This window comes from Alnus glutinosa, chromosome 12 (genome assembly GCF_958979055.1).
Source record: "Alnus glutinosa chromosome 12, dhAlnGlut1.1, whole genome shotgun sequence".
Lineage (NCBI taxonomy): Eukaryota > Viridiplantae > Streptophyta > Magnoliopsida > Fagales > Betulaceae > Alnus > Alnus glutinosa.
In genome coordinates, this window is record NC_084897.1 from 24,687,245 (window position 1) to 24,823,751 (window position 136,507).

The window sequence follows — 136,507 nt, forward strand, 5'->3', positions numbered from 1 at the left end:
AATATTACTTAACAATCAAATTTACAATTTTTTATCGACTTAAGTTTTTGAAATAAATAATTATTTAATATAGTATCAAATTCGAAGTCCTGAGCTTAAAGTTTGCTCTCCTTCACACATAAAGAAATGTATTAAAATATTACTTAAATGATTAAATTTTTTTAAAAAAAATTATCAATTTAAACTTTTAAAATAAGTAATATGGTATTTAACACCAATGAACATCAGTTACTGATTTTGCTTACAAATAGTCATGATTTATATGCTTCGTTGAATATCTCTCAATTTTGGATTTAGAACCTGAGGAATATATATTCATCCTTCCTTTGTCCCCTTTGCGAATCCTCCCTAGAGAGAAGAGTCATGTGAACATTTATTCCTTCGTTGTCATTTCTTCCAAGTTATATGACGTTTCTCACTCGTCCTTCAGCCTCGACAACAACTCCCACTTCTCCATTTATGAGTAGATTGCTGTCATATATATGAATTCAAATGCTTTTAACTCATTTATGCTCTCTCATAGGTGTTGCTATGGACAGCATTTGCAAGGTCCCCGAACGTATATAGAACTGCATGGCCATATTTAGTTTAAAATGCATGTAAATATCACATGTTGTATTAAAAATGAACGTAAAAATTTGCTCATCCAGTTGTGAGTTGTCCATAAGCTTAATTTTATCATAGCCATAAACTTAGGGATAGTTAAGTTAAGAGTCTCGTATTGTTAAGGTATATTTGGGTTGTAGACTTTATAAGTTTTAAACAAATCTCTTCTTTTAAAATAGCTTCTGTAAAAGAGCAAGACTCAATAAAAGTCTATAATGGATAACTTTGAAACTGTAGTTTTGATGAACGTAGCAGTTATTTCTATAAAAAGAATTGAAGAAGCGGATGGGCCAAAATTTCTCATCATGGATCGGCGCTTTTTGTTGGTACCTGTTGATGAACAGAAAATGGAGACCACCTGACCACTTTTAGGCCCCATTTGGCCGTCTCTCTTTCTGTCTGTGTGTCCACGAACGAATTACAATTTTTGGAATAATCGAAAGCAAAAACAATATACACGACGTCCATGAAGGCCGATGAGATATATGTATATATATACACGTAGAGTTGGGTCATTCGTTGGGGCAACGGCGCAAGCTGCAGCCCTACGCAAGCAAATTTAAAGTAGGTTTTCCTTGATGTTTCTGTTTCTGTTTGTCAATTTGGTCGGCCAGCTGATGATTTTGCATGATACGTGGCTTCACGTTGCGTTAACTGATACGGACCACCTGGTTTTTCTCGACTCTCCAGCCGAATTAGTGGACTTGGCTTAACGCCCACGCTTACCCGAACGCCACCATGCATCCTCATCTTAGAGAAACGAGTTTCCATCATGAAAATAAAACTACATGATTTTTAAATTGCTATCAATTTTATTTTTTATTTTTTATTTTTTTAAAGGGAGATAAGATTTCATTAAATTAGATTACAAGAGAGGCCGACAACAAAGTTTCAAAACAAATAAAAGAGTGTTGGACGGAAACTATACAATCAAGTTAAATCAACTAGAAATGAGCCAAAAATATATGGTTCCAATATTGTTTCTTAGACTGAACGCTAAAATGAGGGCCACAAGTAGAGGCGGTTTGTGAAGCGGTCCACGAAGGACTCAGCTTGGAGTGGCAACAAGAGGGCTTGCTTGAAGGCCACAACAGGTGAGAGGCAGCACCAAGTCAATGGAGCTTATGTCGAGTGTCAAATATGGGATTGGGGTGCCCCACATGCAGTTTATGCGCATAGGACACTGGTTCTTACTAGCTTACTACACATCAAAAGGAAGGGGACTTGCAACCGGATCGATGATGGAGATGCAATAGATCGAGAAGTTCAAAAAGATGCTGGATTTACCGCTCTAAGTAGGTGGTTCAACAACATGGTGGCGTGTGGGGCTCACGCGTAGAGGTGAGGGGAGGATCGATGGGCGGAGAAGTTGGTTGGAAGGCGTGTGGACTAATTAAGATGGTGAATGAGGAGCCGTAGATTTAGCTTGAGGAGACAAAATAGGAAGAATTTTTTTTAATTATTATTTAAAAAAAAAAAAAGAAGGGACAACAACAACGACAACAAAACTCTGTAAAGAGGAGGACGGAGGGAGGGAGGAAAGAGGAAACCTCTTTCCATCTCCTAAGCACTCACAAGGAAGGCGAAGGTGGCTCTGACAGGCGGAGGCAGGGACGGAGGGAGGGGGGTGGCAGGAGCCATGCCCCCCCCCCCCCCAAAATTTCCTAAAAAAGAATAAATTTTAAGGTAGGAAAAAAAAATAATCCAAAAAATTAAAAAAGTTAAAAAAATATAAGGTAAAAATAAAAATTTAGTTTACTTGGCTCCTACAAAAAAAAATAAAATTTCGGCCATTGACCCTTGCCCATAAGAATTTCTGGCTCCATCCATGGGCGGAGGAGAGAAAAAAATCCCTTACTTGAGAAAGGAAGGAACGTTTATCGATGTGGTGACTCTTATAATTAATTATAAATTGTTATCATCTAGGAGCTAGTATGTTTAAACACCATCGAGGGTAGTGCTAAAATGGCATTGAAATATCATTGTTTCAAGTTGTTTATATTAAATCACTGATTATTTTAAAAACTTAATTAACGGTAATAATAAAGTTTTAATTCAAGACTTTAGTTATGATACTATGCGTTTATGCTAATATTAAAAAAAAAAAAAAAATTATTTAACTAATATTCTGTTGATGCTAAATTTCGGATATGAGACGTGTCAACTCCTGGTTGGTCTTCGGACCCCGAACCGATTGAAGTGGAAAACCTTGAAACGACTTTCTCTACGTCCTGCAAGACAGAAGGACCGGCGGGGTTTCCGGCCGAGCCCTCTCCGACGATCAAGTTAGTATGAGCTCAACGAGGAGGAGAATGAGAGAATTTTATAAGATCAGAGAATCAGAGAGTTTTTCCTGTCCTTTATTTTTCTGTGTTGATCACCTTTTATCTGTTTCCTTTTTCTCCCATTTCTTTATCCGTACTGCTATTTATTATCTTGAAATGCTCATCTTTTCTCAATTAATTCCCTTCGGCGGTCTCAGATGGTCATCTCATGCTACAGTTCGTGCTTTCCCATATGGCGGCGGTTGTCTTTGATTAGCAGGATCAAAGTTTTTAATGAAGTGATTCCCTCATAAAAGCCCTTATTTAATGCTCTGTTCCTCCTCTTCCTCCGTCCGGATTTATCCTGTTATAGCCGTTGAACTCTGCGCTCTTCCAGGGTCCCTAAAAATGTTTTTTTTTTTTTTTTTTTGGGAAATTTCCCTAACATATTCTAATATTAATTAAATTAAGCTTTCATGTGAGATGCTGTGTCTTAGCTTTTATGATTAGATCAATATCTAATTAGACAAAATGCAGTTACCATATTTGGATTCTCTTGACTCTATTTGTTAAGAAAAAAAATATTTAAATTGTCGTGTTTTAGCAGATATATTCCGAATAACGTTAAAATTATCATATTGTATGAAGGAGATAGAAGAGTTAGTAAGAATCATAGGCTAATCTTGTGTAGCGTAGTGACATATAATTAGCCCCTGCAACTATAAGGAATTCACGTGGACTAGAGTTGCTTAAAGATTTTGTCTTGTTTTCTAAAGTAGAGCTAATCATTTTTAGAGTACTGCATAAGCATGGGATGTGAACAGAAGAAAAATCTTCGGCTTTGTGCTGAAGAAACTGACTTGTAAAGCCTTAAAAGCTCACGTGCACCACTCCTGTAACTCGTATATATTATTAGACTAACGCTATAAATTATACTTTTACCTTATATATTGAGAAAACAATAGTATTGTTAATCAATTATTGTTTTAAAAAAACATATATTCAAAAGTCGATTGACATTGTCACGTCAATAGGACAGAATAAAAACGTGATTTGTAATAGGACTATACAAGCAGGTGTTCATTAGCCGTAATTAATCGTTATCCATGTAACCGTATGCGGATACGGTTTTAAGGTAGGCAGATACAGTTAATAACCATGCATCCGCATACCCTTATGTTTAATATATATGTATACATTAAAATAAATAAACAAACAAACAATTGACCAAACAAATATATATTAAATGTTTTTTTTTAAAAAAAAAAAAAACTAAAATATGTCCAAAATACTAAAAACAAACCCAAAACATTTTTAAAATCGTTTAAAAGATGCTCAAAAGACTAAAATATACCTAAAAGACTCATTACTTAATATACAGATAGCAGTAAGTAACCACATCTAATAACTGCAATAACTGAATGATGCAGGTGCGATTACTTAAAAATAATAACCGCATAATGCATCTACAGACTCGGTTATAATCAATAATCACATTCACATGTACGATCCAAATTTATAACATTACTCATATTTTCAAATTGCTATGATACTTTTGGGTCTTTTTCTCAATATACACTTTTATTCTATTATTATCACATATCGCTAATGCGGCAATTCCAATCAATTATTAAATCAACTTTTATATTTTTTTTAAAAAAAATGAATGAGTGGTTGAGAGCATCAAATATAACAGATGAAATAAATGCGTGATTTACAGCATTTACTAGTTATCTCGTTGTGTCCCCTCTAAGGTTTTTTCTAATCCTTAATTGCCAGACCAAGTTGCACCTTTGCTGACTTACTCGTACATCCTTTTGAAACGGCATGTGACATCACACGTGCTGCATCCAGACAAAGGGAATGTGTACAGTGTACTCCAATATATATATATACACATAAAGAAGTTTATATGCTTACAGTACACGTCTCTATAGTTTATGTACAGATTCACAAACGTTTTATTATATGAACAAAACCCTTTTACGTACATTCATCATCCTCCTCAAATGTGGATATTATTGACCCACATTATCACCGCGTGGCAATGAGACTAAAAATGTGCTTAGAATGCTGTCGGTTTGGCACATAGTTCATGTCAAAAGGACGGGAAACTCTGATGCTCATAGTTTAGCTAAAGCGGCAGTTAAACATGTTATAGATCAAGCTTGAATAGAGGATTTTTCTTCTTATATTTTTTATTTTGTTTTGTTAGAATAAACTACTCTATTTTTATGAGATGAATAATATACATATTTTCTTAAAAACAAAAAAGAAAATGATAAAGAAATGATAAAGAGATGGAATAAACTTTTTGAAATAGGAAGGTTACAAAAGCAGAATTCAGAGACGATCCTGAAAGCACTGTGAGACTAACACATTTCCAGGTCTTCATATTAAGATATTGAGCAACACCAATAATAAAATTACGTGGGAGTAAATAAATAAACGGTGATGATGGCCATGGGGTGGAGGTAGATTCTCGCAACTGTATATCGATCCTAATCATCGTTCTTATCTTTGGCTTCTTCTTCCTTTCGTAAAAGATCTTTTAGGCCCCATAGACTCGTGTAAAAAATAATCACAGCCAGCTTTTGACCTTTGACTGAAAGGCACGTGCGCTGCATCTGTTAATTCGAACGGGATCTCGATGATTTCGGTGACGCACGTGCATTTCCCCTGTCCCGACACATATTAACATCATGATGTTTTTAAATGTTCCAAACTTTTTTTTTCTTTTTTGATTTATTTTTTCTGTCTTACTTTTCTTATTCCATTATCATTGCTACGATCGATCAATAATATAATCTCGCTTTGATGGTATGAACTGCGCAGTTTTGTGCTTTGTTTGACTGAGATTAAAGCTGGCGTCCACCACATGAGCAGGTATAACGTGCGTGCTGATACACACCCCCTTCATTTTTCTAGTAATAGACGGCATCGTTTAAAGTACTTGGGATAACTCTCTAGTCCAATTTCTAATATCTTTTGTTGAATAATTTGTAAAATAGATAAAATGGTTATTGAAAGCATCTCAGACCAGTCAAAGGGGGTGGTTGAATTACTTTATGCTCTTTGGGGGTGATTTGGTTACTCCCCATTTAACCAAAGGGGCTGGCAGCCTCGAACATCTTCTCAATTTTTAACTTTTTTAGATTGTTCTTTTTTTATTGTTATTTGTGTAACGTACCATCATATGATGGTACAGGGCGTAATATTCTATAGTTTTCATCCAAAATTTGGACGGATGTTAGATGCAAGTAAGAAATTACATGAAGGCGGATTTTAACCTTAACTATTAACTATTCGCATATGCGGGTACTGATATTAGGGCATACGAATTTAGTTAATAAAACATGCCTAAACTAAGAAACTATTTTTAAAATAGTTTAAAATATGCATTTATAGAGAACCAAAAAAGGTTTAAAAGATTAAAATATGCCAAAAGGCCCATTACTTAATATGCAAATAATAGAAAATAACCACGTGAATATTGTTAGGGTACGTTTGGGATTGCGATTTCGTAAACAATAAGTGCGATTTTAAATCAAATCACAGAATATAAATCATTTGGGAATTGCGATTTGAAAACGTAAAAAATCTGCTTTTTCAAATCGCAGGTAAGATGGTGCTTTTTTGAAAACACAGAATTTTAAAGGTTAATTTGCGATTTTAAAGGTTAAACTGGAATTTTGCTAAATGCTTAACTACGTTTTTAAAAATCATTTTTTTCAAATCGTACATTTTAAAATCGTTATTTTAAATCACACTTTTTAAAATCACAAACCCAAACGGATTCTTAGTAATAGCATGATACAGATGCGAATACCTAAAAGTGATAACTACATTATGCAAATGTAGATATGACCAATAACCATATCCGCCAATGACCTTTTTCTTTTTTTCTTTTTTTTCTTTTTTTGCTTACTTCAAAGAGATGTCAGCCAATTTGTATCATAGGGAGCTAATTGCAAATTAGTAAAATCACATAAGATTTTTTTTATTTTTCTTTTTCTTTTTTTTTTTTCCTTTTATTTAAGGTTTGATTTATAACCTATACACTCCTCCTGTACTTTACGACTTTTATTTTTTACCCCATTAGTTTTCTTTTTTATCAAATTTGATACATATGGTATGAGAAAAGACGGAAATGATACCTCTATCCATTTCCCGTCCAAAACTAACGTTCAGTCATGTCATCCTACAGGTGTCGGCGTGCATGTGCGACATCTGTCATCGTGGTACACCTCAGCGCTGACATGGCTATCATTTATTATTATTATTATTATTTTAATGATTTATTTTATGTATATAAAATTTTGAGGTGGCAGAAACCACCTCCATTTGGCTTGGGGCCACCCCCATTAGGCTTGAGGTGGTTCAACCATCCCAAATGGCCAAAGTGAAAATAATAATAATAAAATTAGGCTTTGGCCTTTGGGGGCATAGGCCATGGGGCCACCCCCAAAGACCAAAACCTTTTTTTTTTTTTTTTTTTTTTCATCATTTTGGCCAAAATGGGGGTGGCCGGGCACCCCCGCGTGGCCCAAAGCCACCCCTAGAATTCTTTAAAAAAAAAAAAAAAAAAAACCTTAAAATTAAAAACTATAATTTTTTTTTTCCAATATATACCCCTATGGTTTTATACATTTCATGATGTACCCCATATGGTTTTAATAAGTACCATAAATGGTACTTTAGTTTTGTAATTATATCACAAATAATACTTTATACACAAATAATATTTGGTATATTTGGTATGCCTGTTTTGAATCAAAAGTAACAGGTATGCATGTCGTGTATCAAATTAACATGTTGACAAGAATTGAACCCTTCATAAAAAAAAAAAAAAAAAAAAAAAAAGAAGGAAAAAACAAAACACAATCAGTCATGTGTAACAATTGGAAACACAAAATTATATGCGTGGCCAATTGATATAACTCAAAAAATGACCAAATGTTTGTTACTTAAACACAATTTTTTTTTTTCCAATATATATCCTTGTGATTTTATAAATTTCATGATGTGCTCCTTGTGGTTTGAATAAGTATTAGAAATGATACCTTGAAGGTAGCTCAGCCACCCCCTTGGCCAAAATGGGAGGGCAGCCACCTCAAATTTTATATATATATATATATATATATATATATATATATATATATATATATATATATATATATATATATATATTATAAGAAATCATTAAAATAAAAAAAAATAGTAGTCACGTCAGCGCTGAGGTGTGCCACTGGGACATGTGTCACGCATGCACGTCGACACCTGTAAGATGACATGGCTGGATGTAGTTTTTGAAGGAAAAATGGATGAAGGTACAATTTTCATCTTTTCCCATACTATAGGTACCACCTATGATAAAAAAGTAAAATTCGGAGGGCAAAAAATAAAAATCGCAAATCACAAGAGGCAGTAAGGTATTTAACCCTTATTTTTATTTTTGTCTTGAGTCTTTAGCAGTTCAGGTGACAACAAGCCAATCAGGCCCAGGCCCAGAGGTCCCCACAAAATAGCCGACCTTATAATTCCTAACGCATGCATATTGGAATTGGGTTTCGGTTTTTGTTTGAAGTATGGGCTCGAGATTGAAGCTCTGCATATTGACCTTCCCGTGACCCCGTCTTATTGGGCATTGAGAAATAAAAACTGAAAAGCTGTCATTTTATTCTTGTTTAAGTAAATAAAATAAAGAAAATAGTCGATGAGATCATGAGATTCATCATTTTCTTGCTAGTCTTGAAACTAATTTTGTGAATTGTGATTAATGTTTTAGCACACTAATATAGACGTCTAAAAGTGACATATATTCATAACTTATAAATATGCTTTTTTTTAAAACGTACAATTTTAAATGTTAAATTATAATTTTGTTAAACACTTAACTGCGTTTTTATCATTCGCTTTTTCAAATAGTTATTTTTAATAATTACTTTTTGAATTCAAAAAACCCTAATGGAAGTTGAATCCAAAACTTTATGAAGAGTATAATCTTGATTGTAGTATTAAAAAAGAGAAATAATAATAATAATCTTAATGTTTAGGCAATGTAATATAAATGTTGGAAAGTTTCTAACTATAGGTCTACTCTTTTTGTTGACACGCCACCCCTCCTTTCATGAATTAAGATTCTTTCAAATTATTTGTTCGAATTTGAGAAAATTTAGACAGATGATTGTGAAATATGGGACCTACCTAACAAATTAAAAATTATGTTGCCCAACCACTTATTTGTGCTCGAATTTAAGAGAATTTTGACAAATAATTTGAGAGAATTTTTATTCTCCTTTTCTACCTCCACAACAGTCAAGAAGAAGAAGAAAAAAAAAAAAAAAAAAAAAAAAAAAACTTATAGCATGGAGTACCTGGGCTTAGACCAGACAGGTCGGCCCTAAATACCCTGTTACAAACTTGCAATAATTAGAAACAAACGGCGAAGATATGTATGACGTCACAATGCCACAAGGCTATGACTAGAGATAACAAATTAATATGGGTTCTCATACGTGTATCACTCAACCTTCTTTAACGGATGCTGCCTCCATGACATCATTTTAGCAGTTGATTGATTGTGACATCAACTATATATTATCCTTTCTCTCCCCCCACGCCCCACAAAAAAAAAAAAAAAAAAAAAAAAATCTGCAAGAATTATGTCAAACTCTAAAAGCTTAATAAATTATGCCAAAGTATCACTTTCATCCATAAAAGAAGTTATTAATATTGTATATAAACTTAAATAAAATTCACTTTTAAAAATTGAAAGAGGGCAATTAAAAGCTTGTAAGAACAGAGTTAAAAATTATTATGCCCAAAGCTAGTAGGTCAAATTTTTTTGTTATAAGAAATTTGAGGGGAACATGGCCTATACCTTCCCCCCGTACCTATATACACATTAATAAGATTGTAACATTTTGATATTCAGTGAATTAATAATATAATGCAAAGACATTTTAATTCGGTCCATAAGTTATTTTTCTGACTTGAGTTTCTAACTGCATTTCACGTTCAATATTTAAAAATTTTATCTATAAAATTGATCATTATATATATATATATATATATATATTAAAAAATTAAAAAATATAAATATATATATATATATATTTTAAAAAAAGTCCGTGCTGATGAGTTACATAGATTATTTTTGTTTGTTGCTCAAGCTTCTTTAAGTTACAAAGCTGTGTCACATCATTAAAATCACTTGTCACAATATCCATACAAAAAAGAGAAGTCAAAATTTGAGAAATTTTCCAGGAATTTAACCCTTTAATCTGGGCTGTACACGTGTGACGGGCATGGAGGTGCGGGGAATCGAACCCCGTGCCTCTCGCATGCGAAGCGAGCGCTCTACCATATGAGCTACACCCCCATCACGTTGAGTGTCACCATTATATAAATTTAGACAACGATTGTTTTTTTTTTTTTTTTTTTTTGAGGATTATATGTGATTCTTTATTTATTTTTAATTAAAATATAGTTTTCCAAATTTCTAAAAGGTTTTGAAGAGTTTAACTTATATTTATTTACGACATTTAGTACTAAAAATATATATATAAAAAGAATTCGCGTGTGCTTGGAGTCAACGGCCATCAAATCTGGCATGAATCTTGAGTACTCACCACGCGACTTTCCATCACATAAAGCACGTGGCTCTTGACTCTTGGGCTTTGGTGGCTTTGGTTCTAGGTTTTATTTTCTAGGCAAATACAAAGGAAAAAGAACAAAAGAGAAATACAACATCCATCACAATAAAATAAAATACAAATGGTGAGGCAACCTAACAAATACCTCCATAACAATCAATACAGTGCCACCTAAACTTAAAGACTATTGAGAATGGGTCAAAAGTTTGGACCAACCTATTTAATACCCAAGAAATGATAAAATTATAATCTTTACATAATTATTCCACGACTTCAAGATATGTTGGGTGGGATTCACATGTATGAGTCATACTCAATATGTCTTGATCGTGGGATAATTGTGCATGAATCACTTCCCTTAATACTTGACTTCTTAGCTTCAATGAACAATGGTTTGAATTAGCATACCAAAGGCAAATTTGCCGGTTAAGATACCAAGTGTGAAAGAAATTAGCAAGCGAGTTTGGAGGCCAAAACAGTGGAAAAGAACACTATAACCAATTGGATTGGAGCTGCTTGAACATAGCACCACCGCGGTATCCATAGAAAGAGGTATCCCGATGAAAAAGGCGTAGAAGTTACCGCATCTAAGTCTGCAACATGATATGAGAGTCTTCGTATACAAAAAGAGGGTATCACCTATGGAGATCTATATGCGAAATGAAGAGCAAACTGTGATCTGATACGTCAAAACAATGTGGTTGAGGTAGAGACGTGTGTAGGACACGCGCGGGTGTGAAGACCGTCGTTGGAAGCGGAAGAGGCCAGTGATGATAGGTAGGGGCCGCATGAGTGGGGAAGGGAGGGGAAACGCAATAGATTTGAGCTTTAAAATGGAAACTTTATAAAAAAGAAAATAAGAAGAAAAAAAATAATAGAAAAATGGAAAGAAAAAAGATGAGAGACGAAAAAAGAGGAGCTCCGAAGCTCCTCCCCCCAATTGGCAGAGACAATGAGAGATCAAAAGTGAAACTTGGAAGAGGAAAATAAGAGGAACAAGAGAGATAAGATACTCTGTGGAAACTCTTGAAGGAAGTTGGGGGTTCTTTCTCGAGAGATGATAGAGGTTTTGTGTCCAAAAGTCCTTTGTGGCTTTGGTCTAGGTTATAAAAAGATGATGATCTATAAGAATCAAGTTAAATTGATTGAAAAAGAGATATACAAATGGAAAATTTCTTAGGGTATTACAAATTTTACCATACTATTTACATGCAACACAATAAGGAGGAAAAAAAATTAAACAACATAGTTTGATAGGTGAATTTAGTTGTTTAGTGAGTGATGTAACAAGCACCACTTCTCATAGCTAGCAACTTTTTACCTTCAATTGACCAGCACAACATGTATAAATTTAAATTATATTTGAACTCTATCTATTTTCCATTATGTTAATAATTAATATTGATGCTTAATGAGAAGACTTAATCAAGCTATTTGTTGGAATAATCTTACTTTCTTTATTGATATATGTTTATTTATGTATATGAACTTTATTGGACTATAATATTATTTTGATAGGACATTGCCCTATAAGTTAAGTTATGTTTATTAATTATAGTTATTATGGATAATTGAATATCAATTATTAGATTGATTGTCATTAATCTAGTTGTAAATGTGTATAAATAATACAATTTTTGTTTATAAGATATGAAATTGTATTAATTAGGTCAAACAAAGTATTGGAGTCAATGTATCTCATTTATATTAAACATGTCAAAATCGGGTTGAGGGTTTAACACATTTAATTAAACGGTTTGGATTCGGGTTGACCCATATAATTGTATACTTATGGCTCGACACGATACCACACGAATTCGGCCGATGAATATGAATTGTCACCCTTACGCAAACTAGTACATTGGTTTATAAGAAATTTATAATAAAAGATGTCGTATTCCTAGTAAGACTCGGCACTAATAGCTTATTGCATTAAATAAAAGAGAACAAAGAAAAAGAAAAAGATATACTATGTTCTTAATATTTGATTCCAGCATTGTTGATGGTAACAAGAAACTTTGCCAATTAGATCAACCCACGTATTAGTATTGTTTGTTTCCTACGCAAATTCACAGCCTTTGTGTCATTCTCAGTTTCGTAATCAATATCAACGCACGGGCCAAAGGAGGAGCCAACTAGCCAAGAACCAAGAAGATTCAAAGGCCAGGATGGCAAATAGATAGACATCTCTAAGAAAGTGCGTACCATGGACGAGTAGAGAACGCAACCTTGGCATGCTCGGCGCTCGCTAAGCCATACATTTAAGTCCAAACGTGGCCGTCTTAACTCGTTAAAAAAGAACCAAAACTTCCTCTCTCTGACTCTCTGTCTTTGAAATCTTCAATAATACCTTTTGAAAAAGAATTCAATCCACAGCAGCATTGTCTAGGCCAGGCCTTTTTCCCGGAACTTTCACACTAAACCCCTCAAGACGCTGTAGATTTGCTTACCTACCAACTGTCATGTCCTTTTCTGGCGTTGGGTCTTGCCGGAATTTATGAACCTCGGTCGGTCTCTTTCTTGTTTCCATCAATCAAACGGGTCCGAGTAGCTTGTTTTAGCTAGCCAATGGATGCTGAAGCAGAGAAAGTGTATGTTGCTATTGGAAATGATTTACAGGATGGATTCAAGACCTTGGAGTGGGCGCTTAGGAAATGGAATTCTCGTCCGATCTCCATCGTCATTCTCCACATAACTTACAACATGTCCATGGATTTTGTCTACACCCCATGTAAGTAAACAGAGTTTGTTTTCAGTTTTCTTTGCGTTTCCGAATTGGATTGAAATGGGCTTTTATTTGTTTCATGTCTCTGTTTCAGTTGGCAAGCTGCCGGCAAGCGTTGTGAGTGAAGAGAAACTGGAAGTTCTTAGGAGGTTTGAGCAAGAAAAGATTGATAAGTTGCTTTCCAAGTATATAGCTTTCTGTGGCAAGGTTTGAGTGATTTTCTTCTCTGATGGCCTGTCTGAGATTTTGGACCTATTGCTTTCGATTTTCCTCTAATAATCTTCAGAATTTTCCTTTCGTTTATAGGTAAAGGCTGAGATATTGAAAGTCGAGAAATACGATGAACCTGTTCAGAAGCTCATTCTAGATTTGATTTCTGGCCTCCAAATAACCAAACTAGTCATGGGGTTTACATTCATGAAGTCCTCATCGTGGTATGCATTTTTTTGTTTCAGTTTCGTAGTCTTATATATGTTTTGGAGATTCCTAGGTGAATTTGTTTGATTTGGATCATCTGTCTTTAAATCTTACCTCTTTTTTCCTGTTTGGCTTTTACCTCCATAGGAAATCAAAGAACACGATTAGTCGGTCATTTTACATTCATCAGCACAAGCCCAATTTTTGTGAATTTTACATAATCTGTGGAGGAAAGCAGGTGTTACTTAGAGGACACAACGATGAAGGAACCATGGAGGATGATGAAGGAGTTATGGTTGCAAATATGAGAGAAAAGGCTTCTCTCAGAGGTTGGCTAGGGAAAATGTTTGCCGATTCCCCAGAAAGAAATTCTCGTATCTCATCCACTTTGCAGCTACCCAATTCACAAAATCAGTGGGAAAACCATGTCGAAGAAATTGAAAGTTATTTCCAGCAATTGTTGTCTTCTTCAGATTTGGATGGAGATGATCCTGCCCAGGAGAATGACGATTTCCAGACTAGCCCAGAATCAGATATGCTGGAAAACACTGATGCCAATATGGTAACTAAAATATCATAGATATTTTTCTGCAATATGTGGCTATAATTACATTTCTTTCTGTTTCCGTTCGGGTTTGGAGTAGTTGTCTAGAAAATGATGTTTTTGTTCAACAATTACACTTCGCTTTCTTTTCTTTCTTACTCGGATGAAATATTTTTCTCGCTTATCCTTCTTTTGACTCTAGCACCGGTATGATAGTGATGGGATATAGGGAGTGTTTGGCTGCCAGTGTACCCAAGCCATTATCAAGTGTCTTTCCTGTCCCCAGAAAGTGGGGTGCTCATGTTTCATTACATCTAACATCTACATCGTACCATGTTTTTTTAAAACTTTTAAATAACGTGGATTAGTTATATATACTGATTGCTGTTACATTTATATAATTTGGCAAACTGTCAGAGTCCCACAGAAAAAATCGAATATTTAAGAAGTAAAATCAGTGAAGCCCAGCAGGCAACCCAGGAGAAGAGAAGAGAAGCTAAGGACAACATTGAAAGGCATGCGAAAGCTAAATGGGTCATTTCTTTAAGCATTCATCGGGTAATATATCTATATATATATATATATATATATAAGCTCTTGGTTTTCAGTTTGTTTAATGGAAAAAAAGAAAATAAAAAGAAGTCCTTCACTGTTCTGCAGGCTGAAGAACTTGAAGCAGGGATAAAAGAGGAGGCTAAAAAACGATCAGAGTTGGAGAGAGAATTAGATTCTGAAAAGGAACAGATGAACGAAGTAATAAACGACATTGAAGAAAGCAAGAGCAGGCTAAGCTCACTTGTACAGCTCCAAACCGAGCTCTGTAGCAAGCTTCAGAGGTCCACATTGGCAAAGTCACGCTCCGAGACCCAACTGGAAAAGGCTGTGATGACGAGGGCAGAGATGGTTAGGGAGATTGAGGAGTTGCGGAGGCAGAGAGATGTGCTCAACCGGAGGATTGAGTTTTGCAGAGAAAAAGACGCCATTGGAATGGCTACAAAGCTTGATGAATTGAGATGTGGTTTTAGGGAGTACACGGCCGAGGAGATCAGATCAGCCACCGGTGATTTTTCTGATAGCATGAGATTGAAATCTGGAGGGGACCGAACTAATGTGTATAGAGGGCGCATGAATCATGGCACAGTTGCAATCAAAATGCTCAATTCAACCAATCAAATATCCCAAGAAGTTTTCCAAGATAAGGTAACACACAAACCTTCTTAACTCCTTTGTCTGATTAATCAGTATACCAAAAAATATTCATTTTACGGTCTAAATTGGATGATTTTACAGATCTAACGATTTATATGCTCATTTAAAATTTTAAATAACATGATACCATGTATATCGTTAGATATATCAAAACAAAATTTTGACTGTCTTATTGTGATTAACAAATAACCAGACTGTCAAGATGCTTTTAAATTATTATTATTTTTATTTTTTTGCGTCCAATTTTTGACATTGTTTTCATTTTTATTCTATTTTTTTATTTTTTTTTTATTTTTTTTTTTAATATAGATACATTGTTTTCATTTTTAAATACGTTGAATACTTCTACTCTATTGGCTTAGATGGATTCTGGAGTTTTATTGAAAATACAAATGATAAAAATTTTATCCGGTTACATTTAATGATACACATGGTACGGCATGTAAGCAATATATATATATATATATATATATATAAAAGCATATTGACTTGTTCTCTTCTTTTTTAAATTAATTGACACAATTTTAGTTATTGATAATTTAATTATTTAATATATTGACTAAAATTTACTTCTTTTAAAATCAATTTGTAATTAATTAACCCAAATATTTGGTCTGGATGTATAAAATAGCCAAATTCCCAAGGTGCCATTTATTAAAAACAAAGATTAGTATTTTAAGAATTCCATATTCCCATTACAGAAGTTTATATAAAAAAATTAGAAGATTATAATCAATTTTTTTTATTATTATTATTAAGAAAAAAAAAACATTGATGGAAATTTGACTAAAATTGACACTATATGTAGGTGGATCTACTTGGCAATATCCGACACCCGCATTTGGTCGCCATGATTGGATTATGTTCCGAGCTAAAATGCTTTGTGTTTGAGTACATGCACAATGGCAGCTTACAAGACGTGTTATCTTCCTCCCACTCCAACAGAAGCTCTGGGCAAAGAAACCAGGCCCTCGGGTGGCAGGACCGGATCGGCATTGCGGCCCAGGTTTGCTCGGGCCTGAGCTTCCTCCACTCGGCCCGGCCCATCCCCAGGCCCATTGTTCATGGCGGCCTCACACCCTCCAACATCCTCCTTGATCGTAATCGCATGGCAAAGATCAGTGGTTATGGGCCCCCAGAAGCCCATGATGCATGTGATGTGGGAGTGGATATTCGGGCTTTTGGGGGTGTATTGCTACATCTTCTAACAGGGAGAAACTGGGCCGGGTTGGTTGAGGAGGCAATGGCAATGGGTAGTGCCGGGCTGGCCCAGGTTCTGGATGAGGTGGCTGGAGATTGGCCGTTGGATCTGGCAGAGGAGTTTGCGGGCTTAGCACTGAGGTGTTTGTCCAATACAGAGTTGAGCATCACAAGGGTGATGGAAGAGCTCAACAAGATGAAGAACAAGGCTGATGAAGTAATGGGAAGATCTGAGCCGGTCATCAATGGAAGTGATTATGGAGCAGATTCATATGATGTACCCAGAGCTTTCCTCTGCCCCATATTTCAGGTTTGAGCCTCTTAACCATTTTCTATACTATACCATTTCCAAACTCATACAATAGGCTTAGAAGTTGATGGGCCTTACCAGGTATCTAATTGAAGCTTCCAAGAGGATTAATCAAGATATATATATATATATATATATATTTTAAATGAAGATATAATTGAAGCTTCTTATAATTGTTTAAAAAGTTTAGTTTTACCTAATAATAAATCAACGTGAAACTTAGCATAAATGAGTACTTTTATAATCCACTCACTTAATGTGGGCGGTCCATCTTTCTAATTTGGGACTAACTTTCGGATGTGTCATAATTGTCTTACTCAATATTGAGACTGATTAAGTAAGGAAAAAAAAAAGTAATATATTATACAAGCACCCCAAATTAGTGCGCAATGGGATATGTTTATTTACCAAAAAATGTTATTCTTTACACTATATTGATGTGAGATGGATTAGTAGCCCTTGAATAAGCCTTTATTAAAAGAAAAAATAAAATAAAATTCAAGGACTATCAACCCATACCACGTCAGCATAACATGAATGTGTTGTAAAGTATAGCATTATTCTTATTCATCTACACTCTTAACTCGATGACTATGAATAGGAATTTGATTTGAAAAAATGATGTTAAAAATAAGAAAAGATTTGCATATTAAGTGTTTGATATGGATATTTTGGGTGCAGGATATAATGAAGAACCCGCACGTGGCAGCGGATGGATTTTCATATGAGCTGGAAGCAATAGCGGAATGGCTAGAAATGGGGCGTGATACTTCACCCATGACAAACTTGCGTCTCAAGCATACACAGCTCTTCCCCAACCATGCCCTTCGTTCTCTCATTGAGGATTGGCGAAATAATATTTTCACGAGTGTCTCCCTGCAACTGTAAATTCTTTTGTTTTTCCTCTTGTAAAGGATAAAAGGCTGCCTTGGGCCTATAGTGAGTGGCTACGAGAGCACCATAAATAGGTTGAAGAAGGGCTATGATGGATATAAAAGAATTTGTTAATGAGACTTACGTGGACCAAATATGTTGTACGCACAACTAGTTGATGTTGCAGTGCATCATGGCATTGTCACATCAACCCAAAAACAAATTCCCCCCATTCGTCGATACTAAGGGGTGGTCGGACAGTCATTTTCAGCCACTCTCTTGGGAGTAAGGGTTGATAGTGGCAATGCTACGTCAGCACGCTAAGACTAAGTACGTACAAGTAAAAGAGAAAAGATAAAAATCTAAACTTTGAAACAATATTTTGAATATTGATATAATTTGGAATCGACCCAGTTTATGTAAACTTACAACAGGGAATTTCACTAATTTTGGTAACATGAGAAATTACAGATTTTCGTGTACAAAGTTATTGATATGTATGTTGGAACTATCCTATTTCTTCGTTTCTGCTGTACTACCTCCAATCTCGACTGCTTCCCTACCCCAAAGAAAAATCCAGGAGGTGGGTCTTTAAGCAGAGCAATTTCCTAGTATTTGACTGCAAAATGCTATTGTGTGCTACTCACACTCCCAACCATTTTGCCCAACAAAAACACTTGGCAACTTTTCTTGGGAGGGCATAGTCTGAGAAGAAAGATGGGTCAGTTGCAACCTCTTCAGCACGTGACCATATATATACCCCTCTTTCTTGCCGGCTGCCTGGGACGGTGTTGTCTAGTACAAATGCCACCAAGAGCGTCACCACCATGTTCAAAGACATAAGTGCATTTATCGCAAAATCAAGCTGAAACATATCCCACGAAGAAAATGACGTATCAGCTCTTCTTCCTCACAAGGAAAGAGGGAAACAAGAAATTATATTGTAAAATCAAATAAATGAATACTTCACAAAAAGTCTTCTCTCTCTCTCTGTGTCACTTTTTTTGTTTTTTTGTTTTTGGGAGTGCAAGAGGGAGTTACTTGTTTACTGCCGGTGTGGACTGGTCCATTTGATGCCGCCGCATAAGGAACAAAGTAACTTGGCAGTATAGAGCTGGCTTCAGGTTGATACTGTTGGAAATAGGCAGGAATAGATAACCCAAGGAACAATGAAACACCAACTATCGTGATGTTTCTAAAACTTGCTGTTTGACTGTACTGCAAAGTTGATAGACCCAATGCCACGATAAGGGCCCACATGAAGCACAATAAGGAAGCAGCCAATGCCAGTGGTATAGAGGCAAGAATTGCACCCACTTTTCCTACAAAATACAAGTGAAAAAAAATCAAGGAACCAATCCATATTAAAGCTAAAAAAGAAATTTACCACAGATGGATGATGATATGCAAGCTACATTGTCAACAGAGAGGATTAACATGTTGAATCCAATCTGCATATGAGAAACTCCTATAATTCATCTCAGGCATCAAACTTGCCAGACTGGCTTGGATGTATTTTGATATCTTCTGATTAGGGTCAAAACCACATATCCAATATGCATATCATGCCAATCTGTAGGCCTCACGAATATTCACCTATAGAAGGATTTCAGTCTCAATCTTGGGTTTGTTTTTTTTAGGTATGTCTATGATGCATACCTAAAAAGGAGAAGAAGATCAAGAAAACTGCTCCAACTTCCACTGCCCTTCGACTTGCCACCTTTGTTATGTCAATGGTATGCACATTTTCTGTCAAGGTCGTCGACCCAGTTCCTGAACCCCAAACTCCGGCCAAAATACTGCAGAAGCCCTCCATTGCAATTCCTCGGCTGACAATCCCTGGAGTTGGAGGCTTTGAATTGACCCGCAAAGATGTAGAATGATACGTTCCAACCTGGTTTGGTACAGCAACTTGCATCAGTGTCAAAATAATAATTCCATCTCTATGTTTATTTAGTGCTCTTATATAAAGAAATCAAAATTACTTAAACATACGAGCAGGGATTTTGCATTCTCAATTATTCTACTTTCTTCAGGAAATCATGCCACATTAGTCATGTGAATTATTGGGATACTAACCGAATCCACTGATGCGACCAGTGAAACTATGATCATGATCATGGAAGTCCTTAAATGGAAGATGGGGATACCCCACTGGAAAGGGTAGGGAATTCTGACCCATGCAGCAGTTTTCCATGCATTTGAAACATCAGTTCTGCAATGCTTCATCGTGTATGCATGCTTTCTACATGCATTGATTAAGATGTTTGAACTGGGTATGTCAGGGCTGCAGCCTTTATAATTGTAAGCTCCACCAGCTGTCAAAAAGAATGCATATGTCCATATAATCATGATGCTCAGTGGAACCTGCCATGATTGAAATATTTCAGTAAGACTAAGTAAGTGCGATCCATATTCATCAAACACAAAACATTTAAAATACCTCATTAATTAAATGCAACAACAAAAAGGAAATATATAAGGTTTACAGGAAGGCTTCTCTTGGACGCGTGGATTGGTTATGTTTTCAGTACTGTACTTAAAATTGTCACTATGATGTGGACCAACTAATTTTTGAATAAGGCAGAATGCATGAAAAGAAAGACCATTCACATGCCTAAAGAAAGATCATTGCCCCAATCTGATTGGGTTGTATCTCCCAATGTTTGATCCCCCCACCCATTAATCCCCTTTACTTCTTTGTTTCACTATTACATTACCCTTTATTTTATGGATCACTATGTCAGATTGAGAAATGCTTCCATGCTTGATAAAAAGTGCTTGGACTTAATATTTGGCACTTCCGACTGAACATGTAGTAAGTGTGCTAACAAGCCTATAAGAGGTGATTTTCAGATATAATGTGATTACATGAATACACCAGGGATCATTTCAGTTGGATAGAAGCATCAAGCTGAATGCCCATAAAGGAGGATGTTAAAGAAAATACATTTTTTATAAAATTATAGATTGATAGATCAGCTTTTGAGGCTATCCCCAAAATAAGAACCTTAGTTCTGTACAACATAGATTTTTGATATGCTGACCAGGGTTGGGAACAAGTGTCATTGCTAACATATGTAAATAATTAAGTTACAAAGTTAAAACTGATGAAAATGAGGATTAGATTATGGCAAGCCAGAAACCAAGAGTATGCACAACACTTTTCTTATTGATATAATCCCAAAACACATACACAAACTTGATATCTGATATAAAACCACTAACATATTCTCCCAACATGCCATGGCATAATGAAAGATAAGAAGCATACCGCATAAATTCGAAATACACGATGCCCAAGGATGGATACCCCACGAAGGTACTAAAAAGACAACAGAAGTAAAAAAGTAAGTGGTTTGAACATTTTACAAAAGCATTTAAATGAATTACGAAGAAAAAAAAACACAATTAATTTCTTTCTAGTCAATATTTAGAACAAATTTAACTAGTACTACCTAATATATAGGCCTACTAAGGACTGGCCAATCTAAATCCAAAAAAAATTAATCTGCTCCAAAACCACTTACCAGGGCAAATACAAGAAGCAAGAATATCTGTGGAATGCTGATTTCCACACAACTACCAGCTTGTGGAAACCCATAGCTAAAAAATGCTAAACCTACTGCAGCAACAGTTGGAGCAACCACAACAGGGTTAATCAACCTGCAATGTATTCTTATTTATATCAATACACCTGACAAAGTCCAATATGCAGGGGATACTTGATCTGGCAGCCCTTGAGAATAAAATTTTTCTTTCTCAAATAAACATTTGGAAAATTACCAATCCACCCAACAAAGATAATACAGTAGAAAGTTAATAATGAACAGCTTGGTACTTTTCCTCATCAAATTTGCTATTTATTACAACCACATGGCATCATATGAACTACCAAAATACTAAGATATCTGCCCATGTGAAAAGGAAGCTAACTGTGAAAGAAACTATATCCTAACAAGTGCTCTTCTACCTTGTCATAATTGGAGTAAAAGAAAAGAAACTCTAAATAAATAGCATCAAGACAGAACTTAGGAGCGGCACACCTAATGCATCTAAGTCAATTAATTTTTGCACAAGAAAGATTTTGTTTTTTACTTCTTCCCAGAAAAGCATTAAAGATCGGGACAAGCACAAGGAAGATATTTCAATCAGCCTTTTGATTTACCTTAAAAAAACTGACATCAAACCACTGAATCCCAAAAAGCTCTGAAATATTGAACCAACAATTATTGCCCCTTGCAGTTCCCTCATTATGTGTCTGAATTTCTGCAGTTAGATAATATATTAAAACTAAAGGATGAGTTCAGATCAAAATATAAAACAGAGGGGTAACAATTCAAGGACTACACATCTCTCTGATTCTTTTGACATGCAAAAGAAGGAGCTCACTGCCCCATATATATATATATATATATATATATATATATATATATATATATATATATATATATATAAACAGAAAAATCATCACACTGATGCTAGTCATTCTCATCCAACCAGAAAGTTTATCATCTAAAATTTGTGGCAAGTAAATATGTCTTATAACTGCAGAAATTTTATCTCGATACAATGTTCAAGTTATTCCTGGCAAATCTATAAAAGTTTACAGCTTATAGAATGAAACATTTATTAATTTTTATGTACTTACATACAAATAAAAAAAAAATTAACGTACTTACATGTTCTGTAAGATTTCGATACTCGCGGGCATTCATGATTACTAATGCTGGTGCCAGATATACAAATGAGCTCCCTTGAACTAAAGGAAGTCGCGTGCCAAAGTAGGAGTGCATGATTGTTGTAATACCAGAAACCAGCAGCATTGTTGAAATCACGGTAGCAGTATCTTTCTGTCATAGTTTATGTAGAGAAGAGTAAGTACCTTCAACTTATTGAATTGCACAAGATATTAATGGGACCGTAAGAGAGCTGCTTACATCTGTTCCCCCCATGGCTGGTACAATAATCAAGGGGATGAATACTAGTGAACCAGCCAAAGATAGATAGTGCTGCAGGCCATAATATATTAACGGTACTGCAGTTAAACAACCAGATAAGAGTCAGGAAATGGTACTCAATCCTAGCAAGTCACTCCAACACGATTTCAAGAACCCCAATTCAAGTCTTCCTACGATGTGAATGGGAAATAATATTTTTTTTCTCGCTATAAAAACTGCAATTTTTTTTAACCTCTAAATCAGGGCCTTCTCTAAACTCCATGATAAAAGCTTGACCTACAATTCTCAAACAATTGCCGACCTAGTTTGTTCTAAAACATTCAGGCCTGGTTCTAACAAATCAAAAATCAGGATTCATATCCAAACGCCTCGTTGCTTTACTTGATCATAATCAAATGTATGTCTTACTCCGAAAACTTCACTAAAATTTATCTAATATAACCATTTCAAGCAAACTAGTAACTGCAGCTCCATATACCAAAACATATAAACAAATTAGTGAAAAAGCACTAACCAAAACCAGGATTGTCTCTGAGCCCACATTTCATTCCCGAAGGCCTGCGCCACCCTCCATGAGCAGGCTCTTCGTCATTAGGATACACATCGATTTTCGCATCTCTTTCAGCAACACCACCGTCCTCTTTCTTTGGCTCAGCCGCTGGAGCTACTGCTGGAACTTCATTTCCATTCGCATTCCTATTCACAATTCCATTCACATTCGCATTCAAATTCCCATTTCCATTCAAACGAACTTTGCGCTCATCGTCTTTAGGCTCGTCCCAAGTCCTCCTCCTCTGGTTCTCACCCCTCACCGCCCCATCCCTCTCATTCCTCACCACCGGTTCGATTTCAATCCCAAGGTTCGGCTTGGTCCGGCCCAGAACCGGGTCGATCTCGATTTTCGGCGACGACCCGCCGTTTCTCAGATAAAGACCCTTCTCCAAATCGAACCCAGAGCTGTCGTTCTTCTCGCTGGCACTAGTCTCAGCCCCCCAAGAGTAATCAGAGACAAAGCCGGTCTTCTTGGCCCAAGATTTTAGCTCTTTCGGGTTGTGATCGAATCTCGGCACAAACGGCTCGATCTTCGGAGGCACAGAGCCAAGTCTCGTGGCGGCTCCACCACCCTTCACTCTCTCGGCCTTGTCTAGAGATATTGAGCTCGACCCAGTTGCCATTAGAGCTTTTCCGGGAAAACTAACAACAAAGAACTAAACCCACTTCGTTCCTTAAAGGAGAACAAAGTTACAAAGCTACAAAGTTAAAACATAAAAGGAAACTTTAAAAAAAATAAAGAAGATGGTACGAGAAACTGAGAGAGTGATGAGTAGAAGCAAAGCAAAGGGTGGAGGGTGGATTGGGAAGGTGTCAAAGAGAGAGGACAATCATTAAATTGATTTGCCAAAAGGTTAATGGGAACTGGTGTGAATGAACGTGTCTGTGTGTGAGTGAGTGAGTGACTCAGAATGAGAGATTTTTAGACGTCTTTTTTATTCTTCTCATCTTTTTCATCTTTTATTGCCGCTAGCCAGTTGCTGTCAGTTGGAGCTTTCGCCCTTTCAGATACTTCCAAATTACTGCAATGCTCCTGTTCTTGCCCGTTGAGATTAAACAAAAATAAAAAATAAAATAAAAAATAAAAAATTTGAAGAATGTTTTGATAATAGAAAGGATGAGTTTTGTTGCCAGCAGTTGCCAGAATTAAATTTCTCTCTTTTTTTTCATTTTCTTTTTATCAAAGGGGCGGGAATGTTTGGGTAATTATTATTTTTCCAAATCATGTTTGAGTTGTTTTTTAAAACTAAAACTTTATTATTACTTTTTTAAAAAAAAAAAAAAAAAAAAAATCAAGAGCAATGTTACCACGCTCATATTTCACCCCCTCTTCTCTGTAAAAAAAAATTTGCTCCCATCCCCTCAACGAATTTAGAGTAATTTTAGAAATTTCTTATGTAATCCTCCGAAAATAAGGTGGGTTTTAAAATCTTAATTTTTTATTCAAATTTAATAGTGATCAATCACAAGTTCAATGAAAAACACAAAATAAATTTCTAACATTACACTCTTAATGCCACTCCAGCCACCACGCAAAAGTGGTCGAAACCATCCAATCTAGTAATCTCATCCACTAGATTACGGCCCCGTTTAGTAATCCCCTCTCCTTCCCCTCCCCTTCCCTTTGTGAGAATTTTTTTGTTGTGTGAAAATAGAAAGTGATTGATGTGATATAAAGTAGAAAGAATTTATATAGAAAAGTGGAAAAAAATTTTATTGTAGTGGATTTTTTTAATTAAATAATAATAAAAAATTATTGATGTGATATAAAAAGTAAAAAAGAAAAGAATGTTTTGAATTTGATGTTTTTTGGGAAAGGTAAAAGTAAGGGGAGGGAAGGGAAGGGGAATGGAAGGGAGTTAGTAAACGGGGCCTACATGTCGAGAGTGGTCGCAATCACTCCCGATAACTTTAGGAAGGTATGATTATAAAAAGGTAGTCCGCCGCCTCTAAGAAAGGTTGAGCTCTTTTTAATATATATATATATATATATATATATATATATATATATATATATATATATATATATATATATATATATATATATATATATATATATATATATATATATATATAAAGTTGGACCAATTAAATTTTTATGATCCGACATGACAATAGCACGTTGGACTACCGCATCAAAGAGTACAAGAGATGGGAGAAAAATTGGAATGGCTCCAATACTTTCTTCTAGAAAATAAGAAGAAGGGTTTCTTACATTTGAAGTTTCTTATGGTCACAGATAAATGAGTAGCAGCATGCAAAGTCCAACTCAAGGGGGGAGGCACATCATTAGCACATGGTTGTTATAATAATGCAGTGGAAAAACACAATTAATGGGTCCCAAGAGAATTGATTAGGAAAAGAAGAAATCTCAAAGCAGTCATAATATTCATTTTGGACTGTCTATTAAAGCCTTAAAACTACATTTGTAACATTGATATACTATTTAATAGTATAATTGGCTGACGGCTTCACGCAAATTATTTAGCTGTGGACTAATAAGAAAGAGATAAGGGCATTTTGGTTAGTTTTGTTTTTGCCACTTTCCTAGCACTATTATTATTATTATTATTATTATTTTAATACTTTCCTAACACTATATTAAGATGAGATAAAAGGGCAGGAGGATTCTAACATACGTGGGATTGGTTTCGGGGTGGGCAAAAGTCAGCCCACCCTTTTTTATTTTTATAAATTATATAAAAAAAAAAAAATCAATTTTGAAAAGCTATAAGCCCACCGGCTTCAAGATGAAGCTTTGGATGAAGACGGATCGTCTTGTCTCCTTGTTGTGATAGGAATAAGATTCTCTCAATTTTAAATGAAATGAAGATGAGCTAATTAGTTATAAAACAATAGGTAATATTTTTCAAAAAATGACAATTTTGCTCCTTATTTTATAACTATCTGCCTCTTCTATGTTTCATTTCAATTTCTGTTGTGACGAGGCAATTCTGTTTTCATCGTCGCCAGATGAAGAAGAAGTGACGAATCGTCTTTGCTTGTCTCTTCTTCTTTGACAAAGAATTAAAGATTTCTCGTCTTCGATTTGGTTTTGTTTTAACTGTTTCAACTCTGGTGGAGGCTAGGGGTGTAAATTGCACCATATGAACAAATAATACTCTTATTTTACATTCGCATCTCCACTTTGCACATGGCGAATTCTAGTAACCATCTACCCTAAACAAGTAGATAGAATCACCCAATAACCGCACACAGGCAGACAATTTTTTTGTACTAACCACCGGTGACATTCGTTTTGCATTTTAGGCTCTTTTATGAGCTTTCTATTTTTATTTTTATTTTATTATTATTATTTTACTACAAACTTAATTTTTTTTTTTTTTTTGATAAGTAACAAACTTAATTTATATGGGTCCATTGGTTTTTTAAAGTTTTTTATGAGCTTTTTTTATACGAGCTTAATTTAATTTTTGAACTAAATACATCTATAAATTGTAATATGAAAACAAAAATTAAATTGAAAACATTGGACGATACAAGTATTTATAAACAAAATTCTAATATAAATAATAATAATAATACATCTATTTATACACTTTGTGCAATACAAGTAAATTGAAAAAAACTACAAAATACAATTGAATTAAATTATATTCTCTAAAAAAAATACAAGTGAATTAACTTCAATTGCCTTGAAATAATGTTCATAGCTGGATAATGACGCACAATATTAATTTAATGTTTTTGTGACATTTTAAACCACAGAGCCAAATCAAGCAATACAAAATGCATGCAGCGACAAAAATAAAGTCACAATAAGGCAAAATTATTTCTTTTATATATATGGATAATATTTGTCTGCACCTACCCATATTTCTCTATCCGCCCACCTAGAGTTGGGGACTGAAAATTCATCTGGAACTTGTACAGATAGGCAGATTGCAAATGCAAAGCAAAATTTTAATCGTCCACCTGAACACCCCTACCGAAGGCACAATCTTATTTGTTATTGGCACTATTAAAGGTGTTGGCTTAGTGGTAAAGTTTCATTCCACATGGTTGAATTGGCAATGAACATGAGATTCATGCTCATTATCCATATCTACACATGATCTTATCTTATCATTTCTGTCCATTAAAAAAGAATTATAAAGTTTTCCTCCAAATTAAGTTAGATTAATTTTCTTCAATAGAGTCTATCAAATTAGCATGTGCCTATGATATATATACATTTTCACATACCGATTAAAAATGTATGTAATAATCACATGTATTTTGAATAGATGTTGGTTTAATAGACTGTATTGAAAGAAAAAAAAAAAATTATAAATAGAAAATCAGTCCATATGATTGAACTGATTTGCAATTAGCTCATTGTCGTATAAACATTAACTAAGAACTCCAAGTGGTAAGCAAAAAAAGCAAATAAGTCGAGCCACCCATTTTTAAAAATCACCTCCCCATGTTTGAAGTGTAAGGGGGAGGACCAGAAGATGAGAGTACAATCGTTCATGTAATCATGATGAAGCATGTTTGACATCCATTTCATAATCATCTTTATATAACCAAGTTTTAAATCCACCATTGAGTTTGTGGAACCCAATGTGAGTCCTACAAATTCAATTGTAGATTTTAAAATGAGATGGGTAAGAGATAGATTTGTATCATTTCTCAATCATGATTAGCAATTCTCCCCTTCCACCAAAATTAAGGCATACACGAAACTTCTGATGGAAATAATTAACTCCATTTATTCATGAAAATCAAGCAACAAATATTTGTAGTAAATGAGATAACCAACTTTCTTCAAGACAAAATCCCAAATCTCTTGGAAGTCATTTCAGCTATAATTCATCTGTAATATTCTAGTTTAAGGTTAAGCAAACTATGCTCAAGTCCATACAGATTAAATCATCAGCAATTAGTATATACTACGGGCCTCTTTCTCTATATATCCTGCCAATTTATCATCACAAGACAAGATGTACAGAGCCTAGAATCCAATCCCTGATTATGCTTACCCCATGTCTATTTTTTTCAGTATATGAACATCAAGGCATTGAGACTAAGTTTAGAATAATCTTCAATAAATTGGAGAATTCTAATTGCAGAAGTATCATGGATCACCTATCCCTTCAGAAGTGTCTTGTTTGGAGACCCTGAGTTCTACTAACAAACGTGTAAAGATTGACATGGTAAAACATTATGGGAGCTTAAAGTTCCATATATCATTACTTCAAATGAGTCCAAGGATTAAATATAATCTGATCATGCACTCACTCTCCTCTTATCTTCTTCAATAATAGGTTGACAGGCATTAAGATAAAAATAATATATCATAATATATCTCTCAAGATGAGTGCAAATAACATATTTCCAAGCACCTAACAAATTGGATAATGGTCAGATTCCGCTAGCCTATTCCTATCTTTAATAATATCAAAATCAAGCCAGAGGCTGCCAACAGAATCCTTAATCAATTGGAAAATTCCAACCATGCCAGCATCATTGACCATCTATTCTTTTAGAATCATTATGGAATATTTATTAATTCTATATTGTTACTTCTAACTTAGTGCCACGGTCCAACATAATTCAGTCATCTTAGGGTCCGTTTGGGTTTGCGATTTGAAAAAATGTGATTTAAAAATAGCAATTTTAAAATGTGCAATTTTAAAAAATGATTTTTAAAAACGCAGTTAAGCGTTTGACAAAATCGCAGTTTGACCTTTAAAATCGCAGGTTAGTTTTTTAAAATTTTATGTTTTCAAAAAAACACCTCATTGCCTGTGATTTGAAAAATCAGTTTTCTACGTTTTCAAATCATAATATTTTAAAAATGCAATTCTTAAATGGTTCATTTTCTGTGATTTGGTTTAAAATCGCACTTTTTGTTTACGAAATCATAATAACAAACGCACCCTTACTGTAAACAACAGCCAAAGATGAGGAACTTCCACTGGTAAGGTTTCGAGTTACATAAATTATAGGTTTATAGTATCACCCTTGTCTCCTTGAGCTAGACTACAATTTTTTTTTATTGAAACACAAGTTTGAGTAGCATAACCCAGAATTCCTACAGTACACGGGAGTCACGGGACATAACAAGCAAGTACCTCACAACTTCAAGAAATTTGAAGTATCTGCAAATCAAGTCCAAACATTTATATTGGCACAATTCCCTTTAACTGGTGCCAGTCATGATCTACACGCTCTGTTGTAACTTGGGAATCACCTCCAAACTTTATTATCCCAATCAGGGAAGATATCCAACATAAATAGAGAAACCAGTGCACAAGTTTGCATTTCTCCACTACAATAAACCCCCTTCCTGATGAAATGGATGCATTTTCACACTTTGAAACTTACCTAAAACCCAATTTACACAGCCAATCTTCTCTTCAACCAACATAATTGTATGGTGGCTATCAACAACTACAACCCCATTCTCCAATTGTTCTCTTCTCTCTCAACTTACTGTTACTAACACAACTATAACTCCTTTACACCATGGTTGATCAAATATCAAGACACCAATTTACAATAAAATCAAATCCTTATAACCCACGGACGCAACGTGATTAATACCCAATCCTTAAGCAGAGGCAAAGCATATCTGGTTGATCAAGCATTCAAGCCCAACCAAGAATTACCATTAAAGAACATCAAATTTGCTAACTTCCAAGAACCCCTAGTTTAATCCAACTCCTAGCTTAACCAGAACAACCAATCCAATTTAGAAACTAAAAATTTCTAATTCAAAGCATTTCATTAAGTGTAAATTTATATAACTATGAAACATAAACAACCACATCAACAAAAAAAAACAAATTCAAAAAAGGAAAAAGAAAAGGCGAATCTGCTAGAATCACCGAGAGTGTGGTTACTATTTACGGGGCAGAGGGGCGAAGAGGCGGACCACGAGTTGTTGCTGCTCGAGGAAGCGTCGTTTGAGGTAGTTCTCGAGGATCTCCATGACGGAGACGAAGCGCTTCATTTCCTCGAGCCGGCGGCTCAGCTCGGCTTCCCGGGCCCTGGCGCGCACCAGCCGGGCTTCGGTCTCGGCTAGCCGGCCCCGCAGGCTCTCCACCACCGCCACGTTATCGGTCGCCAGCGCGGCGGCTCGCGGCGGAACTAGGCTTTCCCTCGAGAACGGTGGTTGCTGACCGTAACACATCGTGAAACGACACCGTCGCGACGATGATGATCGAAGAATGAATATGATGTCGAAAGAGAAGGGAGTTGTTGGATTGGCAGGGATTATTGGCCGACAGAAATAAATAATGGGGTGTGAGGCCTGAGGAATGAGGATTAATCTGGACGGTAAAGAGATGGGAGTTTTATTCTGCTACAACCAGGTCCAATTCTTTTCTGGATCACTAGCTTAGTAGCTTTCTTAGGTGACAAAACGACACCGATTTGTAACTCTCTGAACGACACCGCGTAACCTCTCCCTTTTTTAATCAAGGAATTACTACGTGCTCTTTTTCTTATTTTTCAATCAACTTTGCCTTTTGGTTTTATTCCTTTTTCTTCTAGTCTCTAGTCTCTAGTCTCTACTGCTTTCTGAACGCGACGATTTTGTCTTTTAGACTTCAATTTTTAATTTGGCCAATTTAAAACTTGAGTTAACAAACAATTTAAATCTAAGCTTATATCCAATTTTCTTTCAAATAAATAATAACATGAAAAATATATACTTTTATACCATTCTTACATTCCTACATATATGTATGGTATATTATAAGTATTAAGTACATAACTCTATATAACTGTAGCATTGCTCTATAGTGTATGACAAATTTATGTTGATATAGAATGTAACTATTTATACCTATATATTTATATAATAGACATTCCAGTAACCTATATAATATACTTATATTTAATGAATCAAGTTGAGCTTATATGAACTATGATCAGGTGCCTAATACTCCGTTTATTTAGGCGTAAGATGTATTCGGTATTTTTCGGTGTTTGGTAGGGACGAAAATAATAGTTAACATAAATTATTTGCAGTTTTACCGTAAAATCTTATTTAATTTTTTGAAAACGATTTACAGTTTTCAAAACTGTAAAATTGTTTTCTGAATTTAAACTCTTCACTCTTGCATGCACGTTTGTGGGAATTCACCATCGTCGGACGCTGGAGTTTGTTGGTAACCCAACTTTACTGCCGAAGATCTCCGAATTTTAGTATCAGATTGCAAGAATCTGCCCTGTTTGGCCGGAATCTGAAAATTTCTCCCAGAATCCGGCAAATAAGATTCTGGCCAGTTTGGCTAGAATATGGCGATGGTGGCTGGACGTCTCCGGAATCTGGCGACGGTTGTTGGATTTCGTTTTACGCCATTGATAATTTTTTCGTACGAGCTAAATACCAGAAAATATTGTCAAGGAAAAAAAAAAATTTCGTCAAAAATATTTTACACCGAAACAAATAAAACGGAAGTTGAATTTAGACGACTATAATTAGTTTAATAATCAAGTATAATTTTGAATTGACAGCCGACTCATTTATCAAATGAACCAAAATCGGGTAGTGTATTCAAGCCAAGCCTGAGTTTTCTTGTGTGGGGATTTGTCCGTTTATGGCCCTTTTAAACACGGGAATAGCTAGAATTCCCACCCCCATCCACCCCAATCCCACCAACCCTAAGTGTAAAAAGTTGAAAATTGATTTATTAAATAAAAAAATTAAAACACTTAGAGTTGGTGGGATTAGGGTGGGAATTCTAACATTTTCCTTTAAACACGTTATACTTATTTGATAATTTGTTTATTCATTTTTGTTAATCTTAAAGACTTAAACGACTGAAATAGTTTTTCTTTGATAACTTATCTTCTTCTTTTTTTCCTTTCTCGTTACTCTTAAACGACTGCAATACCTTTTAAGCGACTGAAAATCTTAAATCTTTTGATCACCGACAACCATAATCCAAATCGTAATCAAACGACAGCGTTCCACTGCACCCCAGAACATTCACGACTCCGCTCTAAAACCCCCCACCCCCCGAACATTGACGACAGCAACAGAACTACAGAAGGTAGTTACAGAGACCATGGCCACCACTACAGAACCCGACTCCATCTTCTCCCAACAGAATTCCAGGCTCCCAGACGACACCGTCTTCTACGCCATCTTCCCAGACTTCGCTCTAAATCCCAACACTACCCCTCCTGAGCCCTCCTCTTTCCAATCCCTCCACCTCCAAATCCTAAAATCTCTCTCGCCTTATACCGAAGGCTATATCTGGCAGCACGAGCCCTTCGCTCTCTCGCTCTCGTCCCAATCCAAACCCTCCTGCCTCTGCTCCTCCGATCTCCCCCACCTCCACGGCAAGCTCCGCTTCGGCGATAACCTCGACGACGAGTGGTTCGCCGTGTTCCTCCTCTTCCACATCTCCGCCACTTTCCCTTCCGTCTCGGTCCGAGTCTGGGACACTGACGGCGAGTTCCTCCTCATCGAGGCCGCCTTCCACCTTCCCCGCTGGCTCAACCCCGATACCAGCCCCAACCGCGTCTTCATTCGCCAAAACTACCTCCACATCGTCCCGAAAGACCGAATTTCAAGTCCGAGTTTACCCGATTCGCTCCGGTTCGTGATAAATTATGGCGACGAATCGCGAGCCCCGGAGCCGGTTCAGTCCGCGGTGAAGAGTAAGATATTGGAGTACCCGGAGCGGGCGAGGAGGAACATGCACTCCGTTAGGGTTAGGGTTCCGGTGGCGGTGGCGCAGGTGTTGAGTCACGAGCCCTGTCTGATCTCCCTTGCGGTGGAGGGGTTCTACGACCGAGACATCGACGCGATGAAGCACGCGGCGAGAATGGAGAGGTTCGCGCCGAGAGGAAGAGAGGAGGAGCTGGTTCGGGTCTTGGTGAGGATGTCGAAAGCCATGTACGCGCAACTGGTGCAACAGACCTTTTCGGCGCCGAAATGTTACCCAATGCCGGATCGTTCCGATACGGCGGCGTATTTGGAGGCCGAGTTGGGGATGAAGATCGCGTGCGGGTTCGAGATGGTGTATCAGATGAGACGGAAGGAGGGTTTGGAAGGGAAGGGTAGCACGTGGGAGGCTTATAGGGAGAGCTTGGAGAGTAGTGGGTACTTTGAAGGGTTGGTTCCTGGGTCCAAAGAGTATCGGAGATTGATGCAGAACGCCGAGGAGTATTACCACAATAGTTCTTTGTTTTCGAGGGCCAGGTACATTTTGCGAAACTTTTTGTCCTTGTTTGCAATTCGTGATATTCTGTGTCAAATCTTAATCATTTAACTGTTAAGATGATTTTCACATTCTATACCAAAGCTTTTAACTACGAAGGTTGTTTGATGTGGGTTTCCATTTTAGGAGTCTTTTTTTGGTTGTTTGAATGACATTTCTTGTTTTGTTATAGATTTGGTTGTTGTTAGCATTTAGTGGGTCTTAGTAAGATATAGCTTTTTTGTGGCAGTGAAATGTTGAGTGCTCCGGTGAGACGAATTGATGAAATTCTTTCTTTGCCCCATTTGGCGGATGATTTTAAGGGTCAGGAGGTTCCTCCTTCTGATGATGATTCTTGGCTTTACAACGGAGAGGACGAGTTAAACTCTGCTCTTCTTGAGAGGCAAAAGGAGATGGACCTCTATAATTCAAAACGTAAAAAGAAACAGAAAGGGAATGAAGATACTGGTCCTTCTTCCAGTTCTAATGTTGATGAGGCTGCTCTTGGTGATATAGCTAAAACCATGCAGGCTTTTGTCCATAAGGTTTCAAGCTATAAGGGAGCTGAGGTTCCTGAAGACAGGTTAGTATACCTTTTATATTCATCTCATTCTTTCATAATTTGAGTCACCCATTTTTTTTTTTTTTTTTTGACAAATTGAGTCACCCATTTTAATTGTCGTAAATGGGCACAAAAATGTGCAGATCCGGTCCTTTATTTTATGCAAGTGTGAATTCAGCTTTTTTACATGGCATCAATGAGAAGACTCACCAGTCTTCATATCAGTTAGCTAGCAGTGACATGACGTTGTTGCCAAGAAGGTCACTTGCTTAATCTTTAAGTAGGTGAATTGGGATTGTGTCACAGAAGCCACTGGCAATTTTACTTTTGGGTTTGAAGCCAGTGCAATTTTTTGTTGGCTCAGTCTGAACATTCTTAGAATTAGGGAGCATTACCATACACTTTTTGCATTTACTGAACCAGCTTTTAGTTTCATTATTTTGAGTTTGCACACGACATTGAGCTATAATTATTTATGTCAATTATGATATTACCCAAGTCTTAGTTTGGAGACTTCGGTTTTACTATATGTAGGATAAGCAGTTGATTTAAATGTTCTTTGTTAACTATCTTTTGAAGGAACCTGAAAGAAGTGGACCTTAATGTTGACCGCTTTATTCAAGACATGGAATCAGTAATGAAGCGACAAGGTTTTGTGGATGTTGGCAGTGATGTTGATATTGAAGAAGGGTCGTCATCTGACTTTGATATGGGTAAGTTATACGCAATCTTTACTCTCCTTACTAGTTTCATATCATTTACTTATATCCATTGTTTTTTACAATAATTCATTGAGTTATGTCATTATCTTATTTGGTTACTTGATCACTTGAATCTGCTTGGTTTCTCTTCTTCTTTGTGTGTTATGTGACTTGTGTCCATGTTCTGGATTATGTTTGTAGAGTGGAGATCCATTAGGTTTGACTTGTTCTTATCCATCTTTTTCATAATGCATGGTATTAAGGTGCGGAGTTGAGAATATTAACTTACGTCATTACTTATCATTGTGGGGGAGGGGGTTGGGCAAGCAATAACATTAGTACTAATGTGCCTGGTTTAATTGATGGGTTTGAGGATTCTGCTCAAGCGTGTGAAGAGGCTTTAACACAGGTATATGTTATCACTTAATGATTTCATCAGGCTGAGCTGCTGGTATCTTTTTTTCTTTTAATTTGTTCTTTTTATTATTTCCCCAAGAGAGAAAGAAACTCAGATGAAAGCTGATGAAAAATCTTTTACTCTCTCTCTCTCTCTCTCTCTAAAACTTGGCATCATGTTTAGCTTTGTTAATATTGCTAAGTACAACTGATTTCAAGATTTACAATAAGCTCAACCAATGAGGCAACAGGTCTTTTATTAATATATATATATATATTACAGAAGTTACCATTTGGTAAAAGTAAGCCTCAGCTTTGGATAAATTCATGAAAAATAGCACAAACAAGACCCAACAGAAAATTGCCATTTTTGCTGACTTAGTGCGACAAATTAATTGCTAATGGTATTCTTGTACTTAGAGAGTTGATGGTTCTTTCTGTCTAGCAGATAATATGACTTCAGAATTAAAATAAGTCATGTATTAGTCATTCTAATGTTAGAATTAGTGCCCAGAGACTGAGTCAATGCAGAGATAATGTGAGATCTTAATGATATATGGTTTGGAGGTTTGAACTGGATTATCTGGTAGACACTGGTGATGCAACCAGTTTTAAAGCTGCATTTCTTTCCTACTTCCATCTTTGTCATAGACGTATTTATGCATGCTAACGACACCAGTTATACTGGGAAGTGGGAACCATTCTTTTCATTTTTAACCAAAAAGGTGGATTAAAAATTTGCTCACCATAAGTGACCGATGCCTCTGATTTAGTATGTAGAGAGAAGCTAAATTTTACTCTTAGAAACATTTGAGCAGGCTGTTGAATCATGAAAAGTAAATATTTCATTTCCATTTCTTGAGGGGGTTCTTATGATTACATTGATGATATTAACAGATGACGAGTCTGAAGATGAGAGTGATACTGCAGAACCTTCTGAGGATAACGAGGATAGAGATGATTCTTTCTTGCGCTCCTATTCTGATGCTATGAATGAAGAGTTGAAGACCACCTCCCTCACAAAAAGTTTTGTTCGTGCTAATGAGCAAGCGCCAAAGAAGGATGAGGTACGTTAATTTAATTTGTTGACATTTGCCGGCATGTGATTCGATTTTAGTGGCTGACGTGTTAATAAATTGTAAAAGAATTGTAGGTGTATTTTTATTATTATTATTTTGTGAGTGGGAGGGGTGAGAAGGTGTGATTAATGATATATTGATTGAATCTGTGGGATGCAGGGAAAATCAAATGGCACAGAAGATATGGAGGAGGATTTCAGTCCTGTGGATGTGGATGTGAACCTTGTGAAGAGCTTTCTTGATTCCTTTTCCTCCCAACAAGGACTTCCCGGTCCTGCTTCCAATTTGCTTGGGCTCATGGGTGTACAGCTCCCACGCGATGACAAGAAGGGCGAATGATTCTCTCTTCTTATGGGTCCTGTCCAGTTTTGTATTTGTTCTCTCCAATATATATATAGTTCATGACTATATATAGATTGTAACTCTTCTGCACAACTTCCTTAGCAATGTATATTGTGGTACGCATCAGCATCAGGGCTTGTGCATGACCGTGTGTTTATATTCATTTTGGCGAGTGAATGCATACTTGGCGGAGTTTAAAGCTTTTCTCTCACAACTATTCCACGTAGACAAATCAAAAATAAAAAGAAAAAGAAAAAACTAAAATTAATCATCGCTCCACTTGTTTTGCAAGCGGAATCTCAGTTGCAGTTACTTGGAACGTCACTTTTCCCCCTGTATCAGGTTCAACTCATGACACACCTAGGGGTGGGCATGGGGCGGGGTGGGGCGGGTTTTCGCATTTTTTGGCCCCGCCCCGCACCTTTGTAGGTTGGAAATTTTCAACCCGCAAACCACACTTATTAAAGAGTAACCGTGCGGGGCGGTTCACTGCGGGGAGGGTTCGCGCGGGGCGGGTATTTTGAGTGGCATTTACATAATTTTGATTTTATTTTGTAAAAAATAAAAAATTCAAAAAAAATACTGGTTTTTTAAATAAAAAATTAAATTCATATTTCCATTCAAGAACATTTTTCATGGATTAGCCTTTTAAACTAAAAGTCCTATTAATTATAAGATAAAATTCTAAGAAACATGATTTATATTTTCTCCCATCAACAAAGCATAATGAATAAATGACAAGAATAAAAAGCTATAATATTTCACTATTCTATGTCATCAATTTTCTTGTCTTTTCCAAAAGTAATGAAAAGATTATTTCAAATAACAATACAATAAAAATGTATACACTTTAACATCCCATGAAATTGAACCATAAAAATTGTATTTTTTACACAATGAAATGAGTCCACTAGTTAGTAAACAACTAAACATGCAAAAATATAACAGTCCATTGGTTAGTAAACATGCAAAAATATAATAGTGAACCAAAACAATTTAAAACAAAAGGAAAAAATGAAGAAGATGAAGAGAAAGAGAAAGATTCCCTCTTCTAGCCTTCTAGTTTTCTTTCTTTCCCCATTTTTTTTTTTTTTTTTTTTTCTCCTCCTTTGTGCGGGTGGGGCGGGGCGGGGCGGGGCGGGGACCCGCGTTTTTTAAAAGTCTAAACCCGCAACCCGCCCCGCATAAATTTCTCAAATTAGGATCCTAACCCGCAAAAAATCTCAAAAATTCGGTCTTCTGCGGGGCGGGTGCTGCGGGTTTTGCACACCCCTAGACACACCCATTGGCCATTGCGTAGTCAATGGTCAAGACTTTTTTCAATCTCTGACTCTTTATTTTTTTTTTATTTTTTTCTAATTAATCTCTGATTATTCTGATGCATCTTTTTCCAATCTAATCCAACATGTTCTATAAAATCAACGGCGCACAGCCATTCACTGGTCAATGCTAAAAAAATATATTCATTTTTAGATTGGACTTCGAGGAGGCTAAGAAAGACCAGTAATGGCTCCGTCGACGATGGACTTGTTGAAGGACGAGCTCCCAGTGGTACAAGAATCTCTGGTTCTGTCTGGGGACGTCAAGATCGGCCTTGTCCTCATCGACGTCGTTAATGGCTTCTGCACCGTCGGCGCTGGCAATCTGGTATTATATAACTTTTCGATACCTCGTACCTCATTAAGGTTTTGTCCGGATGTACGATGAGAAAACAACGTATTCTTGTCGTATTTTGGTCCTTTTCTTTTGTTTTCTTTTTCTTTTTGTGGTTTTGGTTTCAATTTGTATTTTCTCTTGGAAAAGCAATTCCAATAGTTTGTAAACAAAATCTTCTAAGTTTGCCGCATTTGGAAAAATAATATACTGAGAACAATTTTGTTTTTATTCACCAAAAACGAAGCTCTGTTTAAATCTCTGGTTTGATGGCTTTTTACATGCTTAATGAAATTATACTCTTATTTATGAATCATCAAATGGGTCCAATAAAGTTTTAGAAGTTAGCAATTTGTCGTTTGGTTTGGCAGTTCATCTGTAAAAAGTTGTCGTATTCACTATATAGTTGTGTGGGATTGTGTTTTGTGTAGGCTCCAAGACAGCACGATAAGCAAATTTCTGGGATGGTGGATGAGACGGTGAGACTTGCCAGAGAGTTCTGTGAGAAGAATTGGCCTGTTTTTGCTTTCCTTGACTCCCATCACCCGGATATTCCTGAACACCCATATCCTCCTCATTGTATAGCTGGAACAGATGAGGCAAAACTGGTTCCTGGTACTTCATTTTCTTTCTTTCTTTCTTTCTTTCTTTCGCTTTTGCTGAAAATACTTGCATTGCGGCTGAGCAATTTATGGATTTCCTTCTCTCATTTGCTATCTCCTATAACTTGCAGCCCTGCAATGGTTAGAGAATGAACCATCTGCAACCCTTAGGTGCAAAGATTGCATTGACGGGTTTGTTGGCTCAATTGAAAAAGATGGGTCCAATGTGTTTATAGATTGGGTGAAAAATAATCAGATAAAAAAGGTAAGCATTTCCGATGTCGTCAAAGGACACTGTCTGATTCTGATGGTGTCGTTTTAATGATTATTAAAGGAAAGTTGTGGTCAATATTCAATCTAATTTTACGATCATTTTCTTGTTCATGTAGATTTTGGTGGCAGGGATATGCACAGATGTATGTGTGCTGGATTTTGTGTCTTCAGCACTGTCTGCTAGAAATCGCGGTTTCCTTCCACCTCTGGAGGATGTGATTGTCTATTCCCAAGGATGTGCTACCTTTGACCTTCCTATTCATATTGCCAGAACTCTGAAAGATGCTGTGGCTCATCCACAGGTAATTTGAATAGTAAGATTATAGGTTCACTCTAATTTACTTTTAAATCCTTATTTATATTCGAACTTGTGTGTGGAAGGTTTAGTTACTTGGATATCAGAGCTAACATTTTATTTTTCAAGGCCCAGGAATATCAAATATGTTTAGTAAAATATAAAAGGCCAATCAAACCCATATATCTAATGGGGAGGAAATTAATAGTTTTATAATTTCAAGAAACACACATGCCTTGTGAGAAAAAGAGAAAAAGGGAAGAAAAGAAAAATCTCTGTATCAACCTGTCCTTATTAGGGGAGAAAGAGTGTATGCTAAATAATCCCTAAAGTTTCCTGGTTTTGATATGTATACCCATTTCTGAATCCGTGTATTTGCGTATTTCATTTTCATTGCTTAATGAGATAAGTGCAAACAAAAGAACTTGGTAATTCCAAACCAGTATAATGGTTATGTTCTATCCTCAAGTGAACTATCCAATGAACATTACAAACTTTTTATTACATAACTTGGATCACATCGATGGTTAAGTTGGACCATGCATTTTGGTCTTTGATAGAGTTGATGAAGTTATACCGAATATTATGATGCTTCAGTTGTTGAACTTTTTTTGGCTATTGGTTATATTATTGTAGCCTAGGCAGCGAAAAAGGGATGGTAATATTGATATTAATCTTTTGTTATATAATATAATATAAGAATTTTATATGTATTGATTTAAGTGCTGTTCTTTGGCACTTGTATTGGTTATGCGTCAAGAGTTGGCGTTAAGTCCTCCCCCACCTTAATTTCTGTGGTTAAGGTATCCAGAAAAAAAAAAGGGGCGCAGGGGGGGGGGGGGGGGGGGGGGGGGGTGGGCTTCTTTCTACTTGCTTGCTTATTATTCTATCTGAGACGAGGGTAGGGGTTATTTCTAACAACAACCATGAGGAGATGATTTAGATCATAACTTTTTGATAGGCAGGGAGATAGGGTTGACATTGAACACTGAGAATGTAACTTAGACAGTTGGAATAAGGGAAAAATGAAAATTAATTTCTTTGGGCTGCTCACCAGTAGAATGATAATGCATCATTGATGGTGATGACTACTATAAGAGCCTGAAGCGTAGTAGTGGTTCAAAGGGCATGTGATCAAAGAATTATTTTAAGGAAGACACTCATTTTCTTTGTTTTTTCTTTGAATTTTGTAATCCCTTGTTCAGTATTGATTACAATAATTTGAAGGTGCGTAATTTTAAATTGACTCAGATTCTGTTGTCAGTTTCAAAATCCTTCTTCATCTTTTAAACTATTAAAAATCTGACCTGCTTGCCTGCTCATTATGTGTCTTTTATATATGCAATCCTTCCTGATTGTTGTTATGTTTGTCATGGCAGGAGCTGATGCATCACATAGGCCTTTACATTGCCAAGGGAAGGGGGGCCAAGGTAGTGTCAGAGGTAACATTTGGTGCACTGAAAGAACCCTGATCTTGGTGGTATAAAATTCAGGCTTTCTCATATAGAGAGGAAAGTAGTGCTATGGAAATGCATTATGCATCTCTGTTAACTTGTAATTATGTGTTGGCAACCTGTGATATCATCGCCGGAGATAAACAATTTACGTTTATTAGTGACTATTATAGCGTCCTCCTTGCCTCGCTATGTTTTGATTTGTTTATGATGCTCCAGAATTTGTCTACGTTATTGTTAAGGTATTTTGACTGTCCAGTGAGCCTCTGTATACCTGCAAAGATATGGATAAATAAAGACAAGATATAAAAGGTGTAATTAAAATGATTGTGTTAGTTATTGAACATGACGACATTGATAATAAGGATTATAATAGTTGGGGGCTTAGGCACTCAAATTAGTTTCCTCTCTCATTAGCACAGATCTTTTATGTTATGAAACAAATTGTGGTTCTTCATTTCCAACATGATGATTGAAAACGTCATAAAGAAACATTGTTCTTGCTCTTGAGAGTTGAAAATCAAATCTTTATGGGGGGAAAAAAAAAATAGTTAAATGGAACTATCCAGCATTTGACGGTTATGAACCGTCTTCAAGACACAAGAAAGAGTATTGGATGTAATCTTGCTATTTGGGTAATCTGGACTAGCCACTTGGAATATGCAATCTTCTGAAATTGTTGACACTGTACTAATCACTACTGGTTTGCTGTGTTTGTTAATGTGTTTTATAGGGTAAATTTTTGTTATTAGTTTGAAAAAGTGTTCCGATACGACATAAAGTTGAAAACAATTTTTCGTGGTTTGAAGAATAATTTATATTTTGAGTTATTTGTTAATGTATTTTGTCTTGAGAACAGAAAACAAAAGACAGAAACAAACATGGCTTCTGTCTTGAAAACAGAAAACAAAACACAGAAACAAACATAGCACAATTGAAAATTCCTGATGACTTACCCAAGATTTTCCTGCTGTCAACCATGTAATGATGTCCATAGTATATAATTTAAACGCCAAATACAAATTAAATGGAAACCTTCCTGTTGTTTTGATAGTTACAAACTAGGAAAATCTATAGGACACGGAAAACATAATTTCACCAGTTCAAAACCAAAAAGAGGAGAGAAATCGTTTATCTCTTGCCAAAATACTCTAAAAAATAAGGAAAAAGAAATAAAAGAACTCCTCAAAGAAATAAAAATGAATCTGAGCAAAAGAATTAGAGCAATTTACAAATGGGGTCCTTCTCTAAGACCATGATACTTCCTATGCATTGCTGGGCTCATGCAGGAGAAGATTGATGGCTTTTGTTTCTTTGATTTGACACCAAAGATGAATGACCGCAAAGGAACGCGGCTTCGACTGTGTACATGTCCCAGCTGGGGATTTGCTTCCTTCTTCGATCCAGAAAACTCGAATTCCTCATCCAACTTTGCTAGAGTCTTCTCAAGTTCAAGTTGGAGGGCTGTCACATGATCTAAACCTGCTTGCAATTCATCTGCAACCTTGTTATTCTCTTGTTTCATGTTCAAGACCTCACCTTGAAACTTTGCAGCTTGATAGCTCGTGAACTTGAATTCATCTTCTTCAGCACTCTCCTTTAAAGCTGTTGTTATTTCTTCTTGGATGTTGCACAAAGAGGAGAACCTGCACTGTAGTTCATCTTTCAGTAATTCGCTTTTCTCAAGCCAGACAGTTAGTTCAGTCCGTATTTCTCTCAAGTGCTTGTATATTGGCCGTGCATCTGATTTCAGAGCATATTTTGCAGTACTACTTGCCTCTAGCTTCTTACCATTTCCCTCAAGCTTCAATATCTCAGCCTGTAAATCCTTGATTCCTGTTTCGAATTTCTGTATCTGATGGAATGAGGTGCTGAATTTTAACCAGAAATCCAAGTTCTCCTCTAGCAGTTCATCAATGTGCATTCGTAGCTTTTCTTCAATTGCTGAAATAGTATCAGGTTGGTCAATTAGAATGGCCGTGATGTCTTGTTTCTCTTTTGCCAGAGTCTTAAAGGTTTCAGTTGCAGTTGATGTTTCAATTCCTGCTTTAGGTTCAAAATTTAGATCCTCCAATGAATTAGACGTCTGCTGGAAGTCTGAAGCTGTGAAGTCTTTTATGTCCTCATTTTCATCGAAACATTTCACCAGAAGGTTTATTTTCTGATGTAATGATTTAATTTCTTCATCCTTCATTGCATTAGCATTCTTCAGTTCTTTCAGCTGTAACGAGATGTCAAAATTGCCGTCCCGAGTTTTCTTCTCCACTTCAACAAGCTTTTTCTTGACATCCTTGTAATTGCGAAGAGTTGCGGTGTACTCTGTCAGTAGAACTTTTTCTCTATCCTCCAATCCATTCAAGAACAATTGCTTCCAGTCTGGCTCATCTTCTTGAATGGTTTCCTGTTCCTCTGGTTCAACATTGAGAAGACTATCAACTGTCTGTGATGAATTTGGCTTGTCATCTCTGTCCTGCGATATCAGGTCCTGACCTTTCTCTGACAAATTATCAGGGTCATTATTTGCCTGGGATTTACCAAAAACTTCATTTTCAGCAGAAGTACTGAGAGCGTTGTTAGCTTCTGCAGAACCCTCGCCAGGATTCAGTGTCTCCTCTTGCTCTTTTAACTCCTTTTTTGATCTGATTTCAGCTGTTGATCCCTCTTCTTTCTGTGATTCACCTGTAGCATTGACCTTTTCATCTTGCTTCACACCCTGCAGTTTCTTGTAACCATCATCAGGATTCAGTGCATCTTCTTGTGCTTCGAACTCTTTCAGCAATTTGGCTTCACCTAGAGATTCCTCTTCTTTTTGTGATGGATCTGCAAGCTCAAGCTCCTCATCTGGCTTCACGCTTTGCAATTTCTCAGAAAGGTGATCAAGATTACAGCGTGCTTCAGTGAAATGTGTTTGGAGATTGTTGTTCTGGTTTTCAAAACTCTGGTTTAAGTCCTGAACAGAGTGCAACTTTTCCTCCACGTCTTTCAGCTTGTTGCTCATATTGTTTGATCCATCAGTTAGAGTTGCCTTATAATCTTCCAAGCTTCGAATTTGTGCTTGAAGCTCATCGGTTTCTGTTCTTAATCTCTTCACAAGAGCAGTCTTCGATGAAACCGCAGTTTGTAAGCTGATCACCTTATTCACAAGCTCATCTATCTTCTCCGCCATCTCTGTAACACCCAGAGATTCATTGGCCCCAGACTCAAAGTGTTCCTTGATCTTCTCACGTAACAATTCCAATTCCTGTCTCCCTTGTGTCACAATGCCCACTTCTTGGTCTAAGCTTGTTAACTCTTCTACCACATTCATAGACCCATCTCCAGCATGTGGCTTTTCTTGATTAATCTGATCACCATGAAACTCAGCCTTGAGACACTCAAACTTCTCCGTGGCATCCCTAATCCTACTGGACTCAACTCTTGCTTCCTCAGCGGCTATCTCCTGTTTCTCCTGCAAATGAGCCAACGTCTCTTCACACGATTTTAAAGCGGCTGCTGCCATCAATCTCCGAGCCTCACCATCTTCAATGACCATGCCCTCACTGAATTCATCTTGCAAACTGAAAACTCTCTCTTGCATTTCCTCAATACGATTCTCGATTTCCCAGTATTTTGCAAGCCCGTGCTCATAAGAGCTCTTTAAGAACTCTTTCTCAGTTTGCAGCGCTAGAATGTGTTTCTGATGCTTGTCGATCTCTTCGAGCGCCTCAGGTTTGCTCAAACCAGATTTAGCAACTGCAGTGGTAGCTGCAGTTTTGGTTGTCTTCTTAGATTGCAATTTCTTTGTAGCTGATGTTATGATAGTCTTTAAATCTTTATTTGGACTCTTTGGAACCATAGGAATATTTGATTTTGGGACTTCTGGAGCCCTTCTTGGCAATCTAGGCATGGCTTCTTCGTCTTCTTCCTCCATTGCAAATTGGACCTGTTCTGGGAAAACAGAAGCAATGGTGGTGTTGGCATTTTGTAGCTCTGTTGATATGTGGTCATACCGTTCAGCTAAAGCTCGGTAAGCTCGGTATGATTCTTCCACAAAGTGTATGAGCTCTGGCCTCTTTTTGTAGTACATTTCTGCTCTCTTGGCGAAGGAGTCCCCATCCTCTTCGATGAGTTTCACCACGTTGTGCACCTTTTCCTCCATATCTGCAACTCCCATGAAATTTACAGGCTCATCAGGCAATCCCCCTTAGATTTTATGAATGTCAATACAGTTTTTTTTTTTTTTTTTCCTATTCACTATGGGAGAGGGGAAAAGGGTAATGTCAAAACAGTTTATCTGCAGATAAAGGTATTTCAATTTCTACATCTTTTCAGCAGTTATTTTCCAAGGATCTAGGGAGTGGATCAACATTTCCAGAACAGGAAATTGGAATCTAGGAAACAACTTAACAAAAAGTCCACACGTTCTGCCATAAGATTGAGCCAGAAAGTTGGAGATCCAGATTGAATCAGAGCTAGAAACCTTAATTAAGAGTATGCCTACTTACTACCTTAAGTAAGTTTCAGACCAATAAAAGAAAATCAACTCCATATCGAACATATTTGACACAATTAATGTTTCTTAGATGATTTCCAGAAAAGAACCTTAAATTTTTGGTTGGAAAGTTGTTTCCTGGATTATAAACGGATCACATGCAGACAATATTTAATCAAACACCTTCAATTGTAATATTGCCAAACTATCCATAAACCTCCGATTGGCTCCTATCAGAATGCATTTTCTCAACCTCAGCTCATCTATAATTGCAATGAAATGCGTTATCAAAAATCCATTCAAATTTATATAGATTCAATGAAATCAGTTATAAAAAATCCATTCAAATTACTACCCTTATCACTCCGATTAGCTTTTTTCCATTGTATACAAGAATTCAATGCTAGCTCAAGCTACGTACAATGCATGTGACCCCGACCAAATTAGCCCAGTACCTTGAAGGTTTTGCTCCAGCCATTTTGACTGCTTGGTTCTGATATGGCTCGCCCACCACCATGAATATGCATTGCTTGCAGCTCTCTGTAACATATTTGCTATTCTTTTTTTTCCCTTCCTGGGTCTTCTTGACTCTCTCTCTCTCTCTCTCTCTCTCTCTCTCTCTACAGAAGGAGAGAAGACATGGAAGCCATTAGAGAAGCTTGGAGGAATAAAAGGAAAATGGAAGAACGTGGAATGTGCTAAAGAGCTTTCTAAGTTTTCACGTTATGGGATAATGGAGGGGAGCAAATTTCGGTCGGATTTATTGATTGTTTGAAACCTTCTTCTCGAACAAATTAAAAGGAGGCAAAAAGTCCCAGACCGACCAATGAGTCAATTCCACGTGGCATTGCCGGCTTTGCCAGGTTGGTACGTACTGACACAATGAAGGGAGAAAGCTGATCCCTTCTTTTATTTTTGCTTTTAGCCTACTTTTATATATTCCTTTTATATCTTAATTTCCGTGCGAAGGTTGTCCGCCCAAACTAAACCCATCATTCCACCGACCAAAACATCTTCAAATTGCTTTTGCAAACCAAATCATTTTGATAAATCATCAACACCTAATTTCATTATCGGATTAATTGATTTAATGCTGCATTTGTTATTTTGTTATCATATTTTTTAAATAACACGAGACCTTGCGGCGTGCACACGGTTAATCACTTTTGTACCTTTTTTTATTTATTTATTTTTTATTTTTGTGGGAAGGTCATCTCTTTTTCTTTTCTTTTCTTTTTTTGACAAATGATAGAATAAATTTATTCCAATGCTTCTTTCACAACTCGAATCCAAAGTTTTCAACTTAATCAAGAATATTAGATCAAAATGATATTAATGAGACCCTCTCTAATTAAAAAGATTTAAAATCTAAACTTCGGTTCACATGCTTGGTCTGTGCGTATTTGGATCATCTCCAGTTCAAATGAGTTGGAGGGAAACCAATTAGTATTTTTTTTAGGAGCATAATTGTCCTTTCAAATGTGAAAATACAATTATACTTTTTAAAAAAAAAAAAAACTAACTGGATTCTCTCCCGTTCAAATGACCTGGAGAGGATCCTTTTCCTCTCTTTAATCACCCATCATTTATAACTTATCATCGGTGATGGAATAGGTGGGCCGGGTTTTAATTTTTTTTTTAAAAAAACATTTATATATAATTAAATATACATTTTCTTAAATGAAAAAAAAAAAAAAAAGTAGTAGGGACGTGTGCTAAAACATTTGGGCTAAATGATAGAGAATTGTACGAGATGTCATGCGTTTCAACTCTAAAGTACCACTTTTTCGAGGACCCAATAGGCAATATAGGGAGAGAGATGAAAGAAATGAGAGCTTTTACACATCATTCCCTCATCCCCTTATCACCCTTTTATAATAAAAAAATTGATTTTTATTAAAAAGTTGTCTTTTGATGTCAAAAAGTTGTCTTTGATGTAAGTTGTCTTTGATGTGACATCAAAGACAACTTTTTAATAAAAACCAATTTTTTTAAGGAAAAGGGGGTGACAAGGGGGATGAGAGTCTCCTCTTTAGCATTTCCCGAAAGAAATCCTAATTAGGACGGGGAAATGCTAAAAATCTTCCCTTATCCCCCCTTTGTCCACCTCTTTTGTTTAAAAAAATTGATTTTAAGCAAAAAGGTGTCTCTGATGTCACATCAGAGACACCTTTTTGCTTAATATCAATTTTTTTATTGTAAATAGAAGATGAAGGGTGGATGAGGGGTGCATGTGTAGCACCCTCGTTAGGATGGCTTCGTTTGACTTCAAGCTTGAAATGCTCCTCCAAATTGGGGAGACAGCATCATTGAATTAATGTTTTTTATCCAATTTTTTCACTCCATAACCGATAACTTTACAAGCATGTCTTTGTATTCTATCTTATGCACATCATTAAATAACCCTGTTAGAACACAAACAACAGCTTTCCTTTAAAAAAAAAAAAAAAAAAAAAAAAGCTTTTACTTCAGTAAAATTAAGAAAAATAGTGCGAGAGAGAGAGAGAGCCACACATTTCCTTCTGAGCTACACTGAAGATTCGGGGGGCCCAAGATAGGCCCATCAAGCATTTTTTGCCACTAGATTGAGGAAAGGGAAACAAAAGAAGCTTTGGTTTTCATTTTTGGCTAGAAAAGAACCTTTATGGATAAAATCACTTCCACTCTACAAACAACACAGGCCACATGCGATCACTAGACGCAATGACTTCATCAATGCACAAAGACACAAAGTAAACATCAACCAATTGCCCATTCATGTGGTCCTGTTGCAGCCTGATTAACCCCACAAACAGTACAAAACTTTGGATCCCCTTTGCAATTTGCAGAGCTTTTTTATAATGGGAAAGTAGGGGGGGAAGAAATTATCACTCATTATTATCTCAAAACAAGAGAACAAAAGAAATCATGTTCACCAAACTGGATCTGGCTTGTGTGCTGTAGTTTTAAACTACAGCACACATGCTGTAAAAATAACCAATGGCTCAGATGCGTTAAAATTATTTAACGGTATAGATGTAACAAAAGATAAAAAACAAGTGGAGTCATCTTTCTTCTTAAAGCAATGGAGAAACCTAAAGGCTCAATAGTGCTGAGTCCCCCATCCAAATTCAAATGAGCTTGCTTGTTTTTTCAACCCTTCTCTCTCTTTGATTGTGTACTTGCATTTCTATTATATAATGGCCGGATCCTTAATTTATTCCCTCTCTCTTCTACTCTGAAATGTTGCAGCTATGTAAGAAGAAGCTAAAAAGGTAACGAAACTAGCAAAATTTGCAGAGCTCAACTCAGAGACACAAATTTTGAAGCAAAACCTTTGTGAAATATGCGCTATGTCTCTATGAATTCCGAGCAAAACCCAGCCGTAAACCCAGTTGTCCAAGCAAAATAAAGCAACAAAAAAGCTCCAAATTTCTAAATTCATCCCTTCATCTTTTGCAGGTCTCAGTCATGGGTTTTTATAAACCACATTTTGCTCTGTGTTCTTTGTGTAGATCTCAGTCATGGAGGAAAGCTAGTGTGAATTTGGATGAGGGACTCAGTACTATTGGGCCTTAGGTTTCACCATCGATTAAGAGAAGGAAAATGACTCCGCTTGTTTTTTAATCTTTTGTTACATTTAGACCGTCAAATAATTTTAACATATCTTGGCCATTGGTTATTTTTACAGCACACATGCTGTAGTTTAAAACTACGGCACACAAGCCGGATCCCACCAAACTTACAGAATATCCCAGGCAACAGAAACAAGAAGATTAAGGTGGTTGGTGTAGCTCTGAATAGGAATGAAAATTGTATCATAAACCTATGAGTGTTTCTTCAGGGGAGCACAGTACCCATAGTCAAACTAGAGTCATAGAAAGAGCTAAATGGCAAAAGACCCCTAGCCAATCTCAACCAGTTCTTTTTCCTGCTTTATTAAGAGACCCAAATGTTAAATATATTGGAGAAGTAATAAAAGAGAAAGAGGAGAGAGAGAGAGAGAGGTGAACTGTGGAAGCATAAAAAAGCTAATGAGCTACATATTTACTATATTTAAATATACCACAGAATATTATATAAGTCTCTATTTATAGATAAACAATGCGTAGCGAGCAAAAAACCCTCAACTACATAATATAGGGAATAAACCCTAATAACAACAAACCCTAGAGAATAATATCAAATATTTTAACACAAAAAAAAAAAAAAAAAAAAAAAAAGAAAAAAAGAAAAAGAAAAAAAGAGAGCACTTCAAAGTACTAAAAATATTGCTTCAAGGATGCAAAACTAACATTAAAAAATGTTATCATGGGATATTAGCAGACTGGCCCTTCATTGACTAAGGAAATAGCAGAATTATTTACAGTAGAAGTGAGATAAAGCATAGCTATATTGTCACATATTCACAAAAGCTGTATTTACACTAAAGAAACTCCATTATGTTTCAGGTTTCTCCTGGCAACCCAATGATGCATGAACCTAACCAACGGAAGGATGAATAACAGAACATGGCATGCTGTGGAAAGCATCTGTTGCTGTCTTCTTCGCAGTCGCAGAACATGGTTCTTCTATTTGCTTAACTGGATAACTTGTGGTCGAGTTCAATTGGGCGTTAGTCCTATGCACTCGTGCTCAAGATGCTGATGTAGAGCCTAACATGATCTTTCTGGTTTTTTTTTTTTTTTTTTTCCAACACCTTTGGTTCTCCAAACGATCACAGAATGAAGAACTCAAAAAAAGGGCCATTCTGAGAATGATCAGCTATTTCTAGATATCGAAGTTATCAAAGTTCGGAAGAGAAGAAAGCAACTGTGCCATACAGTTTGTGCCCTCTGCATAATCAATGAAATTGCAGTCATAAACTCAGCACGGATGACATGAATCAGGTATTCATCAATGTAATGCAACAGATTTAAACCGTTCCAGTTTACAATTCAAGAAAAAAGAAATCAGGATGAGAAAAAAAAAAAAAAAAAAAGGTAAAAAGAAAGAAAGAAAGAAAGAGTGGAATTAACACCAAGAAATGGCAAAACAACTTTTCAAGCAACAAAGCTAAATATCTACTAGTTCATTAAACTGAGAGCTTTGCAAGAACCCAAATCAGTTTAATTCAGCTCATTCAACAAGAAGCAATAAAAAGTAGGACATATTCAATCGATTTAACAGCCCTTAGACAGGAACATTAGAACTTAAAAAGGTCTACTAATTAGATCATCTCATTACATCTGTTGACGGCTATATAACACTTCAGGGTGAAAAACGTTTAGCCGTTAATGGCCGACTGGGTAGAGAGCTCACATAAGGCAGATAACCACTTTAAGTAAAGCTCTTCTCTGTAGCCCTATAAGGAGTTACACGATTGTATGAAATGGATCATGTAATCTTTAATTCCTTACTAACAGTTTAATATGTGCTTTTCTTCAGCTCTATCTTCTCTTCCTTCTTTATCTTTTCCTTTTTCCCCCAGAATTCACAGGGTGTAAAATCCTCTCAAATCTCCCCGCCCCCTAAGTGAGGGAGGTCATTGTGCTTAACATGGTTTATAAACATCTGCAGAGAGCAGCTAGTGGGTGTCTCCAGAGGTTTATAGTTATTAGTGCTCCATACAAACACAACAAAATAAGAGAAAAAGAAGCAAAAGGTAAAACCAAATGCAAAAACTATAGCTCTTACCAGGAGAGAGGTTCTTGATGGCACTCAAAAGCTGGTTATTTGAGCCCTCTACCACCTTCTTGCAACCTGGTGTATAGCTCGGAACCAGTACTGCTAAGCCATCATCACTGTCAAAATCAGGTCCATGAGGCTCAAACCATCCAATGGACCAGTCTGGGTCATCGGATTCAGACCCTGACAAACAAACACCATCCGATGGAACCACCTCCGCATCAAACTCCCTGTCAATTCTCCTCTCTTCCCTACTCTGCCATTTCCTCTTAACCTTCCTTTGGGACGAGGATATTTTGGTCCCTTTCACAGAAGGAAATTTTACAGTCTCGGGCTCCCTCAGACCAAATCCCCAGTCAAATGAAGAATTCAGCGAAGACCCATTTGAGACAGGCTCTTTCTCTTTCCCACCCCACAACCTCCACGAAAAACGGGTAAAAGAGACAGCCATAGTTCGAACCCAAATTCGCTAGAAAGCTAAAGAATGTTGATGAATCAACGAGTCTCTTTGATGGCAAAGTTTTTTGGGAAAATAAAAAGGAAGCCACAAACAATTGAGAGCAAAAGAATCGGAAGTGGTGCCTGCCTGTTGCAGTAACCACTATGTTAGACGATGATCAAGATCCTCAATACATATAGATCAAACAAAGGATAAAATAGTTCAGATAAATCCAACAAACTCATTAATCTCAATCGTTGATTAAGAAAAGCAAAAGCTTCAGAAAACTTGAAACATGATTAAATGAGTGCGAAAACTTCCACCTTTTTCTCTCTTTATACCACAATACTTATCATCACAGTTGAGGGGCAATACCGAAAAACACCAAAAGGAAAGATCCAGTTCACTGAACTTAGTCTCGCTAGAAAGCTAAAAGATTTTGATGAACCAACGATTCCTCTTTGAAGGCAAAATTTTGGGGGGAAATGAAGAGGAAGCGAGAGACGATTGGGAGCAAAAAGAATTGGAAGTGGTGCCTGCCTGTTACAGCAACCCCTATATTAGGCAATTATCAGATTCCTCAATACATCTAGGTCAATCAAAAGAAGATATAGTTCAATTCAATCCAACAAATCCATTAATCTCAATCATTAATTAAGAAAAGCCAAAATTTCACAAAACTAAAAGCATGATTAAATGGGTGCCAAAAGTTTCCATCTTTCTCTCTGAATATCACAACAATATCATCAGAATCAGGAAAAATTTGGGTCCATTGAATTTAGTCTAAATCACGACCCTTCTTCTCAATCAAGTCAGCAAAAACTATCCATAAATGGAAACCCCTGAAAATGAAACTCGAACTCAATCAATCTCCAAAAATATCAAAATGGACCAACCAAGAATTCCCCAACAAAAGAAGAGTTCTTCGAAGAACAAAAAGAACATGAAGCTGAAGTCTTGAAACTAGTATTTTTTCTTCATTTCACAGTATGAGACACAACTCATTGAAAAATTCCATTAATCCAAAAATTTCAATCACCGGGAAATGGTCCAACCCTAGATCACCAACACCAAGTCTTGCTTAATCAATTTCCAGCAAAAATAAATAAATAAATAAAATTTAGCAAGTAACAAATAATTAAAAAAAAAAAAAAAAAAAAAAAAAAGACGACCTTGAGGACAAAACCCTGATTTCAAAGTGTCAATGGTCAACTAGTTCCTCATGTCACCGGAAAAACGAGACCCCTCACCGGAAAACCGAACTTTTTACCGGAAAAACTGAAACTTTAGGTAAAACAGTGGAACTTTCTCCGGATAGAGTAGAAAATGAAAGATCGGTGAGATCACAGAGACACAACTGGGTTCGAAACCCTAACTATCTCTCTCTCCCTCTCTCTCTCTCTCTCTCTCTCCCTCTCTCTCTCTCTCTCTCTCTCTCTCTCTCTCTCTCCCTCCCTCTCTGAACTGAAAAAACCATCTGAGAGAAGCTCGTCTTTTCCGTTCCTTTTATAAGACTTCGTTTTCGTATTTAATTTGTTTTATTTATCTTTTTGTTTCGTTTACTTTTGGATTTTTCATGGAAGCAGAGCCAACGGTTCGGATTGGACCGTGCTGTTGCTCTGCGCCTCCAATCATTGAATTACTGTTCATTTTAGAATTTTTAAATCGTGGAGCAAATATCCGACGTTGGTTCCGCACAAGTGGGGATCATTACCGTCCAAATTTGCTGGCGTGGCTGCTTCTCGCCCAATCTTTGCGTGTATCTACGGCTCACGCTACTGACACGTGTATGTTAGGTTAGTCTGATTTTAATTTTTATGGAAAAAATAAATAAAAATAAAAAAATGAAATGACCAAGACATGACCCTTATTGAATGAAAGTGTTGAATTATTGAAGTTTCTTCAACTTCTTTTTTTCCTCTCTTTCCTTTTCTTTTCTATTTTCAAAGACACTATTATTTGGAGTTTAGGTCTTTATTTATATATATATATATATATATAGAGGGGTGGAGCCACTAAGGGGCTCCCCCCCCCCCCCCCCCAAAGCCCCAAAATTCTCTCAAAAAAAAATTAAAATTTTGTCCTAAATTTTGTTATTTTTTCTAATTTTGGCTCCCCAAAACTTTATTTTTCAATTTGGCCCCCAAGTTGAGGGGCTGGCTCCGCTCCTGTGTGTATATATATATGAAAATAGAAAAGAAAAGGAAAGAGAGGAAAAAAAGAAGTTGAAAAAAGGTTAAGATATATGAGTATTATCAAATTATCTCATATTTACTGTATGAATTCTTAGCAATTTGGATAATTATTAGAAATCTAAATCCCCATTATGGTTCATCATTGGTTTTTTTTTTTATAAATTTCAAGTTCATTCATCGCTAGTGACTCCAAATTTGTTATTCACTTTTCTTTTTGTATTTACACCAACTTTCTCCCTTATTTATCAAACAAAGACTAATTATTTTTACCATTATACCTCAAAGAGAGTATGAAATTATCATTTTCATACAGTTACTTCCTTCCATCAGTCAAATTTGTGAAATACCATAACTTAAAATCAAATTTACATAAATACCCTCTTAAACAAATAAAAAGCAAAAAAAAAAAAAAAAAAAAAAAAAAAAAAAAAACCCACCCCCTCAAATCATGGGTTTGTGATGTGTGGTTGAAGGGTTAATAGAAATGGATTTGAAGAAATGGGTTGTTCCACTTGCAAAGTGCAATCATCATCACTTCCCTTGTCTTATTTTCAATCAACAATGGGTTCAACTTTATATGTTGTAATTATTTAACTCTCAATCATTAAACCTAGCTACGTCCATCAATCATATTTAATTATTTTTTGTGGAATGTTATATTAGACCGGGCATGTGCTATTCTAATCGAGTAATGCTACATGTCATACCCATGTCCCTCTTGTGTCCTTCTAAAAATGAGGTGGCTTTTAAAATTACCATTGAGCATGTGATTGATCAAAATTGAATTTTGATCATATGGTGATTTTAAAAGTCACATCACTTTTAGAGGGACACAAGAGGGACATGGATATGACGTTTAGAATTACTCTATTCTAATCTAGGCTTCAAATGTTAATTCCTCAAACTTTATATTCTATCAATAATGACACTCTAATAATGATAATAAGTTTATTAATGTTCTTTAGAACTTGGGTTTTTAATTAAAAAAAAAGTATTATTACGTGACATAAAAGTAGAAATAATCTTAAGTGTTTAGTATTTTTGTTTTAATTAAAAAAAAAAAAACACACACACACACACAGAAGAAAAAAGAATAAATGATATCAAACAAAGTTGTATATCCTTTAACTTTGATTGCTTAATTTCTTAATTGAACACCTCTTTAGTCCTGGACTCTTTATAACTTAGTAGTGATGGAATTCACGTCAAACTCATATTTGGGGTGCCACGTGCTGAGGTTTGTTTGTTTGTTTGTTTTTTATAGGAAAAAGTTGTGATTTTAGGATGAGTAATACTATTTAGTAATTTATTATATAATCGAGATGATGTGAAATTAAAAATGAGTCGTTAATTTTTATTTTTTACACGTTCTTGTTGAACTAATGTAACACACTTAAACCTGTTACAAGGTATGTGACAACTAAATGCTGGTTTTATTGTTCCGTTATCCCAGAATATAACAGTCGTATGACAGTCTACTAAATAATACTATTCTTTTAAGAGTGTATTGTGTTTAGATTATTAATAACAAAACACAAAATTTACCAAAAGGGAGCGTAAATGTTTTTTTTTTTTTTTTGAAGGAAAGATCAAATCTTTCATTGATCAAAGTAGGGTACAGAACAAACCCACCATAAAGGTGTACACAAGACACTCCAACCAGGTGAATACCACACCTGAGCCAAAAGACTCAGACCATTACAAACAGAAATGCTACAAATAATAAAATTTAGCCAAACAGAATGATGCCTCTACGGTGACATAATCATTATCTTTAGAGGGAGTCGGTCACACATCCTGTGCAAAAAGCAAAAACTAGGTTCATCACCACATAGCACACTGCCAGAAGAACCAAACACCAACAAACCAACCCCTCCGGATCAACATCGAGGGGACAACAACTCCACCATTAGCTCAAAAGACCAAGGGAAAAAACAACAAGACACAAACAAAAAATAAAAACAACTACAATTGCAATGGCCGAACCATTTCCCTCATTTCCCCATTTTGCGCAAACGGTTGGATACACCTGAGACTTCAGAAAATTCTGGAAACGTTCCATGAAAATCGCTCCTAAACTGCACCCAAGAAACCGTTGGATACACATTATGAGACTCCAGAAAAATCCAGATTCCTTCCATGAAAACCACCATTTATCCACAGCCAAAAATCGCCCTCAAACAAAACACTGCTGGTCCGGATTTAGAGTCGCATGTCGCCCCTATGACGAAATAATCGGTGAATCCAAACCGCCAAAACCGTCGTTCCCCCTTTGCGCCCGAGCCCACCGTTCCAATAAGAGAACCTAGGCCGCCTTCGCTACAAGCAACCACAGATAGACCCTGAGCGAGTATCGTCTCCAACGTGGGCATCTAGACCATCAGCGGCATAGCAAAATTTCCAAGCAATTTCAGTACTGGGCACCACGAAAGATCGGAAAATCCATGAAAGAAGCACCAATATTGGAGATATGAGAAAACTTCCACCATTACATCCCACTAATCGAAAGAAAACCACAAGAAACAAACAAACCCTTCACCTCTACAGAGCCGACGACGCCGAAAAAGAAGAAAGGAACAATTATTTATATACAGAAGCGTAAATGTTAGTGTGCAAACATCCTGGTGCTAGACTGCTATTTGTGTTTCACTTTATGTATTTGTCCTATTAATACTCATTTCAAGAGATTGTTGTATACACTTAACAAAATAAAACTCAGATTAAGTACTCTAAGTGACTAAGTCTATAATTGCAATGCTCATAAAAGAACAAAAAATAAGAAGAAAACAAATTATGAGTTCTTTGTTAATTGTTTTTGTATTGTGTTTTGAATTGTTTGTTAATGTTTTTGTTTTAAAAAAGAAAAAAAAGAAAAAAAAAAAGATAGTCATGCTTTGTTAATGATTTTGTTTTATGCTCTCAAGTTAAAGCTATTAACAAACAAACCACAACACAAAAAATATTTTTCATAGTTATGTTACGTTAGAATACTTTTTCAAACCAAAAATAAAAATACTGCGAAACCAGACCGACGGTTCATCATGCTGGTCTCGAGATAGCATCTACTCGAGACTCCTGAATACCTATCCTTGCTAACTCATATTTTTACATAGGCTAAGGTGGACTGAAAGGCTAATAATTCCCGACGTGAGCTTGGCCGAATTGAATTATTCTCAACACATTAACAAATAAGAAAACTTTTTTTTTTTAAAAGCATCCGATGGATGACATTATATCAATGATTTTCCTTTTAATTTCCACTCGTGGACTACTGTTTATTGCCATCCCAATTCCCATCCATGTGAGAGTGTTCCCCCACTAAAATAAAATTATTAATTTTTTTATTAGTCAAGATCTTTGAATATCTTATCTATTAATTTGCTTGAGAGAATAATCATACTTGAAGGATACGGCAGAAGAGAATATTGGGAGGGTGGGGATATGACCCGTTGAACGTGGAAAAAATCTGAAGCAAGAAAAATCCTGCGGCCTTTCCCTTTTTCTTTTTTCTTTTATTTATTTCTCAAATTGGCTTTTTAGCCACCTTTTACGGTTTCTTTTTCTGCCATTGGAATGGAATCTATTACTCCTCCCTCTCTTTAATTATGCTTTTGCCTTAATTGCTTTGCGGAAATCCGTGACTAAAACGCACTACGGCCCGACGCATGCAATCGCAAAAGGGCATAAATTTTCTATAAGTCTGCTGATAGGAAATTCCATACAACTTTCGTGGAAGAGCTATAAGTGTCTTTTAAATATATGTTTTTAAAAAAACATATAAAAAATATATGATATAAAATAACATGTAATTCTTATACGTGGGTTTTATAAAATTTCCTGTTCATCGCAAACTAATTCCTTAATTTGTAATGTTCTTTCAATATTTCAATTTTTGTAAAATACCTTATCAATCAACCATGCAATTTTTAATGTTTCCTTTCCGTTTGTATTTTTTATTAACTTAGAGTGTGTTTGTGATTGCGATTTCGTAGACAAAATATGTGATTTTAAGCCAAATTGCATTTTGAAAATTGCATTTTTAAAAAAATTGAGATTTGAAAAAACATTTTCTACTTTTTCATATCGCAGGTAAGGGGTGTTTTTTTTAAAAACACGTAATTTTAAATGCTAACCTGCGATTTTAAAGGTCAAAACTGCGATTTTGCCAAACACTTAACTGAATTTTTATAAATCATTTTTTCAATTAGGGAGAGAATCATATTTAAAAGAATATATACTCTTCTTCATTAATAAGCATTTAGAGCTTTCTTTGAGTTAATTGTTTGCTTTCTCTCTAGAGTTGGCCCTATAGAGTGAAAAAAGACTAAGAGGCTGAGTGTTCAAGGGGGAGGTTCCACACCTCCCTCCCCAGGTAGTGTTTCCCTCCTCGCTCTTCGAGGGTGGGGGAGGTTTTTTGCTCATTCTTGGCTAGAGCCAATGGAGTTTTTGGTGTCCTCCAGCCATTAGGGTTTTGAAGATTTTGTTCTCTCGAGTTAGATTCGGTAGTGGTTAATGGTCCCCGACAAAAGATTTCACGGGATTTGGGTTGGAGAGCGACTTTCTAGTGTGTTTTCTAGCGAAGTTTCTAGCCTAGTTTGTCTTTGTTTGGTTTCTTTCTTTGGAATCGAATCTATTCACTTCGGGTGGTTTTTTCAAGACACCGCCTCTCCATGGTGATCGCCGACTTCTTTCGGTTCAGCAGCTTCCAGCCACGGCCGTGCCGATTCTTCACACTCAGCGGTTGGCCTACATGCGCTAGGGAGGTCACTCCCTGGACCGGCGCATGTGGGTCACGACTTGTCTTCCAGGGCGCGTGTTCTACACGCGCCATCTCCCTACCCGACGTCAGTCCCCATTTTGGCTTCTGTTTAGAATGTTTTATGTTGTTTTTTCTTTTCTTTTTTCACAGTCTACCTCTGTTATGCTTAAATGTTATTGGACTATTTATTGGCTTAGGTGCTAGATCTGCCACCTTTTATTTGTTGATTGTGCTTAAATGTAAAGAGTGGCTCATTGTTGTCCTTGTAATGATTATGTATTGTTTAGGTTGCTGTTCAAGTCAGATTTATCTGATTTAGGGTGTAGGGGATCTTGAACCTCTAGTTTTTGTCTTTGCCCTAGGGCTTTCTTAAGTAATATATGATATCCCATGCCATTTGTTAAAAAAGAAAAAAAGAGCTTCCTTTGAGTTTGAGAGGCCGATGAGGGTTATTGTTGAGGAGAAGTGATTAGTGCATAACTTGTGCAAGAATATTTTCCCAATTTTTGAGAAATGAGAATCTTCAGATGCATCGTATTCTTCTTTAAGGAAGGTCCATAATCTCTCTTTTCCCTTTTTTTACCTTTGGCTTTTTTGGTTTTTTACAAATAAATAAATAGATAGATCTTATTCCAAGTATAATTATTTCTCCTCCTCCTCTTCTTCTTCTTCTTCTTCTTCTTTTTTTTTGTTTAAAAAAAAAAAAATAATAATTTTGATGAGAATCCCTTTATCCAGATATGGGGTAAAACCTCATTTTTATAGCTTTCAATAAAATTTTAACACTTCAGTTAAAAACACCAAACATAATGGGGATGAAAACACCAAATCTTTAAACTAAACCAACCCATTAACAAAACCTTTTGTCACTTTTCCATTCACTCTAAACCATCTGCCTACCACCGCCCCACCAACTAAGTTGGGTTACTCCATATTTGAATAGAAGGGGCTCTTTATAAAATATAATCCAACAACGCGCGTTTGTGATTGCGATTTCATAGACAATAAGTGCGATTTTAAACCAAATCGCAGAACATAAACCGTTTGGAAACTGCGTTTTTAAAAATTGAGATTTGAAAACGCAGAATTTTAAAGGCTAATTTGCAATTTTAAATACTAAACTGCGATTTTGCCAAACGCTTAACTGCGTTTTTAAAAATCACTTTTCTAAAATCGCACTTCTTGTAATCGCAAACCCAAACGGACCTTATATGCAACCTCATTCCCTCCTCTTGTTCAAACACAATAATTTGGATATAATTTTCTCCAAATTGAATAGGAAATTATTTCAACCAAATTTATTAAATTGACATTTATTTTTAGAGAATATGATTTTCACATATTTTTAACGTGAGCATGTAATTCTCACATGTATTTTTAAACGGAAAAATAACATGTTTTAAGGATAAATATCAGTTTAATAAATTTGGTTGAAAAAAATTTCTCCAACCAAATTTGAAGGAAATATTTGTCTTATTTATTTATTAGGAATTTAAAATTCAAATAATATTTTTTTTTTTCAAGAAAAATGTTGTTTTTTTGGTACCTTCAACTAGCTAATTTCGTTTAAAATTCATTTCACACGAGTAGCCTTTTCAGAGCCCAACCCAATTCTAGCACATTTGGGCAAAATCGAATTATGGCCCATCCCAAGCTCGAACCCTAACGGCTAGTATTCCTTTTCAAAAGGTAAGGATAAGTGGATGGGGGGATCCAAGGCTAACGTCGTTAATGACCAGCATGCTATCGCCGTCAAATACAATTTCAAATACAAAAAGGCCCTCTCCTAACGGCTCTTTCTGAAACTACTTTGATTTCGGTCTTTCTTTTTTCTCGCACTCGCTTCTCTCTCATTCTTCAACGAGAACCCGAAACTTCCAAAACCAGTCAACGGTGATTCCTCGTATGATGTCGAATATTTAATCTCACAACCAGGTATTCTTCCGGGTCTCCCTTCGTTTTTCTTAAAACTTGTTTGGTTAGAGAGCAATCGCAGGAAAAAGAAAAGAAATCTTGGGATTTCACTGTAGCATTGTGTTAATTTGTATTGTTCCTGGGTTTTCCTGAGGTAACTTCTTGACCTATGGAAGTCAAAGACGTTGGATCATTTGCTTTACATGCATCAAGACTTTCTTTGTAATTAGTTTGGACACTTTCAGGTTTGTTGGCTTTCTCTGTTTGGTCGACGAGAAAACCTGGCATTTATATAAATATGATTTTGCTTCTTCATATTCTTTTGTTAAATAATAATATCTCAACCTCCAGTTTACTAAAGATTGTACTTGGCTCAGTCGAACGTAGGCCTTTAGTTCATAGTTTTCTGGTCCCTGATGAATAGAAAATGAAGATCCAAAATGTTAATTTCATCCCTGTTCCAGAATTTTCCCAGCAACCAAACGTAGCATTTACTTTTCATATTCTGAAAGTTGTCCCTGTGAAACGTTGAATATAAATGTTTCCAAAATAAGCAAGAGTAAAACTTCTTTTCCTTTTTAGTTATCAAATATTTTTTAAGAAAATTTTGTTCTTTTTTATTTGGAGTTTGCTAGTACCACCAATATGCCTATCGTTGATGCAGAAACCACGATTTTGCCAAATTCTTCCTTTGCATATCAAAAGGCAAATTTTTTGGGGAAACAACGCTGCTCATCAAGCTTTCATTAGTTACTGAAACTTTAGTCACTAATTAAATTTTGATTTCCAATAGCCGATTTATTTGGAAGCTTACATATGGTCCACGAATTTTAGTTGAAGTTTCTGGACCCTCAGGAATTTGAGTAAAAAGAGCCAATTAGTGGAGTGAAAATTTTAGTACAAAGAAGACCGAGGGGGCATAGTTAGAATTCTGATTATCGTATATGATTTAATGTTGATTCCTTTGGTTAAATAATGTACTTCTGTATGTACCTAGTGGTGCTCTAATCCACTTCAGCTTGTTTTGCTTGCAAACAGGCATATTTCTGATTTGTGGTTGGGGAAGGAAAGAAAATGGACAAGGTTCATGAAAAGCTTGATGAAGCTAAAGCTGAGATTGAGAAGCTCAGGGCAGAATACAAAAGCAAAGCAGAATTATGCGAGAACTTGAAGAAAGCCCACAATGAACAGCTCATTAAAAGCAAGGAAGCAAGTCTGAAAAGTGAGAAGCAATCTCAAGAACTAAATGAAAAGGTAGAAGAAATCTCTGTGGCAAAGCAAATGTGTGAGGAACTTAAATGCAGTTTGAATAAAAAAGAGTCCATCATTAGACAATTGAGTGCTGCAAATGATAAGCTTAGAGTTGATTGTGATGAGAAGTCCCTCAAATGGGAAAAAGAAAACAGAGATTTGGTGTTGGCTTTAGATCAGGCCAATGAGAAGATCATGGATCAAGAGAAAAATCTTCGTGCGTATAGGGAAGAGATTGAAGGCCTCAAGGGGTGTCTATCGGTTTCACAGAAGAAGTGTTTGGAAGCAGGTAAAAGAGCTGAAGCATCTAAAGAACTGAGAGAAAGAGATGATATGTTGCTCAATTCGGAGGAGGAGAAGATGAAGCTTCAAGATCAGCTAAAGTGGAAAAAGGAGCAATTTGCACATCTACAAGAAGCACATGAAAAGCTACGAAATCAGTTCAAGACCAGTAAGAAGGACTGGGAGCAGGAGAGATCTACATTGCTTGACGAGATTTGTTCACTACAGACCAGGTTAGATTCTCAAACCAGGATCTCTGAAGATCTGAAAAAGAGGTTACAAATGTGCAACCAAGCCCTGACCCATGAAGAAAGCCGGAGAAAGTATCTGGAAGCTCAAGTTTCTGAATTCCAGAAACAATCTGAGAATGCGTTTGCAGAGTACCAGGATGCAAAATCGCTACTGGAATGCTTGACTGCGCAAAGGGACAAAGAAATTTCAGCTCTAAGGCATTCATTGGGCACAAAAGAGACGGACTATAAAGAAATGGAATATCAAGCTGCGAAACTAGAGCAAGAAAATCAAGAGTTGCGGATATCCCTCAGAGAACTGCAGGAAGCTGGAATACAAGAATCAGGAGCTTCATCTTCTCAGGCAAAGCTACGAAACAAGCTCAAAAGTTTGGAGCAGATGCACAGAGATAGCACCGCAAAACTTAGGGCTAAAGAAGCTGAATTGAACTCTCAAATGGAAAAGATGGCAGGAGACCTGAATGGCTGTCGGTCAGAGTTGGAGAATAAAGATGTTGCAATAGAAGAGCTTAGGATGGAGTTGGAAGGCTATCAGTCTTTAGCTATGCAGTTGAAGTTGCAAAATGAGGAGATCTCCGTGATGTTACTGGTGTTGAAACTGGGAATTTCTGAGGCTCAGTTGCGGCTTGCAAACGAAAAGGCCGAAATGGATGTGCAAGACAAAGAGAGAGAAGAGAAGGTTTCCCTATTGATGAAGCAGCTGGAGATGAATAATGCTGCTCTTTCTGCAAATAGGGCTAAAGAAGCTGACTTGAGCTCTCAACTGGAAATGATGGCAGGAGACCTGAATGAATGTCGGTTGGGGTTGGAGAATAAAGATGCTGCAATAGAAGAGCTTAGGATGGAGTTGGAAGGCAGCCAGTCTTTAGCTATGCAGTTGAAGTTGCAAAATGAGGAGATCTCGGTGATGTTACTGGTGTTGAAACTGGGAATTTCTGAGGCTCAGTTGCGGCTTGCAAACGAAAAGGCCGAAATGGATGTGAAAGACAAAGAGAGAGAAGAGAAGGTTTCCCTATTGATGAAGCAGCTGGAGATGAATAATGCTGCTCTTTCTGCAAATAGGGCTAAAGAAGCTGGCTTGAGCTCTCAAATGGAAATGATGGCAGGAGACCTGAATGACTGTCGGTTGGGGTTGGAGGATAAAGATACTGCAATAGAAGAGCTTAGGATGGAGTTGGAAGGCTGTCAGTCTTTAGCTATGCAGTTGAAGTTGCAAAATGAAGAGATCTCCGTGATGTTACTGGTGTTGAAACTGGGAATTTCTGAGGCTCAGTTGCGGCTTGCAAACGAAAAGGCTGAAATGGATGTGCAAGACAAAGAGAGAGAAGAGAAGGTTTCCCTATTGATGAAGCAGCTGGAGATGAATAATGCTGCTCTTTCTGCAAATAGGGCTAAAGAAGCTGGCTTGAGCTCTCAAATGGAAATGATGGCAGGAGACCTGAATGACTGTCGGTTGGGGTTGGAGGATAAAGATACTGCAATAGAAGAGCTTAGGATGGGGTTGGAAGGCAGTCAGTCTTTAGCTATGCAGTTGAAGTTGCAAAATGAGGAGATCTCCGTGATGTTACTGGTGTTGAAACTGGGAATTTCTGAGGCTCAGTTGCGGCTTGCAAACGAAAAGGCTGAAATGGATGTGCAAGACAAAGAGAGAGAAGAGAAGGTTTCCCTATTGATGAAGCAGCTGGAGATGAATAATGCTGCTCTTTCTGCAAATAGGGCTAAAGAAGCTGGCTTGAGCTCTCAAATGGAAATGATGGCAGGAGACCTGAATGACTGTCGGTTGGGGTTGGAGGATAAAGATACTGCAATAGAAGAGCTTAGGATGGGGTTGGAAGGCAGTCAGTCTTTAGCTATGCAGTTGAAGTTGCAAAATGAGGAGATCTCCGTGATGTTACTGGTGTTAAAATTGGGAATTTCTGAGGCTCAATTGAAGCTTGCGAACGAAAGGGCTGAAATGGATGTACATGACAAGGAGAGAGAAGAGCATGTTTCTCTATTGATGAAGCAGCTAGAGATGAAGAATGCTGCTCTCTTTGCAAAAAGGGATAAAGAAGCTGAATTGAGCTCTCAAACGGAAAAGATGGCAGGAGACTTGAAAGCCTGTCAGTTTGAGTTGGAGAATAAAGATGCTGCAATAGAAGAGCTTAGGATGGAGTTGGAAGGCTGTCAGTCTCTAGCTATGCAGTTGAAGTTGCAAAATGAGGAGATTTCTGTAATGTTACTGGTGTTAAAACTGGGAATTTCTGAGGCTCAATCAAAGCTTGCGAACGAAAGGATCGAAATGGATGTGCATGACAAAGAGAGAGAAGAGAAGGTTTCCCTATTGATGAAGCAGCTGGAGATGAAGAATTCTGCTCCTTCTGAGGCTCAATTGAAGCTTGCAAAAGAGAAGGCTGAACTGGATGTGTATGCCAAAGAGAGAGAGGATAATGTTTCTTTGTTGATGAAGCAGCTGGAGATGAAGAACGCTGCTCTGTTAAGAGCCCAGAAAGACACTGTAGGAGAACGTGAGAAGGCTGAATCTTTGGATGGGCAGCGACTTTTAATGCAGAAAGAACTTGAGAGGTACAAGGATTTGCTCGAGGAATCGTCCAGGTGTCAACTTCGCTTGAAAGAACAAGTTTTGAAGATGGAGAGTAGCTCAAAGGAGAAACTTGGAGAAGTTTGTGAGGCCTTAGAAAGGGCAAATGCTGAATATGCTGAGAAAATCTGTGAAAATAATGAGATTGAATTTGAATTGCAGATATGGAAATCAATAGCTGAACGTTTGAAATGTGATCTTGAAGAAAATCATGCAGTGCGGAAAGAGCTAGAAGCTTCTCTTCTCTCACAAGTTGATGTAGGGGAAACGATCAAGCAAGAGAAGAATAGCCTTATCCAGATGTTAGAAGAGAGGGACCGAAGAATAGATGATCTCCAGCAACAGATTGTGTTCCTGGACCAGAAGCTTGGCGCAAGGGAAACAGAAGCTGCTAGTTTTGCAGGAATGGAGACAGAAATGTCCTTTGATCCAGAGAAAGTGAGCTTTTTCCAGACTACAAGAGAGAAGGATAAGGTTTTAGAGCAATTTGAGAAAGAGGTTGCGTGGCTAGAGCAAGAATCATTGAGAAGAGAACTTGAAAGTGCTGTGCTTTCACAAACTGTGGCAGAGAGAACATTTGCGCATGAGAAAGAGAAACTTATCCACCAACTAGAAGATAAAAACCAAAGACTACATGATCTCATGCAACAAGTGAAGTCATTGGAACAAGAGTTTAATAGCTCATTAGTCTCTTTTTCTTCACAGCTTGCTAAGAAGCAGGCAGAGATTAATTTGGTCCATGAAGCTTGGGAGAGGCTTACTGCAGCTGAGTTACTGACTGTATTAGAAGTTGAAGAGAAGAAGTTGATGATTGTGGAGCTGGAGGATGATATCAGTAATATGCACCAGAAACTGGAATTGCAGGAACAATCCTTCTGTCATTCAAGACAGCAGGCACTGGAAATTGAAGCTGAACTGGATGCAAAACAATTGGAAATAAAGAATTTGACAACCCAAATGGAGACAAAGCTGAGAACTTCGGATGCCTTAGTTAACGAGCTTAAGAACGAAAAGAGAAGTTTACTGGAGGATGCCATGAAATTGTTGTCAGATAGGGAAAACTTGTTGGGTTTTATTACGGGAATGGGTGATGGGATCAGTGAGTTCTCCACTGAAAACTCACAACTGATGAGTGATTTGAGCCAGATGGTGCAGTCTTTTGACAACAATGATTCAGGAATGGTTTCGAAGGACGATGAGGAGCTCTTTCAGTCTGTAAAAGAGAACTGGAATATCCATTCTTCTCCGGCGACAAAGAAATGTGAAGTGATTTCTGATGGAAGACCGCCATTTAGAGAGCGCAACAATTAACTGCGGAAAGAAGCTCCGAAGCTCCGCGTTATTGCTTCTTTGTAAACATGTTTCAGGCTTTCAGCGTGGATTCCTTTTAGCTCTTGTCTATGACTGATTTATGCATGTATTTGTTTATATTTCTGCCAGTGACAAATTACCACAAATTCAGATTTATTTGTTTGATGGGCCAGAATGTTTCTTGTAACTTCAACAGATATTAATGCTCCGTTTGTTTCGACGTAAAATGGTTTCCGTCGTAAAATGGTTTCAGGGAAGTCATTTTTCTGGAAAATATTTTTCGTCGAAAGCATTTTTCGGTGTTTGGCGCGTACAGAAAATTACAAATATTTTTTATATTTTCATTCAAACATATTAACCTATAAAAATTAATTTTTATTCAAAACATATAAATATTAATATAAAATAATATAAAAATCATCGATGACGAGATTCCGTCACTTACCGACAAGATTCTGATCATTTTTGCTTGATTTCGGTTAATACAGTCAAAATTCAAGATAATGGCCGGAATCCGGACAGTTTCGTCGGAATCTGGGATGGCCGGATTCCGGCGAAGTGGCCGGATTCCGGCCATCCCGCCGGATTCCCGCACAAACGGCCGGATTCTGGCCATCCTGCCGGATTCCGGCCAGAGAGGCCGGATCTGGCCAGATCGGGCCGGCATCTAGCCGGAATCCGGCCTCTCTGGCCAAACCGGCCGGATCCCGGCCGGATCTGGCCGGATCTGGCCAGATCCGGCCGGTCTGGCCAGAGAGCCGGCCGGCTCTGGCCAGAGAGGCCGGCCGGATTCCGGCGATCTGGCCAGACCGACCGGATTCCGGCCATCTGGCCAGATCCGGCCAGATCGCCGGAATCCGGCCGGTCTGCCCTGATCCGGCGATCTGGCCGGATTCCGTCCAGATTGGTTGCCGGAATCTGGGATTGACCGGATTCCGGCGAAGGTGGCCGGATGCCGTCGCCGGATTCCGACAACATTAACCGGATGTTGTTGGAATCCGATACCGGCAAGATTTCGATGGTAGTCGGCTGCTTAAACGTGAAGGTCGACTGCTTTGTTTAAAATAAATCGACCCCGTCAGACGTCTTCGGAAAATGATTTACGCTTTTAAAAAGCGTAAATCATTTTCCGAAATTTACTAAGCATTTTTGGTCAAACAGAAATCATTTTCCGGTTGACTATTATTTTCGCCCCTACCAAACACCGGAAAATACCGAAATCATTTTCCAGAAATCATTTTACGCCGAAACAAACGGAGCATAAAAGAAGTTGATTTTACTTCACGATATCATGTACATTCGCATTGTATCTTTAGCTCTCTCTTCTTACATGGATGTATGCTCTAGTAATCATTTCTGCAAATTGTTGAATAATTCTCACTTACTTTCCATCCGTGCGTTCGGTTTCGACCTTGGGAATCCCATCAAATTCTGTCATTTGTGCCTCCTGATGGACGGTTTAAGCTCATGAGTTACAGGTGTGTGTTGTTGAGGATAATATTAATGCGTTATTTCTTAATTCTTCGAGTGGAGATCTGCTGTAGTTTTTAGCTATCTGTGAGAGGTATGTTACTTGTGTACTAAGAAATAGAATCTGTATATGGGCGACATATGTGTATTTGGAGAAACACGGACAACTACATTTCATAATCTGCCGATTAGTTCCCATGGTATGTGTATTTATAATGCAAACAACCTTTTCACCTTCATACAGGGTTAAAAAGTTGAAGAGTACTCCTATTTACGTAAAACCGCAGATGAAGTCAGATGCTGGGACATGTAATGTCAGTGTGTTGGTTGGAATACGTAATGATCCTGGATAGATAATCGACTCAATAACTGTGCAATTTCAACTACCTCCTTGTATTCTATCAGCTGATCTGACTTCAAATCATGGAACAGTAAACATCCTCACTAATAAGGTACCCATATGTTTTCATTGTGACACTTAAAAGTATTTGGTGTAAAGCTTGCCCCTCCATGGCTCCATCGATCTATTATTTCTGGAGGGAAGAGATGATTTGGCATCTCTTCTCATGGTTTGTTCATTGTAGAAATAGTCAAATAGGAAGCTCACTCTTTTGGATTTGGAATATCAGAGAATGCATCTCCATTGCTGCTTAGACTATCAGTTAGATTTCTGATAAATGATATGGGCTATTTGCAGTCATTAAAATTCCAAGGTCAAGAACTTAAAAATGCAGAAAATATGCTTTTACTCTTGTTGGAATTGATTGTACATTGTTAACATGTTTCTGCAGACCTGCTTTTGGTCACTGGACGGATCCCTAAAGACAAAGCCCCATCGATGACTGCAACCTTGGTGCTTGAGACGGGGTTAGAGCGCCTTCATGTATTTCCCACATTTCAAGTGGCTTTTAGAATTATGGGTGTTGCCCTCTCTGGCCTGCAAATAGACAAACTGGATCTGAAGAATCTACCTAATCGGCCCTACAAAGGTTTTCGAGCTCTCACACGAGCAGGGGGATTTGAAGTAAGGTCATGAGTTCAATTTGACCCATCAAGATCAATTGGCTTTTGGGAGAGGGGATTAAAAATGGTTAATATTTTTAGGACTGAGTGGATACTTCAGAACATTATATCTTGATAATAACAACAATATTTGCTTAAAAGTATCCCACAAAAGGCCGTTGATGATAGATGAAATTGAAAAATGTGGTATAGTAACCATATATGTTTGATGGTATGAATGAATAATGTAGCAAAACAATATTTGTATCATAAAGATACAATAAATCAATTGATGGTTTGAGTTGATAACATTATGACACTCTCCCTTGCAGTACTCGGCTTCATTCCACTTTAAAATGCATGACTCAACGCCTGAGGGAGAACTAATTCTGCTTGCTGCTGCTAGATGATCCTGATTTCTGAGAAAATTCTGATAGTCCCTGCCTCAAAGCTCTAAGGTTTACCCCATTATCAACCAATATGCTTGTTACACCCATTTTTGATACCTGCAAATATCATTGCAGGATTGAGACAATTCATTGAAAGTTCTGCTACCTAACAAGGGACGTGGAACAATTTTCTGCATAATTACTTGGGATGCATGAGATGCTTTAAAGATTTTTATTAACCTATGACATGGTAAACACTTTTCAAAACTAAAAGGGTAGGGAAGGGGCAACTTTACCGCTTCGATGTTCCTATTCTCATCATCAAAGAAAAGCATTGAAGTGAAAGGTACCCCAGTACTTCTATGAATTCTTTGGAAATGCTCTGTTTTGTGACTCCAACTGGAAAAAATTTCCTGCATAATAATCCGTAATAACAATTCTTTAGAAGAGATAAGTGGAACAAATTGCAAAGCCTTTCAATTTTCCTTGACAAATAATACTGTCAAATAACTAGACAATGAAAGGCAAGATATGGACCTTAAAAATGAGAGCAACAAGAAATCAACCATCTTGCAGAGACTAAAGCATTCAGTTATATGAAGATGGCAAGTGGCAACTAGTATTTGAAACCATCACAGACCTACCAAAAGAATAGCCTTATCATCTTACATAAAATAACTATGTGAAAGGGTTACTATTAGGAAGAGGCTATTGAGTTCCCAATGACTTTTAAATTTAGCCTTGAGATGAATATTAGGAATCTAACAAAATCTACATTAATTCACAGGTCTGTGAGAATTATACTGTTGTACTCCTTTAGAGAGGGAGAAAAGAAGCAGGAATAAATCAATGCAACCACCTTCTAATTTGTCTTTAGTCAAAAAGCATGTGAACCCGGGGATACAGTAAATAGAGAAAGATAGGAAATTGAAAAGAAATGATGCCAATGCTTCCTTGGAGGCTCACCTGGGCTACAAAAATGGACTGTATGCCCAATTTATCAAGAAATGTTTTGGCTATCTCAGGAGTTGGTGTTCTAGAAGCAATAGCCACATTAATTCCACTGTCCTTGAGTGCATATAATATGCCTCTGGCCTGAGGAAACAGATTTGGCGCGTCATCCTCATAGCAGTACTCACTGTCAATCAACCATGAATGTTATTAGTACTAATTTTCAAGTTTCCTTTTCAATTTAGCGGGGAATCAAGCACTACCAATCATTTGTAGAACATTGGTTCGTAAAAGATAGTTCACAAGTGTACTTTGGGATATAAACTAAGGCGACAAATGTTGAACATACATCGATGCTACCCATTTTCATTGCAATGTTTCAGGAAGAAAAACGGGTAGGCTCTTGCAAGCAAAAAGACAATCATGCTTCCCATAACCCAATGGTTTATTGATTTAATTCACTCTTTCCTTCACAAATCGAAAGGATGACCACAAACCATACTAATCATCCAACACACAAATCTTGATAAACATAAAGAATGGTATGTACCATATGCATTTCATGCACCAACTTCACAATAATGTCAATCAAATTTCACCATAGTTGCCATCTTTATAATAAAAACCAACAGTTACAAAAAAAAAAAAAAAAAAGAGCCCATTCGCTGTTTTTACAGTCTAAATCCTGATTCTCCATCACCCAAGAAAAAAAAAAAACTCTATAATTTGTGTCCGGCCATTTGCTTGTAGATTTGCAATGGGTACCAAGATTTGCAGAAGAAGCCGTACGACAACTGACAGCATCCATATAGGCATACAAGCACACATATGTGATGCGTAGGTGCACATAACAAGCTTAAAGATTCAAAAAATTAAAAGTTATGGCTTTTTTGATAATGGGTCATGATCTAAAGCCAAAGCTGCACCAACAGTTATCAACATAAGAGATTAACAGGAAAACGGAGAGGGAGTTGATAATACATATACCAATAGAAGGGCCAGAGAGTATAGTCGAGATCAAAGACGACGAGGCGAGGACGGTTCTGGTGCAGCCCGATCATCTGCAGTGCCTCGTTCTTCACCTTCTCGTCGTCTTCCATGAAAAGGTCTTCGCAGCTCTAAAGCGTCAAAGCGACTTTGGGGGGGCCGTCTTCCATAAAAATGGTTCAAGCGTCGGCTTTGACAGAAGCATGCTTAATTGTCAATTCAAACGCATTTTTATTGGGGTCGGATCTTTCTCTTGTTGCATTTTTATTTGACTTTTACTTTCTGATTTTTCTGAGTAATTGTACGGGTAAATTAGCTGTTGATCAAGTCTCTTTTTTTAAAAAAAAAAAAAAAAAAAAATTATTTAATTAATCCCATGTTTAATGATAATTTTAAAAATAAATTTACTTTTTAATAAACATTTGATGAAAAGTTAATTTACATGTAAAATTACTTAATTTTTCTCTAGTGAAATATTAAATGTTGAGACATGTTATATGCATTAATTAATTAATTTATTTTTGGTTGTAGTTTTTTCTTATGTAATTAAAAAAAACCATATCTTTAAAACGTGCGGAAAAGCAATGGTCCAAAAACTTCGACGCTGGCCCATGGAACACATGTAGTCATATATTGGCTCGTCAAGCACAAGACGGCCACGTGCCCAGAAAAATAGACATTCTTTCGCGAATATCCGCCTTTCTTGCGTGTACATCTTGCACAGCACAGATGAACAGTTCCTTTTTCTCGAACAAAAAATAATAATAATAAGAAAATTAGAAGCCCGGGAATTTCTGATTTTGCTTTATCACGAGGTAATTTTTTTGAAGTTTTTATTTTTTAGTTTTGCTTCCATTTGATGCTATTTTGGCGATTTTTATCTCGAATTGACGTGGTGATTATTTTGTTCCTCTTTTTGGGAATTAGTAGTCGGAATCCAATATAGTTTAACAACTTGTGCGACCTCCTTTTTTCCTCGATTGACGAAATTGGGGGTGGGGTTCAATGTGTTTAATTTATGTTTGTAAATTTGGATGTTGAGCTCCCAAGAATTGACATTTCTAGGGTTTTCTTAGTGCCCCTATTGATATGTTTTAGAAGGTCTAATCTAAGCTGATAGTTTGATGTGCATGGTGTCAATTCTATAACACATTATATACGTATGTATGTATGTAAGCAGGTTCTTTAGTTGTGAGATTCTCAAAGTCTATCTGGGTTATGGTCCCTTGATCAAAATCAATTTGTGGTGTAGAGGCTACCTGAAACCAAGTAGTGTTATGATCTTGGGCTACTAATCGTGCATTCTGATCCACTAGTTTCAATCTGGCAATGGCTCATGCTGGTTATTTGCAATTGTCCCATGAATTGGGACTTTGCGGGAATCAGAGGTGCAATAAACAATACAAGGTACTTAATTTCTTTTGTTTCAATTTTTTTTAGTTCCCTTTTATTTTCAGCAGCTATGTTTTTATTCCTATTCTGAGTTATTTGTTTGTTTACAGAGTGTAATAGGGAGGGGCAAGCTACATTTGTTAAGTGCTACTCTTTCATCACGCGTGTCGGTATGATTTTTGGTTTAGTACTTTAGAACCACTTGTCTTTTCTCCCTTCCCATATTGTGTTCCTTTCAGAGCAACCTGAAGTATGTTGAAGCATGAATCAGTGATGAAGTATCATTGTAATCTAAAACATGGACAAACAAGTAGTGCAATGTTCAGCATGAACGATGCATCTTTCAAGTGTTAACCAATTTTTATTCTACTTAGAGGTTATTCTGGAAATCGGTGACTCTTATTGCTGACCGGCAATTGTGATCACATGCTAGCATCAAACACTTCTTCTTCTGTGGATTTTAAACCTTTTGTTCGCTATTATTACCACTCAAATGCCACTTCCATTTCATCATTTTCAAGTGTTAACAAAGGTCTTGCTGTTTTATTAAATTCTGGTATATTGATGGCATCTGAGTTTATTTACTATTGAGGTTTAATGGCCTATGCCTGGTAGTGTAATTAGTGTATGTTTTTAGCACCTTGCTGATGAATTAATTAGTTAGTTTCTATTTGTTAATTTCTAATTCTGAAGTAATTGTACTTTGTTACATCGTGCTGTTTTGTCTGGCCAGATATATGGTATCTTCAATGTGTATATCAGAAATTGAATGGAAACCCAGACTCTTATTTGAAAAGCAGAAATGTACCCTATTTCTTCTTGCTAAATTTGATGTTGTGATTGCATGCTAGCTGTTGCTTTTCCACCCTTAAAATGGTTGCCTAGATGTATTCTAATTGATGCTATTGGCATTGATGAAACTGTAAATAATGTGTAAGAAACTTACGTATATCTGTTCTGTTACAGTTTCAGCGACGGGAATCTTGGAGCTTTTGCCTTTTGGACACTGCATACAGGCCAATACATTCTTTACCTAGCAGATGCAATGCTTTTAAATGCCGTTCTTTTCTAAGACCAGGCCAACCATTTGAATTCTCTAGTACGAAGACTGTTGCCATGGCATTGACGAGGTAAATTTGCCTTTAATCAATTAGCATTCATTCAATAATTATATTGAATTCAATAACTTTCTGCCTTTTTAGTCTTTAGTTTTCTATTGAGTCTATCCTGTAGAGGTACTCAAATTGGACTAGTGATTGATTCTGTGGTAAACCAAGTTGGTTACTTTGAATTAGGTTAATTGTTAGTTTAAACTGCACTCAAAGGTAGAAATTCTGTACAGAGCAATTGTGTCTCCAATTGTAGTCCTTCTAGGATGTAAAATATATCTTTTCTTTTTTTGATAAGTAATAAACTGGTCTTATTATAAGTGTAAGGCGCCCCTAAGTATACCGGAAGTATACAAAAGAAAGCTCTTAGCTAGAAAGCGAAGAAGAAATAGCCCAAAAAAAAGAAAGAAATTCCAACAACCCTAAAAATCCCGAACCCTCAAACCCAAAACCATCAAAAGACCCCAACCCTACACCATGTGTGCCTTACCTTTCCTACGCCAAGAGGGCGCGCTAAAATCACTGTAGTTAACCATATTCAAAACTTCCCTCTTACCTTTGGTCTTTGGACTCGCTGCCTTAACTCCTCGATGGAAGTCCTCTTCAATGGCTTCCAAAATTGCCAATTACGGATCCATATCCTCATCACTGTCCAACTCCCTTGATCATAGTTTCAATTTAATTAGGCTTTTCTGTAAAGATATATGGACCTCTTGCAGTGATGTATATATAAAAAGAATTGCTCAAACATTTAAGCTAAAGTATGAAAAGATAGATGGATATCGAGTTGGACTCTGATCTTATTTTTGAGTGTCTAACATTGTTTAGAAGGTAATATTATCTTCTTTGTGTTCAGGTAGTCTGTCTAAAAAATGTGGTCTTATGTTTCCATCAGGAGTATGTGAAATCAAATCTTGTCATCCCCAATATTTCATGTTTCTTTTTTATCACTATGTTCTTGTAAATGTAGTAATCATTTAATTTTTGTGTTATGCAGGTCATATAATTTCTTAGAAGGTAGTCCTCTTGCACTTAAGTTGGTTCCAGCAGTTGGTATTATTATTTTTGCTGTATGGGGTATTGGGCCACTTTTGCGTCAGAGCAGAAATATACTTCTTCATGTATGTGCAATATTTTTAAGTCTTCATTTTCATGTCATTTACCATGGTACAATCAAATATTCTTTCTGTTTCCTTATTGAGTTGATGCCCTGATAAATATCCTGCAGAAGAATGATAATAGTTGGAAAAAGAGTAGAACTTATTATGTCATGACCTCGTATCTTCAGCCTTTGCTGCTATGGACGGGAGCAGCACTAATTTGCAGGTGAATCTATCAGGACATGTTGAACTAGGAGAACTTTATATTGTTATCGTTGAATACAGGATTTATTTTCCAGATTTACTGCTCACAGTTCTGTTTCTTGCAGAACACTGGATCCAGTAGTTCTACCTACAGAAGCTAGCCAGGTTGTTAAGCAACGTCTTTTGAATTTTGTGAGATCATTGTCGACTGTACTGGCCTTCGCCTATTGTTTATCAAGGTGGGTGTAATTTCTACTGGGACTTATTAGGTCGAATAGTGAATTGCAATCACCATTACATGAAATATGTAATGGTTAAGCAGTTCGCATATCCTCACTTTCCTTTTTTACTAAAGATATCTTTTTTTACTTCTTTTAAAGTTACGTCAATTCTGCCAGTATTTGTTAATTATTGCTGCTTCATTGGTGCCAATTATCAGAGTGTTTACTGGCAGTTGCTTCCATGACAACTAAACCAATAATAATTGTTTTCTGTGCAGCGTGATTCAACAAGCACAGAAATTCTTCATTGAGATTAATGACTCTAGTGACACTAGAAATGTAAGTGTGTCAATGCTATATCATAACACTTCTTGCTTTAGTTGTTTAAGTAGATGTATTAGTACTATAGCGGTACACTGAAGGGAAAAACTTGGACCGTCAGCCGGTGAAATTAATTAAGAGCATCAGAACTCTAAGTCACCACTTCGTGTATTGTCTTTTTTGGCTATTTGAGTTGACCTTTATGCTTTTCAAGTTGTACTTCTATTAGATGTCCTATCATTATTTTCTAGCAAGATTGTCTTTTATATTTAGTTAAGCCTCGTAGAAGAGGCAGAGACGTGCTAGCAATGTGCTTTATAAACTGTAATTACATGTAAGGCAGCAGAGATGTGCTAGCAATATGCTTTATAAACTGTATAGTGTTTTTTTTTTTTTTTTTCCTGTAAATGTTGCTTTTCTTTTGTATTTCGGGTTTGTTTTATATTATGGGTTTGCATTTCAGTTGTATTTTGGGTTTGTTTTGTATTTGGGTTATTTTTCTGCTGTTTTTTGGTTTTGTGGGAGGGCTGTTCGGTTTCCTCGTGGGTTTTGAAGGTTTGTTTGGTTGGGGTGCTTTTGGGCAGCTTTGGTTGTTCCTTGTGGGCAAAGTTGGGTGTTCCTTGTGGGTTATAGGGTTGGGTGGGTTGTGGGTGCTTCTTGTGGGTTTTAGGATTGGTATTGTGTTTTGAGTTTTATTGTATTATGGGGGGTTTTATTGTATCTTGGGTGTTTTTTATGGGGGGTTTCTATTGAATCTTGGGTTTTATTGTATTATGGATAGTTACTTTATATCTTGGGTGTTTGATGGGGGTATCTTTTGTATCTTGGGTTTTATTGTATTATGAGGGTTACTTTGTATCTTGGTTGTTTGATGGGGGGTTTCTATTGTATCTTAGGTGTTTGTTGGGGGCTTCTTTTGTATTTTGGGTTTCATGTGGGTTTTGGATGTTGTGGGTATGTAGTTTTTTGTGGGTTTTCTTATGGGCTAGCTGAGTCGCTCCTGTGTATACTTCATGTGTACTTAGGGGCGCCTTACACTTTTTTAATGAAATTTTCTTACTTATAAAAAAAAAATTACATGTAAGGCATCTCATTAGCTTTACTGCATCTTAGTAAGGTATCACATTAGCTTTGCTGCACCTTCGATGCTATGTGATCACCCTACTATGCTTAAAATTGTATTGACACTGTTCAAATATCATATCACTGTTCATCACACAGACCATAATCACATCTGACATATTTTAATTTCATATCTTCTAGGCCATATTACAGTTGAATATCAATTTCTTGACTGATGTGTATATTTTTGGTGTCCTTTTGTCCTACTTAATAAACATAATTAGAGAGACCTTCCGGCAATACATAATGCCATTTCTCTTTATTTTTATTTGATTGCTTGAGGTTGTAATTATTTATAATATTACTAGAAAAAATGGATATTCTACAATGAAAATTACTTGCTCTTTGGGCAGATGGGATTCCAATTTGCAGGAAAAGCTGTGTACTCTGCAGTATGGGTTGCAGCTATCTCATTGTTCATGGAGTTGCTGGGTTTCTCTACCCAGAAATGGTTGACTGCCGGAGGTCTTGGGACTGTCTTGTTGACTCTTGCCGGTCGTGAGGTGCAACCCTAATTATTGCCCTTTTTCTTTTTGTAACTATTATTATTAGTAAACTATTTTATTTGTTGCAAATTTTGATATCTATTTGTTTAATATTTCTAGATATTCACAAATTTCCTTTCAAGTGCTATGATTCATGCAACTCGGCCTTTTGTTCTGAACGAATGGATTCAAACTAAGATTGAAGGCTATGAAGTTTCTGGTACTGTTGAGGTTTGTATTTGAATGTGTACCCTAAAGAGGAAGTGGCTACAAGAAAACGACCAATAGATAGATAATATTATATCTTTTTTTTTTTTTGATAGGATAGATAATATTATATCTACATACAGATTTTGATGTTTTTCCCATTATTAATGAATACATAGAAAATTAGTGTATGAACACACTGGTTACATCAGTGATTTGAAATGGCATACTTTATTCAGAAAATTTTCTTTGAATTTTGATAATTTTTATTCCCTACAGCATGTGGGTTGGTGGTCACCAACAATTGTGAGAGGTGAAGATCGTGAAGCAGTTCACATTCCGAACCATAAGTTCACAGTGAATGTTGTGAGAAATCTCAGTCAAAAATCTCATTGGCGTATCAAAACACACCTAGCCATTAGTCACTTGGACGTCAATAAGATCAATGTGAGGAGTAATTTACATTATCTATCCTTTCATACATACTATAGTTGCTTTTTTGCTGCGATTGAATTTTTATTTGATTTTTTGTCTATGATTACATTGGTTTGTCTGCTCTTTCCTTGCAGAGTATTGTCGCTGACATGCGCAAAGTCTTGGCAAAGAATCCACAAGTTGAGCAACAGAGGTTGCACAGAAGAGTGTTTCTGGAAGATGTTAATCCTGAAAACCAGGCTCTTTTGGTTAGTGCTAAACATCTAAATTATTGTGCAAGTTGATTATTTTTATGTATTGTTTCACTCTTTATTATCTTTTGAGTCTCCACTTTTTTATTAAAACGGTTTTATGACGAGTATCATCATAGTAATTGAAGTGTTTTGTGTAATCAATTGTATATATTGGCTGTTCTCCTTGTCTAGGTTCCATGAATTTTTTAGCCTTGTCTTTCTTTGTTGTTATGGATGGCTTTTGAAATCATGCTGCAACCTATAGATTGTGATGTGAATTGAGGGAAGGAAAACAAAAATAGACAGCGAAATGAGCACTTACTTGAATGAAAATATTTATGAAAGGATTATAATTCTATTTCTTTTGATCGTAGTCAAATTGTCATGCTTTAGATTTACATGGTTATGGTTTTTATTTTTATTTTTTTTATTAAGGCTTAATTTGTTTCAATGTCAAACTTTTTCCTAGCTAAAATGTTTTCCTAGCAAAAATTATTTCAATTTGAAATACTTTTAGACAATGAAAAATGATTTTTTTTTTATATTGTTTAGTTGAGATTCTGACAATAATTTTCTAGTATTTGGTGACACCAAAAATATCTATCTTTAAATCAATAAACACACAAAATATTGGAAGATGGTAGTGGTTGTGGTTGTGGTGGCAGTACGGAGGAATTTTTTTTTTTTTTTGGAGGGGCCGCGGGGGGTAGATAAGGAGGTGGTGGCAGGGCGTAGTAGTATTAACGAAATTTTTTTCCAGAAAATAATTTGCGTTGAAAAAAAGGGATCCTCAGCTTTTGCCATGTGATTCACTTTCTGAATTGATGGTAGTGCTAGTTGATGTATTTCATATTGTTTCTATGTTCAGTATCACAATTGTTTCTTATATTCACTACATAAGAAACTAGTGAAAAGGAATCTTATAAGATTGACCAATTAGATTTATGAGAGAAAAATATATGCTTAGTAATAGTGCTTTTTAATATTAAAGTTCTCTGGTATCTTTTTTGTACACATACATGTATAGTTATATGTTTGATATTTAATATTTGTGTTATGTATTTACAGATATTGATATCATGTTTCGTGAAGACTTCACATTTTGAAGAGTATCTATGTGTTAAGGTAAGAGAATTTTTCTCCAGCACTGTTTGACCCATGGAGAATTTAGCCTTCTTTGTAGGATTATCAGTGTTTGAATCCATGGTGCAATAATAACAGTAGTAATGCAATGTATCTGACAATTCAGCAGAGAGAATTTAAAGCCTATTAGGATTCATAAGTCCTCTTTGAGACCACTGTAATGATTCAGGGAAAGCGCTAGTCACGTTAGCGCTATCAATCCAAAAGAACTAGTCAAATTGCAATTGGAGCTCCATAGAATCGCTCACAAAGCTCAGTCTCACCCAGTAATGAATCAATGTGGGACATAGCACATTTATAATCCACCAAATCAATGTGAGTAATTCATCTTCCCAATGTGAGACAAACTTTCTAGGGTGTCACAATTTCTCCCCTCAAATTCCTGACGTCCTTGTTAAAGTCCATGCCATGCAGTGCCTCAATGCCACATGGTATTACTAGGTTCTGATACCATTTGTAAAAACCCAGAGAAAGCGCTAACCACATCTGTGCTATCACTCTAAATGGACTAGTCAAGTTGTAATTGGAGCTCTTTAGAATCACTTATAAAACTCAGTCTCACTTAGTAAAGAATCAATGTGGAACTTAGCACCCATAGCACTTTTTTAATCCCCACTCATTGTGGGCAATTTATCTTCCCAATGTGGTGAGCAGCACAAAATGTCCTCAGTCTAATGGTTCATAAGTGAGCCAGATGCATGCTTTTGCTTTTTCATTCTTATGTGAGGTTTGGTTCAATATTCAATGTTGTGTAATAAGGCCACATGTTGTGTAATAAGAGTGGGCTGGGGCTTATGATCTCAATATATTGTAATGTGTGGGTGCTAGTTGAAGAACGATAAATTATGTCCAATTTTTGGATGAGTATTTATAGATAAGCTTACGGGTTACTTCTTTGGGATAGGCCACTACCCAATCACCATGCTTGGAAATGGAAAAAGGCAAGAGTGGAAGGACAGGGGAGGCGCTAGTGAACTATTCCATTGATTAGGTGGGAGGATGAAGAAGTACGAGGAAATGAGGAGGGATGAGCAATCCCTTTTAGCCACAAAAACTCATCCTCTCAAAGTTGGACGCATTGGGGGAGAAAGGTGGAGCTTTTAAGAATATAAGAAATCTGTGTGGTCCCCTTCCCATTTTCTTCCAATCTATTGAACCAGATGAGGGAATGACGGTCTCCTGCCCTCCCTTAATCCTTCCCAGCCCACCATATCCTGTCCCTCATTTTTTCCATCCCTCTTACCATACAAGTCTAAAGATCTGGCAGGAAATCGTGAGAACAATCAGATGAATGAACCAAGCTAATTTATATAATGCATCAAAGAGTTGTTCCTTATTCACCTCATTCCTGTATGCTATGCTGTGCATAATTTTTTCTCCCCAAATGGACCTCATTTATTTTGTTAGTTTATGCAATATTTTCACTCTATGCTTCTCTCATACACATACAAACTCTTAATACAACACACGGTATGATAAATCAGATTTGCGCACATACTTTATGTACGATCTTGCATAGTTTTGTTTTGTTTTTTTCTTCAGTGTAATATTGTGTAGTTGCTCTAACCAACACCACGTACCCATCTTGTCCATTTGTGATTCCATTATGCAATTGGTGCCCATTAATGTATATGAATCATAAGAAGGTTTCCTGATGACATCTCTATTTGGAACAAATTGTTTAGGTGGTGTTTTGGTAGATATTACTTCACTGGTTTGACTGTGTTTGGACTATGATTGTTAGATTTCAAGCTTTACTATCTTTTTGGCAGCCAAATGAGCCTTGGTTATTTCAATCAGCTATCCTATGAGTTTATAAAATGCAACCTATTGTCAGAGGTTTGAGCTCATTATAAGTTTAACATTGTTTGACAAAACAGGAAGCTATATTGTTAGATCTTCTTAGAGTCATCAGCCATCACCGGGCTAGACTTGCCACACCAATCCGTACAGTGCAGAAAATATATGGTGATACCGACTTGGAAAATGTACCATTTGCAGATACAATATTTAGCCATGGTGGAGTGGCATCAAACCGCCCATTGTTAATGATCGAACCCCCTAACAGAATTAATGGAGAAGATAAAACAAAAAATCGTTCAGTGCGTGCAACTGCAGAACAAGACAGTAAGACTGGTGCACGACCTACACCTGACACCAAGGGTGATGCTAAGGTTGGAGCAGCATCAGCTCTTGGCCACAAGGCCAAGGATACACCAACTTCTGACATCAAGGCAGATAATAAGATTGGAGAGACACCAAATCCTGACCCCAAGGCAGAGCTCAAGTCTGCAGCAGCATCTGTGTCAGATCCAAAGGGGTGTGAAAATGCAACAACGAAACCGACATCTAAACCTGTCTATAAGACAAATTCTAAGGGTGCAGAAATGCCTTTCTCTGACCCCAAAGGGATGGGTTCAGCATCTGATAATTCAACCCAAAAGGTCTCTGATGGTAAGCAACCTAAGAGTGCAAGTTTGGGGAATGTTATGCAGAAGTCTACCAGTCCATCAGTTTCCTCATCAGAAAGTAGTGTTGACAAAGCAGGTGCATTACCAATAACTCAATCTAGACAGGAAGGTGAAAGGATGCCGACACCGGTTGCGCAGCCCCCAGCATCAAGGCCTATCTTGGAAGATAATATAGTACTTGGTGTAGCTTTGGAGGGCTCAAAAAGAACACTTCCTATTGATGAGGGAATGGTTACCCCGCCAAGTCATGCAGAAGGAAAGGAAATGGCTGCAAGCCGGAATGGGTCTCCTACTTCTGAGAAGGATAAGAAAGATGGTCAGGTCCCAACTGGTCCAAGTTCAACGTCTGGCAATCAGTGAGATCAATTAGGTTGATCGATGAAGATGTCTTAGTTCTTGCTCCTGCTCTTGCTAACTCTCCGGAATTACACCATCAAGGCTGTGTTTTTTCAAGCTGATTTATACACTGTACATCCTCTTTTCTTTTTTCTTCACGATTCTTGTCATCATAAATTGCGGCATCCGGCTTTGAAAATTTAGCTACACATTAAACAGAAATCTACGGTTCTGTCAAGATATGAATGGTCTTGGCAATCAAACTGATCAACTTTCTGACTCCAAGCTGTTCCTGTTTTGCTTATAGAAATTAGAAAGATGACTATACAAAAGTTGTACATTTTTTTAAAGGAACATTGTCCCATTAAGGGTTTCAGTTTTACCCGCAAATAAGTGCTTGGGTTTCTAATTTTGACAATTAAAGGTCTTGAATTTTTTGTATTTGTGACAAATAATGGCAACCGTCTAATTTTTCATCAGTCTCTTAACGAAGAACTTGCTAGTTATTAATATATAATACCCACGTCAAACCAATTAAAACACAACACATGAACATCTAAGCAACGTAAGCTACATCAGCGACTCATTAGCCCCACATCAATGCCAACCCAGCCATGGCTAGGCTGCTCACGGTGACTGGGTGTCTCCTAGTCCTGGTTGGATTGCTCCCAACCCACCTTGGCTAAGAGCCTAAGAGACGAGCCAGGCATCATGGCTGGGCACCACTCAACCGTGGCTAGCTCAACATTGTGGTTGGGATCGTCTACTAGCCAAGGTGGCTAGGCACTACCAAGCCATGGTTGATTCGTTCACAGCCTGAGGAGAGGACTGAGGACCCAACCACCATGGTGGGTCATTTCCTAGCTAAGTTGGCTGGGCACGACCCAGCCATGACTGGGTCTCTCTCAACTACGACAATGATTGAGAGACAACCTAGCCACTGGGGCTAGGCATGATCCGGTCGTGGTTGGGTCACTACCTAGCCACCATAGCTGAGCAGCCCAGCCATGGTTTGGTTGGCATGGCGCTTATGTGGGGTTGACGTGGCTTGAGGGTTTTTTTTTTATTTTTTATTTTTAATTTTTATTTGAATAGAAAAAAATGTTATAAGGGAGTATCTTTCCCATTTTTTATCCTGATGAAAGAGAGAATAGGAAAACATGTGGGAATGCTACAAAACCCAAGGTGGGTAGCGGCCCATTTAGCTAAAACATGTGCACGAAGATTGGCACATCTAGAAACTTTCAAAGCATCCCAGCTTTGAAAGACAGAGAGTTTTAAACTAATATCCATAATATAGAGAGCAAAATGTCAAGAAGAAAAAATATGAAGCTGATTCACAGCAAGGATCACCAGAAGAGCATCTCCTTTAAGAAGAAAATTCTCAAGACTTACAGAAGTTACCAGTCGAGTAGTGAGAAAAGCAGCAGAAGCTTCTCCAATGAGAACATCAGTTATAAAGAGCTTTTGGATGACAGCTAAGATGATTTCTCCATCAGAGTTACTAATAACAGCAGTTATCACAGTGAAATGTCTCGAATTGCTACATCAAAATTACCTTTGAGAAACTCAGAACAAGGAAGAGTCTAAAGAGAATGAAGATCAAATGCCTTCCGAGCCAAGTAATGAGAATCCAATGTGAACTTAAGAATGTGAAAAACAATAGCATGATTAGGCTGAATAGCCTCATGAATAAGCTTATTTCGCGACAACCAAATAAAATCCAACATAGTTGCTGCAAAAAGTTAAAACTTTCTAGATTCAGCAATAGGAATACCAAGCCTACTAGAAGGATAAATAATAGCCAGAATCCACTCAAAGATAGGCTTGGAAGAAAAAGAGGATATATGGAGAGACCAAGGAGAAAAACTCCAAAGATACTTAGCCAAATCATAGTTCAAGAAAATATGGCTTAGAGTCTCAAGATGACCACGACAAAAAGAACAAACCCAAGCATTTACATCTTCAGAAACCACAAATCTATCAATATTAGCTCTTGAATGAAGAATATCTCATCCAATTTTCCAGAGAAAATGTTTCAATCTGGCTTGAAGTTTGAGGCCCCATAGAGCCAACCAGACCACGGGAAGAAAGGGAGAGGATATAATAGCCGAAATCAAAGAGACTTCCCTAGCAGACTTAATGGAAAAAATACCTGAAGGAGAAGGTATCAAAGACTATTTATCCTCATAACAAGCATAAGGAATATGAATCTGAAGAATATTCTGAACTGAAACCGGATCAAAAAGGTCATTAAGGAGATCTACATTCCAGGATCTCTTACCGGCCAGGAAGTAAAAGGTCAGCAACTGAATAATCTGGAAGATCCACCAAGTTCACATTCGGCCTAGGCTTGAAGAGGGGCATTGAAAGAATCCAAGGAGAATTCCATACAAGAATTTTATTCCCAACTGAAACAGACCAACAAGCACCTTTCTCTAGCACATTCCTCTTCTTCGACAAGCCTTTCCAAAGCCAAGAAGATTAAGGATCAACTTGAGCATCCAAAAAAGAGATATCATTAATTAGGAAGGTATTTACCCTGGAGAAGTTCAACCCATAACAGAGATTCCTTGGAGAGCAATTTCCATCCCATCCTCGCAAGAAGAGAATTGTTAATGAACTCCAAAGAGCAAATGACGTGGCTTGAGTTACTTACATATATATTCCATGTATTTTAGTTGGTTTGGCGTTGGTATATTGCCGGCTGGCAAGTTCTTCCTTGAGAAATTGTCAGAAAATTAGACCGTTGTTCTTACTTGTCACAACTCAATTCAGGGCCTTCAATTGTCAAAATTTAGGCTCTTATATGTCATAGGGGTAAAACTGAGGCTCTTACAGAATCATTTCCCAAGTAAAGATTGTTGGAAAAAAGTGCTTAATTAGTTTCGTTGGAAATCAAATCACAGTCAATGGGGTACGGTGGTAGACTGAGAAATCACAATCACATCTTAAAAAAGTGCTTCATAATTAGGGAAGAAATTGATGAATACAAACTCATTCTCAACATCACTCTCCCATCCTCTCAGTAAAACACAGCAAACTATTTAACATGATATTATTACATGAACGGGACTACGAATAGGAGGTATGGGATTGAGACTCTTATTTATCAATACGTTTATGAGGCCACTACTCACAAACAATAGTTGAAGTGTGTACCAAATCGTGAGATACAGAAGACAACCCTCACATCCTTAAATCTGTGTAAATTGACTTCAAGCATGGCACATGCAATCAGGAGCAGGATATGTGTAAATTGACTGCTTTGGTTTTTTTAATCTTATCTGTCCTTGTCTGTTTTCATGCCCTTCTATCACTGCCTGCTGGAAATCTGACCAACTAATGCTTTTATTTAGGAAAAGTTGGCCCAGCAATGCCATGTTCGGCCTTATAGTCTTCAGGTTCTCATAAGTTCGATGTCCCACCTGTAGACATCACAACATTTGTCATTGTCCAACAGATATCGCACAATATTACATAAAATTTTGAAAATTTTCTTAAGCTCCTGGTTTAAGTCAATGAATTATTCACTATGTGACAATATATATACCATTAAATCTGTAAAATCCAGTCTGGACCATTAAATGGTTCCACGCTGTTCGAATATCTTTCAAGCATAAAATTCTTCCTTAATTCATTGCTTCGGTTAAGTACAATGAAAATCCCTATTTTCCAAATACGCCGTCTCAAATTTGGTGAAAACAACCTTGAGAAATAGTGTGAAGAAAAAATAGGCTCGGTATGTGAATGTGTTTTGGGGAGTGTTTTTAAGTGTCCAACACTAAAACAAAAACTAGGTCTATTTTATATAAAAAAAAAATTCCTAACTGATCTTATTCCTAAAAATCGCCCTATCCCAATTTCTTACTTGTGGCACAGGGTGGCGCATCAAAGACCAACCATTGGATGAGCCCACTTTAAAGTTTTCATCTTCAACATGCTAATTGAATGCATGAGGATGGGCCAAACTTTAAGTTCATCAATGGCAGAGTGCGAAGCAAAACTTCCAAGAAATTGAACTTGATGCTTAAATCTATGATACTACCTGATAGAAGTACTCACCAATGCATTGTGCATATTTCCTGGAGAAGCAGAGATAAAGATGTCGCTGTGCATGCTAACATAGTAATCGACCGCAGCTAATAAGGAAGCCTTTCCTTTAATCTGAGCCCGTTCCAGCGTAGAAGCTAGGCTCTTTTTATCTTCCATTAATGGGAACAGTTTTCGCAAAGTTGAAATTCTAGCTTCTCCACCATATACCTGGGAAACATAACCATTTCACAGATCAAAACTCCGGGGAGCAAAAAAGTAAATTTCACTTCTTCAAAAGTGACATAGACTACACAAAAGTTGAGACATAAAAAACCTTGTGTGATGCAAGATAGAGCCGAGTGCTGTTGTCAAAGCCCAAAGCTGCAAGAAGCAATCCAATCTCTTCAGGAGTCAATGGGCAACGCCCCTGATTCCTCAACTCTTCATCAGTGAACTGGGAGTTAAGGACTCTTCCCTGCCAAAGCACTTGTCTATACTTGGCTAGAGCCAGTTTTTCAGCTTTGCCCCCACCAAAATCACAGGCTGAATGGGCCGCCATATCCTGCACAATGACAAGGCTAATGAATGAGCAAATGGAATGGGCCGCCATATCCTGCATACAGTAATGATTCACCATAAAGTGGCTATCCCATCAACTGCATGCCTGCCACATGCATTGATACTGCAAGGACAGTACATGTTAAGTATCTTGAAAATAAAGCAGGTTGAAATCTGCTGTCGCTTGTCAGGAAAATCATCATTACAGAAGTAAATCAAGCAAGTTATAAAGTCAAATACTTGGTCGCCCCAAATCTTTGGACAAGAGACTGCAGGAAAAAATTTAAGGTAGAAATTGTTTACACTATATATATATATGGGCATACTTTGTCAAACCGAAGGTGTAGCACCACAAACTTCCCCGCCCCTTCTGTGCTCTCCTGGAGGTAGTTCTTGCCAAGTGCGCCACTTTTGCCAGATGGATTGCGAAGGCGGCTGACAAGAGCATCACCAAGTGCACTAATATGAGGAACAAAAACTAATGCCTGGAAGTTAACTTTACAACGTAGCCGCTGGATGTCCATGGGCAAGTTGTCAAAAGCCAGACGATGAGAGAATGGGGAAATTGCAGCAATTCCATAACTGTACCACAAACATGTTTCAAATCTCAGAAGATATGATCATTTAGGGACTAAGCCAAGTCCAGAAAACAACTATAAGCACATCCCTAAGTAATGCTATGGCACAATTGAAGGGTAAAAATTGAATCTAACTATTTGGCGGTATCACCTTGGTGTCTTTTTGATGAAATTACTTATCCAAAGAGAGAGAAAAAAAATTTTTAAAAAAAAATAAATAAATTGAAAACAAGAAGTTCATGGAGCATTCACAGACAATAAACAAGACAACCTTCTTCAATCCTTCATGTAGAAAATTACTTCATCCACATAAAACTAACAAGTGCAACCGTCTAAGATATCAAATTAACATTTATAAAGTGAGGTAAAATCTTCATGTATTTGCTTCCGAGCTGCCACCAAATGGCAAATGTACGGGAGATCTCATAACTATAAAAGTTATTAGTAGTTTTTGAAGGCCATTGATTCTATGGAAATGTTACCCACATATCTATTAAAATACTAATTCAAAAAAGTTAGGGTAAATTACACTTTACCCTCAAACTTCCACCTCATTTGCACTTACACCTCTAAACTACGACTCACTACAACTCAGGCCTACAAAATACCATATTGTTCCGAGTTGCACCATGGGTCAAATTTGGCCGTAATATTGACAGAAAACGCTCCATGTGAGTGGCATGTGACACTAATGCATTTTTTCGTGACAAATTTACCCCGGTTGAATTGAGACGCACTGTTTTAGAATTACTTAACCAAATATATATATTTCCAAACACCTGAATGTCTCGCGGTAGAGAGACCGAAACAGTAAAAGTCTAAGTCAGGTAACCCTAAACTTGCAAAGATGAATAGATTGTTCAGATCTAACTCATCAATAAGCTCTAGATCCACCAAGATCCCTGAGATTCCAGAGGTAGTCAATGAAAAACACGTTGAGTACCATGATGAGGATTCCTTCATTGATATCAATGATTGGAACATACCCAAAGTCCCTAGTAAAGAAATTTACAGGAAGAAGTGGTCCATGACATCGTTCAAGATTGAACAACATGTCAAGACTGTAGAGCAAGTTTATGCTCTCAATAAGGAACATGAGTTATGTCAGCTTTTTAGCCCAGAAGCTATAAAGAGACATGGAAGAGAAGGCCACAACTTTATCCATATCGGATTAGTTCAGGTCGCCATTAAGCCCCTAACAAGAAGAGGTCTTAAAGCCTCTGTTATGCTAGGATTAAGAGATGCCCGCTTCACAGACTGGCAGGATTGTCTCCTCGGAGTCATTGAAGCAACTATGCATGATGGGCCAGTCTATTTTGACTATTTCCCTGATTTCACCGTAAGTCTAAGTGATCCCCATATCCTAAAGGTTTTAACCCTAAGTATCAGAACTCAAGGATACAAAGTCCTTGAAGGAGTTCAACCTTTAGCTTTAATTTACAGGATCTACTATAAGTGCACTGGAACTAACATGAACTTCCAGGCAATCAATAGAAGCCCAAGGAATCAAACCATGTTGATTCAAAGTAGCCAGAGTAACGCGAGTATTCACGTTCCTCGAACTATTAATTGGACTGACATTGAGTTACCCAAAGAATGGATGCTAACCAATGAAAGTTTTAAGCCTGAACTCATAAGACATAATCTAGGAGATCTAGATTATATCCAGGAGTACTTGGATGGTACTGTTAAGATTAGTTTCGACCGAGGTTCTCAGTCGACCCCTAATTCAAATCTTCTCATAGAAGAAGTTGCAAGATCTAGTGCATCTAGATCTGAAGTGCCAAGGTCTAGATCATCTAGACAACCTAAGGATAAAACTCCAGCTAGGCATTCGTTTGCTAGTTCTACCTCAACGGAAGAACTAAAGCGAAGAGATCTAGAATTGGAAAAAGATTGAGAAAGCTTAAGTTAAAGGGAGTCCAAACAACCTCTCAAGTGAGTCACCCATGTTATACAGCTGACACACAACTAGAAGATGAAGAATCCCAGGAAGGAAATGCCTCTCCTACGGAATCTGATTTTATAGTTGAAACAGTTGTAGACCCTAAGGAAACCTTTTAAGATAGATTTTGATATTCTTGAAAAAGATTTTGACTCTGAAGCAAATCTTGAAAGAAGAAAAGCCTATAAGGAAAGGTTCAACCTTGTACAAAAGAAAGAAATCTTAAGCCGCTTTAAGAAACACATAACTGAAATAGAAATGAACATCTCTTATTTCGATTTTGTTGATGAGTTTTACCCTGTAGAAAACAAGGTTCAAACCATCTCTAAGGAAAAGTGGGTAAAAGAAAATAACACAGTTGTTTCTTCAAGTCACCCTCTACAAGAAACCATAGTGTTCCAACATAGAACCACTACGGTTAAAGCCTCACCCTTTAAGGTTGCATCTGAGAACACAGATGTTAAGAAAGTCATTGAGCAAGCCAATTACACCAACCAGTACCTAAACTCCATAGGAAGCCAGTTGGATAAGATTGAAGAAAAGCTCGATAATAAGCCTCTTCCAAAAGAGAAACATAAGCCTTTTAAGCAAGAGAAACCAATAATCAAGTTTCCAGAACTAAAACAGGGAACTAGTTTAAAGGTTAACAAGAATAAGCCCTTTGTTGAAAAAATAGAGGAAATGCTTAAGGATTTGGTCAAAACCAAACAAGAACAGCCTAGTAGTTCTAACACTTTGTTTGTTACTAAGATCCCTGAGTTTTCTGAGAATTCATCAGAGACAGAGTCCTCTTCGGAGTCTGATTCAGATGAAAATATCAAAAAAGTTGAAAAAGCCCTTTCAGCTCTAGAGCTGAATAGGATCCACAAGCCTAAGTTTTCACCAACAAGTTTCACAAAGAATTGGTATCCCAAACCTACCCCTCCGGATATCCAATTTGTGGAAAGAAGTTTCCAAAGTCAATTTGCAGTTTCTGCTGATAAACTATACGAGTGGAATATCGAAAGTTTAGCAAAGCAGCAAATTCTTGATAAGTTAACCCATATGACCATGGTTTCCAGCAGTTATGTTATGAACCATGATTTAAGCCAACCTTGCGGGTTTCACAGGAACCCTTCAATCCTGGTGGGAAAAGCATCTCACCAATGAGTCAAGAGCCAGCATAAGAAGTGCTGTCAAAACCAATGAGGAAGGAATTCCTATATTCAATGAAAAAATTGGATTAGGAGATTCTGATGTTGTCAACACCTTGTTCTATACTATTGTAGAACATTTTATTGGCACACCAAGCCACCTTGCGTCTAGAGTCCATGACCAACTAAGTAACCTTAGATGTCCAACCCTAAGCGACTTTAGATGGTAAAAAGATGTATTCCTCTCTAGAGTCATGTTAAGAGATGATAGCAACCAACCGTTTTGGAAAGAAAAATTCATAAACGGTCTGCCTCACCTCTTTGCCCATAAGATCAAAGAAGTCTTAGTCAATGAGAACAATGTGATAGAGTATGATAATCTCACTTACGGGAATATCATAAGTGCTATCCAAAAAGAAGGTCTTAACTCTTGATTTTCTTCCTTAAGGATAAGAACCAAGCCAATAAGGATAAGAAAAAGGCTAAGTATGAAATGGGTAATTTCTGTGAGCAGTATGGTCTGCCTTCGGTAGCACCATCTAAGAAGCATAAGAAGTCTCGTAAGCATGAAGAATATAGAAAGCATAAGAAACGGTTTAAAAGATTCAAGAAAAGAAGCTTTGAGCCGAATGATTTCTATAAGAAGGAAAAGAGGAAACCTAAGAAAAGGTTTAAAAGATCTAAGAATAACAAAGATAGTTGTTATAAGTGTGGTAAGTTAGGTCACTTTGCAAAGGATTGCAAAGCTAAGGAAACCATTAAGTCTCTAAAAGTCTCTAACAAAGAAAAGGAAAATTTAATAAGAATGTTAGAGATAAAAGATACTGAGTCCAGTGAAAATGAGTCTGAACTAAGTATTAGTTCAAGTGATAACAGCTATTGCTCCTGCAGTAGTAATTCTGGGTCAGGTCCAGACATAAGTTTTGGTTGTAACGACACTTGTTGCAAAACAATTGGAGTTTTGACCAAAGATGAAGAGCAAGAAGAATTGCTTTTTGATCTAATAAGTAAAATTGAGAATCCTGAGTTAAAAAGACAATATTTAGAAAAGTTAAGAAAACTTCTCACAAAAAGGGAGGTAAGTAAGTCAAAGAGTCTTGAGATAAGTTTAAACAACACGCTTAAAAGATTTGATAAACCAAAGGAACAAATCACAATAAAAGATTTGCAACTAGAAGTTAATCAAATTAAGTCTGAGATTAAAACACTTAAGGAAGAAAATCAAGAGTTAAAACAGGATGTTAAATTGTTAATCTCTTGAAAATTGAGCACAAGTTTAAGTCAGCCACTAGCAATCCTAATGATAGCGAAGCCGAGTCCGAACCTAAGCTTGAAGACATACCTCCATTTGAAGAAAAAAGTCTAAGTCTAATCAACCGAATCCATATTAAAAAATGGTATTCCAAGGTTAGGATTAAGATTCAAGATTTTGAACTATCTGTAATTGTATTAATTGATACAGGTGCAGATCTGAACTGTATACAAGAAGGACCGGTTCCTACGAAGTATAACAGTAAGTCAAAAGAAACTTTGCGTTCTGCTAATGGCAGCAAGATGCAAATTACTTTTGAAATTAGTAAAGCCCATGTGTGTCAAGACAATGTTTACTTCAAAACATCATTTGTCTTGGTTAAGAATATGACTGATAAAGTCATATTAGGTTTACCTTTCATCACTCTGTTGTATCCCTTTACAACAGACCAGGACGGTTTAATTACCTATCCCATGGATGAAAAGGTTAAATTCAAGTTTTTGGCTAAGCCAGAACGAAGTCAATTGAATGCTTTCAAAAGCAATTCAATCTCTAAGACTGTTAACCTAATCAAGTCAAAGACTCAACAGATAGAGTTTTTACAAGATGAGATTAAGGTTAAATTAAAAGACCCTTCAGCAAAGAATCCAACTCTTTGAAGATAGGATCAAAAGTGAAGTTTGTTCTGATATCCCTACTGCCTTTTGGCATAGGAAGAAGCACACCGTAAGCCTTCCTTATATCAAAGACTTTGATGAAGGAAGAATCACCACTAAGGCTAGACCCATTCAGATGAGCCAAGAAGTCACAGAATTTTGCCGAAACGAAATAGAAGATCTATTACGTAAAGACATAATCCGTAAGAGTAAGTCACCCTGGTCATGGTCAACTTTTTATGTCCAGAAAAACGCTGAACTTGAGAGAGGAGCCCCCAGGTTAGTCATTAACTACAAGCCCCTCAACAAAGTCTTGGAATGGATCAGATATCCAATTCAAAATAAAAGAGACCTAATCAATAAGTTAAGTGGATCTGTGATCTTCTCTAAGTTTAACATGAAAAGTGGATTTTGGCAAATCCAAATTCATGAGAAGGATAAGTATAAGACAGCTTTTGTCACACCCTTTGGACAATACGAATGGAACGTAATGCCCTTTGGTCTTAAGAATGCCCCTAGTGAGTTCCAAAATATTATGAATGATATTTTTGGTCCCCTAAGCAAATATTTCATAGTTTACATTGATGATATCCTCATCTTCTCTAAGTCTATTGAAGAACACTGGAAACATTTGAATTCGTTTCTAGAAGTTATCAAAATTAATGGATTAGTTGTTTCTGCTTACTAAAATCAAGTTGTTTCAAACCAACATCCGATTTCTTGGATACAATATCCATCAATCGAGAATAAGTCCAATTTGCTGATAAGTTTCCTGATGAAATCCATGAGAAAGCCCAACTCCAGCGGTTCCTAGGATCCCTTAATTATGTTGCTGATTTCTATCAAAACCTCCGTAAAAAATGCAAGCCATTGTTTGATAGACTTCAAAAGAATCCTCCTCCATGGACTGCTGACCATACCTCAGTTGTCAAAGAAGTTAAAATCCATGTCCAGACATTACCTTGTCTTGGCATTCCTACTATTGAGTCTTTTAAAATCGTTGAGACTGATGCCTCCGACATTGGGTACGATGGTATTCTTAAGCAGCAAGTTCATTCCAACCAATCTGAACAAATTGTTCGTTTTCATTCAGGTGTTTGGAATTCAGCCCAAAAGAATTATAGTACTATTAAGAAAGAAATTTTATCTATAGTACTATGGATTTCAAAGTTTCAAGATGATCTCCTAAATCAGAAGTTTTTAATAAGAGTTGATTGCATGAGTGCAAAACATGTTTTAGAAAAAGATGTTCAAAACATTGCATCTAAACAGATTTTTGCTAGAAGGCAAGCAATCTTAAGCATATTTGATTTTGACATTGAGTATATTAAGGGAAGTCAGAATTCAATCCCTAATTTCTTAACCCGTGAATTTTTGCAGGGAAAAAATGGATGATAAGAAGAAAGAAAAGGCTTCGGCCATTAAACCTAAGTTAAGCACAGACGCTAAGCCTTTTAACCTTGTCACCCCAAGCCAACTAAGTTCCCAAGACCTTATTCTAAGAACTTCACCAACCCAGATGGTGAACCGCTTCACTTCCCTAGGAAGCATCATAAGTCCAAGGCCGTCTTTTCAGTCTGCCTTAATAAGCCCCATAAGTCCTTATGATCCCTTTGAGCTAGCCATACCTCAAAAGCCTTTCATAAGATACCCTAAGTCTTCTCCTTACTTTGCCAAAGAACCACCTCATAACCTGTTCATTATTGAGCCGGATTTTAGTCACCTAAAATCTCCTGAAGCCATTGCCAAAGTCTACTTTCCCCTTCGGTGGCATTTTTCAGCAGTCCACCTAGATAAGTCCATTGAGTTTTACAGGGATGTTCTCCTTCAAACTAAGTCCATTCAGATCAACCCCATCCCCTGTCAAAGAACACCTGGAAGAGTTGCCTTCCACTCTCTGTTCATTATGAAGTTCATCACCCAAAAAGATTGGGGCATGCCCCCTTTTGCTTTAAAAAGTCTTTCCAACAGGAAAGTTCAATTTAGTTACCATGATTATGTAGATGTCTGGTACAAAGTTTTATTGCACCAGAATGAAGAATATTCCCACTCCTGGTTTATCAATTTCGATAGAAACTTTAAAGGATCAATTCCTTTATGGTTTCACAGGTGGTGGCAAGTTCATGGACATGTTCATCAGATCCTTCCTGAAGAAGTCAAAGAAGCCATACGGTATTTCTCTACCGTTAAGAAATTGTCCCAGCAAGAAGAACAATTGCCAATAACTGTCCATTTCTTTGCTCATTTCAAAGTCTCGTGGATATTAAAATGGCAATATATGTTTAGCAGTCAAAACTGCGTCGCCAGACAATTTTCTGTTAAGTGGTGGGATAAATTCAAGTTCTCCTTGGTTCAGTCCCGTCTAAAAAATGAGTTCCCAGAAAGATCTCTAGAAGTTCAAAACTCTGTAACTCATGTTTCAGAGACTCAAGTTGAGCCTGTTACCGAAATTCCTAAGTCAGCGTCTTCTACCTCTTCGAAAGGAAAGAAGCCCTCTAAGATCAAGCAAATTGCTCTTAATCTTATGAAGCAACTCATAGAAGCTGAAGATGGTGATGAAGATGAAGAATCCTCTACTGCAGAGTCTTCTATTCAGCATCATTACAACAGTGACCTCTTCCAAGATGCCCAAGATCCTTATGATATTACAGATCTGGACTTGGACTCCTAAGTTGCCCCGTCGGCACAAGAAGACAAACAAGTGAACAGTATTCTGTCGGCCACCCAACAAGATACTATTCATGAATAGTGACTTTTTCACTATTCACCAAAAGTTTTACCCTGCTTTCGGTGCGAGTTCCCTCAAGTAAAAGCAGAAAGAATCTGCTTTCGGTGCACGCCTGACAAGCACTATGCATGCTGGCATCCCGTGATTTCAGCACTATACCCTCCTGAAGCCTATTTAAGAAGCAGAAGTCTGAAGTTCAAGGCAGAGCTTATTTCAGAGTTAATACTCTTGTAATCTCACCTGAACCTCTCAAAAGCCAAACACTTGTAATGTTTCATTCCAGTGTTTTTAAGCCTAAGCTTGTAATCGCCAGTTGCATTCTGGCCTAAGTTCATTTGTAAGTTTTCATTCAAGTTATTTTGAATCTAAGCGTTACTTTTAAGTTCTTCATGATCTTTGAATACTCTCTTATTTTGTATTCAGATTTTGATATGCAAGTTATTATGCACATTACTATGTTCATCTATGCTCACCATCACTCTGTCCACACTACTCTCACCACACTCTACTTCTAAACCCCTATTCTCTGCTTCCGCCCCCTTTTGGTAACTTGAATGAAAACTTACAAATGAACTTAGGCCAGAATGCAACTGGCGATTACAAGCTTAGGCTTAGAAACACTGGAATGAAACATTACAAGTGTTTGGCTTTTGAGAGGTTCAGGTGAGATTACAAGAGTATTAACTCTGAAATAAGCTCTGCCTTGAACTTCAGACTTCTGCTTCTTAAATAGGCTTCAGGAGGGCATAGTGCTGGAATCACGGGATGCCAGCATGCTTAGTGCTTGTCAGGCGTGCACCGAAAGCAGATTCTTTCTGCTTTTACTTGAGGTAACTCGCACCGAAAGCAAGGTAAAACTTTTGGTGAATAGTGAAAAAATCACTATTCATGAATAGTATCTTGTCGGGTGGCCGACCGAATACTGTTCATTTATTTGTCTTCTTGTGCCGACGGGGCAACTTAGGAGTCCAAGTCCAGATCTGTAATATAAGGATCTTGGGCACCTTGGAAGAGGTCACTGTTGTAATGATGCTGAATAGAAGACTCTGAAGTAGAGGATTCTTCATCTTCATCACCATCTTCAGCTTCTATGAGTTGCTTCATAAGATTAAGAGCAATTTGCTTGATCTTAGAGGGCTTCTTTCCTTTTGAAGAGGTAGAAGACGCTGGCTTAGGAATTTAGGTAACATGTTCAACTTGAGTCTCTGAAACATGAGTTACAGAGTCTTGAACTTCTAGAGATCTTTCTGGGAACTCATTTTTTAGACGGGACTGAACCAAGGAGAACTTGAATTTATCCCACCACTTAACAGAAAATTGTCTGGCGACGCAGTTTTGACTGCTAAACATATACTGTCATTTTAATATCCACGAGACTTTGAAATGGGCAAAGAAATGGACAGTTATTGGTAATTGTTCTTCTTGCTGGGACAATTTCTTAACGGTAGAGAAATGTTGTATGGCTTCTTTGACTTCTTCAGGGAGGATCTGATGAACAGGTCCATGAACTTGCCACCACCTGTGAAAACATAAAGGAATTGATCCTTTAAAGTTTCTATCGAAATTGATAAACCAGGAGTGGGAATATTCCTCATTCTGGTGCAATAAAACTTTGTACCAGGCATCTACATAATCATGGTAACTGAATTGAACTTTCCTGTTGGAAAGGCTTTTTAAAGCAAAATGGGGCATGCCCCAATCCTTTTGGGTGATGAACTTCATAATGAACAGAGAGTGGAAAGCAACTCTTCCAGGTGTTCTTTGACAGGGGATGGGGTTGATTTGAATGGACTTAGTTTGAAGGAGAACATCCCTGTAAAACTCAATGGACTTATCTAGGTGGACTGCTGAAAAATGCCACTGAGGGGGAAAGTAGACTTTGGCAATGGCTTCAGGAGATTTTAGGTGACTAAAATCCGGCTCAATAATGAACAGGTTATGGGGTGGTTCTTTGGCAAAGTAAGGAGAAGACTTAGGGTATCTTATATATATATATTGGCAAGGTATGCACAAAAGTACATGACGTTAGCCACAGGCCACCCCCTCCCAAAAGAGAGGAATTCTTCTCCCACCCGCAACCCTTCCTTGTGTGCGGCATTGCGTGAGGGCCTTTGACGCGCTACACCAACTCTTCCTTTCCCACACTCCGAAGTTACCCGTGAATCTCCCCTTCAAAACTTACCACCGAACTGACATTCTACACTCTTCGAAACCGTTTCCAATGTGATGGAATGGTGGGTTTTTTTTTTTTCAATCTCATTTGAGAAGTATCAGTCCTTCATCTGATCTGTTGTGGAATGAATGATGGACAAACCAGCAAGTAGGGCAGCGCGACGCCAAATCTGACCCAGGGTGCAACTCCGAACAAAAATGGTAGTTTTTAGGTCTGAGAGCAGTGAGCCATAGTTTACAAGTGTAAGTGCACATGGGGTGAAAGTTTGGGGGGATAGAGTGTAATTTACCCAAAAGCAGACAACCTGTCATTCAGTTTCATATTCAGAACATAATTTTGGGCGATATAAAGAGGTATGTCTCCACTGGTATAAGACACAACTACTATATGGCCTGCCTAAGATACAGCCTGTTCTAAGAATAAGCATGAAGAAATTTTGACCTAAGGTTTTGTAATCTTTGAGCAGAAATCTATTTCGAATATTTCCATCATCTAAAGAAATAGAGTCATATCAAATAGTTCAAAACCATTTATTACTATATACTTCCAGCACATATTCCACGTCTGCTTACACTTCAGGTGCACTCAATTTAACATTTTATATTATCCAGCTGAATTAAGATTGTAGATCTTCAATGGAAAGAATGCATGTCAGTTCACAAATAAATTATAAAGTTTATGGGAAAAAGATCCAGTCTTTTTGGCTTTAATTAGTCATGTACATGATACTTTTATACATTTGGACTTGATAATGCAAACAAAAATGAACCAAAGATTTGAACAACAATTTAGCTCGAAGCCTAACAAAAGGCTTAGGAAACTAGTCAACTACCAACCTTTGTAGTATAGGCAATACGTTCTCTAGATACCAGTTTGCCGAAGCATGAACTGGCGCTGTCTTAATTCTGGTGGCTCTGATTGCAGTAGCATAATACTCCCTTGTACTCCAGGAGAACTCATAAGGCAGCTCCTTAACTATAGAAATATCATCCTTCAATGCGTTGATAAAGTGATCCACATCAAATATATCCATGAATGAGCTGCGGAGGAAAAAATCATGCAACTTTGATTTAAAGCCTCACCGAAAATTGATGAGATAAAGAAATAGGAAAAACAAAATCTGCAAATATGGCTCCTGCAAGTACCTTGAATCTTGCCAAACAGGATTCACTTCAAGATGTGGGATAACAAGCGTAGCATTCAGTATTTTAGCAACGGCAACTGCATCACAAATCTTTAAAAGAAACAAAATACCACTTGAGCTAGTGATAATACTTTTAAAACAGACAAGTTACTTCAAATTTTAATAAAGGATAATTATTGCTATTCAAGATCTCAAAATTGTAGTCACCCATTAACATCTACATTTAATGTTTCAGAAAGTATTTAGGTACCTACCCCCATTCTCTGCTGGTTCAACCCTCCATCAAGAAATACCTGAATATATCCCTGAGATTTCTCTGGTAATGCTTCACGAAATAAAGGGTTAATCAGTGAAAAATAAATGCTTGATTATGATTAATGAATATCAAGACATTAGGCCACACTGTCCCAATACTTCATGCAGCACATAGCAGATTTAAAACAAGGTAAAGCTCTTTGTGGTTACTCTATTTCTCATCACTTACAAGGGGGTTTTGTAGATTCAACACTGGGTCTCCATCCTTCGTTGGCCAAAGGAATCCAGAGATCTGACTGCTGTGCATTTGTCTGATAAGGGGGTGGGGTTGTTATCATGAAGAGGACTTTAGTACAAACAGAACTAACAGAACTAAAAATTTGTTTATAAAGCATGATTGCTGCTCAACAACTCTTACAGTTTCACGTTGTAAAGCACTCTTGAGCAGACGCAAGTGCCTTGGTTTTGGAGCATTCCATTCCTGTGAAACGCCATTCTTTCATTTAACGGGCAATTTAGGTCTCAAAAAGATTAATTTCAGACACATACACCACGTTAAAAGCAGGTTGATTGTGAATGCCTTGACACTATCCTTGGATTTGATATCATGGAAGTAGCATAGATATTTATTGATAACTGGAAAGGCATAAAAAATAACTTACAACAAAAGAGAGATATCAATTTGAGGTATTTTAAAACAATATACATAATTCAACAAGTCATACAAGAAAAGTGTTTTGCTTTCTCAGTCTAAATGATCGTATATGTTCAGGAAGAGAAACAAAAAGTAAAAGGCAAATTTTGTGACACCAATACATTTAAACAAAGATGATTACCCTGAATAACTTCACCTTCTCTGAATTTCGTAAAACAAGAATCCTAATACACTCTGTTTCAAATGCATGAGGGCCAACATCAGCGAGGAAGTTTTGTGGAGAGATGATAGCTTTTATGTTTACATAAGGCTGAACTTTAGTAACAAACTATTGTAATTGTTATTACCTTAGTCAAATTATTATTTGGTGCAATTATATTAGGTAAATTTTTTTCTCAGGTTCAATAACCATCCAAAAACTCGCAACTTCTAGAAAGTAACATATTTCACCACTCTAAGATATTAAAAGAAAAAGAAAACTAGTTGCATTGGTAGTGATCTTTTCAAATTTCAATCATTGATGTCAATCATATTTCCAACAATGTAAACCACTTTTTTTTTTTTTTGTGAATATTCATTACAACATCATATTACTCATAGGATATATCATTGGAATATAACTAACCCCTACTCTAACTCGGTGAGTTTCTAACACTAACTCAAGGTCACTTGGGGAATCATCTAGCAGTGATCCCCACCTGGTTGGCAATCAGAGTAAAATCAACTGGTTAACTCGAGAAAGCCAATCACTTTCTAGTCAACACTTTTAAATTTGCATAATTCCTACCAAATTTGACCTTAGCTCCTCCTAATGTATGCCTTATTTCAATCTGATCCTCTTAAAATAACCTATCACCTATCATTAACACGTGGAATAAATTAGATTCAGCCCTATTCATCCAAAAATTAATTGATCCCAGCCCTTCCCTTTTCCCTACTCTTCAATACCTTTTCAAAAACATTACAAATGAAGCAAAAAACACAACCCCCGAATATTCAGTTCCATTTGTGTAAAAGAACAAAGGAAAGGCCTTTCCCAGTAAACTTCCGTAGACCCGTATTCTGGTCACAATGGAAAGGCAAAATTATTCCTAGAAAATAAGATCAAGAAAGACATGATCATCCAGATAATGTGAACAATACCGAGAACATGGAAGGCGAGGCATGGCCTAATGGGCTGAACAAACTTGGCAAGAACACCGGAATGAGCAGCACCAAAAGCCCAGCAAGTGCTCCTTTCCCATGAGTCTGATACTGAAGCCCCGCCATCCCAACTGGGTTTTGCCTCAGATCTCAAAAAACTGGGTTTTTTCGCTTCACAATACCCAGTAAGACAACCCTCAACGGAGGTAAACTTAGCAAAGCTTCAAAGCCATTAATAGTCGGTCATGTGACTTCCCTGTCTGTGTGTCTGTCTCTGTCTTCAGAGTGCAAAGAGATAGAGTGAGTAAAGGTTCACGTATGGATGCTTGTACACGTGGACACTTTAGGATTGGGATTACGAGGTTGCGTTGCGTTCTTTGTATGGAACCCAATGACAATGAGTAAAGAACGATGAAAAGGGGATCTCACAATCACAGTGGTGCTTAGTTTTACAGTGTCATTGCACGGGATATCGATCCGTTGAGTTACGTTAAGAGCAAGATAGGACCGTTGCGTCGTTGCGGTGGGGTGCTTTACTTCATTGGATCCACCTTTTTTTTACGTATTTTTCCGAGCACCGACACTACAGCGACTCAGCGAGTGTCATAAAGTTACGTTAATTCGTTAAATAGGATCAGTGACATCGTCAATGGGGCCTCCAGCCGATTGGGAATATAATGATTGTTTTTTCGCGTTGGACCACCGTTGGGAGAACCCTGTGCTTTTATCAAGCTAGAGCATAGAGTTGTTTTCACGGGATCACGTTTGACACTATTTTTTTTACATTCAAAAAATGCTATACACATTTTCAAGTTATATTATTTATATTATCATTTGATCTAAAACTTAATAGTGATTTATCAAAAATTTAATGGTGATTAAGTGATTTTCACTGCCACTAATGTAGGAGTAGAAGTGTATGTAGCATTCTTCTTTTTTAAATACTACTACTGAAACAAAACAAAAAAAATTAAAAAAAAAATCAAATCAAATCAAATAATCATCCCATCCTTTGGTCTATTTTGATTTTAAGGCTTTAATTTATAATTTTTTTTTTTTATTTCACTATCTCATCTTATTCTATTTTTGTAAGGATAAATGTTTTCTCTAAACTGAGTTGGAGGAAATCTCTTTCTCCAACCCAGCTTATAAAGTTGTCATGCATTTTTTGAGCATTTGGGAATCACATATTTTTTTAATAGTATCGATAGAGTTTTCCTATCTTTTTTGTAATTTACAACCTTCATCCCATTTTTCATAAAATTCTTAGTATAAATCATATGATATACCCATTTATCCATTCAGCCAACTTAGGTTGAGATTGTGGGCTCTAAAGCCCGCGGTTTGGGCCGAGTTGATTGAGCTCATACCACGTGCTCTGATCAAGCCATGGAATGTCAACACAACGAATACATAAGGAATACTGGGAGTATGGCGTAGATAATAACTACCCTTGTCTTATCCTAACTGCCAGCATGGCAATAAAAACACTAAATATTTTTATGCATGCGCTAATCAGAGAAAGAGGGCTAACCAGATTGACAGCATACATAATGCGAGGGGTACTAGATGTGAGTCCCAATAAACTATTAGCCATGCCCTCCAAAACTATTTTGGACAATTATTTACGTCAGAGTTTACGGGTGGTGGTTTGGGGGAATGTTTGTTTGCCCTAAAGAAGACAGTTACACCAAATATGAATATTCATCTTCTAAAGGATTTTACTAGAGAAGAAATATGGGACGCTTTGACTCAAATGACGCCACTTAAAGCGCCTGGGCCAGATGGGTTTGATGCTTGTTTCTACCAACAAAACTAGGCAACAGTGGGCAAGGAGGCATGTCAGCTGGTTCTTAATGTTTTAAATTCGGGATCTATTCACACAGATTTAAATTTCACTTGCATTACTTTGGTCCTAACAAAAAAAAAAAAAAAAAAAAATCCGAAGTCTGTTAGTGAATTTCGCCATATTAGCATATGTAATGTTGTACACAAAATAGTATCAAAGATCCTGGCAAACATGTTGAAAGTTGTCATTTCCTAAATCATCTCACATAACCAAAGTGCTTTTCTATTGGGTAGACTTATTCTAGAAGTATTTGAAACCTTGCACGCTAATACACTATGCATGCTAGAATTTGGGGGAAGGTAGGGTATATAACTATCAAATTGGATATGAGTAAAGCTTATGATAAGGTGGAGTAGGATTTCCTAGATGGTGTGATGAGGAAATTGGGGTTCAGCAACTAATGGGTTAATCTGATCATGGCTTGTGTTCGTACGGTCACTTATTCGATGCTCATCAATGGTACTCCCTCAGAGCGCATAGTTCCTTCCAGAGGGATACAACAAGGGGATCCTCTTTCTTCCTATCTGTTTATTATTTGTGTTGAGGCTTTAAATTATCTTTTTTATCATGCTGAAGATACAGGAGAACTCACAGGGGTTCCCACATCAAAATTGGGTCCTCAAATTAACCACCTATTTTTTGCAGATGATAGTTTGTTTTTCTGTAAGGCAACTCTGGTACATTGGCATAGTTTGCATAAGGTGTTGGATCTCTATGAACGAGCCTCGTGGCAGAAGCTTAATAAAGCTAAACTTTGGTGTTCTTCAGCAAAAATACACCCCAGTTCATCGAAATCAAATTATGACCATATCCGGTTTTCTGGCAACACAATGTTATGATATGTATCTGGGTCTTCGGCATTTGTGGGAAAATTAAGAACCAAGGCCTTCAAGAGTATCAAAGACAAAGCGTGCAAAAGAGTTAATGACTGGAAGTTGAAATTTATCTCATAAGCTAGGAAAGAAATCATTCTTAAAGCAGTTGTACAAGCTATTCCAATATATAGTATAAGTGTCTTCTTGCCACCAAAGACATTATGGAAGGGGATAAATTCGATCATGCAGAGGTTCTAATAGAGGCATCAAGAAAATGGTTCAAAAATTAATTGGATGAGTTGGAAAAAAATGGCGATCTCAAAAGCAAAGGTTGGTATGGGATTCAGGGATCTAGTTTGCTTCAACAAGGCCCTTCTAGCGAAGCAGTGCTGGAGACTACTACACTATCCAAATAGTTTGGTTGCAAGAATCATATAAGAAAAGTATTATCTTAGGGTTTCCTTCCCGCAAGGGACCTTGTGTAATAAACATTCTTTTGCCTAGTGGAGTATTTTTTCTGCTAAAAATTTATTCAAACATGGGCTTATATGGCGGATTGGGGATGTGGCAGAAGTTAAAATATGGGAAGATAAATGGTTACCTAATCCCACATCATATGCGGTACAAATCATCGTGAAGGCTTCTAGGGGAGGATGCTCGAGTTAGGGACCTCTTTGATCCAGACACAAGATGGTTGAATAGGTGGTTAATCAATAACATTTTCTAGGTGGGAGAGGCTAATACTATTTGTAAAGTTTTCCTTAGTCTTTGCAATCAGAAGGATGTCTTGATCTGGCGGGGGACCTCAACAGGAGAATTCTCTGTGCAAAGCACCAATCATATGGAGAAAGAAAGACAAGATAGTTTGAAGGGAGAAGGATCGGGCAACATTGTGGACAATGGTTTATGGAAAGCCCTATGGAGAATGAAGGTCCCAAATGCTGTGAAGATATTCCTGTGGCGAGCTTGCCATAATTTATTGCCCACCAAAAAAAATTTGATGCGTAAAGGTATTATCTCTACACCCTCTTGTCCCATTTGCGAGATGGATATTGAAGATACCGGACATATTCTATGGCATTGCCCATCAACTATGGATGTTTGGGGTGCTTGTGGTAAGATTTTCCAAAAAAGACGTAATGAAAAGATCGCCTTCGAGTTGATTGTCAGAGGAATGTATGGAAAATGTTCACCGGAGGAGTTTGATTTTTTTGTAATATTGGCCTGCAAGATTTGGTTCCGGAGAAATTCGGTTGTGCATGGAAGGGTTTTCACTAGCCCGAATGAACTAATTCAAGAGGCTTATGCTTCCATTGATAACTTTCGAAAAGTTAATGCAAAAGCTATTGAATAAGAGTCAGCAGAGGATAGTACATACATTGCTAAATGGAAGACTCCATTGGAAGGGATATACAAAATAAACTGGGATGTGGCTATTGATTGACTCAAAGGATGGATTGGTGTAAATATCATTGTCCGGGACAATAGAGGTAATGTTATAGTAGCTCGAAGTTTCACAAAAGAAATAACCACAGAACTTGTTGTAACGGAGGCAATGAGAGCTCTTTTTGCAGCGGAGTTTTGTTTCAGTGTAGGCCTGCAACATGTTTTTCTGGAAGGCGATGCTTTACAAGTGGTCAATGCAGTGAAGTCCTCTAAGCGTTTTGGAACAGATTTGGGCAACTAGTAGAGGATATTCAAGGGGAGCTTACTTTGTTTTCCTGTTGGCAAATTGGTCATGTCAAACAGGAGTGTAATTGAGCTGCTCATATTTTGGCAAAGGAGGCAGTCTGATACGTTCGTAATAAGACCTGGTAGGGGTCATTCCACATTGTATATACGATATTGTTATGTCAAAACTAAATGTTCTACGATGTTGATCTTTTATCAATAATATTAAATTTTCAAAAAAAACCACAACCAGGCTGAAGCATATTTCGTCACCACAATTGGACAATGTCATATCCCCTCAACGGACACTCCATAAGGAATATATATAAAGATTTTTTTTTCTTAATAAACAAAAAATGAGGAAAAATATCCACGCAATATCTTGGTAGGGTCGATACAAGTGTTTCACTCAACCGTGAGTACGTAAGAAAAAATCAAGATATTCTTACTCATTATCCCTATAGGATTATATCATACTCAATCCAAAAACATAAGTTAATGGGTTTAGATTCAATCGTGTTGTATTAATAATCTCTCATCTTCATGATGTCTTTTTATACAAACGTCTCGTTTGTTGTGGCGTAAATTTATTTATTTTTATTTTTAAGTGTATAGTGCAATGTAAAATACTGGTTAACCCAAAAATGTTTTCTCAGTTAACCAAGAAAAAAATAATCTTCATGAGGTGTAAAATAAAACTAGTTGATGCTTCTCATCTGCGTAAACTATTTTTCACTGCTCTCTCACACCCTCGGGCAATATGATGGCCTTTTATAGGGCCTACCTGTCATGGCAAGTGGGCCCCACAACGGCTCTCTCATAATTTTCTGTCCAAATTACAAGTAATATGGACAAAAAATTACACTAGATCTCAATCTCACACTCGAATGCATTTTATTCACAAACACTCTCTTCCTGATCCGCAAACTTTTTAGATTATAAGAAAATATAAAAAGAAAAATTTGACGATTTTTCCATACGAAACAAAAACTGAAAAATGGCTTTTGAACTGTTTTTCAGGGTTGCAAATAAACAACCAAAAATAATTACCTTTTCAAAAAACAAAAAAACTCAAAATATTTTCCAACAAAAACATTTTATGCCAAAACAAATTGGCCTAGCTACAACGTAACTCTTTTCATGCGAACCTCTTGTTTGATGATTCAGTTGCTAAGAAGTTCGAACGAGGAACTTAGGGGTTACCACAGAGATCGAAGCTCGATTGCAACTTTGTTTAGAGTCTAGTACGGACGTGAAGTTTAAGATAGAGCCACAAAGACTCTCGATCGGGTGCTATCATGCAAAAAAACATGGATTTAATTGTGTTTATAAAATGCCAGTCTGGTTTCAGTTTTAGGTATATCGCTTAGAGCATGAAATTTAATTTAGAACCTCCAAGGAGAATTGAAAAATCTGAACCAAGACGTTGCTTGTGTTGTGAGCCAAGAATTTTGTTCATAGTGTTGAAGACTCTTGGAGTGGATATCAAACCACGGAGTTGCCGATGCACAATTGAACGTAAACGAAGTCTACCAGTGAGTCGGTAAGGAATAAAGATTTTACAAGAAATCTGATCAACATGGAGGTGGAGTCTAATGAGGTGCCAGGAAGGTGAGCAAGCTAAGCTAGGAGCTCATCCACAGAAGAAGTCTAGATCGTTATAAAGGGTTGTAAGTATATGAAAAGGCTTTTCCTTTGTATCAAGTTTTTTGTCTTCGTCAACAAAAATCTTGTGTTGATCGTTGTGGTTAAGTATTTTTTTTTTTTGAAGTGGTTTGATATATTTTATTCATTGGAGTATTTTAATTTGATTATATAAGCTATTGTGTTAGTCTATCCGCTATCCCAGCTTGATCAAAAAGATTTGTTTTGATGTAGGGATCACAAAGATAATTCTCAGCTGTGTTTTGGTCTAATGTTTTCAAAGTTACAGCCAAGCAAAAGCAAGGAAAACCATGTCCATGAATTTATAGAAGAGAGAAGAAGCTCCGGGAGGCCCAGCAGGGCGTGGCTACTGGCTAGTCAATTGGCATATTTTAGTTTTTATATATATATATTTTTTTTAGTTGTTATATATTTTTAGTTTTTAGCCTTATCTTTTAGTTGTATTTTTCATAAGGAAAAAGTACACATAACTCCATCATTTCTCAAACTCTACCACTTCATTGTAAATGTCTTCTCCCCAAACTACCAATTGTGTCAATATTCCTCCCTAAATTACCAAAAAATGTCAATGTCCCCCTAATGACAAAAATGTAATTCATAAAATTATTAAAATAAAATAAAAACTACAAAAATTATTAAAAAAATATAAATAACAAAAATTTATACCAAAAAAAATTAAAAAATAGTTTTTTTTTTATTTTTTATTTTCAGTTTTTTTCCTTTTTTTTTAATTTAATAAAAAACTGGTTTTTCTTTTTTCTTTTTCGATTGTTTGTTTTTTATTTAATTTTTTTATATATAATTTTCAGTTATTTTTCATTTGTTTTTTTTTTAAAAAAAAATAGTTCTTTTTCGTTTTATATTTTATTTTTTTAGAAAAATATTTGTTTAGTTTTTAGTTTTCGGTTTTTTTTTTTTTTTCGAATTTATAAGGACATTTTTTTTTTATTCAAAAAAATTGGAGTCTTTTTTGTTTTTTTGTTGATCTTAAGGTAGACTTTAAATTTTTTTAGTAGTTTGGACTTTGGAAATGGACATCGACACAAATGATAATTTAGAAGATATATTAACAGGAGGAATGCTAAAGCATCTTCTGGTGTTCTCCTAGTATTCTTCTGGAATGACATAGATGTAATTAAAAAATTACATATATGTCCTTTTGAATGGCATAGTTGTAATTTTTTAATTAAAAAAATTACATTTATGCCATTCCAGGAGAACACAAGAAAATACTCTAGTATTCCTCATATTAACAGTTGGAGGAGGATACCTCTAATTTTTCCTTTCCATAATAATTAAGAAGACAAATGATAGACTCAAATGCTCCAAGTACGCAATAAATGAACAACCGTCCAATCTCTTACTCTTACTATTAAGGCCCAGAATAGGTGGAACAACTCATTCTAATTTTCATAATAATTTTAGGGATAATTGCATTGTTGGTCCATGTGGTATGCCATAATTATTTTTCACTCTTTATAGTTTAAAAAATTCATGGGAGGTCCATGTAGTATGCAATAATTACGTTTTACTCTCTGAGTCGATTTTCCGTCCACCATTTTGACGGAATCTGTTAGCCTTACACGTCAGCGCCACGAATATAAATTTATTAAAAAATAAATAAATAAACTTATTTTTTAAGAAACTAAAAAAAAAAACTAAAAAACTAATAAAAAAGAAAAAAAGGCAGGCCAAGGGGTGGCCCTGGGGGTGGCCGCGAGGGGTGGCGCGCGGCCACCCCTTGGCCTACCTTTTTTCTTTTTCTTTTTTGTTTTTTTTTTTTAAAAAAAATAAGTTTATTTATTTATTTATATTTTTTTATTAAGATGGACACGTGTCGCCATCTTATTGGCGACACGTGGCGCTGACGTGTAGGGCTAACAAATTTCGTCAAAATGGTGGACGAAAAATCAACACAGGGAGTAAAACATAATTATTGCATACCACACGGACCTTCCATGAACTTTTTAAACTATAGGGAGTGAAAAATAATTATAACATACCACAGGGACCAACGGTGTAATTATCCCATAATTTTAAGGCGCAGTATAGGCGGACCTACCTTTAGTTTTGGGAGTCTCAAGGTGTTTCTAATTTTCTTTTATATATATATATATAATCTTTTTAAATTAAATTTTTATTCCCTCAAAAATATTTGTTTTTTTAAAAAAAAAAAAAAATGTTGCCCCCACCTAAAATTTTAGTCCACGCATGCTTACCATCATTACAAAATGTAAAATTATTTTTTTGAAGTGTTTCTGTGTGCTTGCCTCAATGCAGCTAAATAGAAACAAAAAAAAATGAAATCATTGTGTGAAAAATTGTTGGAGAATTTCTGTAATTCAAAATTTATTTAAGAGAACCGCAGCAACTTCTCTTAAATTTAAGTAAAAAAACTACTTTTTGATTTTTTTATTCAAGCAAACTCTACAATAGTTTATCTTATCATTTTTTTTATTTTATTTAAATATTCTTTCAAATAAATATTAAAAGAAAGAGGAAAGTTATTTTTTATTTTTTTATTTTTATAAAGCAAAAGTAATACCCTAAATTTCAAAAGCCCTCTAAATTATTATTATGCAATTTCCAATGAACTCAAAAGCATTTATTTTAAATGCAAACGGTGTATCTTGATTTTAAATGATTTTGTGTATGAATTGGGCTTCACCAAACCAGTTCAAGTTTCTGATCCTCTTGATTTTAAATATTCTTGGTTATTACAAACAATTGTAAGCATTACGCAGTAGTGATGAAAATGCGGAAGGATAATAATCGTCTACATTCATTATCCGCACTTAATTGTTATTCGCTATCCGCATATACAGTCTATGCAGATGCGGATGCAGTTTTAGGATATGCAAATGTGGTTAATAATAACCACATTTGCTTATATATATATATATAATTAAATTCACTAAAATGACGTCGTTTTAGATTCGGTAAGTTTAGGATTTTTAGGTTATGTTAAGTTTTTTCACCGTCATTTCAAAGTTATACGTCATTATATTTATTTATTTATTTTCTTTAATTTGAGTAATTTAAATCTTGATTACTCTATGAAACAATGACTTTATATAGTTGATATTCATGAATTATATAACAAGTGAAATATTAATTTATTTAAGTTTGCATATAACAATAACCATATTATTTAAGTTTGCATATAGATTTGGACAATAATCCAAAATGACCACTACCGCATATACGGATAGCGGTTAATAACAACAATAACCGCGCAGATGTAGGTACCGCAAAGTGATAATCGCATCCGTATTTTTACCCCAAAAAAAAAAAATATATATATATATATATATATATATATATATATATATATATATATATATGCAAAGTTAGTCTTGGTGTTTATATCTACTTGCAATAAATTGTGGTATAAAAATGTTTTGAAAAATGTAATGTCAGCACCAAATTATGACATATGTTAGTTGTCACCCATAATAAAAAGATACATGTTACGTATTTATTTCTTGTTCATATTTAATGGAATTTTCAAGGATATAAAGGTTACTCATTTACTGTCTAATTTAACCTCAAATTCTAACAAATAAGTGAAATCATAAAAAATTAAAAGCTAGATAAACTAAATTGAAAATTTTTAAAATTTTAAAATAATTACAAACGTCAAAGGTGAAGCTATGTCGTTAGATCTCAAATGGTTGAATGGCATTTCTCCATTAATTAAATTTAATTTAATTTAAATTAATTTTTCGAATTTAAAGAGAATTCAATTTTTTCGCTCCTCTTCATCATCGGATTTATGATCTCGACTCTAACAATCCGTTGGGAGTTGGAAGATAGACGACTTTGAAACAGAACGCGACACGACACGTTACAGGGACACATTTATAGTTGAGCTGCTCAACTAAACCTCTTAAATTCTTTTACATGCCCATCTCTCTCTCGCTATATATATTTTTCGTATTGGTGCAGTCAAATCTCTCTCTCTCTAGGCTTAGTATTTCTCTACAATGGCCGGTTTTTTGTCGCTGGTCAGACGCTTATACCTCACTCTCTACAACTGGACCGTTTTCGCAGGATGGTAACGCCCAAATTTCCCCCAGATCTCTCTCGCTCTCTCTCCCTCTGGACTAATTCGCATATGCATATGTGTATGGGTAATGGAGAATTAGTTCTCTCATCTGTGCTGCTTTGTTGGTTTCAGGCTTCAAGTTTTGTACCTGGTTGTGAAGACACTGAGGGAATCAGGCCATGAGCAGGTCTACAATGCGGTCGAACGGCCGCTTCTGCTCGCTCAAACCGCCGCTGTCTTGGAGGTACTAATACCACCAACCCCCACCACTTGTTTCCAGTGTTTTGTGGAAGAAAAAAAACGTTTCCTGGGAAGTAATTGCTTTCCCGAGAAGAGAAATTCAACTGCAGATATGCATTTTCAACATCTTTTTTACAGACATTCTGTTTTCCCAAATTAGATCGAGTCTCAGATTCATCGGTTTAATTTGTACTACTAGTTCAAGTATTTGAACTTTATTATCTTTGCTGTTGTTTTGGGTTTTCTAATTGTTCTTTTGTTTGTTGTGTTGTTTAACAGATTGTTCATGGTCTAGTGGGTGAGTTATCTTTTTTGTTCTTTATAACCAAGTTTTGTTGTAAACCAAAAGTACTACTTTCTGCTTCTTTCTCGAAAACTTATTTTGAAAAAATCAATAAATAAAGGGCTGGTGAGATCTCCAATATCAGCAACACTGCCGCAGATAGGTTCAAGATTGTATTTGGCATGGTGCATCTTGTGGAGTTTCCCCCAGGTTTCCACGATTGCTATTTTTACGAAATACCCAACTGTCAAATTATTATTACTTCAAATCCATATGTAACAGAATGAAGCTTATGATTGGCAGATTCAGACTCACATACTTGTGACCTCCCTGGTGATCAGCTGGTCCATCACGGAGGCAAGTGTTACATGATGTTCATTTTTTCTTGCTATTTACATAAACTGCATTTTCGGTTTCTATTTTGTTCTGTTTTTATTTGCTTGTCAAACTGTTACTTTTGTGGGAACGTGGGACAAACTGCATGAACACCACCTATATGAAGAAATTACTGAGCCGAGAGCCCTCTAATTGTTTTGTTTTTTTTTTTTTTTTTGATGAATAAGTAAGCAATATTATTACTAAAAACCATCAAAAGAGCCCTCTAATTGTGTATTTCTGAATTTGGATATCTGGTTTTTTTTTTAATTTTTTAATTTTTTTTTGAAGTTTCACGTTAAACTGAAGGAGAAGAAACTACAGTGATTTTGGAAGAAACTGTGGTTCCTTTCTTAAGATTTTATTTTTTATGGCTAGCTGAATGTGTGAGATTTCAACCCTTTTGCATGTCTTGTTACACTTTATAGACAGAAATCCAAGAGAGAAAAACAGGAAATTTCACTCTGGGTTAATATCTAACTTTTGTTGATATATGCTTCAATCTAATGTTGGTTTTAATCATGTTGATTTACCTCTATTGAAGAATATAGTATGTAAATGGATATCAGAAATCATTTTTTTCAGTCCATTTTGTTTTTGTTACTGCAGATTATTCGATATTCTTTCTTTGGGATAAAGGAGGCGCTTGGTTTCACACCTTCATGGCTCTTGTGGCTCAGGTATAGACTGATTTGTGCCCACTGAATGGAAAGAGATTTTTTTTTTTTGGCAAATTCATTAAAAGCGCAAAGGGTACAACCCAAATACACAAGACATACAAGAGAAAAATGCACAGGAAGATCAAGAACGAGTAATGGAAAGAGAATTTTGGGTTTCTTTCATTAACATTTCACATATGGCATGCAGGTATAGCACCTTTTTGTTGTTGTATCCAACTGGCATTGCCAGTGAAGTCGGTCTAATATATCTTGCCCTGCCATTTTTGAAGGTAACAATTGTAATGATGTAGAAAATCACTACTTTTTTGCTAATATGTATGTTTGGTAGAACTATACACCTCTTAAACTGAATCACCTGATGTCTACACCGAATAAGTTGGCTTGTTAATGTTTATACCAGAATGAAGTTGTCTTAGTGGAACGTTATTTTTGTTGCATATCTTGAGTAAATGCCACAAAGTGCAGTAACGGTGGTTTAGGAGTGTGACAGACCACTTCAGTGAAATTAATTAGCTTATTGAAATATTGTTTGCCCATCACTCTCTGCCATTCATTTTCAAAGGTGGGGCTGGGGAAGCCAAGTTTGTTGACTGTTTAATGCTCATCTTCTGCTTACTCACAACTCATTGAAATGCAATTTGTCTATTATCTTGTATTTTTTCCCCATGCTTTGAAAAAACATTTCATTTCAACAAATATCTTGCAGCTTCTATGAAACTACTTGTTAAAAATGTGCTCACTGAACGAACTGTGTTCTCCTTGCAGGCATCTGAAAAGTATTGTGTAAGGATGCCAAACAAATGGAACTTCTCTTTTGATAACTTCTATGCCGCGATTCTTATCATCGGAATCTATGTCCCAGGCATGGACTCAGCATTCTTCTTCTTTAAAAGATAATAGCTAGTTCTTATTTGTTTTCAGCGTATGACTGATGAATGGCATGATGTGTTGCAGGCAGCCCTCACATGTACACTTATATGCTTGGGCAGAGGAAGAAAGCTCTCTCAAAGTCCAAGAAGGAGTAGAATGGCAGCCAATTTTACTATTATTATTATTATTATTATTATTATTATTATTATTATTATTATTTGCGTTGTTCTTAATTGTTTTTTGGAACTTTGTAGGTGTGAAATGTAAATCTATTTTTAAAAATGGTTACTCTGATCATTATCGAATTAAGACATGAAAGAAAATTGCCTAATTTTGATTCTTAATTTGGTTATTGGATTGATGATTTCTGAGTTACTTCGGTTCCAAGGAATGGCCGTTGACACTTAGATGCAAATCTTCTAGCAAGTCAAAATTTCTAGGAAGGGTCCTTTAATTTAATTTGGATGAAATCAAGCTCAAACTCAACTCAATCCAAACATTGAAGCCATGCTAACATGGATTTTATATGAACCGTTAGATGTACCAACCTTAAATCCTTATCATAAATTAAATAGTATTAATTTCATTTAAAATGGTAAGTCTTATATTCCTATTCCAAGTTGTATAAATTTTATTTTATTGTATTTAATGATGTACATAGTATCACATTATTTAAAATTTATGTTATTTATCTTGTAACAACATATACACCATTAAACAATGCACAATATAAATTAGCAATGTAGATAGTCCTTGAATTTAGAATGTACCTAACCTAGGTCTCGAATCTATTAAATTAAAATATAGGGTCTTAAAAGTAAAAATGACAAAATACACATAAGGGTCCTAACCTCATTTTCCTAAAAGGAATTCCTTCCATTTCTGGCTTATTAAATTCTTTTTTTTTTTTTTTTCTCTCTAGGAAAATCTATCCATCATTAAGAAATAAAATTAATATCATCTATAATCTCGAGTTTACTCAAAAACAAAAAACAAATGATCCGTATGAATCTTTAAAATTGCAAGAGTCCTCAATCCGTTCAAAATAGCTACTAAATATTGTGCAAGTGAAATAACGCAATTTTCATCATAATGGCCCATCAGGCTACAACAGGTTGCTAGGCCCAGGCCCAGGCCCAATAGTGGACTCTGCCCGACCAGAAAGAGAGAGAGAGAGATAGAGAGTGACGTAGTCCATACTTTCAATAAGAAAATATAAGAGTAAGGAAACATCAAGGTTGTCATTTAGGTTATACTAAAAAGGTACTTGAGAGTTGATGTACCTCAAAACACAGCATGGGCAAGATTCATATTCAATTAATTCATGTCAAATGGACTCAAGCTATAAATATATATATATAGATAGATATCAGATTTTTGTTCTACTTTACTTAATTCCTCCCTGCGTTCTTCCCATTCACCCTGAGTAGGGTAGCCTGCAACAATTAAGTGAAAGATGGTCATCAAAAGTAGTGTCAAAAGTTAAACCTAGCTACCACTTCAAGAAACCTACCTCACCTTTCCACTTTAATTGCTCCAATAATCATTTTTCTAGTCATTCTCTTTTAGTTACCACGTATTTCCACCGTACTTATCATCATTACACCCGGTTTCACATTTTTAATTTATGATTTTGAACTGATTAAATTAAGATAACGTATGGTGTAAATTTTCAGTATAAAGTAGGGAAAACTCCACTTAAAATCTCTGATCTTTCATCACTTTTATAATCATACCCATAAACTTTATAGTCTCAATTTTGTATTTCAATCTTTTCATTTTTTTTCAATTTCATATATGCATTAGAATTTTTTGTTAAATCCTAACAAATGAGTGTCAAAATTCTTAAAATACCCTCATTTTTTAAGAAAAAAAAAATGCTAGAATTTAGTCGTTAGTCAAAATTTAACGAAATTTGCAAAAAAAAACTCATGCCTAAATATTTAATTTAAAAAAAAAAAAATGGTATTTTTAGAATTTTGACTGGATTTAGGAAAAAAATCTAACAGATAAATGAAATTGGAAAAATTGAAAAATACACTAAATTGACACTTTTTAAAGTTTAAGAAAATAATTTTGTAAATATGATAAAAGATAAGACGTAGTAAATGAAGTTTTTTCTATAAAGTACGATCAAATAGTTGTCCCCAAAGCTTTTTCCATATAAAACTAATTATCCAAAAATATAGGCAGGCTAGTCTCTATATGAGTTGGGCAATGAGTCCGAATTTGAATAGGCTGCTGAATGCTTAGTTGCAGCAAATTGAGAAGAATGAGCTGAACTCACCCCAACTTGAGGGACGTATCTGAGCTCTCATAGTCATGAGGAGGGGCGCCAGTGGAGTTGCAGACGTTGGTGACAGACTCTGATGACTGGCCTTCCTCAGTAATCACATTCTCTGAATCAGCACCAACGTGCCTTCGACCATTAGAAATCTCTGCCACCTTCAGTCAAACATCAATTTCTATTAGCAAGCATTGAAGCAGAGAGAGAGAGAGAGAGAGAGAGAGCATACTTGCTGTCGTAATCGCTCATTCTCTTCCATCAATTGCATCCCCTGCATGATTCATGAATTCCAATTTATGGGTTACCATATACGTGACAAGAAAGGTGAATGAATAGAGAAGTACAACATTTTAAAATCTAGATAATTAATCATCAACTATCCTTACGAATGAGACACATGTCAAACCCGAATTACAAGGTCAGCAACTTGGTTACATTTCAAGTCAAGAGTACTATATATGAAATCCCACATCGCCTGGGTACGGGAATGAGGATGCACTTATACGTATAAGGGCGTCCATATTAACACAACGCGTTTTAAAGCCGGAATAGTCATGAATCTATCAAAACTTCGTAGTTAAGCGTAATGCGAGAATAGTACCAAGATGAGTTGTAACCTCATGAGAATTTTAGTTTTGGGGAGCCTAAAAAACGAACAATATTGTGTTGTTACATTATAACATGTAGCTCGCTCAAGCTCTTAATTATGTCTTGAGCACAAGTTCACCACAAGGAAAAGAATGAGGTGCGAGAACTATATTCAGATCCACAAAACATTGAAAACTATCACACATACATACAAGTCAAGTTTCTATGCTTTATGACTATTATCTCACACCATCTAATTTACCTCTTCTTTACACTAATTTTTTTATTCAATGTGCATATATAGACCCTCCATTTGTCCAACAGTATAGGGGAAGTTTAGTTTTCTAACCTTTCTTTGAAGGTCAGTTATCTCTGTCATAATCTTCTCACCCTGAAATGCATAGAGTTGTATTAGATACCAAAATACAAGCTAGAGTGAAGCCCATAATTGTACCAACAAGTGACTAATAGAAATAAAAACAGACCTTTTTCTCTATCACACGGCTTAACCCAGCTTCAAGTGACTTCTCTAGCTGATGCAGTTCTTCTATATTTAATCCTTGGAGCTCCTCTCCTCTCATCTGCCTATTTTATGAGGAATTTAATGTCTCAATATGCATGCATTAAACCTCCACGTTCACATTTTGTTTTTTGAAAAAAAAAAAAAAAAATTATACCTCAGTTGATGGCTTTTCTCCGAAATTTCCTTGCTCAATCTGGAGTAGTTGCTGTTCTCCACTAGCTGCAATACACATTTAATTATGATCTTTTAGTACATAAACCTAAAAAAGAAATAGATCATACAATGGTCAAAATTGGTAGCAACATTCAGCAACTGAGAGTACTTGGGGAATTATAACCACGAGTTTAATTGAATGAGTATATCTCCATCTATAACCAAAAAAAGAAAAGAAAAAGAATTTTTCAGACAAGTGTGTTTTCAGAACTTTGGAATGTGTTAAGAATATAGGAGTTTTGTTAAATCACCACTTATCCCAAAAGCTTAAGTTGATAGGAAAAGATGAATTTAATCACTTATTTTATTTTCTAATAAGTTTTCCATATTGAAGTATTTACCATAGTTGTATGATGTTCACTACACCTACCCAATTTTCCCTATGGCTCAATTGTAACACCAACGTTAATTCATCCAAGTCAATAATAGTAAAAATGTAGCCCTTAGAGCATTTATCAATGGTGGACATAGGCTTCTAAAGCCGAACCACCTCAAAATCTCTAGTCTCCCTTTTATCTCTTGCTTATGCTATTTTCTCCCATTTTATATTTAATTACAAATTTCTACAGAATGGAAATCACTGCTTATCGTCTGTTGGAAGAGGGGGGGAGGACCGGAGACATTACAACATTGAATTTAGAAACACAAACAAAATACAGCCAGTTGTCAAATAGATAATGGGCTAAATATCAAGATCAAAAACTTCAGTTGCATAGGATCTTTTTATGCAGCTAGGAGTAGATAAAACTTATCTACCAAGTAAAAAAAACAATAGATACACAAATGGAAATTAAAAATTTAAAAAAAAAAAAAAAAAATCAGACCTGCAACTCGAGAGATGGCTGATCAAGTTTCTCAAGGTTCTTGGAGTGCAACTTATGTCTTTCTACTATTTCCTTCATGCTTCAAAACACCGAGGAACATACTTGAGTCCAGAAAATATATATAGGTCCATTCATTGAAATATTTAACGCATCAAAAGAAAACACAATCTTTAAGTAATATATAGCTTGGATTGAAAGTTCAAGCAGCCATAACATGGATAAAGGATTGGGGTCTGGACGGGAATTTACTAATTGGTTGCTAGGGGGAAAAAAAATATATTGTAGCAAATAAATGAGAAAATTTCTTCAAACACTAATACAATCTACAAGTGAATGTCTATCTTCCATCTCCCATTTTCAGAGAGTCAAGCATACTTGAGCATATGAGAAAATGTTGAAGATATAATAAAGCATGTTTTTCTTTTTTCTATTCAACCGTATGTCTTTCCCACTAAGCATGTCTTTCTATATATGAAAGGACTAATGTGTTACTACACTAATCTTATTTGAAATGTACGTGTATGGTAAAACTAGTCATAACTTAGTCTATTTCAACTCATATATCTTCTTTATCCAGAGACATTCTCACGGATAATTGAGCCTTTCCTCTTTTATATATCTGATCTTCATAGCATGACGACATTGCTTCCCTTGTTCTCGTATGTCTTACTTCTCATCCCTCATTGCTTTCTCTTGTTTTCATAATCCTCGTTTTTCTGGTTTTACCGAATTTTTGAACTTGTTTTCTTCTTTCTCTCCCTAATTGAGACCGCTTTTATACTTCCTGCATGTATATATACTTGGTTGCACCCTCTTCGCTTTTAGAGTTTGATCCATAAAAGAGAAAAATAAATACACCCTTCTCAAAAGCGAGGAAACAAGGAAACAGTACCAAGCATATCAAAAGCAAAACACTAATTAATGACAACATTACTCTAAACCAACCACACAATATCTCATGAAAGAAAATAACAAAACTAAACTTAGAAGCACAAATATACGCACTAATTATAAAGAGAGACTTTGTTTCATACTAGATATTTCATTGAAAGCCTTAAAAACATCCCGTAAAAGTGGCAGTTACGGGTACCACAACTTTTACTTAAAAATTAAGTTATTTACAAACAGTAATTTTACTTATGCTGGCTAGCTTATCGATTTGTCTTAATTATTTTACCAGTTATAATTTGCGAGATCAGTTTGTAAACTATTTGTAGTAAATTTATAATAAACATTTCATGAAATCCTCGCAAGCAGCTTAATTAAACTGTTTGAAGAAAAGAAAACAGTAGGATGCAAAAGCAAGATATACCACAAGCTAAACGTACAAGATATTGATTCTTGAAGCTCCCCACCAACCTGACATACATACGGGCCAACACAGCGATCTGCCGCAAAACGCAGTGTCGAGCCTATCGATAACGATTGAGATCGGACGGTATGAGTGACAGAGAGAATCCCCATTCCATCCATTCATCTCGAGCCACGACACGCCGTTTAGAATTCCAAGAAGTTTAGTACAACATCCAAGTTGCAGACCATTTACCACACCAATATTTTAATATTATCCTTTTTTTTCTATTTTTTTTTTGTATAAGTAAAACCTACAGCTTTATTACTTCCATTGACGTGGGTCTTCTTAGGTCTCATTCTTTCAATGATTTTAGCAAGAAGCAGTTTAAAAGATAGTGTTGAAGCAAAGAGATTGGGTAAAAAAACAAAAACTAGAAGAAAAGATTAGATAAAAGATACCTTGAGCTGGAGTACTCGAAGAGCTTTCCAGTAGAAGAAAAGATAATAACAGCAACATCAGCGTCGCAAAGCACAGATAGCTCCTCGGCTTTCTTAAAAAGACCTCTTCGGCGCTTGGAGAAAGTGACTTGCCTGGCCGTGGCGTTGTCAATCTTCTTGATCTGAATCTTCTCCCTCGCCATGCTTGATCTTCTTCTTTCTCCTAGACTCCTCCTCCTCCCACCTACATAAAGAAGAAGAGAGAGCTTGACGGTGAGAATCTTCTTCTTTTGAACCTAGCTGTACAAAACAAAAAAGTAAGAATCTTCTTGTTTTAAGTTTCTCAAGGCAGGGAATAAACCAGGATATAATCAGCAAAACCCACCACAAAAGGCAAAGGTAGTTGCTATATATGGAGCTTGTGTGAGTGAGGCAAAAGGAAAGGCTTAAGAGAGAGACAAGTCCACTGCGAAAAATGGCGGCATTTTGCCAAATTTAGCTAAGAATCTCAGCGGAAACCCTAGTTAGAGAAAAGAGAGAAAGAGACCCATCTCAGATCCAGACAGAGAGAGTGCTACAAATTTCCAGCCAATTAGAGAGCGTTGAACGGGCTGATCGAAGAAGATGGAGTTGTGGATTGGTTGTGTGGAAATTTTAGGCCAAGACTTTACCTGTTTGGGTTGGTGTTGGTTTTGGTGCGTGCTGTTCGGTTTGGCAGATTTCTAAGCTGTGAAAAGTCTCACTAATGTGAGAGAGAGAGAGAGAGAGAGAGAGAGAGAATGTATGTAAATAGGTGAAAAATGAAAGAGCCTTTTTCTGGTGAAGCACGTCTTTGGTCTCTTTCAATTCCTTGGCTTTTCTTTGCTGTAAAAGGTTAAGAAGGAATTTGCACAGAAATGATGGAAGACAAGGGCGGGAGTGGTATTTGCATAATTTGAGGGCCTTCTCTGACACTATTTACATTTTTATCCAACAATCTAGTAGTAATTCCAATCGATTCTTTGATCAACTTTGTTAAAAAATTAAAAAAAAAAATTAAATAATTGATTAAGACAGTTACGTTTATTTTGTATAATTATTATGAAATAAAAAATATTTTTTTGGCTTTTTTTTTTTCATTTTGAATTTCTTTGCAAAATAGGCTTTTCTTTTCTTTTCTTTTCCTTTTTTTTTTTTTTTTTTATCTTAGTTATGCTCACAATTTACTCATGACAATTACGCGTTGACGTGTTAATACGATGTGGCACTATTATATCAATTGAGAAGAAAAAACTATCCGGTCACGGTCATGGGTGGCTGACCACCCAATCAAGGACAAGAGAGTAGTTGGTCCTCCCTGCTAAACCTTTAGGAATAGTTACACCACCTTCAAAGTCATTAGAAAAGCAATCACGACCACAAGATCTAATGGTCACTCCCACCTCCCCACATCGTTGTTGAAAGTGGCATCAATTAGGAAAAAGTTTGTGTATTCTTTTTTTTTTAATGTGGCGGTGCGACAGGCACTATCATGTCGGCGCGTAAAAAAGAGCAGCACATAAATGTTACAAATTAGTAGCATTACCCTTTAAAATATGAGTAATTTTCAAAAAAATTATTGAGAATATTCTACGATACATTCTCATTTTTTTTAACTGATAACTCAAGTTTTAAGAGAAACCCCCGAACCCCACCCCAAGATGAGTACTCACTTGTTCCGACAAAATTTTGTGATAAGGTAAGAAAAAACACAAAATTCATAATGCTTTTGGTGTGGTCCAGAGTATAAAATATTAAAAGCTTATTAAAGCCCTAACAAAATGTGATTAGAACATGAAACATGCGTAAGTTATCTATTCAACAATTAATACTTGGGACCACTCCAAAAGACTTATAGCTATTACCTGGATACACCTCTAGAGCAACATAATTGTACGTGCTGCATAAAATATTTGTTGAAATCTTATAAATTAAGATATAGTTGAATTAATATATGTGGAGATATACTATATAGTGACACAATCATATACCGTGAGAATAATTTTTCTCACTAAAATTTGAAAAAAATAAAATAAAATTGACCTCATATCAAGTAGTTGAAGTATTTATAAACTTTTAATAAATACCCACTAAATAACCATCAGAGTTCTTTAAAATAATTAATTATGCTAACAATTTTAAAATCTTGAGGTATATTAAGTTAAAAAAAAAAAAATATATATATATATATATAGGATTTGATTCCTACACTACACCATCACAACAAGTGCACAATATTATAGTTAAGGACAATAAATTTGGTGAGTAAGAGGGCGTGGAATTCCTGTTTGATTTGATATTAAGGAAACGAGATTTATGTCCATTAATTTCTGGTCATTAAAGTACCGTACAAAATAAGAAAGTGGATTATTAATTTTATAGTTAATAAAAAGGGATAAACACGATAGAAAGTAAGAATAATATGTACAAACAAGTGAAAAGGTTTTGTATTGTAGTGAATATTTTTATTTAAATAATAATAAAAAATTATTGATGTGATATAAAAAATAAAAAATAAAAAAATTAGAATATTTTTATGTTGATTGTTACTGAAAAATGTAAATATAAAATGATAAATTTTTGTGTTGTTTGCCAAACAAGGCCTATGTTCTTAGAAGAGTTGGGGTTAAGTAATTCTCCTCTTCATTTCAAGTGTATTAATAATGGATAAGGAATGATTAGAATTGTTTGCAATTATTTTTTCAAATTTGATAAAATTTGGATAAATAATTGTAAGAGACTACTTATAAGACTCACTTGACCAAATAAAAATTGGGTTGTCCAACCACTTATCTAGTCTGGTGGGTCTTATAAGTAGTATCTCACAATCACCTGCTCGAATTCTCACAAATTCGATAAATAATTATAAAGGATCCTAATCCGATAAGGATCTCTCCATATCAAATAAAATTAATACTATCTATTTAATAATAAGATTTAAAGTTAATGCATTTAATCGTGTGCATAATTTTACATTTAAAAAAAAAAAAAACCCTTGTCCTCTTTATTATTTATTGCTTAAAAAATATAAAAAGAATAAATAAACAAGGACATAATTTCGGTAAAGGCGACATTCAAACTACATGGCTACCGAACAAAAAGTAAAAAGAAAACTACATGGGCACTAGGATAAATAAGAGAAAATTAAGGTGCGCCATTGGAAAAATTGAAAGAAGTTCAGGCCTTTCTCTTCCAAATCTTATGGGGAAGATCTCAGTCCGTACAGGTACAGATACTGCCTTGCCCCTGCCGTGATTGCACTGCACAACAGCCATAATTGCGTCCCTGCAAGACATCCAATTTCTCGTTATTTTATCATATCGTTCAGAAAATCCACCCGCCAGTTAGATAAGTTAATAATTGGGTTGCAACTTGCCACTTGCCGGCTTAAAGTACTAGTGTACTCAATCATTTTTCTAATTTAATTTTTAAAAAATTTTAAAGAACTAAACTATTTTTTAATTTCTTATAAAATAACACCCATGATGGGTTTTTTTTTTTATTTTTCTTATACTAATTAAATACTATTTTTTACTATTTTTTTATTCTTTTTTTTCTCTTTCCTATTTTATTTTTTTTATTCATTTATTTTCTTCTCTTGCTCTCTTGTCTTCTCCGAATCTCCGTCACACTCCACGCAGAACCCATTTCTTTCGTTTCTCCTCCTGAATCCAAAAGCATATTTTATTTGTCAACACCAAAAAGCACAACGAATCTCCCACTTTTTCCAGAAGAGAAAGAAAACGAAAAGCTTGTTTTGTTCTTTAATGGAGCCGCCGGAGGATAAGAGAACACTGCTAGATTCGGCGGAGGAGGTAATCCTTCGGTGGGACTCAACTGCTTCGGAAGAAGTGAGAGAGAGAGAGAGAGAGAGAGAGAGAGAGAATGATATTTGAATCCCACACGACGAAGTCGATTGTAGTGCAGGCCGTGGATGAAAGCCAACAGTCACTGTGGTCGGCGTCTCTCTCCAGCGACGAGCAGCAGAGCGGCAACAGGGCCAGCTCAACCATCCAGATCACCTTGGCTCGGCCTGAGGATGAGTTCTGCAACATCCTCCTCAACCACACCTCTCCGATCGAGCCAGACTCCTTGGACTCCACCTCCACTTCCGCCGATCCCAGCTCTTCCAGTCTCTCCTCTATCGGCACTCCCTCTACAGAGCTCGAAGACCTCGACGTTGATCATCTGAGCGAGGAAGATGAGTTGCATTGGCAGAAAGATGAGAGGAAGATGAGAAAGTGATTACTGATTAGGAACATGAAGGAGAGAGAAAAGAGAGCTGTTTTTTTATTATTAAAATATATGATTGGAAAGCTACAGCATTGCCCAATGTATTGGGTAGCATTGTAATTGTAGCTACCCAATGATAAAAATGTAAAATAGAGCAACTGCTTAGGCCATCTCCAGCAGACTTGCTATTTCCTTCAAAATAGTCAATTTTGACTTTAATAGTAAATTTATTCTCCAACAGAATGGCTATTTTAACAACTTCTCTAAACATATGAACAGTGAATAACCAACACTGGCTATTCACTATTCATGTGTTTAGACTTTTTTTATTAATAATTTATCTCTTCCTCTCTGATTCTTCTTCGTCCCTCTTTGTCACTCTTCGTCCCTCATCTAACAATGGAAGCAACAGTATGAGCCCCGATCTTCCATGTATCGACGATGGGTGACGTCCGGTGGATGGGTCGACGCCAATGAAGCTGGAGGTGGATTCCGCCGAGGTCTTGATTGGCTTCAGCTGTGCCATTTTTCCAGTGGATCGGTCTTGATCGGTGCTAATCGGTGGTTCCGTTGGTCTAGCCGTGGGTGGATCGACGTTGTGTGTGCGGTGGTTGAACGGCGTTGATCCAGTGGTTGAGTGGTGCGGTATTGAAGTACTACTCTAGTGCGGTGGGTGCTTCTTCTTCGTCGTAGTGCAGTGAGTTGGGGTTGGGGGAGACTGGAGAGTGAGAGTGAGAGAGAGAGAGAGAGACCGGAGAGTGAGAGAGAAATGAAAACAAAAATTAAAGAAAATGATTAAAAAATAATATTTTAAAAAAGTAAAGAGTGAACTGTTTGTGAGAAAATATGATAAACAGTGGTTAAAGTAAAGAGTTGTTCTTTTTTAATAGCTATTATAACTTTCATTGCTAAAGATGGCCTTATGTGGCTTGATTTTTTGTAATTTTTTTCAAATTTTTTATAAGGCCTCTGCTACTAGTGCTCTTAACTTAACCGGAAAATAGGGAATGATAGGACTGGTTGGACCGCTCACAAATCTAAATGAGATATCTATGGCAATAACTAATAAGGCATCATTTTTATTTTTTCTTTAATATTATTTGTTCATCTTTCTTACAAGAAATTTGTAAATTTAATGAGAAATTTACAAAAAAAAAAAAAAAAAAATGTATAAAAAAGGGCAAAGAAATTTTGTTCAATCTAAATAGAATATTCGGCATCAAACTTGATGGCGTTTGATAATCCTTTTAAACCGGTAATTTTTGTGTTTTAGTTGAAAAAGTATTTCAATGCAACATAAATATAAAATGAGTTTTGAGCGTTTTTGTAAGTATTTAAAAAAAAAAAATTTAAAAAAAAAAAAAAAAAGTTGGTTGTTCATGTTTTAACTTTTTTGGATAAAAATGAAAAATGAAGAATAGAAAAAGAAAAAGAAAAAAAAGTTAGCGAAAATCGAGAACAAAAAGATTCACAAAGCAAACCCACACAAATGAGATGATTTTAAATTTAGGGGGTTATACAAATAAACGCCTACACAAAAGAATAAAATGACAAACAAAACTAAAATATATATATATATATATATATATATATATATATATATATATATATATATATATAAACACCCAAGACCAAGTTTTAGAGAGTGATTACGGAAAAAATACAAACATTTTTAAAGGAGTAGTAACAAGAAGTGATTAATGTGATATAAAGTAAAAAATAATTTGTATGAAAAAAGTGAAAAAAATAAAATAAAAATAAAAATTATATTGTAATGATTTTTTTTTATTTGAATAGTAATAAAAAATTATTAATGTAAAAGAAAAAGTGAAAAAAATATAATGTTTTGAAGTTGATTGATTTTTAAAAAAATAAAAATAAATGAGGAAAATTATTACGTTGCTTACCAAACATTATTTATTCCTCGGAACAAATTAACATTTTTGTCCCAGCAACTAGTATAATTTTTATGTTAGTGTTAAACTCTTTTTTAGATGAATAAATAAATAACAGTAAGCGGTGGGGATAAATGGAAGAAGGGAAGGAAATTATAATGATTACATGGAAAAATAAACAAAAAGATAAAGAAGTGATAGAAGGACGGGAATGAGATGAAAGATTTAAAAGTAATAAAAGAGGAAATGATGAGAGGATTTGGAAAGGATGAGAGAAGGGGAGAATGGGGATATAATTATTTCATGGTAAATTAGTACAAGGGGAGGGAGATGAGAAGATGTAATAATATACTAATTTTGATCCTTTTAATTTTTTGATTGGTCATAAAAAAAAAAAATTTAAAAATAACTATTAATATTCAGTTTTTTTTTTTTTTTTTGTTAATAATAGAAAATTTCATTAAGCAACAACAATAGATTGAATTGGGAGAGGGCATTCCCCCAGCCAAAGAGAATCAACCGAATTAACAACAACATATTTTACCAATGAAAGGGAAATGCTAAACATGAGCCTTTCTTCTACCTCATGTCCGTCCCTTTCCAGCGTGGCACTGACATTTTATTAAAAAAATGAAATCATTTAGAAATGAGTCGGGATATTGAACCCAACCGATGAGTCCTTTTCCGGCCGATCTCCTCATTTTCCGGCACTCCGATTTGCCCCCATTTTCTGGCAGAACTCCCCCTTTTCCGGTCTGCTCCATCGTTCTCTTTGTGAAGTATTTTGAGGTAATAATTTATAATCTTGGCATCGTCGGCTTCGTTGGAGATCTGGTTAGCTGGTTTCGAGAGAGAGCGAGCTGGGCTTCAAAGGCGTCGGAGATCCAGTCGGTGGGCGCCGGAGCAGACTGTTAGAGAGAGAGAGAGAGAGAACGGCGGCGGCGGCGACGGATTGTCCGGTCTATGCTGGGTTCGAGAGATCGAGAGAGCTAGGCGTCGGATTTCCTGTCGGTGGGCCGGTCTGCTAGTTTCGAGGGACTCCGAGAGAGAGAGAGAGAGAGAGAGAGAGAGAGAGAGAGAGAGAGAGAGAGAGAGAGAGAGAGAGAGAGAGAGAGAGAGAGAGAGAGAGAGAGAGAGAGAGAGAGAGGATTTCCGGTCGGTGGGCGCCGGAGCAGACCGTTCGAGAGAGAGAGCGTCATCGATGGGCACCGGTGTCGGATTTTCCGGTCGATGGTGGAGGGCACGGCGTTTTGATTGCTTTTTTTTGTTAAAAAAAAAAAATGAAAACAAAATGACACATGAAAAAAAGGCTGAATAGGGACGGATGCAGTGCGCATGTGTAGAAGGACTCATAAGTAGGCAGTATGGTTAGCCCCTCTCTGTACATGCTGGACCTGAGCCGGATGGAGACCAAGCTAGGATCCTTGTGCGGGTGTCTTCAATGAGTTGCCAAAGCTAGTCCAGCAGGTCGACTTCTTCCTTAGAGTCCTGATAATGTTCAATGTATCCCCCTCAAGCCTCAAGGATAACACTGGTTAGCCCCCTGGCACAGCACAAAGACACCACCTGCCAAACCCCCAGCGCCTTAATTTGCCACCTCCGGCTCAATGACAAAAGGGAAAGGACTTTGCTTGGGCCACCACCACCATGCTAGTGCCACCACGCCCACCCCATTATTTTCTGCCCCTTATTCAATGCCCATCCCTGTCGAGCTTCAACCAACCACCAGGCGGTGAAGTCCACCTGCTGGATATCCAAAAAAAAAAAAAATGATTTGATCAAAATTTACGGAGAAAGAGGGATTGGGGGTTGAATTATTAAACTTTACTACCTATGATTCATTGATTTGCAACGTTGTCAACAAGCTATTTTGGTTAAAAAGAGAGAGAGAGAGTCTTCTAGAGAGCCTTGTTTTGCCGGGGAGCAAGCCTTCCTCCTCTCGGCTGTGTTTTTTGTCATTTCCTTGTTTTTAACGAGTGAACGTTAATTTTTCTCCCAGCCAATAAGGCTGTAGAGTTTTGTTCCCCCCTGTAGAACGGTGGTGGTTATTCTTCCCTTAGTTCTTTGGGCTATGGTGGCTTGTATTTTTTTTTTTTTCTTGTTTTTTCTTTCTTTTGGTTATGGCAGGAAGATTCAACTCAAGAAGTCCAGTTTGGGGAGTAGTCAGCTTCTTGTGTCGTCAATCTTGTATAATAATTATGGAATAAAAATTAATTTTTTGCTTTTTTTTTTTTTTTTTTTTCTCTCATTTGAGTACATATTCACTTTATTCAGCTTTTGAAATAGAAAAATGTCAATTATGCTCACAATTTACTCATGGCTATTACGCTATCACTATGGGTGTTAATACGACGTGACGCTATTATATCAGTCGGGAAGAAAAAATTATTCAAACACCATCAAAGACAAGAGAGTAGTAGATCGAGAGTAGTTGGTCCTTCCTGCTAAACCTTTAGGAATAGTTGCACCACTTTCGAAGTCATTGGAAAAGCAATTACCACCACTAGATTTAATGGTCATGCCAACCTCCTCACATGGTAGTTGAAAGTGGCATCGATTAGGAAAAAGTTTATGGATTACCCTTTAAAATATGAGTCATTTAAAATATATATATATATATATATATATATATATATATTGAGAATATTCTACAGTACACTTTTCATTTTTTATAACTAATAACTCAAGTTTTAAGGGAGACCCCCGAACCCCACCCCAAGATGAGCGCTCTCATATTCCGACAAAATTTTGAGATAAGGGAAGAAAAGACACAAAATTCATAATGCTTTTGGTGTGGTCCAAAGTATAAAATATTAAAAGCTTATTAAAGCTTTAACAAAATGTGATTAGAACATGAAACATGCGCAAGTTATTTATTCAACAATACTTGGGACCACTCCAAAAGACTTATAGCTATTACCTGGATACACCTCTAGAGCAACATAATTGTACGTGCTGCATAAAATATTTGTTGAAATCTTATAAATTAAGATATACTTGAATTAATATACGTGGAGATATACTATGTAGTGACACAATCATATACCGTGAGAATAATTTTTCTCACTAAAATTTGAAAAAAATAAAATAAAATTGACCTCATATCAAGTAGTTGAAGTATTTATAAACTTTTAATAAATACCCACTAAATAACTATCAGAGTTCTTTAAAATAATTAATTATGCTAACAATTTTATCCAGTTTGATGTGATATTAAGGAAATGAGATTTATGTCCATTAATTTCTGGTCATTAATTTTCTGTCATTATGACCGGCCTTGTTTGATAAAGAACTGTTAAGATAGTGGATTGTTAATTTTAGAGTTAATAAAAATTGATAGATTTTATATAAATGAAAAATCATCTATATAAAAAAGTGGGAAAAAAAAATTGTACTGTAGTTAATTTTTTTATTTGAATAATAATAAAAAATTATTGATGTGTTGTAAAAAGTGACAAAAATTAAAATGTTTTGATGTTGATTGTTATTGAAAAATGTAAAAATAAAATGAGAAATTTTTGTGTTGTTTGCCGAACAAGGCCATATGTTATTGGAAGAGTTGGGGTTAAGTTATTCTCCTCTTCATTTCAAGTGTAATAATAATGGATAAGGAATTATTAAGATTGTCTACAATTATTTGTTCAAATTTGAAAAAATTTGGGTAAATAATTGTAAGAGACCACTTATAGGACCTGTTTGACCAAATAAAAATTGGGCTGCCCAACCACTTATCCGGTTAGGTGGGTTTTATAAGTAGTATCTCACAATTACCTATCAAAATTCTCTCAAATTTGACAAATAATTATAGAGGATCATAATTTGATAAGGATATGTCAATTTCAAATAAAATTGATAATATTCATTTTATTTGAACCTAAAAATAATTATATTTCAATAATAATGAATATTATTGTTGATACAGTATTCCGGTAGGTGACGTGTCGATTAGTAATTCGTTGATATGCTCTTTCTTCCAGACCTGCAAGTATAAACTGCGTCGGGGATGACAATAATCCCGTTCCGATGCTTAAATAAGTGTATTGTTTAAGAGTAAATGCTCAGAGTAACGTTAAGGGGATAATCAACCTACCTCAACGTCTGAAGAGACTCTGGTATTTATAGAGATTGATGAGCAGTTGAGATAATTCCCTGTATGGCTGTATATGCGGGGACTGGTAGTTGAAGAAGATGTGGCTTCGGACGCACAGATATTTCGGGTTCCACGACCACCTATATCGGGCGCACGATCATTTATGGGTGACATGTCATTAGTGAAGCTTTGGGTGCACAATCTAGTTTTGTATCGCATGCTATGTCCCTTAAATCTTGGGTAATCCCGAGATGTATGCGGGCGTAAGTGTCACTAGATACCCGAGTCGGGTGAACCGGTTGTTCCCAAATAATTTTGATGGACTTGGATAAGTTAATATTTTTCCTAACAATTATATTGTTAATATTTTATTTTATTATATTTAAGGTATACATCATGTCACCTCATTTATTATCGTTACATGACTCAACCTTGTTCTCTTTATCTCCTAAAAAAAAAAAAAAAAAACCTTGTCCTCTTTATTATTTATTGCTTAAAAAATATAAAAAGAATAAATAAACAAGGACATAATTTCGGTAAAGGCGACATTCAAACTACATGGCTACCGAACAAAAAGAAAAAAGAAAACTACATGGGCACTAGGACAAATAAGAGAAAATTAAGGTGCGCCATTGGAAAAATTGAAAGAAGTTCAGGCCTTTCTCTTCCAAATCTTATGGGGAAGATCTCAGTCCGTACAGGTACAGATACTGCCTTGCCCCTGCCGCGATTGCACTGCACAACAGCCATAATTGCGTCCCTGCAAGACATCCAATTTATCGTTATTTTATCATATCGTTCAGAAAATCCACACGTGAGTTAGATAAGTGAATAATTGGGTCGCTACTCGCCAGCTTAGCTTGACCGGGAAACACCGAAACAGGGAATGATGGACCGGCTGGAGCCGCTGGACCGCTCACAAATCTAAATGGGATATCTAAGGCAATAACTAATAAGGCATCATTTTTTTTTTTAATATTATTTGTTCATCTTTCTTACAAGAAATTTGTAAATTTAATGAGAAATTTACAAAAAAAAAAATGTATAAAAAAATGCAAACAAATTTTTTTCAATCTAAATAGAATATTCAGCGACAAACTTGATGGTGTTTGATAAACCTTTTTAACCGGTAATTTTTGTGTTTTAGTTGAAAAAGTATTTTAATGCAACATAAATATAAAATGAGTTTTGAGTTTTTTTGTAAGTATTTTTATTTATTTATTTTTTTTTTTAAAAAAGTTGGTTGTTCATGTTTTAACTTTTTTGGATAAAAATGAAAAATGAAAAAAGAAAAAGAAAAAAAGTTAGCGAAAATCAAGAACAAAAAGATTCACAAAGCAAACCCACATAAATAAGATGATTTAAAATTTAGGGGTTATACAAATAAACGCTTACACAAAAGAATAAAATGACAAACAAAATTAACTGTGCGTTTGAGATTGCGATTTCGTATACAATAAATGTGATTTTAAATCAAATCGCAAAACATAAATCGTTTGAAAATTTCATTTTTAAAAATTGCGATTTGAAAATGTAGAAAATCAGCTTTTTCAAATCGCAAGTAAGATTATGCTTTTTTGAAAATGCATAATTTTAAAGGGTAATTTGTGATTTTAAATGCTAAACTGCAATTTTACCAAACGCTTAACTGCGTTTTTAAAAATCATTTTTTTCAAATTACACATTTTAAAATCGTTATTTTAATTTGCACTTTTTGAAATTGTAAACCCAAACAAACCCTAAAAGATATTTTTTTAAAAAAAATAATAATAATAATAAACACTCAAGACCGAGTTTTAGAGAGTGATTAATGAAAAAAAATAAAAAATACAAACATCTTTAAATGAGTAGTAGTAAGAAGTGATTGATGTGATATAAAGTAAAAATAATTTATATGAAAAAAGTGAACAAAAATTTGTATTGTAGTCAATTTTTTTATTTGAACAATAATAAAAAATTATTTAAATAATATAAAAAGTGAAAAAAGTTAATTTATTTTAAAGTTGATTGTTGTTTTAAAAAATAAAAATAAATGAGGAGAATTGTTAGGTCGCTTACCAAACACTATTTCTTCCTAGGAACAAATTAACACTTCTATCCCAGCAACTAGTATAATTTTTATGTTGGTGTTTCCAAAAACTCTTTTTTAATGAATAAATAAATAACAGTAAGCCGTGAGGAGAAATGGAAGAAGGGAAGGAAATTATAACGATTACATGGAAAAATAAACAAAAAGATAAAGAAGCGATAGAAGGACGGGAATGAGAGGAAAGATTTAAAAGTAATATTAGAGGAAATGATGAGAGGGTTTGGAAAGGATGAGAGAAGTGGAGAATGGGGATATAATTATTTCTTGGTAAATTATTACAAGGGGAGGGAGATGAGAAGATGTAATAATATATTAATTTTGATCATTTTAATTTTTTGATTGGTCATAAAAAAAAAATATTAATATTCAGTTCCTTTATTTATTTATTTATTTGAATAATAGAAAATTTCATTAATCAATAGCAAAAACGCACAGCAAGAACAATAGATTGAATTGGGTGAGGGCATTCCCCCTACCAAAGAGAATCAACCGAATTAACGATCGCACACTTTGCTAATAAGAGCACTAACAGCAGATATCTAGTCATTTTTTTTAATTTAAGAAAAATTTAAGGAACCAAAGGATCCTTGTGCCGGTGTCTTCAATGAGTTGCCCACAGCTAGTCCGGCCAGCAGGTTGACTCCTTTCTTAGAATCTTGGCCTCGTTTAATAACCCCCCTCTCCTCCTCTTCCCTCTCCTTATGGAGAGAATTTTTTGTTGGGTGAAAATAAAAAGTAATTGATGTGATATAAAGTATAAATAATTTATATGGAAAAGTGAAAAAAATTTTGTATTGTAATGGATTTTTTTATTTAAATAATAATAAAAAATTATTGATGTGATATAAAAAGTAAAAAAAGATAAATAATGTTTTGAAATTGACGTTTTTTGGAAGAGGTAAAAATAAAAGGAGGGGAGGGGAGGGGGGTTATTAAACAAACCTTGATAATGTTCAATGCATCCCCCTCAAGGATAACACTGGTTAACACCCTGGCATAGCACAAAGACACCACCTGCCACACACCCAGTGCCTTAATTTGCCACCTCCGGCTCAGTGACAAAGAATTTGGATTCTCTCAATTTGAAATTGAGAGAATTCTCTCAATTTCGTGTAAAAATAAGGATATAGTTGTCTTTTAACATTCTGTAAAAATGTGAAAAGACAACTATACCCTCTCTACTTAACTAAATGGAGAGAATCCTCTCCATTTCAAATGGAGAGGATCTTTGTTAAGTGACAAAAGGGACAGTGCCACCATGCCCACCCCATTCTTTTCTACCCCTTATTCAATGCGACGAGTGATTGGCAGGGGACGTTTTACCGTCCCCTGCCTGGCTTTTTTAATTAAAAAATAGTTTTTTTTAATCAAAAAAGTGACTTTTGATATGATATCAAAAGTCACTTTTTAATAAAATAATAATAATAATAATTTTTTAATTAAAAAAGCTGGTTGTGGGATAGTAAAACGTCCCCAAAATAATTATTTCCGATTCAATGCCCATCCCGGTTGAGCTTCAGCCAACCACCAGGCGGTGGAGTCCACCTGCTAGATTAAAAAAAAAAAAAAAAAGAAAAAAAAAGAAAAAAAAAGGATAAAAATTTACGGAGAAAGAGGGATTGGGGGTTGAATTATTAAACTTTACTACCTATGATTCATTGATTTGCAACGTTGTCAACAAGCTATTTTGGTGTATTATTTTACTGTAAATTTTATAAAAATAGTGGTCACATTAATCACGTCATCTCTCCTATGAGATTGTGTCGCGTGTACGCCACACAATCTCATATTTAAAACGCCAACATCTCTTGTCATATAAGTACTTAACATATTAATTAAGTATAATAAGTTAACCAATACTTTATAGCGACAATGCTGAGAGTGGGAGACACTCCGTTTTGTTTTGTTGTTGTTTTTGTTTTTGTTTTCTTATTTAATTTAAACCACTACTTCATTTTTGATGTGCCTCAAAATTATCAATTTTGTTATTTTTAAACTATCAAAAAAGGACAAATTTATTTTACAAATCATTTTATAAAAAATTTCATATAATTCACATGTAAGATTAATATGTGTTTATTGACATGTGAAAAACACATATTTTTTTAATAACATATGTTTCTTATATGTTTTTTTAATAGTATTAAGAACAAACACATTTTTTAAATGACACATGTTGCTCTTATATATAGATTATATAAAATTTTCTACAAACTAGTTTATATGAAATTTATATCCATAAAAAAATGTCAATGTCCCTCTAAAGCGAACAAAAATGCAAAAACAATTTTAAAAAAGTTTTAATAAGACAAATATGTCCCTATAAATTCGAAAAAAAAAACTAATAAAAAAAATGAAAATATAAGGATGGCTCAAACTGAAAATTATATAAAACAAAATCTAAAAAATTTTTAAAACCAAGATTTTTTTTTTTAAATAATGTTTTGTTTTTATATAACTTTTTTTTTAAAAAAATATATATATATAATTTTATGAATGATATATTTTTTTTTCATTGTGAGTCATTGTTTTGTAGTTTAAGAAGATTAACACGATTGATAATTTAAGAGACATGTTCACAATTGAGTAATAGTTTAAAAATTACATGCTTGTATATATTTTTTTATGTAAATTTATAGAGTAAGAGAGACAGAGGGAGAAAAACAAAAACAAAAAAAAAAAAGAAACGGGAGGAGAAAATACGGTTAGGATTTGGGAACGCTGCGGTTGTTTGTCGGAGGATTGATGAACATTGAACGCTACCGTGCTCTGGTAGCAGTGGCCGATTCGATAATCGTGTTGCTTTTGCTTTATGCTTTTGCTTTTTACCGAGTGATGTTGACGGGGCAACAGTTACCGCTACTGGGCAAGCATGTTCCTCGCTTGCCAATACACTGCTGCTGACTGCTGACCTTTCTTTTTTTATTCGTACTTTTACTTCTTTTGGGAGTTGTGGGGACTTGTCGACTGGTTCAGACTTCAGACTTCAGAGAATCCGTTCTCAATATCGTCCGGGATGCAGAAAAATGTGTTAACCCTTGGGGGATTAGTTTACTCCATTTTCCCAACCAGGTTGGATTGTTTGTTCAATTAAACACGTATAATAAGTATGACGAGTAAATGAAAATTTGCAAGCGACCTCAAAAAATAATAATAATAATAATAATCAAAAGATTCTTCCAATTTTAAGTAAAATCGGGGATAATTTATTTTATGGCCTAAATTTTATTTTGTTGCATTTATAAATAATATATATATATATTATGTTCTGTTATTTAAAATTGTAAATAATGTGATAATATATTTATTATTATATTTGTTAAATCTAATATTGACATAAAATATATTCTCTTCATTTCATTTAAAATTAAGAGGGTCTTAATCCGACAAGTCTAGACACTAGTTTGAATGATTTGTTCTTTATCTCGAATACCATTATAAGTTTTGATTTCAATTGGATACGATGGGAGGTGTTTGCATAAATAATAGGGAAAAAAAAAAAATCATATTTAACCTTTAAGTTTTTATTTAATTCTGATCTAGTGCTTGTGTTTTCAATTTTAATAATAAAGTTCTTTATGTTTTGTCAATATTTCAAAGAGGTATTTATGTCACTTTACTATTAAAGTTAACGGTTTGTCGTCTTTAACATGTGTCTTGTTTGACATGTCATTGTCCATGTGAAGAGTCCAATATTAATGCCACGTCAAAAAATGTAACACCACATTTTCACAATGAAAATATTAATAGCCCATATAAAGTGGAAAAATTATAAAAACACTAATAGGTATTAAATTTCACATTGGTTATTCACTATGTGAGATTGTGCTATATAAATTATTCTAATGAATTCCAATTATAACTTGACTAGTCATTTTTGAGTAATTACAAATATGTGACTAATGTTTTTCCTGTATCATTATGAATGATATCATAGTAACTTCATATAGTATTGGACCACTATATATATATATCGTGACCCTAACAAATATGTTAGGAATTTAAAAAGGAGAAATGAATAGCGCAGATAGAACAATGTGGGCTGAAATGTTACATAATAAGTCTTATTATTATCAAATACTTGGAATACATCTAATGGATGAGCTCATTACGGGTTCTATAAGAATATACACCTCATGTTAGTTCCAAGGCTAGGCCGCAATATAGCTGCGACGACGTTTCAAATTCAAGGGATTAGTTTATTACTTTGATCTATATTGTATATGCCTATTTTATTCTTTTATTATTATTATTTGTTCGGGATACTATATTATCAGTATATCCACATAAATTCTAAGTACAATATCCATTTACTGATAAATCTCTTTGTCACTCAACTGCACAAAACTATTATCTTAGCATCGATCACAATTGTCATGTAAGTCCACGACTTATGAAGTAAAGTGCAAGTGAAAGACATTCCATGCAATGAGCCAAGATGTTTGACAAACATAAAGATAACAATTATAAATAAATTGCAAAAAAAAATATCATTATCAACATGTCGTGTACGTTTTCATAAATGGTAGCAAATAAAAATGCAACTTGGTTAAGTAATTTGCCACGAGTAAATCTCTACTTCAAGCATTATGAAAAGAAGTCACATTCATTATAAAATATAAGTAAATAATCATTAAGTTATAACTCTTCTCCATATGACTTATTCGTATCTCCAACCCTCTTATGATGAGATTCGTGCGCCCCGTATGACATTTGGTACAATACTGCGGGCAACGAGCTATGCACATAGCATGATATCCACTACTAGTTGATCGATCGAACTTGACCCCTAGTGACATTATTCAACCTAGTGATCCCACATTTGTAGGTGGTTGTGTTGGTCACGTATAACACTTAGATATAGTGTACAAATTATTATCCCATCAACTGGGTCATAGGGTAAAGTCTATATAAACTGGTATACACATGCCACCAATTTTTTTTTTGAAATATTTATTTTCATTTAACAATTTACTGGTGGCCATCTCATACATATTTTTATTTCATTTTATGTTTATAAATCATGCAGTTGAATATCATAAAAGTCAACACAGTTAATTTAAAACTTTAGGGTTCACAACATATAAATCACAAAACAATTCATGCCCTTAAGAATATGCACATTTGTCATTTATACCAGTCCTATTTGCAAAAATATCACGTAAAGTGCACATACTTCGTTAGTACTATGCCTGTTCCCCACGTTGGAACGACAACAACACAAATTATCTTCTCTGAATTTTTCCTCAGTCCAAGCTCCCATTTTTCATTTTCCAAATACTCTAAAACATCAAAGGGCTCATGAATCATACAGGACTATCGGATCATTGCAACTGCATATATACTAATCAAGCAAAATTTTGGCTAGGCCCAAAATCTTTATAACAAGCCACTTTGGCATTAGTTGGTTAATGAATTTAGTGCAAACGAATTAGATTGAACTATTAAACCCAATTTTCAATTAAATTTGCACTTCTTATATTAGATTTGGACAAAGTTTTCTTCGAAATTTGGTTAAAGGTTTGTATAATTCATTTAGTCTATTAAATTGAATATAGTTTTAAAATACATGATTCTCACATGTATTTTTAATAAAATTAACATATGCATTTTTAAATATAAAAACATATTTTCTTATTCTAACCATGACTAAAAAAGTATAGGTTGAGATTTCTTAAAATTGGGTCAAGCACGTTTTTGGTAATGGAAACTGGAAAGTAAGCTTGCCATATATTTATTTATTTT

General features: G+C 36.0%; 13 protein-coding genes and 1 non-coding gene across 22 annotated transcripts; 6 read left to right on the top strand and 8 right to left on the bottom strand.

Annotated features, from left to right (window-relative positions):
• Positions 1-10,181: 10,181 nt before the first annotated feature.
• TRNAA-CGC (transfer RNA alanine (anticodon CGC)) lies at positions 10,182-10,254 on the bottom strand. The gene has a single exon. It is a non-coding gene; the product is annotated as a tRNA-Ala (tRNA).
• Positions 10,255-12,632: 2,378 nt separating this feature from the next.
• LOC133883122 (putative U-box domain-containing protein 50) lies at positions 12,633-17,961 on the top strand. Its single transcript, XM_062322340.1, has 8 exons — positions 12,633-13,259; positions 13,348-13,460; positions 13,560-13,687; positions 13,818-14,232; positions 14,632-14,772; positions 14,875-15,414; positions 16,232-16,933; positions 17,615-17,961. The coding sequence occupies exons 1-8, from the start codon at positions 13,097-13,099 to the stop codon at positions 17,819-17,821; spliced, it is 2,409 nt and encodes an 802-aa protein (XP_062178324.1). The 5' UTR covers positions 12,633-13,096; the 3' UTR covers positions 17,822-17,961.
• Positions 17,962-18,174: 213 nt separating this feature from the next.
• On the bottom strand, positions 18,175-24,298 carry LOC133883123 (nucleobase-ascorbate transporter 11). Its single transcript, XM_062322341.1, has 10 exons — positions 23,282-24,298; positions 22,747-22,844; positions 22,489-22,659; positions 21,975-22,075; positions 21,337-21,472; positions 21,081-21,131; positions 19,886-20,173; positions 19,466-19,700; positions 18,848-19,128; positions 18,175-18,671 (listed from the first exon to the last, which is right to left on the bottom strand). The coding sequence occupies exons 1-10, from the start codon at positions 23,940-23,942 to the stop codon at positions 18,450-18,452; spliced, it is 2,244 nt and encodes a 747-aa protein (XP_062178325.1). The 5' UTR covers positions 23,943-24,298; the 3' UTR covers positions 18,175-18,449.
• Positions 24,299-30,018: 5,720 nt separating this feature from the next.
• On the bottom strand, positions 30,019-30,614 carry LOC133851004 (protein SKIP34). The gene has a single exon (XM_062287292.1). It carries the CDS (start codon positions 30,458-30,460, stop codon positions 30,170-30,172), a length of 291 nt encoding a protein of 96 aa, XP_062143276.1. The 5' UTR covers positions 30,461-30,614; the 3' UTR covers positions 30,019-30,169.
• A 1,667-nt stretch (positions 30,615-32,281) lies between these two features.
• Positions 32,282-36,764, top strand: LOC133851975 (protein ecdysoneless homolog). The gene is made up of 5 exons (XM_062288611.1): positions 32,282-33,487; positions 33,736-34,068; positions 34,627-34,760; positions 36,042-36,211; positions 36,383-36,764. The coding sequence occupies exons 1-5, from the start codon at positions 32,346-32,348 to the stop codon at positions 36,560-36,562; spliced, it is 1,959 nt and encodes a 652-aa protein (XP_062144595.1). The 5' UTR covers positions 32,282-32,345; the 3' UTR covers positions 36,563-36,764.
• Positions 36,765-38,022: 1,258 nt separating this feature from the next.
• LOC133851669 (nicotinamidase 1) lies at positions 38,023-41,177 on the top strand. The gene is made up of 5 exons (XM_062288197.1): positions 38,023-38,212; positions 38,650-38,833; positions 38,952-39,085; positions 39,210-39,395; positions 40,768-41,177. Exons 1-5 carry the CDS (start codon positions 38,072-38,074, stop codon positions 40,858-40,860), a joined length of 738 nt encoding a protein of 245 aa, XP_062144181.1. The 5' UTR covers positions 38,023-38,071; the 3' UTR covers positions 40,861-41,177.
• A 781-nt stretch (positions 41,178-41,958) lies between these two features.
• Positions 41,959-46,060, bottom strand: LOC133851085 (protein NETWORKED 2D). The gene is made up of 2 exons (XM_062287388.1): positions 45,769-46,060; positions 41,959-44,982 (listed from the first exon to the last, which is right to left on the bottom strand). The coding sequence occupies exons 1-2, from the start codon at positions 45,860-45,862 to the stop codon at positions 42,071-42,073; spliced, it is 3,006 nt and encodes a 1,001-aa protein (XP_062143372.1). The 5' UTR covers positions 45,863-46,060; the 3' UTR covers positions 41,959-42,070.
• A 3,544-nt stretch (positions 46,061-49,604) lies between these two features.
• Positions 49,605-52,869, bottom strand: LOC133851390 (uncharacterized). 2 transcript variants are annotated; one of them, XM_062287794.1, is made up of 3 exons: positions 52,571-52,869; positions 50,969-51,545; positions 49,605-50,127 (listed from the first exon to the last, which is right to left on the bottom strand). In XM_062287794.1, the coding sequence occupies exons 2-3, from the start codon at positions 51,408-51,410 to the stop codon at positions 50,063-50,065; spliced, it is 507 nt and encodes a 168-aa protein (XP_062143778.1). In that variant the 5' UTR covers positions 51,411-51,545; positions 52,571-52,869; the 3' UTR covers positions 49,605-50,062. The 2 variants fall into 2 exon arrangements, with proteins under 2 accessions (XP_062143778.1, XP_062143777.1); XM_062287793.1 differs by having other exon boundaries at positions 50,969-51,938.
• A 7,276-nt stretch (positions 52,870-60,145) lies between these two features.
• Positions 60,146-66,128, top strand: LOC133851772 (uncharacterized protein At4g38062-like). The gene is made up of 2 exons (XM_062288346.1): positions 60,146-60,287; positions 61,305-66,128. Exon 2 carries the CDS (start codon positions 61,341-61,343, stop codon positions 65,940-65,942), a length of 4,602 nt encoding a protein of 1,533 aa, XP_062144330.1. The 5' UTR covers positions 60,146-60,287; positions 61,305-61,340; the 3' UTR covers positions 65,943-66,128.
• A 2,436-nt stretch (positions 66,129-68,564) lies between these two features.
• LOC133851773 (uncharacterized) lies at positions 68,565-70,993 on the bottom strand. Its single transcript, XM_062288347.1, has 4 exons — positions 70,742-70,993; positions 69,770-69,941; positions 69,100-69,216; positions 68,565-68,920 (listed from the first exon to the last, which is right to left on the bottom strand). Exons 1-4 carry the CDS (start codon positions 70,852-70,854, stop codon positions 68,798-68,800), a joined length of 525 nt encoding a protein of 174 aa, XP_062144331.1. The 5' UTR covers positions 70,855-70,993; the 3' UTR covers positions 68,565-68,797.
• Positions 70,994-71,399: 406 nt separating this feature from the next.
• Positions 71,400-81,870, top strand: LOC133851560 (mechanosensitive ion channel protein 2, chloroplastic). Of its 2 annotated transcripts, none has more exons than XM_062288014.1 (14): positions 71,400-71,556; positions 71,994-72,148; positions 72,244-72,303; positions 73,100-73,263; positions 74,240-74,363; positions 74,471-74,568; positions 74,672-74,785; positions 75,046-75,106; positions 76,564-76,713; positions 76,816-76,926; positions 77,182-77,349; positions 77,472-77,585; positions 78,639-78,695; positions 80,594-81,870. In XM_062288014.1, the coding sequence occupies exons 2-14, from the start codon at positions 72,071-72,073 to the stop codon at positions 81,542-81,544; spliced, it is 2,250 nt and encodes a 749-aa protein (XP_062143998.1). In that variant the 5' UTR covers positions 71,400-71,556; positions 71,994-72,070; the 3' UTR covers positions 81,545-81,870. The 2 variants fall into 2 exon arrangements, with proteins under 2 accessions (XP_062143998.1, XP_062143997.1); XM_062288013.1 differs by having other exon boundaries at positions 71,406-71,556; positions 71,922-72,148.
• Positions 81,871-84,471: 2,601 nt separating this feature from the next.
• On the bottom strand, positions 84,472-100,222 carry LOC133851704 (O-fucosyltransferase 31). Of its 2 annotated transcripts, none has more exons than XM_062288251.1 (10): positions 99,776-100,222; positions 98,396-98,458; positions 98,207-98,288; positions 97,977-98,047; positions 97,724-97,812; positions 97,415-97,618; positions 86,440-86,695; positions 85,890-86,168; positions 85,586-85,783; positions 84,472-84,948 (listed from the first exon to the last, which is right to left on the bottom strand). In XM_062288251.1, the coding sequence occupies exons 1-10, from the start codon at positions 99,899-99,901 to the stop codon at positions 84,739-84,741; spliced, it is 1,578 nt and encodes a 525-aa protein (XP_062144235.1). In that variant the 5' UTR covers positions 99,902-100,222; the 3' UTR covers positions 84,472-84,738. The 2 variants fall into 2 exon arrangements, with proteins under 2 accessions (XP_062144235.1, XP_062144236.1); XM_062288252.1 differs by having other exon boundaries at positions 85,890-86,117; positions 99,776-100,216.
• Positions 100,223-109,597: 9,375 nt separating this feature from the next.
• LOC133851341 (very-long-chain (3R)-3-hydroxyacyl-CoA dehydratase PASTICCINO 2) lies at positions 109,598-112,615 on the top strand. Its single transcript, XM_062287712.1, has 9 exons — positions 109,598-109,832; positions 109,956-110,067; positions 110,343-110,361; positions 110,468-110,556; positions 110,650-110,703; positions 111,331-111,401; positions 111,589-111,670; positions 112,167-112,263; positions 112,356-112,615. The coding sequence occupies exons 1-9, from the start codon at positions 109,762-109,764 to the stop codon at positions 112,424-112,426; spliced, it is 666 nt and encodes a 221-aa protein (XP_062143696.1). The 5' UTR covers positions 109,598-109,761; the 3' UTR covers positions 112,427-112,615.
• An 841-nt stretch (positions 112,616-113,456) lies between these two features.
• On the bottom strand, positions 113,457-119,271 carry LOC133851340 (MADS-box protein JOINTLESS). Of its 6 annotated transcripts, none has more exons than XM_062287709.1 (10): positions 118,985-119,270; positions 118,823-118,903; positions 118,459-118,737; positions 116,707-116,785; positions 115,824-115,888; positions 115,632-115,731; positions 115,496-115,537; positions 114,788-114,829; positions 114,559-114,716; positions 113,457-113,707 (listed from the first exon to the last, which is right to left on the bottom strand). In XM_062287709.1, the coding sequence occupies exons 3-10, from the start codon at positions 118,638-118,640 to the stop codon at positions 113,689-113,691; spliced, it is 687 nt and encodes a 228-aa protein (XP_062143693.1). In that variant the 5' UTR covers positions 118,641-118,737; positions 118,823-118,903; positions 118,985-119,270; the 3' UTR covers positions 113,457-113,688. The 6 variants fall into 6 exon arrangements, with proteins under 6 accessions (XP_062143693.1, XP_062143694.1, XP_062143691.1 ...); XM_062287710.1 differs by having other exon boundaries at positions 118,459-118,674; positions 118,819-118,903; XM_062287707.1 differs by having other exon boundaries at positions 118,459-118,681; positions 118,985-119,269.
• Positions 119,272-136,507: the final 17,236 nt, after the last annotated feature.

Excerpts from the sequence above, each read along its gene's own strand:
- LOC133883122 (XM_062322340.1), top strand. The coding sequence starts at position 13,097 with ATGGATGCTGAAGCAGAGAAAGTGTATGTTGCTATTGGAAATGATTTA. Across the intron at positions 13,688-13,817 it reads TTCATGAAGTCCTCATCGTG|GAAATCAAAGAACACGATTA; the intron begins GTATGCATTTTT and ends TTACCTCCATAG. Across the intron at positions 15,415-16,231 it reads AAGAAGTTTTCCAAGATAAG|GTGGATCTACTTGGCAATAT; the intron begins GTAACACACAAA and ends CACTATATGTAG.
- LOC133883123 (XM_062322341.1), bottom strand. The coding sequence starts at position 23,942 with ATGGCAACTGGGTCGAGCTCAATATCTCTAGACAAGGCCGAGAGAGTG. Across the intron at positions 22,076-22,488 it reads ATCGAAATCTTACAGAACAT|AAATTCAGACACATAATGAG; the intron begins GTAAGTACGTTA and ends ATCTAACTGCAG. Across the intron at positions 20,174-21,080 it reads GTGTATTTCGAATTTATGCG|GTTCCACTGAGCATCATGAT; the intron begins GTATGCTTCTTA and ends CAATCATGGCAG.
- LOC133851004 (XM_062287292.1), bottom strand. The coding sequence starts at position 30,460 with ATGTGTTACGGTCAGCAACCACCGTTCTCGAGGGAAAGCCTAGTTCCG.
- LOC133851975 (XM_062288611.1), top strand. The coding sequence starts at position 32,346 with ATGGCCACCACTACAGAACCCGACTCCATCTTCTCCCAACAGAATTCC. Across the intron at positions 34,761-36,041 it reads GTCATCTGACTTTGATATGG|ATGACGAGTCTGAAGATGAG; the intron begins GTAAGTTATACG and ends TGATATTAACAG. Across the intron at positions 36,212-36,382 it reads AAGCGCCAAAGAAGGATGAG|GGAAAATCAAATGGCACAGA; the intron begins GTACGTTAATTT and ends TGTGGGATGCAG.
- LOC133851669 (XM_062288197.1), top strand. The coding sequence starts at position 38,072 with ATGGCTCCGTCGACGATGGACTTGTTGAAGGACGAGCTCCCAGTGGTA. Across the intron at positions 38,213-38,649 it reads CCGTCGGCGCTGGCAATCTG|GCTCCAAGACAGCACGATAA; the intron begins GTATTATATAAC and ends TGTTTTGTGTAG. Across the intron at positions 39,086-39,209 it reads AAAATAATCAGATAAAAAAG|ATTTTGGTGGCAGGGATATG; the intron begins GTAAGCATTTCC and ends TTGTTCATGTAG.
- LOC133851085 (XM_062287388.1), bottom strand. The coding sequence starts at position 45,862 with ATGTTACAGAGAGCTGCAAGCAATGCATATTCATGGTGGTGGGCGAGC. Across the intron at positions 44,983-45,768 it reads GCTGGAGCAAAACCTTCAAG|ATATGGAGGAAAAGGTGCAC; the intron begins GTACTGGGCTAA and ends TGGGAGTTGCAG.
- LOC133851390 (XM_062287794.1), bottom strand. The coding sequence starts at position 51,410 with ATGGCTGTCTCTTTTACCCGTTTTTCGTGGAGGTTGTGGGGTGGGAAA. Across the intron at positions 50,128-50,968 it reads CATCAAGAACCTCTCTCCTG|AGGGCACAAACTGTATGGCA; the intron begins GTAAGAGCTATA and ends TTGATTATGCAG.
- LOC133851772 (XM_062288346.1), top strand. The coding sequence starts at position 61,341 with ATGGACAAGGTTCATGAAAAGCTTGATGAAGCTAAAGCTGAGATTGAG.
- LOC133851773 (XM_062288347.1), bottom strand. The coding sequence starts at position 70,854 with ATGGAAGACGACGAGAAGGTGAAGAACGAGGCACTGCAGATGATCGGG. Across the intron at positions 69,217-69,769 it reads AGTCCATTTTTGTAGCCCAG|GAAATTTTTTCCAGTTGGAG; the intron begins GTGAGCCTCCAA and ends ATTATTATGCAG. Across the intron at positions 68,921-69,099 it reads AGAATAGGAACATCGAAGCG|GTATCAAAAATGGGTGTAAC; the intron begins GTAAAGTTGCCC and ends TGATATTTGCAG.
- LOC133851560 (XM_062288014.1), top strand. The coding sequence starts at position 72,071 with ATGGCTCATGCTGGTTATTTGCAATTGTCCCATGAATTGGGACTTTGC. Across the intron at positions 75,107-76,563 it reads ACTCTAGTGACACTAGAAAT|ATGGGATTCCAATTTGCAGG; the intron begins GTAAGTGTGTCA and ends CTCTTTGGGCAG. Across the intron at positions 78,696-80,593 it reads AAGAGTATCTATGTGTTAAG|GAAGCTATATTGTTAGATCT; the intron begins GTAAGAGAATTT and ends TTGACAAAACAG.
- LOC133851704 (XM_062288251.1), bottom strand. The coding sequence starts at position 99,901 with ATGGCGGGGCTTCAGTATCAGACTCATGGGAAAGGAGCACTTGCTGGG. Across the intron at positions 97,619-97,723 it reads CCTGTTTGGCAAGATTCAAG|CTCATTCATGGATATATTTG; the intron begins GTACTTGCAGGA and ends TTTCCTCCGCAG. Across the intron at positions 86,169-86,439 it reads TACACCTTCGGTTTGACAAA|GATATGGCGGCCCATTCCAT; the intron begins GTATGCCCATAT and ends TACTGTATGCAG.
- LOC133851341 (XM_062287712.1), top strand. The coding sequence starts at position 109,762 with ATGGCCGGTTTTTTGTCGCTGGTCAGACGCTTATACCTCACTCTCTAC. Across the intron at positions 110,557-110,649 it reads TCTTGTGGAGTTTCCCCCAG|ATTCAGACTCACATACTTGT; the intron begins GTTTCCACGATT and ends TATGATTGGCAG. Across the intron at positions 112,264-112,355 it reads CATCGGAATCTATGTCCCAG|GCAGCCCTCACATGTACACT; the intron begins GCATGGACTCAG and ends GATGTGTTGCAG.
- LOC133851340 (XM_062287705.1), bottom strand. Across the intron at positions 115,889-116,706 it reads AGCCATCTCTCGAGTTGCAG|CTAGTGGAGAACAGCAACTA; the intron begins GTCTGATTTTTT and ends TGTGTATTGCAG. Across the intron at positions 115,538-115,631 it reads GCCGTGTGATAGAGAAAAAG|GGTGAGAAGATTATGACAGA; the intron begins GTCTGTTTTTAT and ends TATGCATTTCAG.